The sequence below is a fragment of the Dendrobates tinctorius genome, unplaced genomic scaffold, assembly GCF_039654945.1.
Source record: "Dendrobates tinctorius isolate UK_male_01 unplaced genomic scaffold, ASM3965494v1 ptg000201l, whole genome shotgun sequence".
NCBI lineage: Eukaryota > Metazoa > Chordata > Amphibia > Anura > Dendrobatidae > Dendrobates > Dendrobates tinctorius.
In genome coordinates, this window is record NW_027361868.1 from 8,591,912 (window position 1) to 8,736,090 (window position 144,179).

The following is a 144,179-nucleotide window of genomic DNA, read 5'->3' on the forward strand; positions in this document are numbered from 1 at the left end:
ACTTGGGGCACATCCTAGGGATATACCCTTAAAGTATAGAGTTGGAGTACAACTTTTAGGAGAGCTCCAGCTAGGAAATTATTGGCAACCGCCATAAGGTAAATATACCGGATATGTCAGGAGATGCTAGAGTTGAAAAACAGTGAGCACGGACTATTTCCTAAAATAAAGGTGCAGTTGTCTCCTCAGCCTCTTACTAAAAAAGTCGCCAGCATCATTTCTGCTTAACTAGTCAACGTAAAGTAACACTAAAGAGATTTCCACTCCTGCAGCCTTCTATTTATGGCTGCAGGGGCTTAGACCCTGAATGAATACCAAAAGAATGACCGTCACTTCCACACAGAAAAATTGGTGTCTACAGGTGCTTACTAAGAGTAGCCATCTCCTTATATAACTAACAAATAAAGTTGTGCTATACCATGAAAACATGAACTATATGAAATTGGAATTGCATTACTGCTCTAGAAAATAGAAAAAAAAAAAGATACTTAGCCCATAAATTCGCCAAATCATGTATGCCCAGCAGCCATGACAAGGTGATCCTCTGTGCTTGGAACCCAATCTAATGTGAATCCTCTCATGGGCTATGGCGGTTTTAATCACATCAGGATTGTATCTACCCATATAAATGTAGGATATCAGGCCATGAGAGGAGTCATGTTAGATTAGATTCCCAGCAAAGATCACCTTGCCATGGCTGCTGGGCACACATGGATTGGCCACTTTATGTGCTAAGTATCTTACAGTAGTTTTGTCCTATTTTCTAGTGCAGTAATGCAATTCCAATTTCATGCTTGCATGTGTGGTAGATTGGCTCACTCGCTTGCACACGGAGATAGTCACGGGAACACTGCGGCTTTAAAGGGAATCTGTCACCCCTTTTTTCGACTATGAGCTGCCGGCACCGACATCAGGTGTAACCTGAAAGAGAAGAAAAAGGAGTTATATTATACTCACCAGGGGGCGGTCCGGTCTTGGTCCGATGGGTGTTGCGGTCCGGCGCCTCCCATCATCTAACGGTGATGTCCTCTTCTTTGTTGCCTGTCGTGGCTCCGGCGCACTGCTCTGCCCTGTTGAGAGCAGAATACTGCAGTGCGCAGGCGCCAGATAGGGCAGAGCAGTGCGCCTGCGCCGTAACCACGACAGGCAGCAAAGAAGAGGACGTCACCGTTAGAAGATGGGAGGCACTGGACCGGACGGCGACACCCATTGGACCGGACTGGACCCCCGGGTGAGTATAATCTAACTCTTTTTTCTTATCTTTCAGGTTACATTGGGGGCTTATCTACAGCATTACAGAATGCTGTAGATAAACCCCTGATGTCGGTAAAAGCAGCTCTTGGTAGAAAAAAGGTGTGACAGATTCCCTTTAAGGATGCACTTGGTCTATTGTATACACTATAAACCAAGTTTTAAGCACAAAAAAAAAAACACGGCCCTCTGGGCAAAACAGGAAAACAAAACTGTAGCACTACGTGCAGTCCTTGCATTAGTGGGGCTCAGCCCACTCAGGGTTAGCAATGTGCTTTAACAAACACCATGTGCACAAACACTTTTCTGGAGTCCTTCCTCTCCAGACACTCAGCACTGCTGCCTTTGGAGGCCAGCTACTTAAGCCCAAAACCATGTGAGTCCTCCCTCATATGACCCATTACATGACTGTTACATCACACAGGTCCTGTCAGCACACGGCGGTACTGGCTCTGCAGGTGGAGATAAGGTGGACACCCTCCCACCCACTCTATGGATGTCCACATAAAACCAACCCATTTATGCAACTTTAACTTAAGCCTCACAACACTTCAGTGTGCTGGAGGAAAATACTCTGGCTTTATATCACTGATGCCATTAAGCGCAGTGACACATATCCTCCAGTACTTTACCAGTGACTTTGTCACACATGCTATAGCGTTACTTTATTTGTTACCTAGACCCTGAATGAATCTCAGCCAGAAATCCATTAACAACCCAACATATTATTCTGATAATTTCAGGGTGGACTTCCCCTTTAAATATCACATCAGCAATTAGCAGTGGAAAGTTTGCAAGTTGTAAGTTACAGACAAAAATGGCATCTTTGCAGAAAAGTTGTCTCACTACACATCTATTTCCACCTGTTTTGCTTGGGAAGCCTTCAGGCCGCTCGTTCTTGGATTTTTCCTGCTCCCGCTGTTAACGCCGCGTTCAGAGAGAAACCTTCGGAGTCACATTAAGAATGAAACGCTGCAAATATTCTGGTGAAGGTTATCACAACAAGGATGGCAGATGGGAACATTGAGATGTTTGTTTTCTCAGTAGACGCCAAAGTCACAACAAGAGGAAATCAGGATCAGTACGACAAAAAGGCCCCAGGTTGAGGACAGCGCACAGATCTGTGCTGTACATATCGGTAGTATGGCACCCATGGAAATATAAGGGCCTACATTAAACCTCTGTTGGGGAGATATTCATGGGGGGGTAAAGTCTCTCCTTAAAAAATGACACATCAGCTTAGACCAGGCAATGCTCGCTGGGAAAAGGTTATTTCGATTTCGGCTATTGCGATTTCTTTTTTTTCACCATTTCATCCCACTTGGGAAAAAACTGTTTTAGAACTTTATATGGTAAAGCGAAAGGTGTCTTTGAAAATGGCAATGTATCCTGAAAAAAAAACAAGCAGCCAAAAAGCAACTTTGATAAAAAAGAAGAGGAAAAAATTGAAGTGTAACGAAAATTGACTGAGCGTGAAGAGGTTAAAGACTAATGATGAGTGAGCGTGCTGGGATAAGGTGTTATCTGAGCATGCTCGGGGGCTAACCGAGTGTCTTTGGCGTGCTCGAATAATATGTTCTAGTCCCTGCGGATGCATGTCTACCGGCTGTTCGACAGCCGCAACACCTGCAGGGATTGGCTGTCTGTTAGCTAATGTGAGAACAGCTGTGAGATATGCAGCTGCAGGGACTCGAACATACTTTTCGAGCACTCCGAAGATGCTCGGTTAGCACAAGAGCATGCTTAGATAATACCTTATCCGAGCTATTTCGCTCATCACTATTAAAAACCCTTGATATAGTGAGAATATAATGCCAAACCCAAAATAGTTGATTCAAAATAAAATCGATAATATAAATGTCAAATATCTTTATTAGTAAAACAGCTCATAGAGCCTGACATTACACAGCTCACACAGACATCCCTTCATTTAATAGTATCACATAACCAAATAGACTTTTTAGAGTTGTGGTCCAAAACTACAAAATTAATAGCTAATCAATATCAGATTGGTGGCGGTCCGATAGCAGGTACACCACCGATGAGCTGATTGCTGCTCGGCGTTGCAATGCCAGACACAGCCACTACAAAGTACATGGTGCTGTGTCGAGTAAGCAATGACGCCAACGCGGCCTGCTCGATCAGCTGATCGTCAGATCCCAATAAATCTGATATTGATGGCCTATTATATTCCTGGAAAACCCATTTAGGGTAAAGTCAGATGGTCGTATAAATCAGAAAGAGATTGGAACATTGTGCAAGGACTGGCCGGCGGCTCTTTCCTGACCCGAGTGTTTGAGCTGCATAGAAATGCATGAAGCTGTCACTCTCGGGTCAGGAGCGCCGCCGGACAGTCCGTGCACAATGTTATAATCTCATTCCGATTTTTACGACCGTCTCATTGTGCCCTTACACATATCATTCATTCAGCTTGAATCGAATCTTTGGGAAAAGCCGGAACGCATTGATTGCAGTCGCCTCGCAGACTGTGTCGGATGAAAGGCCCTTCACGCGAGCTATGTATTCACAGGGGATGATGATGTTGGATGGTGTATTCCTTTCCTAAAATGAAGAGCATGATGGTATTAGGAATAAATGTATCACTAAAGGCTCATAATAATCGACAAACGAGCAATCAAAAGAACGCAATCATCACCGGCGTAGACATGTCAGCTGATCCTACTGTTCATGGCGGCCCATAAAGCCTCCCATATACTTCAGATTGCTGTCCGACAAACGATGGATTAGCAAATGGGTATCTCGCCCGACTCCTCCATACACAGGCTCACTCACTCTACTGGTGTATAGCTGATCGGAGCTCGTATATGGGCAGAAATTGGTCACTTTAAGTGAGTCTTATGTGTGAGAGAACCGGTTAAGTAGCAATCCCTGAATATAATGGTATTATTACAATTTCTGTTGATACAGTATAATACTCATACAAGGGGGCGAGGGGGAAAATTCAGGTTTCCTTCTATTGCCCGTCACATATACAGTACATCCTCTATACCTCTACTCACGGTCGACGTATCATCCGCTCTGTAGTGACACTTCCGCATCTACGTACACGGCAGTCACGGTCTTCTTCGTACCTGTCTGTCTGGTCCAAGAGCCGGCGAATCGGTCTCCAGGCAGATGTTCTCCATTGGGATCCGTCTTATCAGTTTCTCTCTCTGGAGTTTGTGCAAATTCAGAATAACATCAATTCATTATAATAAAATAATAGCAGAACATTACACGTCACAAAGGTGTCTGAAAACATAGTCACACAGCCAAAAACAAGAGGAGATCCCAGCCCAAAGTAGGAAAACTTTTAGGATCTACCCCAGTTTTTTGGTAGAAAATACACAACTGGAATACAGATCAGAAACACGACCATCAGTGATTATGGACTCTTATTATAGTATCCTTCCCCACCATCCCTGAACCAATTTCTTCTGATGTTGGAGACCCCCTTTAATCAATCTGGAATAATTTTACTTACCTGATCAGAATTTGCAACTGCAGGGGGAAAGGAGAAGAAGTATCCCGCCTGCACTCCTTCCAACGCAACGGAGGGGCGACCAGCAAAATTGTGCAGTAACACTTTCTCAGCACCTAGAAATCGACAATCAACACCAAACATCGAGTTAAACTTCTAGATAGAGACTAAAATGAATATGCAGGAAATATATAAAGCAGAACTTTAAAGGAGGTAATCCACTACCGGACAGCCCCTTCTTAAAAGGTCCACAACGCAGAACATTACACCTTATGGACCAGCACCATTCCTGCAATGACGGCACGGTGTTTCCTGGTGGTCACTTGATAGTGTCATGTTAGGTGACCGCTGCAGCCAATCAGCCGCCACTGATTTGTTGCAGCCTTCACTATTTTGTCAGAGTGAATATCTGCTCAGACAAGATACTGGAAGGCAGAAAAATCAACTTTCTGATCTTTCTCTCCCCCAACATCATCTGTCCAGGAACAGTTGGGAGGACCCCATACACATCACATACTCCTTAAGATGGTTCATCTAATGTTTATGAGGGCCTTTAGGAAAGAGGAATAGTGATGGGCGAACCCGTGGATGCTCAGGTTCGGCAGAACAGTTAAAAAAAAAAGAAGCTTGGTTAGGGTAACAGAACAGTACCCGAACCCCATTTTAATGAATGGGGGACCCGTGTTATGATTGAGTCACCGTAGGAGGCAAAAACAGAAATGCTAGCTAAGTCCAGAAAACCAGAGAAGTTGGCAACTATCAGATTGCAGACCCCTGAACCTATCAACACAACTAGCAGTAGCTGTGGGGGGTTCCTACGATGACCTAGACCCCTCGATCACAGCCGGAGAGATACATAGGCCTAAAGAAGGAAAGGGGAAATCTAACTGCCCCAGAGCAGACCCCAAAGCAATAGGCAGCCCCCCACATATAATGACGGTGAAGCAAGATGAAAACACTTACACAGACAGAAAGACAGGCTGAGCAAAGACGGGGCCCAAAAACTACCTAGATAGGAACGGATAGGAAGGCTGCTGTCTGCAATCTGCCAAAACCCTATCAGAGACAAAAGCCAACAAGCTGATATAAAAATGGCCCTGAAGCAACTAAGCTTCAAAAACTAAATCAGCACTCAGGTACTTTCAGAAGACAGAGCTAACGGAACACTGCACACTCCAGCAGGGAGTGGCAGAATCCAAAAAGCAAGAAAAACAAAAAACAAATCTTAAATGCAAAAAGGCAAAACAGAAAACTTAGCTTTAGGAGAGCAGGAATCAGACTGGTGTCCAAGAGTCCACAGAGAAATCACCCGCAGGGCAGAAAGGGCGTAGGCTGCCTTAAATCCAGTCAGTGACTCCACTCAGCCAATCATCTTCATTAGTCCCAGGTGCCTGATAATCAGGCTCACTACCTTCCTTCACTAGAATAGGGAGTTCACCAGGCCTCAGTGACGGAGGGGAAAATGAACTCACAACAGTACCCCCTCCTTGAGGAGGGGTCACCGAACCCTCAACAACGCTACCAGGGCGATCAGGGTGAGCCCGATGAAAGGCACGCACCAATCTTTTGGCATGAATATCAGAGGCAGAGACCCAGGAATTATCCTCCTGACCATAACCCTTCCACTTAACCAAACACTGGAGTCTCCGTCTAGCCAGACGGGAATCCAGAATTTTCTCTACCTCATATTCCAAGTTACCTTCAACCAATACAGGGTCCGGAGGTGCCACCTCAGGCACAACTGGCTCAACAAACCTCTTCAACAAGGACTTATGGAACACATTATGGATCTTAAATGTGACAGGAAGAGCCAAACGAAAAGAGACCGGATTAATAATCTCCAAAATCTTGTAAGGTCCAATAAATCTAGGCTTAAACTTAGGAGAAGCCACCTTCATAGCAATATTTTTTGATGATAACCATACCATATCACCAATCTTAAACTGGGGACCAATGGTCCTATGTCGATTGGAAAACCGCTGGGCCTTTTCCTGGGAGAGAGATAACTTATCCACCACTTGGTCCCAGATCTGGTGCATTCTCTCCACCACAGTGTCAACACCTGGGCAGGCAGAGGGCTCCACCTGCCCTGAAGAAAATCGAGGATGAAACCCAAAGTTACAAAAAAAAAGGTGACATCAAAGTGGCAGAACTACTCTATTATTTAAAGCAAATTCGGCCAAGGGCAAAAATGAAACCCAATCATCCTGATCAGCGGAAATAAAACATCTCAAATACGACTCCAAGGTCTGGTTTGTTCTCTCTGTCTGCCCATTGGTCTGAGGGTGAAAAGCAGAGGAGAAGGACAACTGAATTCCCAACTTGGAACAGAACGTCCTCCAAAATTTAGACACAAATTGAACTCCTCTGTCAGATACAATGTTCTCAGGAATCCCGTGCAAGCGAACCACCTGTTGCAAAAACAGGGGCACCAACTCAGAGGAAGATGGCAACTTAGGGAGTGGTACAAGATGAACCATCTTAGAGAACCTATCACAAATCACCCAAATAACAGTCATTCTTTGAGAGACCGGCATATCAGAGATGAAATCCATTGAAATATGGGTCCATGGCCTCCTGGGGACCGGCAAAGGCATCAACAACCCACTAGAGCGAGAACAAGATTTAGACCGGGAGCAAGTCCCACAGGACTGCACAAAATTCCTAGACATCATGAGACAAGGTGGGCCACCAAAAAGAGCGACTCACCAGATCTCTAGTACCAAAAATACCTGGATGACCAGCCAATGCAGAGCAATGAACTTCAGACATCACTCTCTTCTTCCACTGGTCAGGAACATACAACTTTCCACTGGGACAACGCTCAGGTTTGTCCTCCTGGAACTCTTGCAGAGCAAGTCTCAAATCGGGCGAGATGGCAGAAAGAACTACCCCTTTGCCTAAGATGGTAGCAGGCTTGGTCACCACAGGAGAATCAGCAAAGAAACTCCTAGAGAGGGTGTCTGCCTTGACATTCTTAGTTCCAGGAAGGAAAGAGACCACAAAATCAAAACGTGTAAAAAACAAGGCCCACCTAGCCTGTCTAGGGTTCAAGCGTTTAGCCGACTCTAGGTAAATCAAATTTTTGTGGTCAGTGAGGACCACAACTTGATGTTTGGCTCCCTCCAACCAATGTCTCCACTCCTCAAATGCCCATTTCATAGCCAACAGTTCCCGATTCCCCACATCATAGTTACGTTCAGATGAAGAGAACTTTCGGGAAAAGAAAGCACAGGGATTCATTTTAGATGTTACCGGATCCTTTTGGGACAACACTGCTCCTGCACCAATCTCAGAAGCATCCACCTCTACCTGAAACGGGAGTGAGACATCAGGTTGCCGCAGAACCGGGGCGGAGGTAAATCTACGCTTCAGCTCCTGAAAGGAAGCAACCGCCTCCGGAGACCAATTCAACACATCCGCACCCTTCCTGGTCAGGTCAGTCAATGGTTTGGCAATACTAGAAAATTTTGCTATAAATTTCTGATAAAAATTAGCAAAACCCAAAAACTTCTGGAGGGCCTTCAAAGAAGTGGGCTGAACCCAATCATAAATGGCCTGTACCTTGGCCGGGTCCATTTCAATAGTTGACGGAGACAAAATAAATCCCAAAAAAGAAATCCTCTGTACTCCAAAAAGGCATTTTGATCCTTTGACATACAGAGAATTCTCTCTCAAGATCCGGAACACAGTCCGAATATGTTCCACATGAGCATCCCAATCCTTGGAGAAGATCAAAATATCGTCCAGATAGATAATCAAAAATTTATCGACAAAGTCTCGGAAAATATCGTTCATGAAGCACTGGAAGACAGAAGGGGCATTAGTGAGCCCAAAAGGCATCACCAGGTACTCAAAATGTCCCTCCGGAGTATTAAACGCCGTCTTCCATTCATCCCCCTGCTTAATGCGGATAAGATTATACGCCCCCCTGAGGTCAAGCTTGGTAAACCAGCAAGCACCTCTGACTCTAGAGAATAGATCCGAAATCAGGGGTAACGGATACTGATATTTAATAGTAATTTTATTGAGGGCACGATAATCAATACAAGGCCTTAAAGAACCATCCTTCTTGGCCACAAAAAAAAACCCGGCACCTAAGGGTGAAGAGGATGGTCTAATATGACCCTTCTCCAACGCCTCCTTAATATAGGACCGCATAGTCTCGTGCTCGGGTACAGATAAATTGAAGAGCCGACCCTTAGGAAATTTACACCCCGGGCTTAGTTCAATTGCACAGTCATAACTCCTATGAGGAGGCAAGGACGCAGACTCATTCTCACTAAATACATCATAGAAGTCCGCCAAATAGTCAGGAACCTCATGCGACTGAGGAGAGGTGGAAAAAACCGGAGCCTCACTAAAGGTACACCGGCAACCCCAACTCACCACAGACACAGACTTCCAATCCAAAACTGGATTATGAATCTGCAACCAGGGAAACCCCAGAACAACGGCATCATGCAGACCATGCAACACCAAAAATCTGCAATTTTCTTGGTGGTCTGGGGCGACCCGCATGACCAACTGGGTCCAAAACTGAGGTTTATTTTTAGCCAGCGGGGTAGCATCAATCCCCCTCAAAGGGATAGGCGTCTGCAGAGGTGTCAACGGAAATCCACAACGTTTAGCAAAATCCAAGTCCATTAGGTTTAGCGCTGCTCCCGAATCCACAAAAGCCTTGGCGGAAAATGTGGACAGGGAACAGATCAGAGTAATCGCCAAAAGAAACTTAGGCTGAACCCCACCAACAGAAAACGTGTGTGCAAAGCGTTTCTCACGTTTAGGACAAACAGAAATAATATGTGAGGCATCTCCACAGAAAAAACACAGCTTATTACGCCTTCTGAATTCCTGACGTTGCGCCTTAGACAAAACTCTATCACATTGCATAGGTTCAGACGTCTGTTCAACCGGTGGCAACACCTCTCGTGTAATCCTGCGTTCACGTAAACGCCGATCAACCTGAATGGCTAAAGACATAGAATCGTCCAGACCAGAGGGAACAGGAAATCCCACCATAGTATCTTTTACGGCTTCTGACAAACCCTTCCGAAAGAGAGCAGCCAAGTCACTATCATTCCAGGTAGTAAGGACCGCCAACTTTCGGAACTTTTGACAGTACAACTCTGCAGATTCTCGACCCTGGTTCAATGCTAACAGGGTCTTTTCAGCCTAATCAATAGCATTAGGTTCGTCGTACAGCAACCCCAAGGCTTGAAAAAATGCGTTCACATTAGTCAGAATAGGGTCATCTGGTTTCAAAGAAAACGCCCAATCCTGGGGATCGCCGCGCAGCAAAGAGATGACAATTTTAACCTGCTGCGCGGGGCTCCCTGACGAGTTAGGCTTCAAAGCAAAAAATAATTTACAATTATTTTTGAAACTCAAAAATTTAGATCGATCCCCAAAAAATACATCAGGTGTGGGGATCTTTGGTTCAACAGCATGTGAACGAGCAAGATAGGCGGAAATTCCTCGCACTTCAGCAGCGAGCTGCTCCACACGATCAGACACTTGCTTTATCTCCATTGAGAGAAAAAAAAAAAATTCCCCCTACGGCCTCAGAGATATAGAGGAAAGAATATACACGCTCTTTTTTTTTTTTTTTTTTAAACACAATTCTTTCCTGCTATTGAGTACCCCAGGATCTGCGGTTTGGCGGGTGATTCTGTTATGATTGAGTCACCGTAGGAGGCAAAAACAGAAATGCTAGCTAAGTCCAGAAAACCAGAGAAGTTGGCAACTATCAGATTGCAGACCCCTGAACCTATCAACACAACTAGCAGTAGCCGTGGGGGGTTCCTACGATGACCTAGACCCCTCGATCACAGCCGGAGAGATACATAGGCCTAAAGAAGGAAAGGGGAAATCTAACTGCCCCAGAGCAGACCCCAAAGCAATAGGCAGCCCCCCACATATAATGACGGTGAAGCAAGATGAAAACACTTACACAGACAGAAAGACAGGCTGAGCAAAGACGGGGCCCAAAAACTACCTAGATAGGAATGGATAGGAAGGCTGCTGTCTGCAATCTGCCAAAACCCTATCAGAGACAAAAGCCAACAAGCTGATATAAAAATGGCCCTGAAGCAACTAAGCTTCAAAAACTAAATCAGCACTCAGGTACTTTCAGAAGACAGAGCTAACGGAACACTGCACACTCCAGCAGGGAGTGGCAGAATCCAAAAAGCAAGAAAAACAAAAAACAAATCTTAAATGCAAAAAGGCAAAACAGAAAACTTAGCTTTAGGAGAGCAGGAATCAGACTGGTGTCCAAGAGTCCACAGAGAAATCACCCGCAGGGCAGAAAGGGCGTAGGCTGCCTTAAATCCAGTCAGTGACTCCACTCAGCCAATCGTCTTCATTAGTCCCAGGTGCCTGATAATCAGGCTCACTACCTTCCTTCACTAGAATAGGGAGTTCACCAGGCCTCAGTGACGGAGGGGAAAATGAACTCACAACAGACCCGTATATCCAGTGTTTCCCACGTTGTCAAGTGTGCGCCAGTGTGAGAAACACTGGCTCTGATCAGTGGTTTGTTATCGCCACTCAGAGAGCTGCGGTTCCCACGCTGTCACACAGATGACAGCGTGTGAGTCAGCAGCTGTGACCGGCGGTAAAAAGGTTACCGCCTGTCACAGGTGTTGGCTGAAGAAAGTACTACTCTCATGGATTGCATGGCTGAGCGGTGGTATGATGCGACCGCTCAGCCGTGAATCGAGGAGACACTGAGCTGAGCCCGAGAGCGCAGCTTCAGTGACCTGCGGTGATGTCATTGAGGTTACCGTCGGTCAGAGACAGCGGTTCTCAGGCTCAGCTCAGTGTCTCCTGGATTCACGGCTGAGTGGTCGCATCATGCCACCGCTCAGCCGTGCAATCCACATATAGGAGAGGAATATGGTGTTTTATTATTTTTAATTTTACAGTAATAAATAGGTAAAAAGAGGGTGGGGAGTGTTTATTTCAATTAAAGGACTTTTTTCTGGCTGTGTCTTTATTTAATTTTCTCTATGAGGTCAGGAATGGCTGCTTCTTATAGATGCCTCTCCATTACTAACCCCTGAGCTTAATGCCAGCTGACATCAACCTCACAAATATTAACCCACTTTCTACCACACCAGTGCGAGTGGGAAGAGAGAATGCTAAGCGGCAGAATTGGCGCATCTTATGGATGTGCCATTTCTGGGGCTACTGAGAGCTGATGTTCTAAGTCTGGGACAGGGCCAATATCCATGTCCCTTTCCTAGGCCGTTAATATCAGCCTGCAGCTGACTGTTTAGCCTTTGCTGGTTACTGAATGTAGGAGGGACCCCACGTCATTATTTTGGGGGGGTCTCCCCTATTATAACCAGTAAAGGCTGACCAAACAGCTATAAGCTGATATTGTTAGTCTGGGAACCTTTATGGATATTGGCATGTTCCCAGAATATTAACATCAACTCCCAGCCGTCGTCTTTTCCTCAGCTGGTTCTGAAAATTATGGGGGACCCCACAGCACTTTTTACATTTTTTTTATTTATTAACAAGTACAGTAAGGTCACCTGAGTTCACAGCAGTTGTTTCTCTTGCTTTACAAGTGCCAGTGCCAGACTGATGAACACCCGAGAGCCCGGCACACGGCACTCCAGCATTCATCAGACTGGAATTTGAGCTACTGTAAGACCCACTGGCTGTGAGTTCAGGTAACAGAGTTCACAGCCACAGGGTCTCCTGGCAGCTGCGAGACCCGTAAACCTTTTGGGAAACTTTGAGGGACATTTTAAGTATACTGGAGTTTCCAGCTTCTGGAACACCGGGAGACTGTGAACTAAGGTTACCTTGGAAGTGTATTTTACTGTAACAGTAACACGGACTGCAGAGAGAAGCGCATGGACACTAGGTGTTCGGGGTAGACCCTAAACTTTACCATTCTCATTCGCCCATCCCTAAAGATGAAGCTAGAGATCTCCACTAATTCAATATCGTAATTCAATAGTTTTTTGCTATGTTCCCACCTTGTTCTTTAAGAAAAGATATAGTTTGCCTTCCTGCGGATCGAGAGTGGACATTTCTGTAAGAAAAAAAAAATTGTGTATATATATATATATATATATATATATATATATATATTCAAACAATGTGAAAAACATATAGCCAGCTCACCATAAAGGAGTTCCTCTTGATGCAGTAATCGGTGTTCACCCTATACTTTGCACAGTTCCAGGCAGGGAGTATGCCCCAACAAATAGAAATATGAGGAAATTGGGATCCAGCAAAAGGATGAAAGTTCACCAGATTTGTAAAAACTTCTTCTTTATTAATCCATTATGTCATAAAAAGTATAAGGAACTCCAATCAATTAGTAGCATTCCAGCAAGGGACTACATGTTTCAGCACTATGTGCCTTCCTCACGGTCCTATTTGAACTGAGCTCCAACACTAGCAATATATCCTCCTTTGTGGAACATATTCAAATGACCCTTAATTAAAAACAGTGGAACAAACCAATTAAAAACATCTGAGTAGATGGTTGAAACTCAGTTCAAAAATGTTGCCAGAAAAATACCTATATTGAACATGTTTTATACATAGACCAATGATATAAACATTTAGTAATGAATCAACAATGATATGGAATAACTGCCACAAAAAGCAACAATATATAAACATACATGAAAAGATGCATCATATAGTAGGCATGATCTAAACATCAGAAACAATCACAAAAATAACTCTTAAAAGGTATAATATCATAGAGTAGGTTTAAGATAAAGATATAATCTTTTGTAAATTCATACATGAACTCTATCCCTTTTCTTATCCTCTCCCTTTCCTCTTTTCCTCCTTCACAAAAAAATAATAATAAAAAAAAATATACCTAATATTGTGTAATGAGATCCATTCTACTATTCAGTCCGTCTGGATCTCTAGTCTCTAATAAAAAGATCCACCCACTTTCTCTAGATAAGATTTTACTTTTAAAGTCACCACCCCTATGTGGTTTTGTAACCACCTCTATTCCCCTAAAGGAAAAACTTTTTAAATCTCCTTTATGGACATTAGCAAAGTGTTTAGAAACCGCAGAGGCTCCTGCAATAGGCAAATTAACCGAATCCGACAAATGTTTTCGCATACGCTGTTTCAATGAATTAGTGGTGCAACCCACATATTGAAGTCCGCAAATATTGCAATCAATAAGATAAATTACATTTTCTGTATTACAATTAATAAAGGAAAAAATCTCAAAGTTTTTTCCATTTTTTATAGAAGAAAATGTTTTTGTTTTGACAATATATTTGCAACACTTACAGATTTTTGCACCACAACCATAACAGCCTACAATTTTCATCCAATTTTGTTTCAATTTTTTGTCTGGATCAGTAAATAAACTTGCCGTCAACATAGAACCTATAGTAGGAGCTCTCCTCGCAACAAATTTAATTGAGTGTTTTTTTAATATTTCTTTCAATTCACCACTTTGTTCTAAAATGGGCAAATGTTTTTTAATAATGGAGACTATTTCTTGATACTGTGGACTAAATTTGGTGCTAAAAACTATACCCAAGTCATTATTTTTTTCTTTGATATTTTTATATTCCAACAATTCCTGTCTATTTAAATTGTCTACTATGCCTCTCGCTCTTTTTAGAGACCAGTTCGGGTAACCCCTGGATTTTAATCTTTTTACCAAAAGTTCAGATTCTTTCATATAAGTATCTTTTTCTGTACTATTTCTTTTCGTTCGAATCAGTTCACCAGTAGGTATATTCCTAATTACATGATTAGCGTGACATGAATTTGCCATCAATATACTGCTCACAGCTGTAGATTTACGATAGGGTTCCACCAACACTTTTTTTCGATTCGAATCTAATTTCAAGGTCAAATCCAAAAAATTGATTATTAACAACTCATTCATGTGGCATGTGAATTTGAGATTAAAACTATTGTTGTTTAAATATGAAAAGAAGGAGGATACTAAATCCTTCTTCCCCCTCCACACAAAAACCAAATCATCAATGAAACGACCCAACCAAAAAATGTTATAACCAAACGGATTATTAAGATGAAAAATATACCTCTCCTCCCATACTGACATAGTTAAATTTGCTAAAGATGGTGAAAATTTGTCCCCCATGCTCACTCCCTGTATCTGTAAATAATATTTCTCATCAAAAACAAAATAGTTATGAGTGAGCAAAAAGTGTGTTGCAAGCAACAAAAAATGTTGAATTTCAAATGTATACTCACTTTATTTAGATAGGTAATATTTGAGGCTCTCCAATGCAACAGAATGTGGAATGGATGGATATAATCCAATAACATCACATGAGAGCCACAGAAAATCATTCTCCCACTCAATTTTTTCTACCATATTAATAGCTGCTTTGCTATCTCTCATGTGACTAGGAGTCAAAGCCACAAGGGGTTGAAAATAATGGTCCAGCCACTCTCCAAGGCGCTCACTAAAAGATCCTATCTCCAAAAAAAATAGGTCTTAGTGGGGGAGGAAAAATTTCCTTATGCGCCTTGGGGAGTGAGTGGTAAATAGATGTAATAGGATGGTCACAATATAAAGCTTCACTCAATTTCTCTGAAATAGCTCCTGTACATACACCTTCCTGCAAAATTTTTTTCATTTCCTTATTGAAAGGGAGAGTGGGATTTTCATTTAATTCCCTATACACACTAGAGTTACCCAATGCGATTAAATTAAGTTTTTTATATAGACCGACATCCAGAATAGTAAATGATCCACCCTTATGCAACTGAACAATTTTTAGATCTTTGTTCTTACTCAATTCCTGAAGAGCTTTACGCTCATAAAATGTCAGATTATGATGGGTCAATTCAACTCTGTTATTTAATTCCACCAAATCCCTTTCCACCGCTTCTTGAAAAACATCTAGCATCGGAGGTCTAGATTTAAGTGGGTAAAAATTAGTATTTTTTACGTGAAAAGAATTATTTAAATTAATCTGGTATTCTTTGGAGCTTTCAGATTCCAATTGTCTCAAATTATACAAACCCACCTGTTCTTCAACGTAAGTAACCTTTCAACATCCCTATTTACTATAGGACAAGGATTATCAGTACAAATGTTATCCTCAAAATGACATTTTAAGGTTAAACAACGTGCTAGACGATTAACATCCAACACTGTGTCATATACGTTAAATTTACATGCCGGGGAAAAACTAAGTCCTTTTGATAAAAGTGAAAGTTGCGGTGCTGAAAGAATATAACTGGAAAGATTATAGACTGGTACAGTTACTTTTTCCGTTTCCGGAGTTTGTCCTGGTAAGCCTGTTCTCTTATGGCGTTTTCCTCCTCTCCTTCTAATCCGTTTTTTGGTTTGGCTCCCTCTTTGTTGTAATTTCTTTGGTAAGATTTTTTTCTTTTTTCCATACTATTGTTGGATGCACAAGCCACTGATGAATCTGAATAATCATCCGAAGTATCACCAAAAGTAGTGTCCATATTTTCTTGAATTTTTTGAAAAGTCACTTTATGCTTGCTAAACCAGGGTTTCCATTTTTTTAATATTGATGACGGATTCTTACTCCAATTATATACACATTTATTGTTGTAATCCTCCAAATCTCGTGTGTATTTTCTTTTTTTAGTCTCAATAATGGTATCCTCCAGTTTATTTAATTTTGGTTGCATTTTGTCATATAGTAATTTATAAGATTCATTGCCTTGATAAATTTCCAAAGAATCTTTCACACTCTTAATTTCATCACTGAGTTTTGTAAGTTCCATCTCCTCTTCTTCAATAATTAATTTTATAAGGTTGAGAGAGCATTCACTAAGGACATTTTCCCATTTGGTCTGGAATTCATTATTGTAAGCTGTTGTAGCCACTTTTTTAATCTCAGACCACGTGGGATCATTTTCCTCTCCCAATAACAGGTGAGAGAATTGTGGTCCCACCATAATTTCTGTTCCTTTATCATAATATGTTCCAATTTATACATGATGGAATTCAATCCCTCTGATGCTATATCCACTCCATTAGTATTATCATTAAATATCAAGGCAAGTTTATTGCGTCTTGTATTGCAGTAATCCACTTCCATAGCAAAAAAAGGTTTTTTACTAATGGGATTAGTCATATGTAATAGAACTTCAAGTTCAATAATTTGATTATGGGTGCTCGGCTAATACTCCCAAAGCAATATTCAAACAATGTGAAAAACATATAGCCAGCTCACCATAAAGGAGTTCCTCTTGATGCAGTAATCGGTGTTCACCCTATACTTTGCACGGATCCAGGCAGGGAGTATGCCCCAACAAATAGAAATATGAGGAAATTGGGATCCAACAAAAGGATGAAAGTTCACCAGATTTGTAAAAACTTCTTCTTTATTAATCCATTATGTCATAAAAAGTATAAGGAACTCCAATCAATTAGTAGCATTCCAGCAAGGGACTACATGTTTCAGCACTATGTGCCTTCCTCACGGTCCTATTTGAACTGAGTTCCAACACTAGCAATATATCCTCCTTTGTGGAACATATTCAAACGACCCTTAATTAAAAACAGTGGAACAAACCAATTAAAAACATCTGAGTAGATGGTTGAAACTCAGTTCAAAAATGTTGCCAGAAAAATACCTATATTGAACATGTTTTATACATAGACCAATGATATAAACATTTAGTAATGAATCAACAATGATATGGAATAACTGCCACAAAAAACAACAATATCTAGAGAAAGTAGGTGGATCTTTTTATTAGAGACTAGAGTTCCAGACGGACTGAATAGTAGAATGGATCTCATTACACAATATTAGGTATATTTTTTTATTTTTTTTTTGTGAAGGAGGAAAAGATGAAAGGGAGAGGATAAGAAAAGGGATAGAGTTCATGTATGAATTTACAAAAGATTATATCTTTATCTTAAACCTACTCTATGATATTATACCTTCTGAGAGTTATTTTTGTGATTGTTTCTGATGTTTGGATCATGCCTACTATATGATGCATCTTTTCATATATGTTTATATATTGTTGTTTTTTGTGGCAGTTATTTCATATCATTGTTGATTCATTACTAAATGTTTATATCATTGGTCTATGTATAAAACATGTTCAATATAGGTATTTTTCTGGCAACATTTTTGAACTGAGTTTCAACCATCTACTCAGATGTTTTTAATTGGTTTGTTCCACTGTTTTTAATTAAGGGTCATTTGCATATGTTCCACAAAGGAGGATATATTGCTAGTGTTGGAGCTCAGTTCAAATAGGACCGTGAGGAAGGCACATAGTGCTGAAACATGTAGTCCCTTGCTGGAATGCTACTAATTGATTGGAGTTCCTTATACTTTTTATGACATAATGGATTAATAAAGAAGAAGTTTTTACAAATCTGGTGAACTTTCATCCTTTTGCTGGATCCCAATTTCCTCATATTTCTATTTGTTGGGGCATACTCCCTGCCTGGATCCGTGCAAAGTATAGGGTGAACACCGATTACTGCCTCAAGAGGAACTCCTTTATGGTGAGCTGGCTATATGTTTTTCACATTGTTTGAATATTGCTTTGGGAGTATTAGCCGAGCACCCATAATCAAATTATTGAACTTGAAGTTCTATTACATATGACTAATCCCATTAGTAAAAAACCTTTTTTTGCTATGGAAGTGGATTACTGCAATACAAGACGCAATAAACTTGACTTGATATTTAATGATAATACTAATGGAGTGGATACAGCATCAGAGGGATTGAATTCCATCATGTATAAATTGGAACATATTATGATAAAGGAACAGAAATTATGGTGGGACCACAATTCTCTCACCTGTTATTGGGAGAGGAAAATGATCCCACGTGGTCTGAGATTAAAAAAGTGGCTACAACAGCTTACAATAATGAATTCCAGACCAAATGGGAAAATGTCCTTAGTGAATGCTCTCTCAACCTTATAAAATTAATTATTGAAGAAGAGGAGATGGAACTTCCAAAACTCAGTGATGAAATTAAGATTGTGAAAGATTCTTTGGAAATTTATCAAGGCAATGATTCTTATAAATTACTATATGACAAAATGCAACAAAAATTAAATAAACTGGAGGATACCATTATTGAGACTAAAAAAAGAAAATACACACGAGATTTGGAGGATTACAACAATAAATGTGTATATAATTGGAGTAAGAATCCGTCATCAATATTAAAAAAACGGAAACCTTGGTTTAGCAAGCATAAAGTGACTTTTCAAAAATTTCAAGAAAATATGGACACTACTTTTGATGATACTTCGGATGATTATTCAGATTCATCAGTGGCTTGTGCATCCAACAATAGTATGGAAAAAAGAAAAAAATCTTACCAAAGAAATTACAACAAAGAGGGAGCCAAACCAAAAAACGGATTAGAAGGAGAGGAGGAAAACGCCATAAGAAAACAGGCTTACCAGGACAAACTCCGGAAACGGAAAAAGTAACTGTACCAGTCTATAATCTTTCCAGTTATATTCTTTCAGCACCGCAACTTTCACTTTTATCAAAAGGACTTAGTTTTTCCCCGGCATGTAAATTTAACGTATATGACACAGTGTTGGATGTTAATCGTCTAGCACGTTGTTTAACCTTAAAATGTCATTTTGAGGATAACATTTGTACTGATAATCCTTGTCCTATAGTAAATAGGGATGTTGAAAGGTTACTTACGTTGAAGATCAGGTGGGTTTGTATAATTTGAGACAATTGGAATCTGAAAGCTCCAAAGAATACCAGATTAATTTAAATAATTCTTTTCACGTAAAAAATACTAATTTTTACCCACTTAAATCTAGACCTCCGATGCTGGATGTTTTTCAAGAAGCGGTGGAAAGAGATTTGGTGGAATTAAATAACAGAGTTGAATTGACCCATCATAATCTGACATTTTATGAGCGTAAAGCTCTTCAGGAATTGAGTAAGAACAAAGATCTAAAAATTGTTCAGTTGCATAAGGGTGGATCATTTACTATTCTGGATGTCGGTCTATATAAAAAACTTAATTTAATCGCATTGGGTAACTCTAGTGTGTATAGGGAATTAAATGAAAATCCCACTCTCCCTTTCAATAAGGAAATGAAAAAAATTTTGCAGGAAGGTGTATGTACAGGAGCTATTTCAGAGAAATTGAGTGAAGCTTTATATTGTGACCATCCTATTACATCTATTTGGTTAAAACTAAAAGAGAAAGAGCGCAATAGGGTCTTACCCAGGTAAAAGAGATACAGTTCAAGCTATTATACTCACCAATAGCAGGAGAGTTAGAGGCATAAAGGAATAGAGGTCAAAGCTGCTGCACATCCAAATGGCCCCGCCGTGACCATAGATCATCAGATATCAAAGAAACAATTTTCGGATTTAAACGTGCGCTGCTAGACAAAACGACTCCTTTCCAGATTGTGTACTTGTATACTTTTATTTTCCCAACGCGTTTCGAAGTCTCAAACTTCTTCCTCAGGGGATGACATGTACAAACAGACAGAGTAGCTCCCAGTTTTATACATACAAATTTCAAATATTGGCGCCAAAGGTCACATGTTACAGGGAAAGAATGTCAAAGGTCATCAGTACCAAAAAAATGTACAAAAAATGTTTAAAACTGTATTGTTTCCACCTTAATAAATTCTCTTAAAATATTTATTTGCAGGTCATAAAAGAAGAATGAAAAAATTTGAAATGAATATATAAAAGGATAGACCTGTGCTAGAACTATAAAAAAAGGGGGGGAAGGGAGCAGTAAATCACAGCTCAAACCACCATCCCAAATAGGCAGACGAAAGAGAAAAAGAAAAAGAAGAAAATAAGAAAATAATGGATAATGAATTTACATATATATATATTAAAACGATTCTTTTATTCAATATAATAAAAATGTTTTATATAAAAATGTTGTCATAATAAAAATTATTCGAGATAAAGAATTTTTTTGAATAAAAAAATGAAGGATTGATAAAAAACAGTGATATGAGGTGCAAGTAAAAGAAATAGGACATGTTTAAAAGTACTAGATGATAGGGATTTATAAAGAAAGATTTGCCAAGACATCTGTGAAAACTCAATGGCTCACAGAAAAAGAGGACAGTTCACGAGGGAGGGAAGCACCCAGAGAAGACGGATAGCACCCAGGAGGGGGAGAGACCGGAGGAAAACCTGTCCAGACCGCAAGACGGTATAAATTCATCAGAGAAGAAAAGTTTCTTTTAGAACAATAGGGCTGAAAAAAACATTCAAATTATAACCTTCAGCAGGAAATCACACTGACAAAAAGATAGATTAGTCAAATAACATCGGCAGAGGATCGCGCTGACAAAAATAAATCAGTCAGATGGAATTAACAGAAAGTCGCACTCACAAAAACGCAAGCATGATACAAAGTGAATAGAAACAGACATTAATAAAATGTAGATAAACCCCAAATAATCATTCAGAATAAAAAATAACAGTTTGAAAAGTCTTTACAGAAAAACCTCAGTTATTTCGTTTAACCCATTTGGTCTTAAAGTGTTCAGCCTATAGATCCAAAAAATCTCCTTTCTATTCAGTAATCCTATCCTGTCGGGCACATTGTCCGGGATATGTTCGATAGGACTAATTTTTAGCACATTAGGATTTTTATTATGTACAATCGTACAATGTTTAGAAAGACCATGTTTTAGAAAACCCCTCTTAATATTATGTCTGTGAGAGTTTATTCTTAGATGTAATGGTTGGACTGTTCTACCCACATACTGCTTGCCGCACTCACATTCAATTAAATATATTACAAAATCAGTGGCGCAATTAAGGAAATCTTTGATAGGAAAAACCTCATTAGTGCTGGTAGATTTAAAACATTTATCTCTATGTTACCAGCACTAATGAGGTTTTTCCTATCAAAGATTTCCTTAATTGCGCCACTGATTTTGTAATATATTTAATTGAATGTGAGTGCGGCAAGCAGTATGTGGGTAGAACAGTCCAACCATTACATCTAAGAATAAACTCTCACAGACATAATATTAAGAGGGGTTTTCTAAAACATGGTCTTTCTAAACATTGTACGATTGTACATAATAAAAATCCTAATGTGCTAAAAATTAGTCCTATCGAACATATCCCGGACAATGTGCCCGACAGGATAGGATTACTGAATAGAAAGGAGATTTTTTGGATCTATAGGCTGAACACTTTAAGACCAAATGGGTTAAACGAAATAACTGAGGTTTTTCTGTAAAGACTTTTCAAACTGTTATTTTTTATTCTGAATGATTATTTGGGGTTTATCTACATTTTATTAATGTCTGTTTCTATTCACTTTGTATCATGCTTGCGTTTTTGTGAGTGCGACTTTCTGTTAATTCCATCTGACTGATTTATTTTTGTCAGCGCGATCCTCTGCCGATGTTATTTGACTAATCTATCTTTTTGTCAGTGTGATTTCCTGCTGAAGGTTATAATTTGAATGTTTTTTTCAGCCCTATTGTTCTAAAAGAAACTTTTCTTCTCTGATGAATTTATACCGTCTTGCGGTCTGGACAGGTTTTCCTCCGGTCTCTCCCCCTCCTGGGTGCTATCCGTCTTCTCTGGGTGCTTCCCTCCCTCGTGAACTGTCCTCTTTTTCTGTGAGCCATTGAGTTTTCACAGATGTCTTGGCAAATCTTTCTTTATAAATCCCTATCATCTAGTACTTTTAAACATGTCCTATTTCTTTTACTTGCACCTCATATCACTGTTTTTTATCAATCCTTCATTTTTTTATTCAAAAAAATTCTTTATCTCGAATAATTTTTATTATGACAACATTTTTATATAAAACATTTTTATTATATTGAATAAAAGAATCGTTTTAATATATATATATGTAAATTCATTATCCATTATTTTCTTCTTTTCTTCTTTTTCTTTTTCTCTTTCGTCTGCCTATTTGGGATGGTGGTTTGAGCTGTGATTTACTGCTCCCTTCCCCCCCTTTTTTATAGTTCTAGCACAGGTCTATCCTTTTATATATTCATTTCAAATTTTTTCATTCTTCTTTTATGACCTGCAAATAAATATTTTAAGAGAATTTATTAAGGTGGAAACAATACAGTTTTAAACATTTTTTGTACATTTTTTTGGTACTGATGACCTTTGACATTCTTTCCCTGTAACATGTGACCTTTGGCGCCAATATTTGAAATTTGTATGTATAAAACTGGGAGCTACTCTGTCTGTTTGTACATGTCATCCCCTGAGGAAGAAGTTTGAGACTTCGAAACGCGTTGGGAAAATAAAAGTATACAAGTACACAATCTGGAAAGGAGTCGTTTTGTCTAGCAGCGCACGTTTAAATCCGAAAATTGTTTCTTTGATATTACATCTATTTACCACTCACTCCCCAAGGCGCATAAGGAAATTTTTCCTCCCCCACTAAGACCTATTGTTTCGGAGATAGGATCTTTTAGTGAGTGCCTTGGAGAGTGGGTGGACCATTATTTTCAACCCCTTGTGGCTTTGACTCCTAGTCACATGAGAGATAGCAAAGCAGCTATTAATATGGTAGAAAAAATTGAGTGGGAGAATGATTTTCTGTGGCTCTCATGTGATGTTATTGGATTATATCCATCCATTCCACATTCTGTTGCATTGGAGAGCCTCAAATATTACCTATCTAAATAAAGTGAGTATACATTTGAAATTCAACATTTTTTGTTGCTTGCAACACATTTTTTGCTCACTCATAACTATTTTGTTTTTGATGAGAAATATTATTTACAGATACAGGGAGTGAGCATGGGGGACAAATTTTCACCATCTTTAGCAAATTTAACTATGTCAGTATGGGAGGAGAGGTATATTTTTCATCTTAATAATCCGTTTGGTTATAACATTTTTTGGTTGGGACGTTTCATTGATGATTTGTTTTTTTGTGTGGAGGGGGAAGAAGGATTTAGTATCCTCCTTCTTTTCATATTTAAACAGCAATAGTTTTAATCTCAAATTCACATGCCACATGAATGAGTTGTCAATCAATTTTTTGGATTTGACCTTGAAATTAGATTCGAATCGAAAAAAAAGTGTTGGTGGAACCCTATCGTAAATCTACAGCTGTGAGCAGTATATTGATGGCAAATTCATGTCACGCTAATCATGTAATTAGGAATATACCTACTGGTGAACTGATTCGAACGAAAAGAAATAGTACAGAAAAAGATACTTATATGAAAGAATCTGAACTTTTGGTAAAAAGATTAAAATCCAGGGGTTACCCGAACTGGTCTCTAAAAAGAGCGAGAGGCATAGTAGACAATTTAAATAGACAGGAATTGTTGGAATATAAAAATATCAAAGAAAAAAATAATGACTTGGGTACAGTTTTTAGCACCAAATTTAGTCCACAGTATCAAGAAATAGTCTCCATTATTAAAAAACATTTGCCCATTTTAGAACAAAGTGGTGAATTGAAAGAAATATTAAAAAAACACTCAATTAAATTTGTTGCGAGGAGAGCTCCTACTATAGGTTCTATGTTGACGGCAAGTTTATTTACTGATCCAGACAAAAAATTGAAACAAAATTGGATGAAAATTGTAGGCTGTTATGGTTGTGGTGCAAAAATCTGTAAGTGTTGCAAATATATTGTCAAAACAAAAACATTTTCTTCTATAAAAAATGGAAAAAACTTTGAGATTTTTTCCTTTATTAATTGTAATACAGAAAATGTAATTTATCTTATTGATTGCAATATTTGCGGACTTCAATATGTGGGTTGCACCACTAATTCATTGAAACAGCGTATGCGAAAACATTTGTCGGATTCGGTTAATTTGCCTATTGCAGGAGCCTCTGCGGTTTCTAAACACTTTGCTAATGTCCATAAAGGAGATTTAAAAAGTTTTTCCTTTAGGGGAATAGAGGTGGTTACAAAACCACATAGGGGTGGTGACTTTAAAAGTAAAATCTTATCTAGAGAAAGTGGGTGGATCTTTTTATTAGAGACTAGAGTTCCAGACGGACTGAATAGTAGAATGGATCTCATTACACAATATTAGGTATATTATTTTTTTTTTTTGTGAAGGAGGAAAAGAGGAAAGGGAGAGGATAAGAAAAGGGATAGAGTTCATGTATGAATTTACAAAAGATTATATCTTTATCTTAAACCTACTCTATGATATTATACCTTTTAAGAGTTATTTTTGTGATTGTTTCTGATGTTTGGATCATGCCTACTATATGATGCATCTTTTCATATATGTTTATATATTGTTGCTTTTTGTGGCAGTTATTTCATATCATTGTTGATTCATTACTAAATGTTTATATCATTGGTCTATGTATAAAACATGTTCAATATAGGTATTTTTATGGCAACATTTTTGAACTGAGTTTCAACCATCTACTCAGATGTTTTTAATTGGTTTGTTCTACTGTTTTTAATTAAGGGTCATTTGAATATGTTCCACAAAGGAGGATATATTGCTAGTGTTGGAGCTCAGTTCAAATAGGACCGTGAGGAAGGCACATAGTGCTGAAACATGTAGTCCCTTGCTGGAATGCTACTAATTGATTGGAGTTCCTCATACTTTTTATGACATAATGGATTAATAAAGAAGAAGTTTTTACAAATCTGGTGAACTTTCATCCTTTTGCTGGATCCCAATTTCCTCATATTTCTATATATATATATATATATATATATATATATATATATATGCTGTATATATATATATATATATATATATATATATACGCACACAGACACACACACATACACACACACACACTTTCAGACATTGACGGCAATTTTCTTTGTGCTCAACACCTTCCTAAATGACAGACCAGATTCCCGGGCTGCTAAATGATTGAGGAAAAGACTCCTGTTAATGGGATTCCTGTTATTGTTGGCTGAGGATCTTCTGTAGACCACAAAATGCCATCTATAAGTAGTAAGGTGGCTGATCCCCTTTATTTTGGAATAAATGCTACTTAAAGGGGAGTTGTCACCATGTCAAATGTGTCCAGTGTTTGGACTTATTTAATCAACGCAGGTCCCCTAAATATTTATTTCCTTTTAAATCCACTTTATGAATCCAGAGATATGGGCCTTTTCATTTAGTGCTACGTTTACTATTCTTTACCGTGGGGGTGTGGTTCATAGGATCCTCTGGGGCGTGTCTTCAGGTTGCTCTGCATAATTACCCTGTGAGACACGCCCCCCCAGACCATAACATTTAGCACTAAATATAAAAGGCCCAAATCTCTGGAACTGTAGAGGATATAAAAACAACATAACACCCCCCACTCCCCCCAAAAACGCAGAAAGCTCAGGGGAGCAGAGGGAATAGAATAGGAGCAAAAACTGTTCACTTTTGATCTGTTGACGGGTCCCCTTTAAGTGATCTTATGTAGAGATAATGCAGATCTTCATTTACCCCTATGGGGGTCGCAGAAGCAGCAATGCTCACTTGGATGGCTGTTTTTGTAATGCCTATAGAGTTGAATTGAGAGGTTCAACTTTCAGGGTTGGGTCTGCTTGACAGGGCTCAGGACCCCAGTTCTGGGGATAAGCGGTGGTCCCAGAGGTGGGGCCTGCATTTATGCTGTGGATATGCCATAAATGTCTGAAAAGGGGATATAAACCCTTTAAAAAGGCAAATTATTAGTACTGGCCCTGCTGTATACTGACACTGGTAGGTCCAATCGTTTTGCAATGTCCAGTTGTATCTGAAAGACCTTCAGCTGCTCTTCTCGTTCCTTAGAGGTGGGAGTGAGCCAGGGGGTGAAGTCCAACCCAATCTGTACAATGGGAAAAAGTCAGTAAATGCGTTAGTGACACAGATAATAGGAAAATAGGTACATTTATTAACTATCTGATATTTTTGGACACTAAGCCCCCCTATTTATGGCTGGAATGAGGGGGCTGCGGTGCTCTCATAGGCAGTTTACCTATATATATCTTCTCCTGATCCTGATCTGTAGTGATGCCAGCTCTTTAGAAAACAGACGGGGGTTTTAGAACTTGCTTCCTATACCATGCCGGGTGTACATTGATATAATAAAACTCAGAATGGGCCCAACTTCCTGTTGAATATACTATACCTTACTTAAAGGTAATGTCCATCTTTACCGTAATTTTAATTAATATATCAGTATTGGAAACTACTGTCTTTTTGCCTTGATAGATAATGAAAATCTAGCTGCAAGCAGCCACCACTGGGGGGAGCTCACTGTATATAAATGTATACAGCTAGTGAAGGACTCAAATCTGCACCTTTTGAGCTCCCCTTGGTGGTGGCTACAGTCAGCTGCCATGACAGCGTCAAATGCCTTGTATGTAAATCAGCGATGTAGACAATAGTAGGATTTTATAAATGTGAGTGCAAAGGATTATCTCAGAACAACAGAACTATATATATGTATATATATACAGTCATGGCCAAAAGTATTGACACCCCTGCAATTCTGTCAGATAATACTCAGTTTCTTCCTGAAAATGATTGCAAACACAAATTCTTTGGTATTATTATCTTCATTTAATTTGTCTTAAATGAAAAAACACAAAAAGAATTGTCCTAAAGCCAAATTGGATATAATTCCACACCAAACATAACAAAGAGGGTGGACAAAAGTATTGGCACTGTTCGAAAAATCATGTGATGCTTCTCTAATTTGTGTAATTAACAGCACCTGTAACTTACCTGTGGCACCTAACAGGTGTTGGCAATAACTAAATCACACTTGCAGCCAGTTGACATGGATTAAAGTTGACTCAACCTCTGTCCTGTGTCCTTGTGTGTACCACATTGAGCATGGAGAAAAGAAAGGAGACCAAAGAACTGTCTGAGGACTTGAGAAACCAAATTGTGCGGAAGCATGAGCAATCTCAAGGCTACAAGTCCATCTCCAAAGACCTGAATGTTCCTGTGACTACCGTGCGCAGTGTCATCAAGAAGTTTAAAGCCCATGGCACTGTGGCTAACCTCACTAGATGTGGCCGGAAAAGAAAAATTGACAAGAGATTTCAATGCAAGATTGTGCGGATGTTGGATAAAGAACCTCAACTAACATCCAAACAAGTTCAAGCTGCCCTGCAGTCCGAGGGTACAACAGTGTCAACCCGTACTATCCGTCGGCATCTGAATGAAAAGGGACTGTATGGTAGGAGACCCAGGAAGACCCCACTTCTTACCCCAAGACCTAAAAAAGCCAGGCTGGAGTTTGCCAAAACTTACCTGAAAAAGCCTAAAACGTTTTGGAAGAATGTTCTCTGGTCAGATGAGACAAAAGTAGAGCTTTTAGGGCAAAAGCATCAACTAGAGTTGAGCGAAACGGGTCGAAAAAATTCAAAAGTCGCCGACTTTTGGCAAAGTCGGGTTTCATGAAACGAAACCCGACCCTAGGATGAGGTCGGCCACGAGGTCGGCGACTTACGCGCCAAAGTCGCGTTTCAAAAGTTTGTTTTGCGCTCTTTTTCAGCCAATCAGGATCCACGGACACTGTGGGCAACGTGATGACCTAGGCACGGGTCACCACCATCTTTCAGAAGGGCATGCAAGTGATTGGCTTGCTTTGGTGGGCGTCACAGGGGGTATAAAAGGGCGTGCACGCCGACCGCCATCTTACTTCTGCCGATCTTAGTATAGGGAGAGGTTGCTGCTGATTCTGTAGGGAGAGCGTTAGGCAGGGAAGAAGACAAAAAAACTGCTTCTGCTGCTAGCGATTTGGCCTGCACAACACACAAGTCACTGTGTGTGCAGTGCAAGGGGAGGCTATATAGTGGTGTATCAGTGGTGTTGGTTGTTGGGCTGCCTTCTAAGGCTTCCTGACACGCTGGCATTGCTGTTTACCCACTGCTCCGCAAACTGCTTTTTTAAAAGCAATCCAATCTCCCTTATCCTCTAGTCACTTTTGTCACAGCTGTACCATCGAGCGTGTCACATAGCGCTCAGATATCAGTGGGCCTCACACAATCCACAAGTGTCCAGTGTCCAAAGTGTACGCAGAGATTCAAAATCTCCATTATCCTCTCGTCACTTTGGTCACAGGCAGCTGTGCCATCGAGCGTGTCACATAGCGCTCAGATATCAGTGGGCCTCACACAATCCACAAGTGTCCAGTGTCCAAAAGTGTACGCAGAGATTCAAAATCTCCATTATCCTCTCGTCACTTTGGTCACAGGCAGCTGTGCCATCGAGCCTGTCACATAGCGCTCAGATATCAGTGGGCCTCACACAATCCACAAGTGTCCAGTGTCCAAAAGTGTACGCAGAGATTCAAAATTTCCATTATCCTCTCGTCACTTTGGTCACAGGCAGCTGTGCCATCGAGCGTGTCACATAGCGCTCAGATATCAGTGGGCCTCACACAATCCACAAGTGTCCAGTGTCCAAAAGTGTACGCAGAGATTCAAAATCTCCATTATCCTCTCGTCACTTTGGCCACAGGCAGCTGTGCCATCGAGCCTGTCACATAGCGCTCAGATATCAGTGGGCCTCACACAATCCACAAGTGTCCACTGTCCACAAGTGTGTGCAGAAATTCTAAAACTCCCCTGTCCTATAGACACCTTGTACCTTGTTTTACATTACTATATAGTTTGTTGGATTTTGTCTACATTTCTACCAAAAATGAGGAAGGCTGGTGGAAGAGGCCGTGGAATTGGGCGGGGGTTGGTAGCTGGTAATGATGGTGTTGGTGGTGGATCTGATGGTAGTGGCAAGAGCAAAATAGGACCGAATGCAGGAGGTGCTGACCCTGCGTCATCGTCTGGCTACATAAGGCCTCGAACGCTTAGTTTTCTAGAAGTTGGCAAACCGCTTTTAAAGGCAGAGCATCAGGAAAAAGTTTTGTCTTACATTGCTGACTCAGCCTCCAGCTCTATCGCCTCCTCTTCTTCAGTTGTAAAAAGTAAAAGCACTGAGTCGTCATTGGAGGCTCATGTTCATGAACCACACCTTTCCTTGTGTCCTTCACCCCAACCAAGATTGAAGGATGACGCAGGCCATACTACTGATTACTCCATGGAGCTGTTTTCACATACCATGCCTGGATTATCAAGTCAAATGGTGAATTATCCAGGCCAAGATGAATCTGACATGGAGTGCACTGATGCACAGCCGCTGATGGATGATTCTGCTGGTACATTCACTCAGAGCACTACATTGTCCTCGCATTGTACAGAGCCAGATTTTGACCCTGATGAGACTCAGGTGCCCCTTCCCGCACACTATACCACCATACACTGTGACACAGAGAAAGGTGCACATGACATATGTCACGCGGCGGCTGCCGCGCGCTCCTCTCCCTGCCTCCTCCCGGCCGCAGCTTACCCTTCCTCTGGCATCCTGCTTCCCTCTGCGCCGCCGTCCTCGGTCCTCCCCGGCTCCTCTTCTCTGTCCAGCGGTCCCCTTCGTCCGGTCTTCCGGACCGCGCCGGGTGCACGCTCCCGCCCCTCCTGCTCGGCGGGCGCGTGCACATACTGTGCCTGGGCACGCGCGCTCCTCCTCCTCCTCCTGAGGACGCGCACCTGCTCCTCCTCCACTTTAGGTCACGACCCGGAAGTCCTCCTACTAGCCCCTATATCTGGCCGCCTCTTCCTGCCAGCAGTGCCTGAGTATCACTGCTTTTCCCTAGTGATTCTGGCCGCCCTCTATGCACGCTATCGCGTCCTGTCCATCCGTGGCTCGTTCACCTCTCCATTTTTCCTCTCTCCTAGGTCCTGTGTCTCCAAGCCGTGTCCGCCTGTCCTGTGTCTCCCAGCCGTGCCCGCCTGTCCTGTGTCTTCCAGCCGTGCCCGCCTGTCCTGTGTCTCCCAGCCGCGCCCACCTGTCCTGTGTCTCCCAGCCGTGCCCGCCTGTCCTGTGTCTCCCAGCCGTGCCCGCCTGTCCTGTGTCTCCCAGCTGTGCCCGCCTGTCCTGTGTCTCCAAGCCGGTACCGTCAGTCCTGTACCCCCAACTCGGCTCTAGTTGTCTGTCTGTCGTTACTCTCCAGGGTACCAGCTGCCGTGGTAATAGTTACCCGCGGGCTTGCCCCAAACGCTCCCTGTATAGGGGGTGGTCCACCTGGTCAGCTCGCCCCCGGGAGGTTCGTTGCCACGGTCTAGCGGGTCCACCCCAGGTGTACCTTACAGAATACTCAGGCCATGGATTCCGCTGGTACCCCGACCCCGACCCAAAAGGAACTTTTGTTCCTTCGTGAGAATCAGGCGAGGATCATGTCGTTCCTCAAGTCTATGGAGTCCAGACTTTCATCTCTGCAAACCTCCGATCCGGGGATTGCCTCCCAAATCTCCGGCTTACAGCAGGAGCTTGCTCAGCAGCGCGACACCCAGGCCCATATTTTAAACTACATAGCCTCTGTAGATAACCGCCTTCTAGCTCTACAGACGGCGGCCGCTGTCCCTGTGCCTGCAGCAGCTTCCCAGTCCTCGCCCCGCTTGGCTAAACCCCCACGCTATAGTGGGGATCCCAAGCTCTGTCGGGGGTTCATTAACCAGTGTCAGTTGCACTTCGAGCTGGCACCCCTACAGTATCCCTCCGACCGGGCCAAGGTGGCCTTTATGATTTCCCACTTAGAGGGTGAGGCATTGGCTTGGGTGAATCCTTTGTGGGAGCGAGATGACCCGATAGTCTCCCAGCTCGCAACCTTCTTGGAGACATTCCGCAAGGTCTTTGATGAGCCCGGGCGTCTGGTCTCCGCTACCGAGTCCTTATTCTGCCTTCGCCAGGGTGCTCTCTCTGTGGGACAGTACGCCATCCAGTTCCGTACGTTGTCTTCTGAACTAGGGTGGAACAATGAGGCTTTAGTGGGGGCCTTTTGGCGTGGCTTGTCGCCCCGAATCAAAGATGAGTTGGCAGGCAGGGATACACCTACTTCTTTGGAAGATCTCATCTCGCTGGCAACGCGAATTGACCTGCGTTTCCGCGAGCGTTCCCGCGAGGCCGTCAGGGAGAGAAGACCCACTCGGTTCTCTCCTCCGATGCGCAGTCCTCCCCGCGCTCGGCCTTCCACCTCGGCGTCAGCCCCTGAACCCATGCAGGTTGACCGACTCAGGCCCGCAGAGCTACGCCGCCAGGAGAGACTCACTCATGGTCTCTGTCTCTATTGTGGCAGTGCCTCCCACCTTCTACGTTCCTGCCCTGTGAGGCCGGGAAACTCCTCCGCCTAGGACAGGTAAGAGAGGCCTCCCTAGGTGCCTTCGACACCTCTCTACCTTTGACCCTTCCTGTTTTGTTTATCCAGGGAGCCAAACGTTTCTCGGAGCTAGCCTATATTGACTCAGGGGCTGCTGGTAATTTCATCCAACTCGAGGCGGTGAAGAGATTGGGGATACCTGTTAGGTCCTTGGAGGTTCCCCGGCAGTTAGCCTCAGTCGACGGGATTCCCTTGCGCGAGACCGTAACGTTGGTCACTGAAGAGCCGGAATTACAGATCGGGGTCCTGCACCGTGAGAGAATAACCTTCTTCGTGCTGCCGTCTCTATCCCACACCTTGCTCCTGGGCCTTCCGTGGTTGAGGATGCATGAACCTGTCCTCGATTGGCGGACCGGAGACATCCTTCGCTGGGGCTGCGTTTGCCAGACTAGATGTCTTCGTCCAGTACAACCCCTCAAATGCTCGTCTCCTGTCTCGGGTCCTGCGGATTTGCCCTCGGTCTATTGGGCTTTTTCTGATGTCTTTGATAAGAAAGAGGCAGAGGCCCTTCCACCGCACCGGCAATATGATTGCCCCATCGAGCTTGTTCCCGGCTCGACCCCGCCCCGGGGGCGAATCTATCCGTTGAGTCCACTCGAGTCCCAGGCCATGTCTGAATATGTACAAGAGAATTTGGCCAAAGGCTTCATCCGAAAGTCTTCTTCTCCCGCTGGGGCTGGCTTCTTTTTTGTTAAGAAAAAGGACGGGTCTCTCCGCCCCTGTATTGACTATCGAGGTCTTAACCAGATTACCATCAAGAACAGATATCCTCTGCCTCTCATCCCCGAGCTGTTCGACCGGCTGCGAGGTGCGCGAATCTTCTCTAAATTGGATCTCCGTGGAGCCTATAATCTCGTCCGTATTCGCTCCGGAGATGAATGGAAGACCGCCTTCAACACCAGGGATGGACACTACGAGTACCTCGTCATGCCCTTCGGGTTGTGCAACGCTCCCGCAGTTTTTCAAGAATTCGTGAACGACATCTTCCGAGACCTTCTGTACTCCAGTGTGGTTGTATACCTTGACGATATCCTGATCTTCTCTCCCGATCTGTCCACCCACAGAAGAGATGTCCGCCGAGTGCTGTTCCGATTGAGGGAGAATCGCCTGTACGCCAAATTGGAGAAGTGCGTCTTTGAACAGTCCTCCCTTCCATTTTTGGGATTTATCATCTCCGACTTCGGCCTGCGTATGGATCCGGCAAAGGTGTCTGCCGTGCTCAACTGGCCACGTCCCCAAGGGGTGAAAGCCGTTCAGCGATTCCTCGGCTTCGCAAATTATTATCGGCAGTTCATCCCCCATTTTTCCTCATTGGCCGGCTCTATCTCATCTTTGATTCGTAAAGGAGCCAACCCGCACGTCTGGACCCCTGAAGCAGAGGAGGCCTTCCTATCTCTAAAACGAGCTTTTACCACGGCTTCCGTACTCCATCGTCCTGAGGCCAACAAACCGTTCGTCCTCGAAGTGGATGCATCAGCAACTGGAGCCGGAGCGGTTTTGTCTCAAAAATCTTCTTCCGGTAAACTCGTCACGTGCGGCTTCTTTTCCAAGTCCTTTTCCACCCCAGAGTGGAATTATTCCATAGGGGACCGAGAACTGCTGGCCATCAAGTTAGCTCTAGAAGAGTGGAGATACTTATTGGAGGGCGCCGCACATCCCTTCACAATCTTCACAGATCATAAGAATCTAGCTTATCTTCGATCTGCGCAGAGACTCAACCCACGCCAGGCCAGGTGGTCTCTGTTCTTCGCTCGATTCGATTTTGCTCTACATTTTCGCCCAGGCAACAAGAACCTCAAAGCTGACGCCTTGTCCAGATCCTTCCTGCCCACAGATGTCGAAGAGGAACCCACGCATATCTTGGATCCATCCCGGCTCATCACGGTGGCACCACTTTCTCTTCTCTCACCTCCACCTGGCAAGACTTTTGTGCCGGAGAAGGACCGAGGACGAATCCTTCACTGGGGACATGCTTCCAAGCTGGCTGGCCATCTCGGGATTAAGAAGACACTTCACCTGGTATCCCGCTACTACTGGTGGCCGACTCTTCCCCAGGATGTCCGGGATTTCGTCGCCTCCTGTCTCTCCTGTGCCAAGATCAAGGTGCCTAGGCAGCTACCTTCTGGGCTTCTACACCCGCTTCCTATACCCTCGTCCCCCTGGCAACACATTGCCATGGACTTTATTACGGACCTACCCCACTCTGCCAACTGTACAGTCGTCCTAGTGGTGGTTGATAGGTTTTCTAAGATGGCACACTTCGTTCCCCTTTCCGGCTTACCATCAGCTCCAGCCTTGGCGAAGATCTTTGTTCAACACATCTTCCGTCTTCATGGACTGCCCCAACATATTGTTTCTGACAGAGGAGTCCAATTTACCTCTCGCTTCTGGAGAGCCCTATGCAGATCAATGGATGTCACTCTCGACTTCTCCTCATCTTACCATCCCCAGTCCAACGGTCAGGCTGAACGGACAAATCAGTGCTTGGTGAACTACCTCCGGCATTTTTCCAATGTCCACCAGAACGACTGGGCTGAACTTCTCCCGTGGGCCGAGTTCGCCTATAATAACCACGCCAGCGAGTCTTCAGGCAAGTCCCCTTTCTTTATCGTCTATGGGCAACATCCTGGTGTACCTCTACCGGTTCCTCCTGCCTCGGGTGTACCGGCGGCTGACCTTCTGACCGGGGAATTCTCCAGGATCTGGCAGGAGACCAAGGCCGCTCTCGAGCTGGTACGTAACAGAGTTAAGAGACACGCCGACAAAAGACGCCTGGATGCTCCGCCATATCACCCTGGTGATAAAGTTTGGCTGGCCTCCAAGTTTATTCGCCTCAAGGTCCCTTCCCATACACTGGGTCCCCGTTATATTGGACCTTTTGAGATCTTGTCCCGTATTAATGATGTCTCCTATAAACTACGGCTTCCTGCCTCTCTCCGTATCCCTAATGCCTTTCATGTGTCCTTGCTAAAACCAGTCGTCTTCAATCGTTTCCTTTCTAAGGCCCCTCACTCACCTCCGCCTGTCTCCGCAGACGATGTATTCGAGGTTAAAGATATTTTGGCCATGAGGAAGCAAAAGGGGAGAACCTTTTTCTTGGTTGATTGGAAGGGCTTTGGTCCCGAGGAGAGGTCCTGGGAGCCCCAAGAGAACATCCAGGCCCCTCGAATCTTGGCCAAATTCTTTTCCGGACTGCGGAGGGGGGCGCGTAGGGAGGGGGGTACTGTCACGCGGCGGCTGCCGCGCGCTCCTCTCCCTGCCTCCTCCCGGCCGCAGCTTACCCTTCCTCCGGCATCCTGCTTCCCTCTGCGCCGCCGTCCTCGGTCCTCCCCGGCTCCTCTTCTCTGTCCAGCGGTCCCCTTCGTCCGGTCTTCCGGACCGCGCCGGGTGCACGCTCCCGCCCCTCCTGCTCGGCGGGCGCGTGCACATACTGTGCCTGGGCACGCGCGCTCCTCCTCCTCCTCCTGAGGACGCGCACCTGCTCCTCCTCCACTTTAGGTCACGACCCGGAAGTCCTCCTACTAGCCCCTATATCTGGCCGCCTCTTCCTGCCAGCAGTGCCTGAGTATCACTGCTTTTCCCTAGTGATTCTGGCCGCCCTCTATGCACGCTATCGCGTCCTGTCCATCCGTGGCTCGTTCACCTCTCCATTTTTCCTCTCTCCTAGGTCCTGTGTCTCCAAGCCGTGTCCGCCTGTCCTGTGTCTCCCAGCCGTGCCCGCCTGTCCTGTGTCTTCCAGCCGTGCCCGCCTGTCCTGTGTCTCCCAGCCGCGCCCACCTGTCCTGTGTCTCCCAGCCGTGCCCGCCTGTCCTGTGTCTCCCAGCCGTGCCCGCCTGTCCTGTGTCTCCCAGCCGTGCCCGCCTGTCCTGTGTCTCCAAGCCGGTACCGTCAGTCCTGTACCCCCAACTCGGCTCTAGTTGTCTGTCTGTCGTTACTCTCCAGGGTACCAGCTGCCGTGGTAATAGTTACCCGCGGGCTTGCCCCAAACGCTCCCTGTATAGGGGGTGGTCCACCTGGTCAGCTCGCCCCCGGGAGGTTCGTTGCCACGGTCTAGCGGGTCCACCCCAGGTGTACCTTACAACATAGAAGAGGAGGTGATGGATGACCCAGTTGTTGACCCAGATTGGCATCCATTGGGGGAAGAGGGTGCTGCTTCCAATAGCTCAGATGAGGAGCATCCACAGCAGACATCGACATCGCAACAGCTGTTATCTGGCAGGCCCGGAGCACTCCAAAGACAGGTTCCAAACATCAAAAGAGTTGCTGGACAGCTTGTCCAGAGGGTCAAAAGATCACAGCATGCTAGGCCGCAAAATGTCTGCCAAAGTAGGAAGAGTGCAGTGTGGCACTTTTTTGAACAAAATCCTCATGATCAGGCCAAGGTTATCTGTAAGAAGTGCGCAAAGACCTTTAGCCGAGGGAAAAATCTGAAAAATTTGAATACCAGTTGCATGCTTAGACATTTAACCAGCATGCACTTGCAAGCGTGGACACAACACCAAACCTCAAGTGCCACATGTGCAACTGATCACAACGAAGGTAGTCAGCAACGCTACATTGTTACCCCACTGTAAGCCCACCGGTTAGCACAGCAGCAAATGTTGAGGTGTCGTTGCAAGGCCACAGCAGTCAGGGAATCCCACTGTTATATCAACGAAAGACTGATTCTAGGCCATCAGAAAGAACACCAACTCCATCACCATCATCAACCCTCTCTCAGTCCGCCCTGTCCACCGCTACTTCCACCATATGCAGCTCTCAAGTCCAGCTCACCCTCCCAGACACTATGAGTAGGTCAAGAAAGTACTCAGTCTCTCATCCGCGTACACTGGGTTTGAACGCCCACATTGCCAAACTAATCTCGTTTGAGATGATGCCCTTTCGGTTGGTGGAAAGCACAGCTTTCCGCGAACTCATGGCCTATGCAGTACCACGCTATGACCTACCCAGTCGCCACTTCTTCTCTCGCAAAGCCATCCCAGCCCTCCACCATCATGTGAAAGACCGCCTTGTCCATGCACTCAAGCAGTCAGTGAGCGGAAAGGTGCACCTCACAACTGATGCATGGTCCAGTCGGCATGGCCAGGGCCGTTACGTGTCCATCACTGCGCACTGGGTTAATGTGGTGGATGCAGGGTCCACAGGGGACAGCGGTGGTGGGACAGTGCTGCCTAGCCCACGGTATAGGAAACAGTTGGCTGTAGGCGTTCGACCCTCCTCCTCCTCCTCCTCCAGAAGCGAAAGCTCGTCCACAGAGCGCAGTCGTACGAGCACTCCATCTGCAGCTGCCACTGTTGCACACGATGTGTCCCCCTATCGAGCAGCTAGTGGAAAGCGTCAGCAGGCTGTGTTGCAGATGATGTGTTTGGGCGACAGACACACCGCCGAGGTGCTGGCCGAGTACTTGAAGCGACAAACTGAGTCATGGCTGGGCAGTGTACATCTTGAGGCAGGCAAGGTAGTTAGTGATAACGGCCGTAATTTTGTGGCAGCCATAGCCCTTTCAAAACTCAGCCACATACCTTGCTTGGCTCACACCTTGAACCTGGTGGTGCAGTGCTTCCTCAAAAATTATCCGGAGTTAACAGCCCTGCTCCAGAAGGTGCGAAGACTGTGCGCGCACATCCGCCGGTCGCCTGTACACTCCGTTCGTATGCAGAAGCTGCAGCGATTGCTCCACCTTCCCAACCACCGCCTCATTATCGACATTGCAACAAGGTGGAACTCCACCCTGCACATGGTGGAGCGGCTGTGCGAGCAGAGGCAGGCCATAATGCATTTGTGGGAGGATACACGGCCAGGCACTTTGAGAGCAGACATGGAGTTGACAGGCGTGCAGTGGTCGAAGCTGAAAGACCTTTGTAAAGTCCTTCAGTGTTTTGAGGAATGCACACGGCTGGTAAGCGCAGACGACGCCATCCTAAGCATGAGCATCCCACTTATGCGTCTGCTCATGCAAACTTTCACGCACCTTAAGGAGCAGGCGTCTGCAGCCAATGTTGATGAGGAGGAAGAGGAGGAGGGAATCCTTGATGACATTCAGCCATTGTCTGCTCAGGGACCTCTCCTGGATGAGGTGGAGGAAGAAGAGGAGGATGATGGGGATGATTACTTAGGGGAGGAGGATGCATCTCGTGGGGCAAGTGAAAATGTTGGCGTGGCAAGGTCTGGTACAGGGTTTGTGCGTGACTGGAGGGATGTGGATTTGCCAGAAAGTGCTCCTCCACCCAGCACTCGCAGTGCATCATTGACACCGGGAACATTGGCCCACATGTCAGATTATGCCTTGCGGATCCTAAAAAGGGACCCCCGCATTGCCAAAATGATGAACGATGACGACTACTGGTTGGCCAGCATCCTGGATCCACGCTATAAAGGCAAATTACAAAACATCATGCCACAGGAGAACCTTGACCTAATATTGGCTAATAAACAAGCAACTCTGGTAAATCGGTTGCTTGAGGCATTCCCAGCACACAGCAGCGGTGATGGTTCTCACACGAGCCGTACGGGCCGGGGGCAGCTTGGCAGAGGTGTTCGTGGTGCACACAGCAGAAGTGGCGTTGGAGACAGGGGTTTCATGACAATGTTGTGGACTGATTTTTCAAATACCGCTCACACAACTGGTAATACTGCATCGATGGAAAGTGACAGGAGACAGCAGTTGTCAACTATGGTTACAAACTACTTTTCCTCCCATATCGATGTTCTCCCACACAGGTCATTCCCCTTTGACTATTGGGCCGCTAAACTGGACACCTGGCCTGAATTGGCCCAATATGCCTTACAGGAGCTCGCTTGCCCAGCTGCAAGTGTGCTATCGGAAAGAGTCTTCAGTGCAGCTGGATCAATCCTGACAGAAAAAAGGACCCGTCTGTCAACCCAAAATGTGGATGATCTAACCTTCATTAAAATGAACCACGCATGGGTTTCCAAGGATTTTGTCCCACCTTCCCCTGATGACACATAGGGTGACAGAAAAATGGCTTGCTTTGGTCCACCTCTTCCTGGTACTTCACCTATTTCGCCTTTTGCATCAGCTGAATGTCCAACATCAACATATGCCACTTTCTAAAACTCCCTAACTGTGCTGCCTCCCCCCCATGGCCGGGGTAACCACCTAGCGCACGACACCGTGCGAGTGCCGTTGCCCTGGACAGGTGGGCAGGCCGACTCTTGGGCTCGGGCACTGGCACAGGGTCCCTCATAGTGCAATCAAGTGTCTCTGACGGTGGTGGTGCACACCCGCCGTCAGACACAACGCTGTACTATGAGGGGCCCAGTGCCAGTACCGACGCCCACGAGTGGGCCCCCCTTGCTTGGGCAGGGCCCCAGCATTTGCAATCTTTACCTCTCCCTGCTCCTCCGCTGTGTAATCTGGGCCGTCAAATCCATACTGTGCCTGACACCGTCTGAGCCTGCCTCCTGAGACATATATTTTGAATGTGTACGCTATCCATACATGTTATCCAGGGATACGGTACCCTTTCTAACCTTTGTGCAATCACGTGCAATCCATACTGGGCCTAACACCGTCTGAGCCTGCCTCATGCTGTATAGACATATATTTTGAATGTGTACGCTATCCATACATGTTATCCGGGGATACGGTACCCTTTCTAACCTTTGTGCAATCACGTGCAATCCATACTGGGCCTAACACCGTCTGAGCCTGCCTCATGCTGTATAGACATATATTTTGAATGTGTACGCTATCCATACATGTTATCCGGGGATACGGTACCCTTTCTAACCTTTGTGCAATCACGTGCAATCCATACTGGGCCTAACACCGTCTGAGCCTGCCTCATGCTGTATAGACATATATTTTGAATGTGTACGCTATCCATACATGTTATCCGGGGATACGGTACCCTTTCTAACCTTTGTGCAATCACGTGCAATCCATACTGGGCCTAACACCGTCTGAGCCTGCCTCATGCTGTATAGACATATATTTTGAATGTGTACGCTATCCATACATGTTATCCGGGGATACGGTACCCTTTCTAACCTTTGTGCAATCACGTGCAATCCATACTGGGCCTAACACCGTCTGAGCATGCCTCATGCTGTATAGACATATATTTTGAATGTGTACGCTATCCATACATGTTATCCAGGGATACGGTACCCTTTCTAACCTTTGTGCAATGACGTGCAATCCATACTGGGCCTAACACCGTCTGAGCCTGCCTCATGCTGTATAGACATATATTTTGAATGTGTACGCTATCCATACATGTTATCCAGGGATACGGTACCCTTTCTAACCTTTGTGCAATCACGTGCAATCCATACTGGGCCTAACACCGTCTGAGCCTGCCTCATGCTGTATAGACATATATTTTGAATGTGTACGCTATCCATACATGTTATCCGGGGATACGGTACCCTTTCTAACCTTTGTGCAATCACGTGCAATCCATACTGGGCCTAACACCGTCTGAGCCTGCCTCATGCTGTATAGACATATATTTTGAATGTGTACGCTATCCATACATGTTATCCAGGGATACGGTACCCTTTCTAACCTTTGTGCAATGACGTGCAATCCATACTGGGCCTAACACCGTCTGAGCCTGCCTCATGCTGTATAGACATATATTTTGAATGTGTACGCTATCCATACATGTTATCCAGGGATACGGTACCCTTTCTAACCTTTGTGCAATGACGTGCAATCCATACTGGGCCTAACACCGTCTGAGCCTGCCTCATGCTGTATAGACATATATTTTGAATGTGTACGCTATCCATACATGTTATCCAGGGATACGGTACCCTTTCTAACCTTTGTGCAATCACGTGCAATCCATACTGGGCCTAACACCGTCTGAGCCTGCCTCATGCTGTATAGACATATATTTTGAATGTGTACGCTATCCATACATGTTATCCAGGGATACGGTACCCTTTCTAACCTTTGTGCAATGATGTGCAATCCATACTGGGCCTAACACCGTCTGAGCCTGCCTCATGCTGTATAGACATATATTTTGAATGTGTACGCTATCCATACATGTTATCCAGGGATACGGTACCCTTTCTAACCTTTGTGCAATCACGTGCAATCCATACTGGGCGTGAGAACGGCTGGCGAGCTGTTAAGCAAGCTACAGCACCTGTCCAGACAAGTACAGGGATTCCCTAGCGAGGAGACTTATTTGATTGTTTTCAATGTTGGGACAGCAATTTTTGGGGAGCACTATACTCTGGAAAATGATAGATGGGGCCCACCATACACTGGAACATTCCAAAGGTGGACATCAGACACTGGAGCAGCATTTACAGGGCCCATTATACACTAGAGCATTAGAAATGGGGCCCATTATGTTTGGAGCATTATTTGGGCCCATAAGACAGTGGAGCTTCATCCATGGGGACCAACATATACTGTAGCATTATGTGGAGCTCATCATATACTGTTTCAAACATTATATGGGACCAATGATTCTGTATGGAGAAATAGATGGGCCTCGTCATGAGATGTAAAAAGTGAGGTATTTTTCATTGTACTATACCGCTATTTCTCTGCCGTATCGGAGCATGATGAGTTGTGGTATGTGTTAAAGGGGCGCTCTTTCGCCCAGGGCACATGAAAACCTGCAGCCAGCCCTCCCCCCCCCCACAACTTTAGCCAAATAACCCCCATTTTTCAGTGCGTAACTTATATTATGAAGTTAATTAAGGTTGACAAGCTTAAGTAAGAAGAATTGATGCTTTTGGCATTCAAATGGGCACTGTAGGTGTGTTTCCTGTCCTCCTCTCGCTGCCGACTTTTATTCCCCATTGACTTACATTGGGTTTCGTGTTTCGGGACGACCCCGACTTTTCCCTATAATCGGACGATCTTGCTCGACCCGACTTTTGGAAAAGTCGGGTTTCACGAAACGAAACGCGACCCTAAAAAACCAAAAGTCGCTCAACTCTAGCATCAACATAGAGTTTACAGGAGAAAAAAGAGGCATTCAAAGAAAAGTACATGGTCCCTACAGTCAAACATGGCGGAGGTTCCCTGATGTTTTGGGGTTGCTTTGCTGCCTCTGGCACTGGACTGCTTGACCGTGTGCATGGCATTATGAAGTCAGAAGACTACCAACAAATTTTGCAGCATAATGTAGGGCCCAGTGTGAGAAAGCTGGGTCTCCCTCAGAGGTCATGGGTCTTCCAGCAGGACAATGACCCAAAACACACTTCAAAAAGCACTAGAAAATGGTTTGAGAGAAAGCACTGGAGACTTCTAAGGTGGCCAGCAATGAGTCCAGACCTGAATCCCATAGAACACCTGTGGAGAGATCTAAAAATGGCAGTTTGAAGAAGGCACCCTTCAAATATCAGGGACCTGGAGTAGTTTGCCAAAGAAGAATGGTCTAAAATTCCAGCAGAGCATTGTAAGAAACTCATTGATGGTTACCGGAAGCGGTTGGTCGCAGTTATTTTGGCTAAAGGTTGTGCAACCAAGTATTAGGCTGAGGGTGCCAATACTTTTGTCCGGCCCATTTTTGGAGTTTTGTGTGAAATGATCAATGCTTTGCTTTTTGCTTCATTCTCTTTTGCGTTTTTTCATTTAAGACAAATTAAATGAAGATAATACCAAAGAATTTGTGATTGCAATCATTTTCAGGAAGAAATTGAATATTATCTGACAGAATTGCAGGGGTGTCAATACTTTTGGCCATGACTGTATATATTTATATTTATATACATATATATATATATATATATATATATCAACTGAATATGCAAAAGTGAGTGATTTAACCCTTACTTCTCCAATGCCAACAAGCTGATCCCTGTATTTTTCGAACTGTTCGAGGGCAGGCTCCAGATCCTGCGATCAAAAGAAGAAAATGAAATGTATATTATATTCACACTGTGCAATCAAATCTGCAAAAACGCGATAACTGCAAACCTGCTTGCCAGTGCACAGCTTGATACAGAGATACAAAACCAAGGTGTGATTACCTGCAATGTCGCACTGCGATACCCATCTGCTGTACTCTGGATAGGGTGCACGCCAAAACACGGCATCACATAACTGGGGTACCTGGAAGTGGCAAAATGCCTAAATAAATACATTTATGTGCCACTGGATATGTCGTATCTTAAGCAGCGTTTTTCCTGCTAAAAGACATGGTTTTGGTGCAATAATGTGTGCTGCAAAAACTTAACAAGAGCACGGACTCAAAGCGTTTTTTCAAATCTGCAGAATATCAATTTTTTCAGCGTTTTTCATCAAATAAAATAAATGGGGGAAAAAAATGCAAGTAAAAAAACGAATAAAAAAGCAGCAAAAATGAGCCTATTTTATGCACAACAGGTGCAAATACTGAGCCTGGGCACATCGCTGAGCTCTAGTCTATGTTCATCAGCAGCACAAAGGGATCTCCCATTCTAAAAGTTTGCTACAATGTATCACTGCAGGCAAAATGTATCAGTCTCCATCGCAAATGATTCATTATTACTGGAGTTTGTCTCCTCTAGATACAATTGTAGCAGCTGTGACAAGTGTTAGGGCATGTGCCCCGCTCTACCAGTGCTCGAATGACACTGTGATGTCCTGTGAACGCTGCAGCCAATCAGTCGCTAATGGACTGCAATTCTCATACTTCCCTTGGACATGCGAGTTTGACCTGAAGGAAGTAGAACTGCAGCCTGTTAGTGACTGATTGGCTGCAGCGTTGATGCGACATAACAATGTCACACAAGTATTGATAGAGCGGGGCCAATGCAGGAGATAGAAGCTTTTCTTGTTTTACTCAAGGGACTCAGACATTTAAGAAGAGGTTTTCCAAGTAGTGGACAATCCCTTTACATGGTTTTTCCTATCTTCACAAATGGATAATATCGGCTGGTTGCAATTTACGGCTTATTACAATTTTCAGCCCTTCTTGAGATATTAACACGGTTCTTTTGTTTACAGCTCGTTGCCTTGGAGACCGACCACCGCTTCGATGCTACACAGCGGAACATGCGCAGCGCTTACAAGCCATTGTCTCTAGATCCTGTAAGCGCTGTTTTGATACCGGCCAGGATCACTGGAGCGCACTATTACCTCCTAATCCTGACCAGTTTTAGTACAGGGTTTTACAAGCCAGGCAGCAGGCAGTGGTCGGTCTCCTAGGCAACGAGCTGTAAACAAAAGAAATGACTTCATATCTCAAAAAAGGCTGCAAATTTTCAATAAGCGGTAAATTACAAAAGTGATTGTTTCTACAAGCCCTGTCCGACCTCTATGAAGACGGAGAACATTCTGAAATATAAAGTTTTACTTCCTAAATTTGGAAACAAACCTCTCTGATAGATGTAGGAGACTTTCCAACTCTCCGGAGTGTTCTGTCACCGATACGAGCGCCTGAACTCCTCCCTGCAAAATACAGCAATGCCGTGTAATGCAATGGATGTAAGCAATTAGAGGAGTTTTCTATAATTAAAGTAAATAAATGACATTTTTTTATATTTCAGGAGGTATATAATTTTTCAGTTTATTTATATATCAATTCCTCGCCATTTTCTCAGCTTGCTGTGACCCAAAAGAAGATTCTTTGGGGAAATTAATCGAAGCTGTTTTTTTTCCTACGTATTGATTAAAGGTCTGTAGAACTCAGACAGGGAAACTGTCAGCAGGTTTGTGCTACTCTATCTGAGAGCAGCATAATGTAGGGGCTGAGACCCTGATTCCGGTGATGTATCACTTGCTGGTCTACATGTTGTCATTTTGGTACAACCACAGTTTTCTCACCTGTAGACCAAGCAGAGCTCGGAATGCTGAGCCCTGTATAACCACACCCACACCACTGATTGGCAGCTTTCTGCGTGCACTGCATATTGACAGAGAGTGGCCAATCAGTGCTGGGGGGCGAGGTTGGACTAGGAAACACCTAGTCCTGTAGTGATAATCTCCTGCTGATAAAACACTGATTTTATTGAAACAGCAAAACACAGCCCAGTAGGTGACACATCACTAGAATCAGGGTCTCTGCCCCTACGCCATGCTGCTCTCAGATTACATAGCAAAAACCTGCTGTCAGATTCCTTTTAATTAATCTGCCGCATCTTTCAGGATGCCCATGGGCTGAAATCAGAAGTCGACTCCAGCTAGGAGCAGGAGTACATTTTATCTATAACTTACGCCACTGTTTGCCATACATTATAGTGAATCTGTCGGGCAGTGCTTGCCTCCACTTCACAGAATGGTGACGGGACTGATGTAAAAAGTCACAATTTTTTTTTTCTCTAACTGTACATTGAGTCAAAATTTTCCAGAAAACTCGAGAGAAAAATGCAATTAATTCCCACTTAGTTCTTAAAACTGGAATACCCCCAAATAATAATAATAAAAAATAATCAAATAATAATAATACAAAAATGATAATAATGATAGTAATAATAATATGGTAATAATATTAATACGCTCTACCTACTTGTATTGATCTTTCCAGGATTTCCGCTATATCCTGCAAAAGTCAGATATTTGTGTTACCACGACCGGTGTCACCGAGAACCCGCACAGCAGGAACTCTTCAGTTACTCTTAAGTATAAATCTGTTTATTTCAACATTTTCTGACTTCAAAGAAATATACACAGCTCAAAAAAATAAAGGGAACACTTAAACAACAAAATATAACTCCAAGTAAATCAAACTTCTGAGAAATCAAACTGTCCACTTAGGAAGCAACACTGATTGACAATCAATTTCACATGCTGTTGTGCAAATGGATTAGACAACAGATGGAAATTATTGGCAATTATCAAGACACCCTCAATAAAGGAGTGATTCTGCAGGTGGGGACCACAGACCACATCTCAGTACTTTCTGGCTGATGTTTTGGTCGCTTTTGAATGTTGGTTGTGCTTTCACACTCGTGGTAGCATGAGACGGACTCTACAACCCACACAAGTGGCTCAGGTAGTGCAGCTCATCCAGGATGGCACATCAATGGGAGCTGTGGCAAGAAGGTTTGCTGTGTCTGTCAGCGTAGTGTCCAGAGGCTGGAGGCGCTACCAGGAGACAGGCCAGTACACCAGGAGACATGGAGGGGGCCGTAGGAGGGCAACAACCCATCAGCAGAATTGCTACCTCAGTCTCTGTGCAAGGAGGAACATGAGCACTGGCATAGCCCTGCAAAATGCCCTCCAGCAGGGGGACGAGATCTCGTTGCCGAGATTTGAATATCATCCCCCGAGATCTCGGGATGAGATCTGAAGCTGAGCATGCGCCGTCCCTGGACCGGCGGCCATCTTTCCGGCGGCCATGCTCCCGGAGGCCACCGCAACATGGTGGCGGCCAGCAAGGGATGTGCGGGGGCCTCCGGGCTGCGAAGAAATGCTGGCGGAGCCGCCGCCCCTGCACCGGAGCACAGCCCGCTGCCACCACCGCACCGCAAAGCCCACCTGCCCCAGCCCCAGCACAGCTGCCCCTGCCCCAGCACAGCTGCCCCAGCACAGCAGCCCCAGCACAGCTGCCCCAGCACAGCTGCCCCAGCCCCAGCATAGCTGCCCCAGCACAGCTGCCCCTGCCCCAGCACAGCTGCCCCTACCCCAGCACAGCTGCCCCAGCACAGCCCACCTGCCCCAGCCCCAGCGCAGCTGCCCCAGCACAACCAACCTGCCCCAGCACAGAGCCGCCACCGCACGAGCCTGGACCACTGAATGACCCCTGTGACTACTTCTCCACCTGTGCCGGATCCCTTCCCAGGTAAGCTGAATTCGGACTGTAAGACGGACCCCCATTTGACACATTATTTTTTTTTCCCCTATTTTCCTTCTGAAAATTGGGGTGCGTCTTATGGTCCGGTGCGTCTTATAGTCCGAAAAATACGGTAACTCTGTTACCCAGGAGGGTATTTGCACTGTTGTGCCTTAAAGTTATTTTTGTTTATGCATCATGTTTTTCCAGTTTTGTTGCCCAGTTTTATTGGCAGCGTTTTCCTTACTGAACTGTGGAGATCATGGACACTGAATGATCCAGAACTTTAATGTATATAGTTGCACCTCCTTAGGTGCCCTCTCTTGGTTTTTCATAGCTCTTTCATGGATAAGAACTACCTCATCTTGGAGCATGGCTCCTACCAAAAGGACACTGCAAGAGATCCCGGCTGGGAGCGGTGTCCAGCACTTACAAGAATTATTGAAGTTTTGATGTGAAGTATTTTATAATGTGCCTTATGAAAGTATTACTAGAGAATAGCTTTTATATAGAATCTAGTTAATAGCAATGACTAACAGGAATGTTTTAATAAAGAAATATGAATAAAGATGAAGATTTGAAAAATGCAAGTGACGAACCAGGCATCAACGGTTGTCACTTAAGGTTTATAAAAGAAAGTAGAAAATGTGAAAGAAGAAGTGAAGAAATGTGTTAATGATAATACTTGAAATAGCACTTTGAATTAGGAACTGTAGTAAGATATAGATAGGTAGTTAAAATGTTTGCAACGTTCAAGACTCAGTGCCTCCCACATTGGGATGTTTAGATAAGAAATGTTTATTAGCATTATAAAAATGTTGTATGTTCCTGTATTTGTCCACCTTTGTTTTCTTGCAGCTCGCGGACATGCTGTGTTTAACGGGGGGGTATGTGGCGCACCTGAGGGTTCAGTCGCCACAGAGGTACTACACCTCCTCCTGAGGTGTGGTACCCCACCATTCAGGTAAGGTGGAGACACCTGACCACGCTCCAACACCTGCACCCCACACAACATAGTAGTGTAGCAAAGCACCCGTTGGTGGCTCCCTGCTTGGAACACGAAGCGTGCTGGGAGGCGGGTGGAGTTTAGTTTGCACTAAAAGAGCGGGAAGAGGATAGAATTTAGTTAATTAGTCACAGGAGTCTGACGAGGTCAGTCTGTGAAAGGAGATCCCCTGAATGGGATGGATGAAGGAAGTGCTGCAGCCGACCTCAGTGATCAGGGTCCGCTGGCACAAGAAAGGAACATTGATAGAAAGCCTGACTCTCCCATAAGAAAGAAAGGATTGATACGGAACGTGAGGAGAATAAGGGAACAAGGACCAGGGTTAGAGGAGAACCCTTCCCAAGTTCTAAGCACAAGGCCGGGGTCCGGTCCCCGAGGTTGTATGGATGCTAATGGTCCTGCAGCAGAAACCGGAGGAATAGAAGTAGTGACCACTTTATTCCCACACAAGACTTGGGGGCACAACAGCAACGTGTGTGAGCCGGGACTAGGTAGGAGTCCCCGAAGTAGGCTACAGATGTCTGCCGTACAAGTAGAGTTCATAGGAACATCTGACAGGAGGAACTCCAGTGTAACTCAGTACTGTGAGTACTTCACTATAGGCGCTAAGAGGGAGACGTTCAGAAAAGGCACATATGTTGGCAGAGTGTTGGAAAGGAGTACTTCATCTTGCCTGGAAGTTGGCTGAGCTCCTGACCCGGTGGACCTGTACCACAACAGACTGTGAGTAAAGCTTTGGAACTACATGCCCTGGTGTCCTCCACTTATTCCTGCGTCAACCTGCCCGGCACTGCTACATGTCTCCTTCGCCCGACACTACACCATCTACGTGTCACTTCACCTACACTGCCCTGGGACTACAGCCCTGCCTGTGGAGGGCTATAACATCATTGCTGCACTACACCATCTGCCCCAGAGGATCTGTCCGCAGCGTCGGTTTAACATTTGCCGAGCACCACAGGTGGCGTCACGAATCACTTATAAACTTTCACCACCATAAGCACACTGAAACAACCCCTTTTGCAATGGAGCCCCAGGGCCACGGCCGGGTCACTGCTGCCGTGACAACTCCCGTTGAGAAGATCAACCGGCCCGGTACCGAGTACCCCACGGCCCTGGCGAGTGAGGGCGCTCCAATATTGTCGGTGAGACAAGATGAAAACACAAACGCAGGTAGGAAAATAGACTGAGCAAACGATGGGTCCCACACTGACTAGACAGGACAGGAAAGGAAAGATGCTGTCTGCAATCACGCAAAAAACCCTGCAAAAAGGTCCAACACGTCTGATGCAAAAATACTGAAGTCGCACGACTTCGCCCACTATATCAGCACTCTGGTATATTCTGAAAGCAGAGCAAAAAGAGGCCAATCTAATAAGGGACAAAAACAAACTGGCACAAGCAGTAAAATATGGATGGAGATTCAGCACAGCCCCAGCCGGAGCTGGCTGACCAGACAAAACTGAAATAGACAAAACCAGATCAAATGTGAACAGAATAGCAAATGAACACTTAGCTGAGCATGCAGGGACTGAGCTGGAAACTAAGACCTCAGGAGGCAGGAAAAAAATCACCAGCATGGGAATAGGGAGTCGGCTGTCTTAAATCCAGTCTGAAATTCCAGATCTCCAATCGTCGTCCTCATTATCAGGTGGCAAGCCTCTGTTAATCAGATCAGCTCCATTACCTCCAGTAACCACCAGAGGGAGCCCAGAAAGAGAACTCGCGACCCCTCCGTCAACCTGACCAGCTCCACCACCTTCAGCAGTAACCAGAGGTAGGCCAGAAAGCGAATTCACAACAGTCAGTAATGGTGTGGGGTGGCATTTCTTTGGAGGGCCATCAGGAAAGTCAATCCAAAACGCTCGTCGGGGTACGTGTGCGTTCAGGACGTTAACCCCAAAAGGTATTTCATTATACATATAATTATACCCTCTGGTATTCTCTTTGCACTTTTACTACAATTTACTTGGCTAATCACTGATATACTGCACATTTGTGTGCTCATTAATTATAATTTGCACTTTATATTATTATTAACCCCTTCACCCCCAAGGGTGGTTTGCACGTTCATGACCGGGCCAATTTTTACAATTCTGACCACTGTACCTTTATGAGGTCATAACTCTGGAACGCTTCCATGGATCCTGGTGATTCTGACATTGTTTTCTCGTGACATATTGTACTTCATGTTAGTGGTAAAATTTCATTCACATAACTTGCGTTTATTTGTGAAAAAAACGGAAATTTGGCAAAAATTTTGAAGATTTCACAATTTTCCAACTTTGAATTTTTATGCCCTTAAATCACAGAGATATGGCACACAAAAAACTTGATAACTAACATTTCCCACATGTTTACTTTACATCAGCACAATTGTGGAACCAAAATTTTTTTTTGTTAGGAAGTTATAAGGGTTAAAAGTTGACCAGCGATTTCTCATTTTTACAACACCATTTTATTTTTACGGACCACATCACATTTGAAGCCACTTTGAGGGGTCTATATGATAGAAAATACCCAAAAGTGACACCATTCTAAAAACTGCACCCCTTAAGGTGCTCAAAACCACATTCAAGAAGTTTATTAACCCTTTAGGTGCGTCACAGGAATTTTTTTGAATATTTAAAAAAAATGAACATCTAACTTTTTTTCACAAAAAAAGTACTTCAGGTTCAATTTTTTTTATTTTACCAAGGGTAACAGGAGAAATTGGACTGCAATAGTTATTGTGCAATTTGTCCTGAGTACGCTGATACCTGATTTGTGGGGGGGAACGACTGTTTCGGCGCATGGCAGAGCTCAGAATGGAAGGAGCGCCGTTTGACTTTTTCAATGCAAAATTGGCTGGAATTCAGATCGAACGCCATGTCACGTTTGGAGAGTCCCTGATGTACCTAAACAGTGGAAACCCCCTACAAGTGACCCCATTTTGGAAACTAGACCCCCAAGGAACTTATCTAGATATAACTTTGAACCCACAAGGGCTTTACAGAAGTTTATAACGTACAGCGGTACAATTAAAAAATCATATTTTTTCCACAAAAATGATCTTTTCACCCCAATTTTTATTTTCCCAAGGGTAACAGCACCCTAAAAGTTATTGTGCAATTTGTCCTGAGTACGCTGATACCCCACATGTGGGGGTAAACCACTATTTGGGCGCATGGCAGAGCTCGGAAGGGAAGCAGCGCCATTTGACGTTTTTGGCTGGAATTGAGATCGGACACCATGTCGCGATTGGAAAACCCCTAATGTACCAAAACAGTGGAAACCCCCCACAAATGACACCATTTTGGAAACTAGACCCCCTAAGGAACTTATCTAGATGTGTGGTGAGCACTTTGAGCCCCCCAGTGCTTCACAGAAGTTTATAACGCCCGGGCGTGAAAATAAAAAATTCGTATTTTTTCCACAAACATGATCTTTTAGTCACCATTTTTTTTATTTTCCCAAGGGTAACAGGAGAAATTGGACCCCAAAAGTTGTCCAATTTGTCCTGAGTATGCTGATACCCCATATGTGGGAGAAAACTACTGTATGGGCACACGTCGGGGCTCGGAAGGGAAGTAGTGACGTTTTGGAATGCAGACATTGATGGAATGGTCTGCGGGTGTCATGTTGCCTTTGGAGAGCCCCTAATGTACCTAAACAGTGGAAACCCCCCACAAATGACCCCATTTTGAAAACTAGACCCCCTAAGGAACTTATCTAGATGTGTGGTGAGCACTTTGAACCCCCAAGGGCTTCACAGAAGTTTATAATGCCAGGGCATGAAAATAAAAAAATCGAATTTTTTCCACAAACATGATCAATTAGTCCCCAATTTTTTCATTTTCCCAAGGGTAACAGGAGAAATTGGACCCCAAAAGTTGTTGTCCAATTTGTCATGAGTACGCTGACACCCCAAATGTGGGAGAAAACTACTGTATGGACACACGTCGGGGCTCGGAAGGGAAGCAGTGATGTTTTGGAATGCAGACTTTGATGGAATGGTCTGCGGGTGTCATGTGCGTTTGGAGAGCCCCTGATGTACCTAAACTATTGAAACTCCCCACAAGTGACCCCATTTTGGACACTAGACCCCCCCACGGAACTTATCTAGATGTGTGGTGAGCACTTTGAACCCCCAAGTGCTTCACAGAAGTTTACAACGCTCGGACGTGAAAATAAAAAAATCATTTTTTTCCACAAAAATGATATTTTTGCCCCCAATTTTTTATTTTCCTAAGGGTAACAGGAGAAATTGGACCCCAAAAATTGTTTTGCAATTTGTCCTGAGTAGGCTGATACCCTACATGTGGGGGTAAAACACTGTTTGGGCGCATGGCAGAGCTTGGAAGGGAAGGAGCACCATATGACTTTTTCAACTCAGAATTGGCTGGAATTGAGATCAGACGCAATGTTGCATTTGGAGAGCCCCTGATGTGCCCAAACAGTGGAAACCCCCAATTCTAACTCCAACCCGAACCCCAACACACCCCTAACCCTAATCTCAGCCCTAACCCTAGCCCTAACCCTAGCCCTAACCCTAATGGAAAAATGGAAATAAATACATTTTTTTTTATTTTATTATTTTTCCCTAACTAAGGGGGTGATAACGGGGGGTTTGATTTACTATTTATGGCGGTTTTTATGTTTGGCGGCTGTCGCACGCTAAAAGACGCTTTTTATTGTAAAAATAGTTTTTGCATCACCACATATTGAGAGCTATAATTTTTCCGTATTTTGACCCACCGAGTCATGTGAGGTCTTATTTTTTGCGGGACGAGTTGACGTTTTTATCGGTACCATTTTCGGGCATGTGACATTTTTTGATCGCTTTTTATTCCGATTTTTGGGACGCAGAATGAACAAAAACCAGCGTTTCATGAATTTCTTTTGGGGGAGTGCGTTTACACCGTTCCGCGTGCGGTAAAATTGATAAAGCGGTTTTATTCTTCGGGTCAGTATGGTTACAGCGATACCTCATTTAGGTCGTTTTTTTATGTTTTGTCGGTTTTATGCAATGAAAACTATTTTATATAAAAAATAATTATTTTTGCATCGCTTTATTCTGCGAGCTATAACTTTTTTATTTTTTCGCTGATGATGCTGTGTGGCGGCTCGTTTTTTGCGGGACAAGATGACGTTTTCAGCGGTACCATGGATATTTATATGCGTCTTTTTGATCGCGCGTTATTACACTTTTTGTTTGGCGGTATGATAATAAATCATTATTTTTTGCTTCGTTTTTTATTTTTATTTTTTAAGGGGTTCGCTAAAGGGGTTAACTAATGGGACAGTTTTATAGGGCGGGTCGTTACGGACGCGGCGATACCTAATATGTGTACTTTTATTGTTTTGGTTTTTTTTTATTTTCAAAAAATGAATTTATTGGGGAATATTTTTTTTTTTTTACTAATTTATTTGGCGATTTTTTTTAAATTATTTTTACACTTTTTTTTTATTTTTTTTTTACTTTATTACATAGTCCCAGGTGGGACATCACTGTCCTGTGACAGATCGCTGATCTGTCACATCACAGATCACTGTGACAGATCAGCGATCTGTCACAGGCAGTGCAGAAGGCTTCCTCGTGCCTGCGCTTTGCAGGCACTGATGAAGCCAGCTTCCTGCAGGCCCCCGTCGCCATCTTGGATTCGGGGGCCTGGAGGAAAGGAGCCCCCCGCAGGAGCGCTGCACATTGCGCTGCCGTGGGGGGCTCAGGGAAGCACGGAGGGAGCCCCCTCCCTGCCGACGCTTCCCTTTAACTCCCGGTACACCGCGATCATGTTTGATCGCGGTGTGCAAGGGGTTAACGTGTCGACACATTGTGCCGGGTGTCAGCTGTGATAATCAGCTGACACCCGGCCGCGATCAGCGGCGCTCACCACGTGGGCGCCGCTGATCGCTGAGACGTACTATCCCGTCCATGGGCATAGGGGCCCGGGTCCCATGGACGGGATAGTACGTCGGATGGCAGGAAGGGGTTAAGGCTATGTGCCCACGTAGCGATTTTTAAGCGTTTTTGCCGCGATTTTCGGCGTGAAAACGCTGCGAAAACGCTTAAAAATCTTGTACAGAACGCCCCCCATGCATTCCGCACATGCTGTGCTAATGCTGCGCTTTTTTCCGCGGCGGAATCGCATCGCGGAAAAAAATCGCAGCATGCTCATTCTTTTGTGCAGAATTGCAAAGAATTGCCGCGATTCCGCACCCATAGGAATGCATGAGAATCGCTGACTTCCCTCATGTGGCTATGCCCACCGTGCGGGACGTTAAGCGTCTCATGTGCGGTTGGTACCCACGGTGTGGAGGAGAGGAGACTGTCCTCCAGGCCCTGGGTACCATACCCCTGTAAAAAAAGAATAAAAAATCGGGGTATATTTACCTTCCGGCGTCCCGCGCTGCATTCCCGGCCTAAGCGTTCCCAGTAATGCCTTGTGGCACGGTCCTGTGATGACGTGGTCTCGCGAGATCGCTATAGTAACGAGAGACCAACGTCATCACAGGTCTCGCAAGGCATTACTGGGAACGCTGAGGCTGGGAATGCAGCGCGGGACGCCGGAAGGTAAATATACCCCGATTTTTTAATTTTTTTTAGCATTTTTAACATTTTATCTTTTACTATTGATGCCGCATAGGCGGCCTCAATAGTAAAAACCTGGTCACACTTGTCAAACACTATGTATGACGAGTGTGACCAACCTGTCAATCACTTTCCAAGCGATGCTTCAAATCTCTTGGAAAGTGTTTGAATATCGCACGAGTCCGGTTTTTAGTGAGCGTTTTAAAACGCTACATGGGCACACAGCCTAACACTTATTTATATTTTATAAACATTTATTTGCTTACACCCTACCAGAGGTGTTCTATATGAATGTCTATTACCTTTTTGGGCTGCTATATATTTTATATGAATATTTTTTATATATGGCTGTAATTTGGTCCTGTACACACATTGTTTTAATCTATTTGAATTTTTATTACTTTTTGTCACTATGTATTTTTGAATATCTTAATAAATATGAATTACTACCTAATTTCCCTGATTGGATTTCTGTCTCCTCTGTGCTTTGGCTTTTGTTTTACACATAAAGAGGCTTTGGAGCGCGGTGTAGGCGCTTTTTTTTTGTAGATTTTAGGATCTATAACCAGCATTCCTCATGGTGTGAGCAGTGTTCTTATAATAAGAGCACCCCCATAACCAGTGTCTGTCCCCCACTATCAGTAATACTGACTCTGTACCACATTTCTGCCCTACCAGGGGTTCTGGACATCTCCACTTTTTTTGGTGCACATATCAGGGGAGGTTACCAAACAGTGAAGCAGAAAGAAGCATTATACAGCAGCAGTCTCCTCCTAGCATGCAATGTATCACCATAGACAAGCATGAGGGGAAGCCACACCCATCACTAGAGGCCCGGGAAAGGATGTCTGCAGCCTTGGTCTACAACAAAATGGCCGCCGCTGGAGTCCGATACTTATCTGTACTGTCTACAGACCAGTGAGGAGGCACATAACTACACCTCGGTGATTATTACCTGGGAGAACTCCTCAGCAGTCATATGGCAGTGACAGTCCACATAGCGACCGGCCAGACCCGCACCCAACATGGCGACAGCTGCCTCCAGTCACTCATACAGGGGCGGGGACTAGAGGCGCAGCGCTGCAGAGATCACGTGTTCCCTCTATGCCTGGGCAGTGGGTGTAATGTCTCATTGTGCTGGAGAATGGAGATCAGACAATTCCTGGGTCCTGAGGCTACAGATGTCACAAGGGAAAGGAACAAAACATTTTTTTTTCTTTGTAACATAACACACGCCTCCATACCTCCCAACTTTTGAAGAAGGTAAGCCACGGCAAATTTGAGGCCACGCCCCTAGCCACACCCATTTTAAGCCACACCCATTTACTCCTGTGTCCTCTCTGTACTCCTGTTCACCCCAGACTCCTGTGTCCCCACTGTACTCCTCTGTCCACCCCAGACTCCTGTGTCCCCACTGTACTCCTCTGTCCCCTCTGTACTCCTCTGTCCACCCCCAGACTCCTGTGTCCCCTCTGTACTCCTCTGTCCCCTCTGTACTCCTCTGTCCACCCCAGACTCCTGTGTCCCCTCTGTACTCCTCTGTCCCCTCTGTACTCCTCTGTCCACCCCAGACTCCTGTGTCCCCTCTGTACTCCTCTGTCCACCCCAGACTCCTGTGTCCCCTCTGTCCACCCCAGACTCCTGTGTCTACCCTAGACTCCTGTGTCCCCTTTGTACTCCTCTGTCCACCCCAGACTCCTGTGTCCCCTCTGTACTCCTCTGTCCACCCCAGACTCCTCTGTCCCCTCTAGTCCTCTCTGTACTCCTTTCTCTCCCCAGACTCCTCAGTCCCCTCTGGACTCATCTGACCCCTCTAGTCCTCTGTCCCTTCTGTCCCCTCCAGACTTCTCTCTCTCCCTCAGACTCCACTGTCCCCTCCAGACCTCTCTGTCCCCTCCGGACTCCTCTGTCCCCTCCAGACCTCTCTGTCCCCGAGACTCCACTGTCCCCGCCCAGACTCAGCGTGTTCCGTGTGTACCTGAACGCCTGACCGCGTCCTCACAGCACCACACGCTCTCTGGGCACTTGCTGCAGGACGGGGGCGCGTCTCCTTGGTGATATACGGTAGCTGCAGTTCCGGGTTCTTGCTTCCTGGGGCTGGAGGTGAGCTCTGTGCTCCCTGTGGTTGTGACTCGGCGATCCCCGCACTGTGCTGGCTGACCTCTGCTGTATTTTGCGGTCATGCGATCGCGGGATAGAAAGCTTCCCGGCCAGGACGGCGGGATAAGGACCAGAAATCGGGTCTGTCCCGTGGGAATCGGGAGGGTTGGGACCTATGCACGCCTCCATCACCACCACAGTGCCCCCTTAAAGGGATTGTCCAGTACTGGAAACCGCCTGTCAGTGTCTAATAAAATAATCATAAACCCCTCGCGGAATGGTGTCGCTCCTTCACCGAGTGCTGTGTCTCCTGCTATTAGGTGACAGAATGGCCGGTGGTGCAGAGCTCACTGATACCAGCGCAGTTATGACATTTCTTCCTTCATCACCTGTAAGTGATATTGTTGAAAAGTGGAAGGAATCACAGCAAATCAGCCACAAAGTGGAGACCCCGTAACATTACAGATATGGGGGACCGGGTGCTGAGGAGTAGAGGGCAGAAAAGTCACCACCGCTCTGCTGACTCCATAACTGCAGCGTCCAGACCTCCTCTTGTATTAACATCAGCACAAACGCTACGCCTCCGCTAGGAGCTTCATGGCTGAGCAGCTGCATGCAGCCGTACATCACCAAGCACAATGCCGCGTGTCGGATGGAGTGATATAAAGCAGCCACCACTGGACTCTGGAGGAGACGTGTTCTGTGCAGTGACGGATCGCACTTCTCTATCTGCGTCTGATGGAGGAGTCTGGGTTTGGTGATTCCAGGAGGACGTTACCCCCTGACTGCACTGTACCCGCTGTACAAATGCTGGAGGAGGAGAATACTATGGGCCTGGTATCAGTGGTTGGCCTCGGATCCTTAGTTCCAGTGAAAGGAAATCTTAATACTTCAGCACAAGACAATTGCAGCTTCCATATTTGAGGGAACAGTTTGGGGAAGGCTCTTTTCTGTTCCCCATGAATGCACCCAGTGCACAAGGTCCATACAGAGACGAAGGGGGCGAAGAGCATGACCGTCCAACCAAAGCTTCAACCAACAGATTGGAGATTATGAGCCCGACCTATCTCCAACATCAGGGTCTGATCTCATAAATGCTCTTTTGGATGAAGGGGAAAAAAGTCCCACAGACGCCTCCGAAATCTTATAGAAATCCTTCCCATCAGTGTGGGAGCCGCTATAGTTGCATATTAATGTCTATAGATGTAGAATGGAAGGTCAGAACAGCTCCTGTAGGTGTAATGTGGAGGGGGCACATAGTTTCACCATGAAGTGTGTTTATAGGGGTGGTCCAGTTTACATTACAGCAGAAAACATGAGAAAATTCACAGCTGTGTATGATCTGCGACATCAGGAGCCTCAGCACACGGGTGGCAGGGGATTTTTTTTCTTCTGATTTGTGTAAGTCCTCATTCACACATCAGTATTTCATCAGCGTTTGTATGCCAAAGTAAACCGCGTCTCCAAAGCACAGAACAGGTATCAATCTTTCAATTCTATTTTTTTCTGTAAGTTCCCTCTCCTGGCTTTAGCATACAAACACTAATGCAAAATACTGACCTGTGAATCAGGCCACATTCACACATCCGAAAAATTGTACCGAAGTCATCATTGTTTTGCACCAGTGTCATCAGTGTGTCCGTTTTTACCATCAATGTTTTTCTGACAGATGGATAAAGAAAGAAATCAAAGCTTCCCCATACTTTGCAATGTTACATACATACAGCACACGCATTATACGCTGATGCCATCCGTGCGCTGTATGTGTTTTTCACGGATCTGTAGACTTCAATCGGCCCTCTTCACCTGTGATATTGGAAAAAATTAACTTGTGAAAGCAGCATCAATTATTGGTTATCAATGGTTACATGTCACATCCGTGAAAAAAGACAAATACAGCATGTACGCGCAACCGCGACGTCTGAATGAGGCCTAAAGTCATTTTTTTACCACTGCACACTGGCCCTGATTTATCACACACTTAATTTCTGCTTGAAATTTTACGATTTTATTTTGTGCAACTCGAAATTGCACTAATTTGTTGAGACATTTTGTGTTTTTACGCCATTCATCGCTGCTGACCGCACTAAGATTTTCGGTGGCGGCGCGTGGCAGTTGAAAGATGCACCAAATTCATTAATTGGCGCCCTATTAATTCGCCGTTTCTTACTCCTGTGTTCCCTTAATACTGGAGTACAAGTCATGATGAATCGGGCCGTAGACGTTTTTGGAAGCAGTCACACGTCATTTAACAGATTCATGTGTCTGTTCCGTTAAACTCAATGCGTTTCCTAATCTTAACGGTTGCGGATCAGAACCGGTCATTCAAGACATCTGTTTTTAATGAATTCTTTGCTAAGTAACAATGAAAATAAAGTTCACAAAGTTTATTTACATCCTTTTTTTTTGTGAATGAAACAAATGGTTCTATTCTAACTCTGCTTGCTGTCAGTGAATATAAGGCTACGTGCACACGCTGAGGAATGTGGTGCGGATTTGGCCGCACGGATTTTGTAAAATCAAAAGACCTGTGGATTGCGCTGCGGTTTTTCATCTCCACAATGGAGGAGATGGCAAACCGCTGCGGAATCCGCAGAAAGAATTGACATATCAATTCTTTCTGCGGTTTCAAAACCGCGCGGAAAAACCCGCACCGTCTGCACTGCGATTTTTTATTCCCATAGGGAATAATGGTACTGTACACCGCAGCAGAATCCGCAGCGTGTGCACACACCCTTAGAGTTGGTGAAAATCCATTTGCTCGTCCCATTCCATTAGTCACGTCAGTGGTCTGTGGTCGCTGGACAGCCACCATTTACCTGCCAGTATCCCCGACTCTTCTTTTGAGTTTTCCAGGTTGGTGTGACGTCACAACTCTAGGGGCTGAAAACCCGTCCTGATCCTGTTTTTCTGATAAAACCAACACTTTTTTTTGCATCTTAATGCTATGGAGTTCTCTTTTGAACCAAGTCGCTTGAAAAAAGCTTTAAAGATTATTTCTATTGTATTTTCCGCTTAAAGTTTTATTGTGGATTTTGTTTTTTTCTTACGTGTATGTATTTGGGCTAAAAAAAAAAAATAATTTTTTTTGCAATTGAGTTATATTAAAAATGTTGCACGATTTGGCTTTTGCGGGTTCTATGCTTCACTGTACATATAATTTAGATGCGGTCCGCTGTCATAAATCAGCTGAGAGGAGCTCGGAAGAAGACAGATAAGAGTTACAAAAAAATCTCATCATTGAATCGGAGTGAGCTAATTTTTGACAGAATCCTTTATAATGCTTATCCATCTTTTTTTCCTGAGCTACTTTCAGCTGATATATGATCGCAGACCGCATAAAAGCTGAGAACTTTGATACGGTCATGAATAAACCAAAGAGCTCCGTAAAATACAAATAAAACAGACTCTTCCATCAGATCGAGCTCACTGACGGATTCTCAGAAAACTCATTCTAGGAAAATGCAGGGAAACATACGGCCTGTAAAAGCCAAACACTGCCAAATTTTAAATTAAATCCAAAAGCAAAAATTATTTTTTTTTTATCCTAAAATGCATGGATTTTAGTAACCTCTGTCCCACAAGGTGCCCACCATATCCTTTAATATTCAGTGACATCTTTGGTTCCCAGAATGGATTTTGTCACCAGTAACTACCGCCTCATAGTTGATGTTGGAAGAAAACTCCAAACGTTAGTTAAAAAAAAGTCTCTTTATTTCTGTAGGACGTGCAGCAATCTGGGGAACAGTCTTAAGGCGTTCTTAGTAGTGACATTGATAACTTCTTCTAGTGAGATTCCTTTGACCTTGGCGATATATTCCGCAGCATACGTGATGTTCTTCGGTTCATTTCTGATCTAAAAAAAAAAGCAAAAAAATTTAACTTTTTTTTTTGCCCTGATTATGTGTTAACAGGACATGCAAATGTGATGAAGTTTCCAATTGGGGTCCTGTCTTTGGAGCAGAGAAGAAAAATAAACTCGCAACCGAAAGTATCAGCTCCCGGAAATATTGATGGTGCTCGAATAGTCAGGATAGTCTCCTGGCGCTTGTAATAGGAAATTAAGAGGGATCTTCCAGCACTACTCCTGCATAAGACATCATATTTAATAATTCCTGCTTAAAAACAGAGACGTTCCTAAAAAAAAAAAAAATAGAGGAAACACATTTCTAATCCACTACAGGGTCTTAAATCATATGGATTGGAAAAGCATTGTTCAAATGGTCCCCCTTTAAAAAAAAAAAATAAAAAAAAAATAGTGATATTAAATGTGATGTTTTATGCATTGGTATTGCTGGAATATCGCCTCCAATTTTTCTATTAGTCAAACCATGCACAGAAAAAAAAACAAGCTTTTAGTTCAAGTCCATTGGCAAGCACAACTCTGAAAATTGAGAGAAAAGAAGTTCCAGCTCCTACAGTGCTGGCAGGATGCTGTTGAAAATGTATCACTGATTGAAAAGGAGTGAATGGCAAGTTACAGATCATGGACCATTCCTGCACATATTAGACTGGCATATGCACCAAAAGCAGTTTTATCTTTTACTGGGGGATGAGAAAGACGATGCTTTTCTACAGGATTTGCGTGAGCATAGCCCAGCGGACATGATCCAGGAAGGGTTAAAGTTCTCCAGTCACTACACAGCATCTCTGTGGTCACTGCGTCACTGCATTGTTTATATTGTTGATGGAGATAATCCAGACTGCTTTATATTGTTTTGCAAGTCAAAATAACCACATGGAAATAATAGTTATCCTGCAAAACCACAGTAATAAAAAGTCAGAGGCCGAGACATGTAGAAAAGCAGACGAATGTTTATAGAAACAAAACCTTCACAAATGATTGGAAATAATAGCTGCAAAAGTATTTTTGCATGAGGGTTGGCAAAGATCACAGTGAAGGGAAGGGAGGAGGTGAGCTGTGACATCACTTATTGGGAATGGTGGATCCTGTGTTATCTACTGTATATAAAGGTGTTATCTGTCATTGTACAAGAGGAAGAGTAGGTGAGCTGTGACATCACCTATTGTGTATGGTGGATCCTGTGTTATGTACTGTAAGGTGTTATCTGCCATTGTACAAGAGGAAGAGTAGGTGAGCTGTGACATCACCTATTGTGATTGGTGGATCCTGTGTTATGTACTGTATATACAGGTGTTATCAGTCATTGTACAGGAGGGGGAGGAGGTGAGCTGTGACATCACCTATTGGGAATGGTGGATCCTGTGTTATCTACTGTATATAAAGGTGTTATCTGTCATTGCACAACAGGAAGAGTAGGTGAGCTGTGACATCACCTATTGTGTATGGTGGATCCTGTGTTATGTACTGTATATAGAGGTGTGATCAGTCATTGTACAGGAGGGGGAGGAGGTGAGCTGTGACATCACCTATTGTGAATGGTGGATCCTGTGTTAGCTACTGTATATAGAGGTGTGATCAGTCATTGTACAGGAGGAGGAGGTGAGCTGTGACATCACTTATTGTGTATGGTGAATCCTGTGTTATGTACTGTATATAGAGAATATATATGGCACCAATACCCCCTTCCATACCTGTTTTTCTGGTCCTAGGGCGGGGGAGTCTGTTTCCAAGCAGATGTTCTCTAGCGGAAGCTGCTTCACAAGTTTCTGCTTCTTAAACAAATTAGAAATAAATTACGTATAATACTGATGGCGGATGTTCTACAAGTTATGTTCTTTACAAGTAGTATAAACTAGAGGAACACCAGACTGGCACAAACAGTTTCTGATTTTCACTGCATTATTCATTAGTACTGGTCCCGTGTTACAGTCTGTGTTAAAGTCCAAGGCTGTATTTACCATACTCCAGGCTTCAGAGCTGAAATCTAGCAGCTGGACTGCTGTAGCCTAGAAGATGTCGGAGTTGTGTTTTCCCGCTAAAGGACTAAGATGTGCAGTGTCCTTATCTGAAGAACTTGCACAGGAGTGATGATTTCCTATCGCAATGTTGTGGGAAATGCTCTGCTATTAAACCCTGGGTCCTGGCATCATGTAGATAGTTAACGTCGCACAAATCCAAGAACCAATTACCCCACTGGACTACAAAAAAGTGACCGAGAATGGGGTGAGGAACAGACAAAGATTTCAGGCAGCAGGAGGAAGACCTATGCAATATTAGGAGCTTGTCTGTGTATATGGATTGTAGTCTAGTAATGTCCAGATGGCAGCCATCCTCACAGATTAAAGAACCGTTCTCTTCTTACTATACCTGCTCACTCCTGATGATAGAAGGGGGAATGGAAAAGAAGTATCCAGCTTTAACACCTTCCATAGCCACCGACGGCTTGCCATCAAATGCATGGAGAAGGACACATTCTGCGCCTGGAAAATGAAATAGGACCCTTATAAGATGACCGTAGGAGCCATTGTCTACTCTCCCACTCTTCCTTAACAAACTGGATTCCAACATTGTGTGTATTACAAAGTTAGTGTCCTTCCCCCCCTCCCCTAAAGTGGTTGTCCAGCACATTTTTTTTTAGTATGGGCCTAAAAACTAACAGGCAGGTAGTTGCTAACAACTGCCTGCCTGTTCTACCTGGTGCCGGCACAGAGTGGTCACCGACCACTCCTGCTAGAGATTCAGCTATTCCATGTCAACAGAGCAGCTCTTCCTCTTCTGCTTTGCTGACAGGGTGTGACTGCTGGCCTCATGCTGATTGACAGCTGGCTTCCTGCAGCTAGGCAGCAGGTTGTCAATCAGCATGACGTCAGCAGTCATGCCCTGTCAACAGAGCAAAGCGGAAGAGAAGCTGCTACTCTGTCAACATGACGTCTGCAGAAGCCGCAGAACCGTCAGCATAAACGGTTGGTGACCGCTCTGTGCCGGCAGAGGTTGGCGATAGGCTTTTTAGACCTTAGGCTCCTAGTAAAAGAAAACTAAATAGTCTTGGATAATCCCTTTAAGAGCCATGATCAAATTAAGTAAGGCTCATTTCATTCAAATATCGGCAATTATCTTCTCTCTTCATAATTTACACTCATTCTGCCCCCCCGTCTTGTCTTTCTACTCATTTAGGATGGACCGCTGCAGATAAAGACAGTGCCGTGTGCACCTCGTGGCATAGAAGATGCAGGGGACACATGGCTCACACTATCTAAAGCGTCTCCCGTGCCTCTGCAGCTGCAATTTGGGAGAAAAAGATGGAGGTATAGTGACCATACATTAGCCATAGTCACATTTACCATGGAGAGGGAGTGGAGGGTCCAATAAACATTGGACAATTGTTACCTTGCTCCTTCAATAGGTTAATAGTTGGTCTTCCAGCTGAACGGGAGTGAACATTTCTGCAAAGTAATAAAAGAAATAATACTTAAAACATGTTAAAAAAGGTTAGATTACTATCCTAGGTTCATTTGGATTTATTCATACTCAGATCAGACACCATAATGAAGCATTTTCCAGCTACAAAGTTTATAAAGCGAAATCAAAAGCATAAAATAACCCGTAGGAAGTCGAACCTGTGGCCGGGCTTCATGGGGCACGGACATGAGGGCAAAGGGCGAGGGTATAATGTGCGGACTTTGTGCTGGGGAAGATGGGCGCCACCTGGAACGCTCCACTTAACGGCCACTGTCAGAGATTGCCAGCAGCATGTATGTAGGCTGTCAGGCAGCAGTGATGAGAGGCAGCTACTGTCAATGCTGTTAGAGGAATGCGCTGGCTGTAAAACACAGCCGGCACCTGCCCTGTGTGAAGCAGACGCAGCATACACCTATTTCTGTTTGGAAGGAGAAATAAGTATAGAATTTATAGAAAATCTATAAAGCGACTTTAATTTTTCTAAAAAAAAAAACAAAGAAAGCTGTTAATCCCCAGAAATGAATGCCACTACTGGGGTCTTACAGAGGCAGGCCGAGCCGCTTGGCCAGTTGAATCTGTCTAATGAACACCTGACGTTGCTCTTCTTTCTGATCGTCCGTGTTTGCTATTCGTGGAGTGAAATCTAAACCCACCTGTAAAAAAAAATGAAAAAAAAACTGCACAAAGTATTAAAGTATTACTACAAAACCATAAAAATCACTGAGGGAATGTATATCCATGTAGTTAAAGATATAAGAGATATCCAGAAAACCAACGCATCCTGTCACGCTCGCGCCTTGGCTGAATGGCGCGAGCCGGGGGGTTGTGGCCCCACTGTGCCACAACCAGACTACCCTGGAAGGGGCGTAACTACGGCAGCTACCTCAGTCTTCACTGGAGCCTCTGATGGTGAGGTCAGGCTTGTGCGGCAGGTAGCTGCCAGGTGCCACTCCAGGGTGGTGTCTGGCTGTGGCTGCTGATCCCACTCGGGAACACGACACCTGGACAGGTGCGAGTGACAAGCAGGCTGAGACACAGGGCAAGCAGGCACGGCTTGGAGACACAGGGCAAGCAGGCACGGCTTGGAGACACAGGGCAAGCAGGCACGGCTTGGAGACACAGGGCAAGCAGGCACGGCTTGGAGACACAGGGCAAGCAGGCACGGCTTGCAGGCACGGCTTGGAGACACAGGGCAAGCAGGCACGGCTTGGAGACACAGGGCAAGCAGGCACGGCTTGGAGACACAGGGCAAGCAGGCATGGCTTGGAGACACAGGGCAAGCAGGCACGGCTTGGAGACAACAGGGCAAGCAGGCACTGCTTGGAGACACAGGGCAAGCAGGCATGGCTTGGAGACACAGGACAGACTGGCGTATGAGAAGGGACAGGTAGGGACCTGTTCACACAGCAGGTGTAGGCAGGAGGGAGTGGTGTATGTTGGAACAGGATTTGGACCTGTTCACACAGGAGGTGCAGGTATGGATATAGGCAGGAGTGCGGAGTAGGCGGAGCCGCAGGAGTGCGGAGTAGAGCTGAACCACAAGGTCTGTGGAGAAACTGCAGCAAGAAGTTCTGCAGCAGCAGAAAAGACAGCTGCAAGGGTGCAGAGGCACAGACGGAGCTGCAAGGGTGCAGAGGCACAGACGGAGCTGCAAGGGTGCAGAGGCACAGACGGAGCTGCAAGGGTGCAGAGGCACAGACGGAGATGCAAGGGTGCAGATGCACAGACAGGGAGGACACAAGGAAAGACACAGCAGTGAAGGAAGCCACAGACAAGGAGAAAGGGAGACTAAGGTAGGACAGAGTACAGGCAAGGTACTGGAACCAAGACTCAAGGGCCAGGATATTCAGCCTCCTGGCAGGCAGACAAGGTACAAAGCAAGACAAGAAGTATTCCTCCAGAGAAAGAGATACACAGAACAGGGCCTGGCTTCCTCAGCAGCAAGTTACTGAGTGTAGACATTGCACAGGCCATGTTTCAGTGGGTGTTGCGGAACTAAATAGTCAAGGGCTCTAGGTGATTGGTCAGGGACAGATTAGACAGGTGCACCATGACTGCATAAGAACCAGAGAGTTCTAGCGCCGCCCCCCTATACACACATAGCCAGGAGACATACAGGAGAGCAGAGGCACAGAGCATAGGACTGGCAACAGACAGAATTCACAGCATGACCCGGAGCAGTGAGTAAGTTGATGTGCGGGGGATGGGAGGCCATGCAGTGATGCCAGCAGGGTTGTTACAGTACCCCCCCTTTATGGCCCCTCTTCCTCAAGCCTGCCAGAATGACCAGAAGGAGGAGTACTGGACCACACACAGTCCAGGCTGACAGGGCATCATTCAGGTGATGCGAAGTAGGCGTGCCATCCGGAATCACTGAGTGCCCAGTCTCTTGGTACCCAACAGCTTCCAACACAGAGGGTACAAGGACTTCTTCCTCCTGATTGTCAGAAAGTAGGGACCTGGAAGACATGTTCACTAAGTCCAATTTCAGCCCGTTGTCAAAAGAAAATTTGACCTCCTCCAGGAGGGTGAGAAACGGAGATACGTACGCCACTGTTCCAACCTCTTCATCCACCTGACACATGGAAGCTGGAGGCATACATACAGGGAGCCATTTCAGCCTGTTACCCTGAAAAAACTTGACCACAGCTTCCTGGTTAGAGGATGAGTGAAGTTCTGTTTTGGGACCTTCACCCCTAGGCCACAGGGGAGCTGATGGCATATACTCTGGATCCATCTTCAGCCCTTTATCCTGGGGAAGACAATCAAGAGGCAGGGGTGCTCTTGGGAGCAGAACACTGGTATAGTCGCTAGGGATGTGTGAGGAGACTGAGACCACCTCCCCCTCTTCAGAGGCATCCTCACACCTTGACTCAGCGACTAGCAGACCAGGCGAAGAAGACGACCTTGCTGACTGAATGCGATGCAAGGGAACCAGACACCTCATGTCACTTGGTTGTTTCAAGTGTGGTGCCCTGCTGGGTCTCCAGACATAAACGGGTACTAGAATCTCTGGATCAGAATGACCCATGGGCATACCAGTCAGCAAGTGGAAGATGAACTTCCTCATGTATAAGGCTCCGACCTGGAGCTGTAGCTGTCCTTGCAGGACTAGACTGTTCTCAAGTAGGGCTCGGCCACCTTGAGACAACGCCCACGCCGGCTTCGGGAGCTGTACGACAGAGACCACACACTGATTCCGTATGGCTGGCGGTTTATACACACCAAAGCTCCCTGAAGACAGAGAAACAGTCATTGGCTTCACAGGACAGAGACCGTCAGGATGTTCCTTCACCAGACCAGATTGTGACTGCAAGCTTGCCAGCCGCTTTTTCTTAGACCGCTTGGATCTTACACAGGAGGCCGACTTGGCAGGCTGTGGAACAGGAGTGTCAGGGACAGTCACAGATGGTTGAGACGATGCACCCACAGGTTCCTCTTGTCTGGTCTGTCTCTGGAAGCTTGGAGGGGAAGACTTTTCAAGAGCAGCTGGACGAGGCATGTCGAACACTTTACGGAAGGCCACCAGGAATGCCCCCAGGCTCATGACGACAGGGTCCCCTGCTTCCCAAAGGGGACAGATCCACATCAAGGCATCACCAGCTAGGCAGGACATGATGTATCCCACCTTGACCCGGTCAGAGGGGAAACAAGCTGCATTCTGCGGGATGTAGTGCAGGCACTTTTTCAGGAACCCTTGGCACTCTTTAGGGTCCCCATAGAACCTAGGCGGGTCTGCTGGGTCGTGCTCTTCATAGGCCAGGAGCTGATTGTAGAGGGTATTGGAGACGATGATTGGTTCAGAGGTCTCCACAATCGGAACCACGCAGGACGGAACAAATTCCTCTGGTTGCTCATACTGGCAGGACACAAGTTCATGACGGTCTGCTAGCGGAAGGACATGAGACTCAGCGGGGACCATGGCCTGTGCAAACTGTCACGCTCGCGCCTTGGCTGAATGGCGCGAGCTGGGGGGTTGTGGCCCCACTGTGCCACAAACCACACTACCCTGGAAGGAGCGTAACTACGGCAGCTACCTCGGTCTTCACTGGAGCCTCTGATGGTGAGGGCAGGCTTGTGCGGCAGGTAGCTGCCGGGTGCCACTCCAGGGTGGTGTCTGGCTGTGGCTGCTGATCCCACTCGGGAACAGGACACCTGGACAGGTGTGAGTGACAAGCAGGCTGAGACACAGGGCAAGCGGACACGGCTGAGACACAGGGCAAGCAGGCACGGCTTGGAGACACAGGGCAAGCAGGCACGGCTCGGAGACACAGGGCAAGCAGGCACGGCTTGGAGACGCAGGACAGACTGGCGTGGTATGAGAAGGGACAGGTAGGGACCTGTTCACACAGCAGGTGCAGGTGTAGGCAGGAGGGAGTGGTGTATGTTTGAACAGGATTTGGACCTGTTCACACAGGAGGTGCAGGTATGGATATAGGCAGGAGTTCGGAGTAGGCGGAGCCGCAGGAATGCGGAGTAGGCGGAGCCGCAGGAGTGCGGAGTAAAGCTGAACCACAAGGTCTGTGGAGAAACTGCAGTAAGAAGTTCTGCAGCAGCAGAGAAGACAGAGCTGCAAGGGTGCAGAGGCACAGACAGAGCTGCAAGGGTGCAGAGGCACAGACAGAGCTGCAAGGGTGCAGAGGCACAGAGATGCAAGGGTGCAGATGCACAGACGGAGCTGCAAGGGTGCAGATGCACAGACGGAGCTGCAAGGGTGCAGAGGCACAGACGGAGCTGCAAGGGTGCAGAGGCAAAGACAGGGAGGACACAAGGAAAGACACAGCAGTGAAGGAAGCCACAGACAAGGAGAAAGGGAGACTAAGGTAGGACAGAGTACAGGCAAGGTACTGGAACCAAGACTCAAGGGCCAGGATATTCAGCCTCCTGGCAGGCACACAAGGTACAAAGCAAGACAAGAAGTATTCCTCCAGAGAAAGAGATACACAGAACAGGGCCTGGCTTCCTCAGCAGCAAGTTACTAACTGAGTGTAGACATTGCACAGGCAATGTTTCAGTGGGTGTGGCGGAACTAAATAGTCAAGGGCTCTGGGTGATTGGTCAGGGACAGATTAGACAGGTGCACCATGACTGCATAAGAATCAGAGAGTTCTGGCGCCGCCCCCCTATACACACATAGGCAGGAAACATACAGGAGAGCAGAGGCACAGAGAATAGGACTGGCAACAGACAGAATTCACAGCATGACCCGAAGCAGTGAGTAAGTTGATGTGCGGGGGATGGGAGGCCATGCAGTGACGCCAGCAGGGTTGTTACACATCCGAACTGTCAGCATGGGAGACATCAACTGAGAAGGACCTGGAGTAAGAAGACTTTCCTGATTTAGCTAGATTTCGGTTTGACCAAAGAGCAATGAACAAGAATGCAGATAGATGCTAAAGCTTTGTGTTTCTGATAAAGCTCCAAAAGCCCAGCACAGACATAGAATTAAAGTATACCTGTCCGGTCACCCAAAACCAGAGTAAAAGCACAAGTTTGCTGCCTCATAACTCACAAAAAAAGTTATACCTGCTTTAGTCCCGATCATCAAGCTCTGTAAGTTGCCATTCACTTTTTTTTTTTTTTAGAGTAGTTCATCTTTATCAGCATTCAGCCAGCACTAGAGGTGAAAGAACTTACTTTCATCTACCTCCCAGTATGCATTGTCCCAGGAATTGTCCAGTGCTTTGCCTGGACTGGACTGAAAACTCAACTCTCTGGTATAAGACAGACGGGAGAGCAAAGGCAGAGACAAAGACTCACCCCCCACTTACTGTAGCCAGAAAGCCTCCACTACCTGTAGGGAGGCAAAGCCCCGCCCTCACTTCCTGTATGAAGCCAAAGACCCGCCTTCACTTCCTGTACAAAGGCAAAGACCCGCCTCCACTTCCTGTATGAAACTTCCTGTACAAAGGCAAAGACCCGCCTCCACTTCCTGTATGAAGGTAAAGACCTGCCCCCACTTTCTGTATGAAAGCAAAGAACCACCCTCACTTCCTGTATGAAGGCAAAGACCGGCCCTCACTTCCTGTATGAAGGCAAAGACCCACCCTCACTTCCTGTATGAAGGCAAAGACCGGCCCTCACTTCCTATATGAAGGCAAAGACCCACCCTCACTTCCTGTACAAAGGCAAAGACCCGTCCCCACTTCCTGTATGAAGGTAAAGACCTGCCCTTACTTCCTGTATGAAGGCAAAGACCCGCCCTCACTTCCTGTACAAAGGCAAAGACCCGCCCCCACTTCCTGTATGAAGGTAAAGACCTGCCCCCACTTCCTGTATGAAGGCAAAGACCCACCCTCACTTCCTATATGAAGGTAAAGACCCGCCACCACTTCCTGTATGAAGAAAAAAATCCGCCCCCACTTCCTGTATGAAGGCAAAGACCCGCCCTCATTTCCTGTATAAAGGCAAAGACCCGCCCTCACTTCCTGTACAAAGGCAAAGACTCTCCCCCACTTCCTATTTGAAGGCAAAGACGTGCCCCCACTTCCTGTAAGGAAACAAAGACCTGCCCTCATTTCCTGTAAAGAGGGAAAGACCCGCCCCCACTTCCTGTAGAGAGACAAAGACCCACCCTCCACTTCCTGTAGGGAGGCAAAGACCCGCCCTCCACACTTCAAGTATGGAAGTAAGAACCCATCCCCTTCCTGTAGTCCGGCAAGACCGTCCCTCACTTATTGGGGCGCGTTACACAGGCATACCGCTTCCCTCCCTTGTCATGAATTGCAGGTAATTTGGATTACTTTTATATCACCACGGCTGGCAGCCTCATGAGCAGACCTTTTAGCACATATGAGCACATATGTTCCTGTGTGTTTTTTTCACATTTAAATTTATCTTTAGCTGTCATATTTGCCCATCAGCATATGTTGCACAATCACTGTTTCCTTTTTCGACTCACCCTTTATTATTGCTGTATTTTTTGCACCCTTGTGCTTTTTTGCAATTTTTGCACATTATTTATCTTTTTTTGCACTATAAAATATTTTTATTCACTATTACATTGGTTATATAATGTGTTCAGCACTACGTGCACTTTTTTGCGGCTAAACCAGTGGTGTTATATTTTTATTTATATACTCACCTGCTACAGGCCTGGGTGGTACAGGCATTTTCTTAGTAAGCATTATATGGATCTATTATATATATTTTCTTTATGATCCTTTATATCCATTATATTAAAGCGGTTTTCATTGCCTATAATGCATAAAATGCACTAATATGATATTTTTATGTTGTTGAGCCATTTTGTACAATAAAGGCTATTTTATTCTGCCATTTTACTCTCATGTTTTATTATTTTCATTTTTTTATATGGATGGCCTTTTTCAGGTTTTCTCTCACCATCTTCAGTTAGTTGTTTAATTTTATACCGGATGGTCTGCCATCCATTTATTTGGGAGAGGGCACACTGGTCACATATATATCCATCACACTGATCAGCTATTTTATATTATCACAATTGTGCTCCTCTTTCTAATTGCTCACTCATTGTAGGAAGATAAAGACCCGCCCCCACTTCCCGTAGTCAGACAAGACCGTCCCCCACTTAGTGTAGGAAGATAAAGACCCGCCCCCACTTCCTGTAGGAAGACAAAGACCCGCCCCACTTCCCATAGTCAGACAAGACTGTCCCCCACTTAGTGTAGGAAGATAAAAACCCGCCCCCACTTCCTGTAGGAAGAAAAAGACCCGCCCCCACTTCCCGTAGTCAGACAAGACCGTCCCCCACTTAGTGTAGGAAGATAAAGACCCGCCCCCACTTCCTGTAGGAAGACAAAGACCCGCCCCCACTTCCCGTAGTCAGACAAGACCGTCCCCCACTTAGTGTAGGAAGATAAAGCCCCGCCCCCACTTCCTGTAGGAAGATAAAGCCCCACCCCCACTTCCTGTAGGAAGACAAAGACCCACCCCCACTTCCCATAGTCAGACAAGACCGTCCCCCACTTAGTGTAGGAAGATAAAGACCCGCCCCCACTTCCTGTAGGAAGACAAAGACCCGACCCCACTTCCCGTAGTCAGACAAGACCGTCCCCCACTTAGTGTAGGAAGATAAAGACCCGCCTCACTTCCTGTAATCCTGTGTTTCTGCTGATAGAGATGGATTACACTTGAGAATCTAGTGGCCCTCTGGAGTGACTTTTCAGGGATAAGTGAGTTATAAATAAACAGACTATCTGCAAATCACATTATCACATGAGATCAAGTACATCACACACTAATGCTGTAAGTGCCAAGAACAAGCGTACAATAGTGCGACAATATCCATTACCTCGCCAACAGCCACCAAGTCATCTCTGTACTGTTCTATCAAAGGCAGAGCATCATTAACATCCTGCAAGGAGTATAAAGGGCAAATTAAACAACAGATACATATTATAAATATTCCTCTTCTGCTTCCAAGAGCCAGAACTTTAATTTTCTATCAATATATATATATTTTTTTATAGTGGGACAAGTTGTAGTTTTGAATGACACTATTCATTTTGCCATACAATGTACTGTATAACAGGAGAAAAAAAATCCAAATGCATGAAATGGTGAAAAAAAAAGAAATTCCACCATTATTTTGTAAAAATTAGAGATGAGCGAATGTTTCAATATTCGGTTCGGATTACAATTGCCATATTTGCGATATTCGCCAAACATAGCTGAATGCCATTGGAGTCGATGGAAGTACAGATGAGCGAATATGTTCAGAAACAATCGTAGGCATGAATATGGCAAACTTGGATTCAGCGATCGTTTTCTGAACATATTCCCTCATGTCTAGTAAAGATGACTGGGCAATATGATTGTATAGGTCAGTATCAGTACAGTGGTGCCGAGCTTTGATAGTTCTTTTATTATTTCAGTGGCTTAAAAAAGTTCTGAAGTTTAAAATGAAAAAAGCTTTAATTTGTGTCCACATTTTCCATTTGCATAGTGAGCTGAAGTTTTTCTATTGATACTATTTTTGGGGGTAGATGCCAAATGTGTTTATTTTGTCTTATTCTTAAAGGAGAGGAAGGTTTACGGGGGGGGGGAGATTTCAATTACAAATATTTCTAATTTTTTTGTTAATATTTAAAAAAAAAAAAAAAAAATTATTTCACTTTTTTTATAAGTCTCATTTGCCCTCCTTCTCCCCATGAGCTTTACATTGTAACTGGTTCTAGACATTACCACAATGAGTTTTAAACAAAACAATTCAGATGCAGTTGAAGTTCAGACTTTCAGCTTTCATTTGAGGGTATCCACATTAAAATTGGATGAAGGGTTTATGGAGTTTCAGCTCCTTAACATGTGACACCCTGTCCCTTTAAAAACAGGGTGTCACATGTTAAGGAGCTGAAACTCCTAAACCCTTCATCCAATTTCAATGTGGATACCCTCAAATGAAAGCTGAAAGTCTGAACTTCAACTGCATCTGAATTGTTTTGTTTAAAATTCATTGTGGTAATGTCTAGAACCAAAATTAGAAAAATGTTGTCTCTGTCCAAATATATATGGCCTTAACTGTACAATGCATGTCAGTCCATAGTACAGTAGTAGTGTAGCACTGTTGCTGCTACAGAAGAAATCCTCAATGCTTTTTTTTTTTTCTAGCAATTTTTTGGGTGAGGAAATGTCATTTCAGTAACAGCCAATAACAACGGTTACGTCCTTTTATTCCATTTTACCTGAAGTGTGGCACTGCGTTGCTGCTCTGGATTTGCAGCTTGGACCGGGTGCACACCGAGACATGGGAAGACCAGCTGTGGATACCTGAGCGTGCCAGATTCATGGTGTTATTAGCCACCCCGCACAGCCCATAGACCAGGTCAGGTCACATTTGCATCATTATCATTTACTCACCGCCTAGAAAGGTGAATTACTTTTTCAAACTCTGCGGAATGTTCTGCGACGGCGACAAGAGCCCAGACACCAACCTGAAAAGGACAAAAAAAAAAAAAGCGGTGCATAAGGCATAAAACTCAGTAAAAATTCTGAAAAGGGGACCTGTCATCTGATTCATGGTGCCCAAACCAAGGACGGCTTGAATCTGAGACTGGCTGCCAGGTATACTCTTCTCGGACCTGCTCTGGAGAGGTACAGTAAGACTAATCCAGTACTATACTCGGTCGGTTCTTCCTGCTAGAGGCGATTCACAGGTCTCTTCTATAGCGAGAGACCTGAGCATACTTCTTTTTCTACTCGAAGGACTTTTCAACAGTCTCATTATCATCACAGAACTGATTGCAATGACTGATAACATCTCTATTTCTATTTACAGGAAAAAAAAACTATTAAAATCAGATCAATACTCACTGCTTTGGCTTCAGTTAAGACGTGATCGATGTCCTGCAAGTGGTGAAAAATGAAATAATACACAATAATCAATACAGGGGGAAAAGTTGGTAACGACTTCAATTTGTTTTTCAAACTTTATTGATAATTGTGCTAGATGGCTTCTCAGCAATAAGCAGTAAGTGTTCAATTACCCTGTAACACTTTCCATTCCTCTTACCAGCAGTACAGGGCTTGCCTCAGGCCCGGATTGATAATGTGCCCAACCAGGCATTTTCCCGCTGGGCCGCTGGCAGTGCCCGCTCAGCTGGCCTCTTGCCAGCTGATGCAACAACTGGCCTGGCTGTTCTTCCTGCCGCCGGCCCTCTACGGGCATGGCGGTTATAGCGGGAAAATAAGCCCCCCCGCCACTCACAGCGTGGCTTGGCTGCTCTCTTCTCTGCGAACAGGACCTGTGATGAGGTCACAGGAGGGGAGGAGTCAGGGAGGTCACATGATCAGCGGCCTATGTCCAGACCCCTGATCATGTGACCCCTGACCCTGCCCCTCCTGTGACCTCATCACAGGTCCTGTGCGCACATCCCTGCCTCTTGGTGTGTGCGGGAGTCTGCTGTGCTGGTTGTCATGGTGCTGGATGAGTGAAGTTTGTGTGGTGGGTCAGGAGGGGTTTGCAGGGTGGATGTAGCAGAACTGTGTGAGTACGAGGTGTACGGAGCGGAGCCGCGTGTGTGCGAGGTGGACGGAGCGGAGCCGCGTGTGTGCGAAATGGACGGAGCGGAGACGCGTGTGTGCGAGGTGGACGGAGCGGAGCCGCGTGTGTGCGAGGTGGACGGAGCGGAGCCGCGTGTGTGCGAGGTGGACGGAGCGGAGCCGCGTGTGTGCGAGGTGGACGGAGCGGAGCCGCGTGTGTGCGAGGTGGACGGAGCGGAGCCGCGTGTGTGCGAGGTGGACGGAGCGGAGCCGCGTGTGTGCGAGGTGGACGGAGCGGAGCCGCGTGTGTGCGAGGTGGACGGAGCGGAGCCGCGTGTGTGCGAGGTGGACGGAGCGGAGCCGCGTGTGTGCGAGGTGGACGGAGCCCCAGCACCCGAATATAAATCAACCCGTATATACATCAGCCCCAGCACCCATATATACATCAGCCCCCCGCACCCGTATATACATCAGCCCTAGCACCTGTATATACCTCAGCCCCAGCACCCGGTGTATATACATCAGCCCCAGCACCTGTATATACATCAGCCCCCCCCGGACCATATATACACCAGCCCCAGCACCTGTATATACACCAGCCCCAGCACCCGTATATACACCAGCCCCAGCACCCGTATATACACCAGCCCCAACAGACAGTTTACACATCAGCCCCAACACACGTATATACATCAGCCCCAGCACCCATATACACATCAGCCCCAGCACCCGTATACACATCAGCCCCAGCACCTGTATATACATCAGACCCCCGGACGATATATACACCAGCCCCTGTATATACATCAGCCCCCTGGACCATATATACATCAGCCCCAGCACCCATATACACACCAGCCCCAGCACCCGTATATACATATGTATACACAGTAGTCTCAATGTGATATATATTCAGCAGTATGTAACATAATATAGTATAATACTGTCAATTATAATGTAAAGTTGTGTGTATATAGTGTAGAGCTGTTCATATAGTATGTTGCTGTGTATATAGTATATAGTGTGGAATCCACACTATATACACTGGCCCAGCTCTACACTATACAGTATATACACAGCTCCACTCTATGTTCCTTACCACAGTATATATTGTGGAGCTGTGTACATTGTGTATACTCCTCCTGTCCTATATACATGGTGTAAATATAAGTATCTGCTCTAAGTGTGTGTATCTATGAAAATAAAAAGCGCTCCGATGAATTGTGGAAAGTGGCGGACTCTTTATTAGCCCATGTGACAAAGTTTTGGATCTATAACAGATCATTTCTCTGCTATGGAATTGAAATATTACCACATGAGCTAATAAAGAGTCCTCCACTTTTCTCTTATTTAATCATTTAATCGGTGTGCTGATTATTTTCTTTTTATAAATCCCCTTGATTTAAGGGAGTGTGTCCTAAAAGCATGTCACCCACTGGTTAATATTTGGTGGTGCTCAATTATGACACATATCAAGGCTGACATCACCACCCGGCAAAAGCAGGCAAGTGCCGTCGGGGACTTGGCATGCTATGGGGCTCATAAGTAGTGGGGCTCCGGTGCCAGCGCCGACACAGTTGAAAATAATGATGAGTGAGGCAGCCATCTGCTGATGCTCCCTCTTTCATCATTCCCCCTCTGCGTCTGAGCTCTGTGACGTCTTAGTGCAGAGGGTGCAATGACATCACTACAGCGAATCGTCTGTGCCAAGCAGTGCAGAGGATCAGAATACACTGAGGAGACCAGAGCAGTGGGGACAGGGAGAAGTATTATATGCGGCCCATTATACTGTATGAAGTAGTATATGGGGCCCATTATACTGTTTGAAGTAATGTACAGTATGAAGGTCCATTATACTGTATGGACCATTATATGGGGCCCATAAAACTGTATGCAGTAATGTATGGGGCCCATAATAGTGTATGGAGCATTATATGGGCTCATTGTACCGTATGGAGGAATATGTGGGGTCCATTGTACTGTATGGAGCAATATATGGGGCCATTATACTGTATGGATCATTATGCGTTGCCCATAATACTGTATGGAGGACTATGTGGTGCCCATAATACTGTATGAAGGACTATGTGGTGCCCATAATACTGTATGAAGGACAATGTGGTGCCCATAATACTGTATGAAGGACTATGTGGTGCCCATAATACTGTATGAAGGACAATGTGGTGCCCATAATACTGTATGAAGGACTATGTGGTGCCCATAATACTGTATGAAGGACTATATGGTGCCCATAATACTATATAGAGGACTATGTGGTGCCCATAATACAGTATGAAGGACTATGTGGTGCCCATAATACTGTATGAAGGACTATGTGGTGCCCATAATACAGTATGAAGGACTATGTGGTGCCCATAATACTGTATGAAGGACTATGTGGTGCCCATAATACAGTATGAAGGACTATGTGGTGCCCATAATACTGTATGAAGGACTATGTGGTGCCCATAATACTGTATGAAGGACTATGTGGTGCCCATAATACTGTATGAAGGACTATGTGGTGCCCATAATACTGTATGAAGGACTATGTGGTGCCCATAATACTGTATGAAGGACTATATGGTGCCCATAATACTGTATGAAGGACTATGTGGTGCCCATAATACTGTATGAAGGACTATGTGGTGCCCATAATACTGTATGAAGGACTATGTGGTGCCCATAATACTGTATGAAGGACTATGTGTTGCCCATAATACTGTATGAAGGACTATGTGTTGATAATAATATTTTATGAAGGACTATGTGTTGCCCATAATTTTATGAAGGACTATGTGGTGCCCATAATACTGTATGAAGGACTATGTGGTGCCCATAATACAGTATGAAGGACTATGTGGTGCCCATAATACTGTATGAAGGACTATGTGGTGCCCATAATACAGTATGAAGGACTATGTGGTGCCCATAATACAGTATGAAGGACTATGTGGTGCCCATAATACTGTATGAAGGACTATGTGGTGCCCATAATACTGTATGAAGGACTATGTGGTGCCCATAATACTGTATGAAGGACTATGTGGTGCCCATAATACTGTATGAAGGACTATGTGGTGCCCATAATACTGTATGAAGGACTATGTGGTGCCCATAATACTGTATGAAGGACTATGTGGTGCCCATAATACTGTATGAAGGACTATGTGGTGCCCATAATACTGTATGAAGGACTATGTGGTGCCCATAATACTGTATGAAGGACTATGTGGTGCCCATAATACTGTATGAAGGACTATGTGGTGCCCATAATACTGTATGAAGGACTATGTGGTGCCCATAATACTGTATGAAGGACTATATTTTGCCCATAATACTGTATGAAGGACTATGTGGTGCCCATAATACTGTATGAAGGACTATGTGGTGCCCATAATACTGTATGAAGGACTATATTTTGCCCATAATACTGTATGAAGGACTATATGGTGCCTATAATACTGTATGGAGGGTTATCCAAATTCGGATGTTCTCCCCTATCTTTTGGATAGGGCATGACTTTCTGTTTGTTGTGGATCTGACTGCTGGGTCCCCCATGATCCTAGGACACATAGCTTTGAAGAGCACCATGTAAATGGAGCTGTGGTCCAATCATACGCACTATGACGCCATTCACATGTGGCTCTTTAAATAACTTCTTTAATAGAGTTATAGTTTGTGGGCTGGGTGGGGTTTGTGTGGCAGGGCTGCTTTTTTATCACAGTCCGGCCCTGGTTCTTACACTAAGAGCACCCCCATAACCAGTGTCTGTCCCCCACTATCAGTAATACTGACTCTGTACCACATTTCTGCCCTACCAGGGGTTCTGGACATCTCCACTTTTTTTGGTGCACATTTCAGGAGAGGTTACCAAACAGTGAAGCAGAAAGAAGCATTATACAGCAGTCCATGTAATGTCTCCTCCTAACATGTATCACCATAGGAAAGCATGAGGGGAAGCCACACCCATCACTAGAGGCCCGGGAAAGGATGTCTGCAGCGCTGGTCTACAACAAAATGGCCGCCGCTGGAGTCCGGTACTTATCAGTACTGTCTACAGACCAGTGAGGAGGCACATAACTACACCTCGGTGATTATTATTACCTGGGAGAACTCCTCAGCGGTCATATGGCAGTGACAGTCAACATAGCGACCCGCCAGACCCGCACCCAACATGGCGACAGCTGCCTCCAGTCACTCATACAGGGCGGAGACTGGAAGCTAGTGATGTGTCGTTCGTGAACGATCCAATGCAAAGAGCCGGCTCCCTGCTGTGAGCGAAATGAGCCGGCTCTGCCGGGTGAATGAGCCGTTTTTTTTTTCTGGCGCCTGGAAGCAGTGAATCCTGTGACTCATCTGGGGGGAGGAGCGGTCAGGAGAGGTGGATAAATGCAGGGGAGTTAACCCTTCAGTCCCAAATACATCCTGCCAGTTCCTCCATGGCATATATGGTGTGTAGTGATGGGAAGTTCGGCTCTTTTTGGCGATCCGGCTCATTCGGCTCTGCCCCGGAGAACACTTCCGGCGCCCACTTCCGGAATTTTGAAAATGGCGGCAAATGTTGACAGTCCGAACCGGAGAAGTTTACGGCTGCAGGGACAAAGTCAGGAGAATGTGACACCTGATTCCCGGGGCCTTGAGGGGCCCAGCAATGGCCCCCGGACATCAGGCCCCAGAACTCGGCTTTCTGGTGGGAAACTTAATGATTCAGAGTCTTTGAGGAGGTCCAAAGGGCAGAAAGTGGAGGACCCCGCTAATAACAGCAGTGCTGGAGCTAAGGGGAAACCATCAGCAGGGAGCACTGAGGTCCTGACACCGGGGGAGGACTGTGGGCGACGCTCGGATGACAAATCCCATAAGAAAACCGTAACGACAAGAAGGAGCGGAGAGGATCGCCCGGACGACAGCCGGCCGGACCGTAAGGACGGAGCAGTGACCCCTCCTGTGGTGGGTAACACGTCACCTAATAATAAGTCAGGAGAGCTTTCTCTTACATTTCTGCATTGTTCTGTTCCTCTGTTGTTCCTCCTGGAAGTGCATCCCGGGGCCCTGAATGGATCAGGAGTCGGCAACCTCCAGCCGTTGTGGAATTATGAATCCCGGGCTTGCTGGGGGTTGTAGTTGTACTCTAGCTGGAGTGTGGTCGGATGCTGTCAGCCCTGATTAGACATCGACAGACGGTCCAGGAACACGCACCAAAGACGAGCGATGGGATCATCCGGCGGTCAATTTATTTTTAGATTTATATATGTTTCCAGGAGGAATAACTAAGGGATGGCACAATACAGTGATCTAAGACGTAGATTGCACAACAGCGGATGTGAGAGATGACTTGGAACTATGGCATAGCGGAGACAAGTCAGAAAGTTGGATGGATCTGCAGGAGAAGACCCCTAACTAACAAAAGGCTCAAAAATGATATGGATGACTTTCTGATCGCTGTGACGCCCAGTGATCTCAGGAAGCAGTCTTGACTTTTCAGCCTTCGCTCCATTCATCGTCTATGGGACCGTTGGATATAGAGGAGCGCTGTGTTCGGCAGTCCCATAGACAATGAATGAAGTGGAGAACGTACGTTCAATTCAATGCTGCAGAGAGAGGTTTCAAGGGATCACTGGGGGTCTCGGGCGCTATTTTTTTTTTTATCTTGGGACTATCCCTTTAAATGTTTAGTGCTGTGTACGGACCCCCAGACTTTCCATGAGCTCATACAATGTTCGCCTCCCTGAGCAACGTTGGACACAGCTGATCACTACTGCCCCTTTTACCTCAATGATCAGTGGGGGTCTCAGCTCCCGGACCCCACTGATTGAGTTTTATACTTCACTAAGATGATGTTTTTTTCTAAGATGAGTTACACTTGAATAAAGATGCAGAAACAGGAAGTGTTGGCATGGAGACATAGAAGCAAGAGATGTTACAGTCTGGAACTTGAGGCATTAGTAAGGCATAAAATTTGTTTTCATAACTGCTCTAAAGAAACAGATCAGCGTTACTTAACCCGTGGAAGCTCCTGTTTCTCCAGCATTACCTCTCTGCAGCTCTTTGCCCCTCTTTGTTGAATGGCTGCAGCGGTAATGTCCTGTCTACAACATGGGACCACCGTAGCCAATCACAGAGTATTACTTACTCTCCCTGCATCCTGCGCCGACTCTCTTCCTGACGCCCAGTCTTTTATCAACAATGATGACTGCTCTGCAGCCATATTGGTGAGTTCAGCCGCAGAGATCCGGCACTGGAACTGGGGAGGGGAAGTAATATTTGTTTATAGAAGAAAGTTTTCTGAAAGCGGACAACCTTATTAACGCCCTCTCTGAAGATTTTTGTTGCATGAGGGAGCCTAATCTGCGTGTTTCTGCCCACTGTGATTTCTTTGTGAACAACCGGTGTATGCTCACTGACGTATATTAGGGAATGCTAAAGAGAATATTTTAACGTTGGTATTACAGGCTAAGCAAGAAAGAAATGATACAGCAGATGCCGGGTGCTGCAAGGAGAACGAAGAAAAAGGTAAAAAAACTGTTGTAAAGACTGAAGATCTCGCCCATGAAGGAAGAGCATCCTCCAGCACAATCAAAATGGCAAAAGGGGAGAAAGCAGCACCCGCTATAGAGAGGACGAGAACTGATGTTGAAGTGGCGGGGCCCTCGGGTGTGGATTCACTAGGCAGCATTGAGAGTGCCGGGTCTTCACGGGGCAGTGATAACACAAACGCTTTTCTATTATCTCCATCAACGCGTCCCCTATCTGCTACCAAGAGCCTTGATCAGGGAACTTCTGCCGCTTCTCATCTGAGGGACAGTAGGGTGCGCTGCACCTCAAAACATTTGTTACAGGAGGTGCTGGGGATGTGCACTGAATTCAGCAAAGAAATTCTGCAAAGTCAGAGTTACCTAAACCCGGAGCAGAGGCAGCAGGAGCACAGGAACTTTATGTTGGTAAGGAGAAAACTTTGCTTTGTCATTTGCATATAACCTTAAAGATTTTATTAAAAAAAACAAAACACTTCAGCGCTAACGATCTGACTGTCCCCTAGTCGTTTAAGTGACCATCCCATGCTGCCAATCAGCGGTCACGTGTAGTGTTACGGAATGTAATGGCTTCCATCACTTTCTGGTAATGCCCGTAGTATGGTATTGTCATGTCAGACACTGTTCACACCAGGGTGTCCGGCAGACAGCGGTAATACCCTGTTGGGTATTCTGTTCCAGTCGGGATAGGGTTAACCAGGTTGTCATGCTGGCTGAGGGCTGGGCCACGCCCTTGGTCTTTAAATAGTTCGTCCTGACTATGGGCGTCGCCGACTATAGCTTTAGCCTAGTGCTAGCAATACCGGTCAGCAGTGGTGGTGTTGGAGCGTCTGATATCTGGTGCAGTATATCCCTCAGTGGTTCTTTCTCCAATCTGTTATATATATATATATATATATATATATATATATATATATATATTTGGTTGTCCTTGCACATTATTGTATTCCCTTGTGTATTAACGGTGTGGTGTTTCTTTTACCCCTGTCCATACGTATTTGTGGGGTCTGGTGTCTGGTCCCCTCACTGGGTGGAGGGTGGTGGGTTCAGCTTAGGGCTGGACAGGAGACAGGGACAGGGTGGAGGCTCAGGCAGGCACACCTTCAGTGTAAACCCTGGGTAGAGGGACAGACAGGGTCTCCCCTAGTCTGAGGGACATCGCAGGGGTCCCGGGGTTTCTGCCTAAAGTAACCTAGGCATACCATGACAGGTATGTGATTGCTGAAGCCACTGATTGGCTGCAGTGGTCAGTTGCTGGCAGCTTTTGGACAGAAACTATGGGGGCCACAGATACATCAGAAATGAGTAGTTTTTATTTGGTTGCTTTATAACATGCGCGGGGTGTTGTGTATTAAGTTCGGCATCTCTTTATATTGGCACTACCCCTTATAAATGGAGAATGAAAACTATCGTACTGGTGCCAGTTACTAAATGTAGCTACTCTGTATAATAATGTCACCAAGTTAGACAGTCTACTACAACTGTTTCAGGGTTTTTGTCCCCTCATCAGTGCAGGGCAGGATTTGGCTGGCTGAATCTACCCGTACAAGTGAGCATTGGCAATAAAATTAAATATGTACCTGGTCTCCTTAAGAAGAGCTAAGCCCCCCCATGTCACCAAAGCTACATGAAGGGCAGACAAACCCTGCTCTGCACTGATGAGTGGCAAGCACCTGTCTGTAGATGTGTAGAAGTCTTGGCCAATGTACATAGTCATGTTGTAATGCTCATCAATTCATCAGACACTGACTTAGAAGGTAGCATCCTCCGGTAGGTGGCACTAGCAAGAGATCTGTCTCTCTATTGGAAGGAAAAAAAAACATATATTTTCGTCTTCTCATGGAGGCGTCAAACTCAAGAAACCAGAATGTAATGTACTTATCTCATTGATTATATAATCTCTTGTCACGGGTTCTTGTGTACGACGGCATCTGGTGACATTATGTCCGTGTGAGGTCTAATCTGGTGATGGAGAGACATCATGTCCACTTCTGCGGGCTGGGCCTGCGATACATCGTGAAAATGCAGATTTAAGTTGTCCTGTTTGTAAAGGACTTGGCCTTTCTGTTGCTACGGGCAAATAATTATTCACCAGATGTTTATCTCCTTTATAATTTAATTATTTCATGGTTATTGAACAGCTGCATAGATGTCAAAGTAATAACAAGTCTTCATTTGTTCCATTTCAGAATCTTGAAACAACGTTGCAGGATAATGTCAGCATTAATGGACAGTCGTGGGACGAAGCCGTGGACACCGAAACTGGTAAGGAGGATGGTATAGCTCTCAAAATGTTGCACTTTACTGCACTGTGTCAGGAAAGGGAAATGTCACCCGTGAATCTTTTCAGTCCCCTACATATTGGTTATGATATGATTAGAGAAGTAGCGCTACAATATATGCAATAAGTGAAGTTTATTTTTTTTACCCTGCATTAGTCACTAAAATTGTTCTCAAATCTGTATACCGCTAAGAAGTAATAACGATGGGTAGGGGGCTGAAGGAGAGAAACCCCCATTATTGCCAGGTCCATGGGCTTCTTAGTGATGAGCGAAAGTGCTCGGGTGACGTGTTATTCAAGCATGCTCGGGTGTTATCCGAGTATCTTGGGCGTTCTCGGATAATCTATTCGAGTACCCTGCGGCTGGATGTTTTGCGGCGGTAGACAGCCACACACTTGGAATTGCCTGTTTGTCAATCCCCTTATGTATTGCAGCCGTCTACCACCGCATAACATGTAGCCGCGTGGCTCCTGGATACCCGCTGTTTACATTAGAAACCAGCGTCGCTGATCGCTGGTCTCTCGCTGCCACACGCAGCGATGCGTGCTGGTCAGCGGGAGACCAGCGATCAAAAAATGGCCCAGGCCGATCGAGCACGATCAGCGATACCCGGCGGGGGGGCCGGTCGCTGGTCACCGTCACACACGGCGAGATCGCTGTAGCATCACAAAATCAGCAATCTCATTAGCGAGATCGCTGTGTGTGACGGGGCCCTAAGTGTAAAAAGCACTTCACTCCTAGTGGTCGTGCACGGATAGTGTCCCAATCCAAAATATAAAAAAAATCTTGGCATACAATATCATCCCCTATTAAATACTATTGCTTCTACAGGTCATAGAAGTTAAACCCTTTGTATCATATATAAGTGCTTATTGTCATCCTATCTGGATAATCGCCCTCTGACAGTTAAAGCTAAATGGGAGGTGGGCGTAGACCCTATATCGATGGAGCAATGGAGAGAGATTCTAGAAACTCTTCCCACACTATCTCCCTGTGAGGCCCAAAGTCTCTCTTTATTTAATTCACAGAGTATACAAAACTCTAAGCTTTCTACACAAGATAGGATGTTGCTATGATTCCCTAGGGTTGGGTTGATGAAGGCACATCTGATGCATATGATGTGGGATTGTAGACAGGCCCATTTTGGACTTAGGTAATCTCCTTGATAAAATGGTTGTATGGAGTGAAATTGGTAACAGATCCCCACCGTATATGTACCTTATTTTGCGGATTATAAAATGCATCGGATTATAAGACGCACCTCAAATTTTTTTTTTTTTTTTTTTTTTTAATAAAATGGTGGTGCCTCTTATAATCTATGCGTCTTATTGCTTACTGGGGTGGTGGCTGCGGTGAAGCAGGGTCGCTGCTGGAGGAGTGCGAGCATATAAATCCCTTAAAACGAATTATTTATTTTATACATTAAAAAACACCTATCCCAGTGAAAAATGGCCAATGCCAAAATTAACCAGACCTAACTGGGATGCTACATAGCCCTACTTTATGGCTCACTGATACCTTCCTAGCCGTGGAGGTTGGCACCCTAATAACGAGAATTGGCGCCCCCACTCAACGTGGACTATCCCTCACTCCCTACCAGTCCCTATTCAGACAGGAGGGAAAACAATAATCTGATAGTGCAGAAATGAAACTTCAGAATGCCCTAAGCTCAAGCAAAAACCTCCACGGCTAGGAAGGTATCAGTGAGCCATAAAGTAGGGCTATGTAGCATCCCAGTTAGGTCTGGTTAATTTTGGCATTGGCCATTTTTCACTGGGATAGGTGTTTTTTAATGTATAAAATAAATAATTAGTTTTAAGGGATTTATATGTTCGCACTATTTCTGATTCCCATGAGATATATATTTCATACGTTCGACTCGCTGCTGGAGGAGGCAAGATTGGCTCGTTGCTACAGGCCGCAGGCTGGGATGAGGGGATGTTCTGATGTGCGCCTCTGCGGGTGAAAATGGATGCGGTGCTCTGGAGCCGGGGGCTCCGCCGGCATTTTGTGAAAGCCCGGAGCACCCCGGCACATCCATTGCAATGCGGAGGCCTCCGGGAAAATGGCCACCGGGGGTGGCGCATGCTCTGATTGAGATCTCGGCAACGAGATCTCGTCTCCTAAGATCTCAGGACGAGTTCTCAATCGGAGCATGCGCCGCTCCCGGCGGCCATTTTCCCGAAGGCCATCGCATCGCAGTAATAGATGTGCGGGGGGCTCTGGGAAAATGGCTGCCGTGGGGCAGCACTTGCTCAGATTGAGATCTCAGAAACGATATTTCAATCTGACCATTCGCTGCCCCCGGCAGCCGTTTTCCTGGAGGCCACCGCATCGCAGTAATGGATATGCGAGGACTTTGGGCTTTCACAAAATGCCAGCGGAGCCCCCCGCACCACAAAGCACCGCATCCATTTTCACACCCCCTCATCCCAGCCTGCAGCACCGCAACACTCTTGCCTCCTCCTGCAGCGACCCTGGAACCCTGCTCCACCGCGGCCGGTAAGGTATATCTGCATTATAAGATGCACCACCATTTTCCTCACATATTTGGGGGGAAAGTGTGTCTTATAATCCAAAAAATACGGTATATTGGGACTATTTGAAGATGGAGTGGATCCCTACTCTCCCCTATTCATAACTATTTCTCGTATTTTATTTGAAGCAGTAAGTTTCTTGCATTTCATTCCATCTATGGGAGAACTACAAGGAGGGATTAATAATCGGTTTGGAAAGACGAGCATCATAAATGTAACTATTCATAAATTTTAAACGATGAAGAGTCCTTTTTTGGATCCTCAAGGGCGGCCACAGATCTTCTAATTAAGAGAGAATATTTACCATGCTATCCCTTCATTGTTATTCCTCTGTTTTTTCCTTTTTCTCCCCCTTTTACCAATTTTATACTCCGTTATTCTAGCACTGCTCTGAAAATGAAAATGGTCGTCTCTGGGATGTTGGGATTTGGGTTTACAGTGGGTTATGGAATTGAAGTTAAGACACTTTAAGTTTTATACTATGGAATTATGATGTCATTTATTACTATGGAATTATGATGTCATTTATGTTATTTGAAACATGGAAAATCTGTATTTGGAGATTTTAAATTAAAAAAATGATTAGATTCAAAATATAATTCAGGAGGAAAACCGGCACTCTATTATGATGCAGTTATTGCAAATGGATAAATTTGTGTATGGGAAAAAAAAAAAAAAATTCAGTCTCACTGACCTTCATCAGACATACACTGTAAAGAACAACAAAGAACAATTAAAGGGAATCTGTCACCCCTTTTTTCGACTATGAGCTGCCGGCACCACCATCAGGGGCTTATCTACAGCATGCTGTAATGCTGTAGATAAGCCCCCGATGTAACCTGAAAGAGAAGAAAAAGAGTTAGATTATACTCACCCGGGGGTCCAGTTCGATGGGTGTCACCGTCCGGTACGGCGCCTCCCATCTTCTAACGGCGACGTCCTCTTCTTTGCTGCCTGTCGTGGTTCCGGCGCAGGCGCACTGCTCTGCCCTGTTGAGGGCAGAGCAGAGTCCTGCAATACGCAGGCGCCGGGAGAGGTACGGCTCCTGCGCACTGCAGTATTCTGCTCTGCCCTCAACAGGGCAGAGCAGTGCGCCGGAGCCACAACAGGTAGCAAAGAAGAGGACATCACCGTTAGAAGATGGGAGGCACCGGACCACAACACCAATCAGACCAAGACCGGACCGCCCCCCCAGTGAGTATAATCTAACTCCTTTTTCTTCTCTTTCAGGTTACATCGGGGGCTTATCTACAGCATTACAGAATGATGTCAGTGCTGGCAGCTCATAGTCGAAAAAAGGGGTGACAGATTCTCTTTCATGAAGAAAAACAAAAAAATAATCGTAACAATCACTGGTATAAAAATGTATGCGGTTCATATCAAAGAGTTTATTCAGTCTGGTTGTTTTTAGTCAAATTCTCAATGAGTTTCTAAGACACAACCTGTGTAGTTAAAGTGAAAAAAGAAACACATGAGCATATTGCCTACATCCTTTAAATTTCTAAGATGGCAGTCCATTACAACAAGGTCAAGCAGCAGACATTGGGGACAACAAAGCTACAGACGGGAGCAGGGTGAAAACAACTCTCCACTGACCGGGATGACCGTCATCTTATTCGAATGTCACTCAGCAACCGCATGATGACATCAAGTGACCTACAAAAGGAATGGCAGCTGGGGTGAAGTGCACGGCAAGAAGAGTTCATAACAGGCTCCTAGAGGCAGGGCTCAAGTCATGTAAAGCTAGAAAAAAAACTTTCATCAATGAGAAGCAAATGAGAGCCAGGCTGAAGTTTGCCAAAGACCATAAGGATTGAACCATAGAGGACTGGAGTATGGTAACCTCTGATGAGTCTAATTTTCAGCTTTGCCCAACACCTGGTCGTCTAATGGTTAGACGGAGACCTGGAGAGGCGTACAAGCCACAGTGTCTTGCACCCACTGTGAAATTTGGTGGAGGATTGGTGATAATTTGGGGATGCTTTAACGAGGCTGGAATTGGGCAGGTTAATCTTTGCGAAGGACGTATGAATCAAGCCGCATACAAGGTTATCCTGGATAAACAGTTGATTCCTTCTGCTCAGGCAATGTTCCCCAACTCTGAGGACTGGTTTTTCCAGCAGAGCAATGCGCTATGCCACACAGCTAGGTCAATCAATGTGTGCATGAAGGACCACCACATCAAATCCCTGTCATGGCCAGCCCAATCTCTAGACCTGAACCCCATTGAAAACCTCTGGAATGTAATCAGGAGGATGATGGATAGTCACAAGCCATCAAACAAAGAAGAACTGCTTACATTTTTGTACCAGGAGTGGCATAATGTCACCCAAAAGCAGTGTGAAAGACTGGTGGAAAGCAGCCAAAGCGCATGAAAGCTGTGATTAAAAATCATGGTTATTCCACAGAATATTGATTTCTGAACTCTTCCTGAGTTAAAACATTATTATTGTTGTTTCTAAATGATTATGAACTTGTTTTCTTAGCATATGAGGTCTGCAAGCACGGCTTTTTTTGTTATTTCGACCGTTTCTCATTTTCTGAAAATAAATACAAAATTTGTTCTTGGAAATTCGAAGACAAGTTGTCAGTAGTTTATAGAATAAAAGAGCAATTTACATTTTACTCAAAAATATACTTATAAAGAGAAAAATCAGACAAAATGAAAATTTTGCAGTGGTCTCTTAATTTTTGCCAGATATATAAATATATAATAAATATATATTTCTCAAAAATTGTGCAGTGTTATCGTCAATCTGCTATATATTCAGTAGGGACCTAATGTGCTGTGTATTTCTTTCACCCTCAGAATCTGTTATTAAAGTTCTTGAAGACCAACTTGATGATGCCGTTGTAGAGACCGCATATAAGCGAAAACGGTACCCCCAAAAAATAACGCATCAATTTGTAAAAGCGCTGAAAGTGGAAAGGGAAATATTGGTATGTGGATAAGTATATATTCATTGTGCTTAAACACACCAAGTACTGACTGCTCTATGGGGTCTGACCCCTATAATTGAGGGAGCTGTATTTAAATAGGGAGAGGACCTGCCACATCCTAGATATCAGACTCTGCCAGAGTTTGATTCGGTTGTCATCTGAGTATGATCCAATTCTCTCGCATGAAAGAATGGTATCACAGGTGCGGAGAAGATGGAGAATGTAATTTCTCCATCTTCTCCATTGTCTGTGCCCATGTAAATGGGACTGCACTCGGATGACAGTGGTTGTGACGTTGTGGAAGTCATCTTTCTCCACCGCTTTTGCCTAGGATTAACTTAGACAACAAGTATATGTCCTTGGGTATTGTAATCTAAGCAGCCGTACTCAATGTCAGGCAGCAGCTGCAAAAGCAAATATGATTTTAGCAGATTTACAAAAGATAAAATATAGAGATCTCAATGTAATATTACCATGCTGTAAATTCTTTTGAGGAACACTTCCTGAATACACCGCTCAGTTTTAAACTCCACTTTATGAAAAGGATGTAGGAAAGCTAAAGAAGGTTCTAAGGAGGGCAACCCGACTATTACACTGGATGGGAGGTTTCTTAGCATGAGAGACTATAAATTTCAGGCTAGGAAGAAAAAGATGCCTTAAACCAGAGGTCTCAAACACGCGGGCCGCATGCGGCCCCTGAGGCAGACATCTGCGTTCGGCGGTGCACCACATGTCTCACGCTCGGGGCCGTATATTTTTTTTTTTTTTTAAGTCCGGGGTCGGATCTCTCCTCCCTTCCCCTCCCCATCTTAAAGACATCATACTCACCTCCTCCAGCAGTGCCTGCAGCGCCGATGGTCTCCGGTGCTGGTATATTCTTCCTGTGTGAGCGGTCACGTGGTACCGCTCATTACAGTAATGAATATGGATGCCACACCACTCCCATGGGCGTGGCGTCCATATTCATGACCTTAATGAGCGGTACCACGTGACCGCTCAAACAGGAAGAAAATACTGGTCCCTGGAGCCGTAAACAGCATGCAGGGACCACGTGAGGACACAGGTGAGCCTCTGCCCAGCCATGTATACAAGTGTGTTGGGGGGGGAGGATGAGAATGAGCCTAGCTGTGCATACAAGGGGGGGGGATGAACCCAGCCATGCATACAAGGGGGGGGGATGAGCCCAGCCATGCCTACAAGGGGGGGAGGATGAGCCCAGCCATGCCTACAAGGGGGGGAGGATGAGCCCAGCCATGCCTACAAGGGGGGGAGGATGAGCCCAGCCATGCCTACAAGGGGGGGAGGATGAGCCCAGCCATGCCTACAAGGGGGGGAGGATGAGCCCAGCCATGCCTACAAGGGGGGGGAGGATGAGCCCAGCCATGCCTACAAGGGGGGGAGGATGAGCCCAGCCATGCCTACAAGGGGGGGAGGATGAGCCCAGCCATGCCTACAAGGGGGGGAGGATGAGCCCAGCCATGCCTACAAGGGGGGATAATAATTTTATTTCTATAGCGCCAACATATTCCGCAGCACGTTACATTTCAGAGGGGATTTGTACAGACAATAGACATTACAGCTTAACAATCACATAGATCATAACAGATACCAAGAGGAATGAGGGCCCTGCTCGCAGGCGTACAATCTATGAGGAAAAAAGGGAGACATGAAAGGTGGGTGGTAACAGTTGCCCTGATTGTATGGACCAGCTATAAAGTGTGTAACAGTACAGACACAGAGGGATAATGGATGCATAAAGCATGTCGGTAACATGATGCGGGGAACCTGGTTATGGTAAAAACTTTTGGCTGTGCCAGACAGGGATAGTTAGGTTAATGCGTTGAGGCGATAGGCCAGTTGTCAGGAACACCGCACTGAACTTGCTCACTGAGCCAGTGCGCGTGTCCTGAGTAAAGCGAACAGTGCTCAGAGATACCTGTGGAGCGGGCAGCAGCAGAGTAGATGTGTACTTCAGAGCCGCAGGACCTGAAGCACGTGACTGCTAGGGGCGTGGCCTAAACTCCACAGAGCTAGGAGCTGCAAGATAACTCCTAGCAGGGTGACTGCGAGACAAAGTTACCAGGGGGCATAGACAGGGAGAATAGTCAAGACGTTCGCAATGAGTCACACACAGAGATAGCTGCAAGGTACAAGAGGGGCGAGCAGAGAGTAGTCAGGTCACAGGCAATGAGTCATACACAGAGATAATAACGCAGTACAAAATCAACAGGCAAACGCACAACGGGGAACAGAACCGGGTCAGAACCATATAAACAAGCTATAGCAACAAACAGGCACACTAGGCAAAAGTATAACTGACAGGGATTGGAGCTTCCCAGGGGTTTAAGAAGCTCTCCCAGAACCAGAAAGAGGCCACAATCATTAACCCCAGGTGTGCAGGTCAAAACCCGCACCGAGCTCCAGACATTAACCCCAGGTGTGCAGCTCAAAAACCTGCACTGGGATCATGACAGTACTCCGCTCTCAACGGGGGGCCTCTGGACCCCCAGGCTTTCCCAGGTACTTGGCATGGAAAGCCCGAACGAGACGATCTGCATGTACCGAGCGAGCCGGGACCCATGAGCGCTCCCCTGGTCCATATCCCTTCCAGTGGACCAGGTACTGCAAAGAGCGGTGCACCCGCCGAGAGTCCATAATATGTCCGACCTCATACTCCAATTGACCCTCCACCAGCACTGGAGGAACAACAGGCTCGGAGTCCTCTTTGACAGACCCTGCGGGTTTCAACAGAGATTTATGGAACACATTGGATATTTTTAAGGAGGCGGGGAGAAGCAACCTATATGCCACTGGGTTGACTATCTCCATAATCTCGTACGGACCAATGAACTTTGGTCCCAACTTAGCTGATGGTACCTTTTAAGTTGATGTTACGTGTGGAGAGCCAAACCTTCTCTCCCACCTGAAACATGTCTCCCGAGGCTCTCCTTTTGTCAGCAAAATATTTTTATCTCCCCTGGGCCCGAGAGATATTACGCCGGACTTCAGCCCAGAGGTTTTTTAACCGTTGAACAGATCCCTCTGCCCCTGGACAACCGGAATCCACCCGTGAAAACTCCCCAAAATGCGGATTAAACGCATAGTTAATCAGGAATGGGGACATGTTGGTGGACTGACTCACCCGGTTGTTAAAAGCGAATTCAGCCAACGGTAACGCATCACACCAATCCTCCTGTCTGGCGGCGGTCAGACACCTGAGAATTTGTTCCAGGGATTGATTGGTGCGTTCTGCCTGACCATTACTGTCCGGGTGATATGCCGACGAGAAAGAGAGTGAGATGCCCAATTTCATACAGAACACCCTCCAAAATTTGGCCACAAACTGCACACCTCTGTCAGACACAAAATTCAGGCGTACACCATGCAATCGGACCACATGCTGCACAAACAATCTTGACAATGTTTCTGCTGAGGGTAATGCTGCCAAGGGAATGAAATGGGCCTGTTTCGAAAACCTATCCACCACCACCCAGATCACGGTATTGCCCCTGGAAGGTGGAAGTCCGGTAATAAAATCCATGGAAAGGTGAGTCCATGGCCTATCAGGAACCGGTAAAGGTATGAGTTCCCCAGCCGGTCGGTTATGCGAGCTTTTGGAACGGGCACACATGCCACAAGCAGAAACAAATTCCTTGACATCGGACCTTAATGAAGGCCACCAAAAACCCCTGGCTACTGCCTCTCTAGTGGCCGTGATACCTGGATGGGCACTCAGCCTAGACTCATGAAACTCCTGCAGAAGTCTAGGCCGCAATGAATCTGGAACAAACAATTTATCCCCTGGCCTGGTTGCCGGAGCTAGGGCCTGAGCCCTTAGAATTTCTTGTTCCAACTCAGTTGAGACCCCCGCCACTACCACCCCTGGGGGAAGAATGGAGGACGGCGGCTCAGGGGGAGACACTGGATCAAAACTTCTGGACAGGGCATCTGCTTTAACATTTTTGGACCCCGGTCAAAAAGTAATGGAGAACTGAAATCGTGAAGGGGAAAAAAAAAAAGTGACCAACAGGCTTGTCTTGGAGTAAGCCTCTTAGCAGATTCAAGGTATGCCAAATTTTTGTGATCCGTGATAACCGGGATAGGGTGAGCCACCCCTTCCAAAAAGTGCCTTCATTCCTCAAATGCCAGCTTGACCGCAAGAAGTTCCCTATTGCCTACATCATAGTTTTTCTCAGCTGAAGAGAACTTCTTGGAGAAGAAGGCACAGGGTTTGAGATTGGTAAGGGTGGCCGGACCCTGGGACAGATCAGCGCCCTTCTGGGTAAGATCCGTGAGTGGTTTAACCACTTGTGAGAAACCTTTAATGAACCTTCGATAATAGTTCGCAAATCCTAAGAAGCGCTGGAGCCCCTTGAGATCTCGAGGCTGAACCCAGTCAGCGATCGCCAGCACCTTCTTAGGATCCATACGAAACCCCTCACAGGACACAATCAACCCCAAAAAAGACAGTTCCTGTACAAAAAACGAACATTTTTCCAATTTAGGCTACTTTCACACATCCGGTGTGTGGGGTCCGGCGGCGTGCGGCGAAAAGCCGGGCCGCCGGATCCGGCCTGCAGCCGTGACACCGGATGTGTGTGCGGCGAGACGATACGGCTCGGACATTATTAAAGGAGCCGTAGGACGAGGTGGACAGAGGCAGCCAATGAGACAGCTGCTGAAAGGGAGGGGAGGAGAGGATAGGAGAGGGGAGGGGGGTGGAGAGAGACATGGGGGGTTAACACTTAGTGTCCAGGCAAGAGAATCTCTCTCTCTTGCCGGGCACTTGTGGGGTTAACCCCACAGAGAGATCTCTCTCTCTCTCACCCAGACACTGTGAGTGTTAATCCCACAAGTGCCCGGCGAGAGAGATCTCTCACAAGTGTCCGGGTGACAGAGAGAGATCTCTCTCTCGCCGGGCACTTGTGGGGTTAACATTCACAGAGTCCGGGCATGCGCTGTGGAAAAAGCCGGTCCGGCGCTGACAAAAAACGTTGCAGGGAACGTTTTTTGCAGATGCCGGATGGCTAATTTATGCCGTGTCCGGCAACAACCGGACACGACGCATAACCATCCGGCACGATGCGGCGCCCATGAAAGCTTATGGGACAAAACCGGATCCGGTGCTGGATCCGGTTATTAAAAATTTCGCCGCATCGTGCCGGATGACAAAAACCGGATGTGTGAAAGAGGCCTTAGCGAACAACTGGTTCTCCCTGAGTCTCTGGAGAACTGTCTTTAGATGTTGCAAGTGAGATTGGCTGTCTGGGGAATACACCAAAATGTCATCCAAATAAATAATAACAAAACGGCCTATCAGGTCAGAAAACACAACATTGATGAAATTCTGGAAAATAGCGGGTGCATTAGTTAACCCAAACTGCATTACCAAGTTCTCAAAGAGTCCTTCCGATGTGAGGAATGCAGTTTTCCACTCGTCCCCTTCCTGAACCCTTATCAGATTGTAGGCCCCCCGCAGATCTAACTTGGAGAACCATTGGGCCCCAGCTAACTGGTTACATAAGTCTGGGATGAGGGGAAGCGGGTAAGTGTTCCTAACCGTTATCTTGTTCAGTTCCCGAAAGTCGAGGCACGGCCGCAAACCACCATCTTTTTTCTTCACAAAGAAGAACCCTGCTGCCACAGGTGACACAGAAGGCCTGATATGCCCTTTGCGGAGACTCGGCTATGTACTCCTTCATGGCTTGGCGCTCAGGCCCAGACAAATTGAACAATCGAGCCTTAGGTAACTTGGCTCCGGGTACTAAATCAATGGCACAATCGTAGGGTCTATGTGGTGGCAGCGCCTCAGCCTCGCTTTCGGAAAAAACGTCTTCGAAATCCTTCAAGTACTCCGGAATACCTTCCAGACCGACAGACGACACAGACACGGATTTAACAGTATTAACAAGATGTCCCAGGTTACCTCATTTATTATTGCATCCCCATTGAGTGATTTCCCCTGTAACCCAATCAATGGTAGGATTATGGCGTTGAAGCCAAGGCATCCCCAGTACCAGTCCTGCATGCTAGTTATCTAGCACAAGAAAACTTAGTTTTTCCACATGAGTGGAACCCACTTTTAGAGAAAGTTCAGACCTGAAACAGATACCGTCCTGGGTAAGAGGGGACGAGTCAATTGCCACAAGTTTAACAGGATTCTGAAGCCTGACTGTCCCTATCTTATTAAGAGTCATAACCTTGGTATCAATCAGGTTCACAGCAGAACCGCAGTCAACAAAAGCAGTAGTCTGAACAGGACCATAACCAAGTTCCAGTTCCACCTGCAGCACCATTTTAGCACATGAGGAAAATTGTACCTGAAGGTCTGGGTAGCCTCCTCCGACTACTACCCAGACCTAGTCGTTTCCCGCCATCTTGGAGGATGACTGACAGGAGGGGCAGTCCTTCTTCCAGTGTCCAGATTCCCCACAATAGAAGCACAACTGCTTTTCCCGGCGGCGTCTTCTTTCTTTTTCCTCACAGGTGACAGCGCTCACTTCCATAGCCATAGGAAGAGTCTGGGTCTCATCTCCACTGAAGCATAACGGTGTTTCCCGTTGCATAATGCCTCTAGCCCGCAGCCTGCGATCCATGCGAACCGCTTGGATCATGGCATCCTCCAGGGAGTCAGGCGGAGGATGGAGTGCCAAACCATCCTTCAGACGTTCACACAGGCCTCTGTGGGACAGCCCCGAAGGGCGGCATCACTCCAGGAAATCTCGGCTGCCCAACGTCTGAATTCAGTACTGAACCATTCGGCCGAGTGCTCCCCCTGACAGACACTCATCACCTTGTCCTCAGCCAACCGCACTCTATCAGGCTCATCATAAAGAAGTCCTAAGGCTTCAAAAAAACGCATCCACAGACATTCTTTCAGAGGCAGAAGAGGAAAGCGAAAATGCCCAGGCTTGTGGGGACCCCCTAAGCAGGGACATCACCACCCCCACCTTCTGTTTCTCCTCCCCAGAGGAGCGGGGTCTCAAAGAGAAAAAGAGCTTAAAGCCCTCCTTAAATGCCCTGAAATCATCTTTGTTACCAGAAAACGTATCTGGCAATTTAACCGGAGATTCGGGTGGGACTAAAATGACCTCTCTATTCCCCACCTGCTGGAAGCCTGCGGAAAGTACCCCCTGAACAGAGTCCTCAACCCGCCGTTGGGACTGCGCCAGAGCTTGGTGTTCCAAACTAAGCTTCTGCAGTGACTGAGTCAAGCATTTCACCTGCTCAGATAAGGCATGCATTGGGTCCATGCTGCAGAAGTGAGGAGAGAAGAAAAAATCTTAGGCCAGTTATAATGTCAGGAACACCGCACTGAACTTGCTCACTGAGCCAGTGCACGTGTCCTGAGTAAAGCGAACAGTGCTCAGAGATACCTGTGGAGCGAGCAGCAGCCGAGTAGTTACGTACTTCAGAGCCGCAGGACCTGAAGCACGTGACTGCTGGGGGCGTGGCCTAAACTCCACAGAGCTAGGAGCTGCAAGAGAACTCCTAGCAGGGTAACTGCGAGACAAAGTTACCAGGGGGCATAGACAGGGAGAATAGTCAGGACGTAGCCAAGGAGTCATACACAGAGAGAGCTGTAAGGTACAAGAGGGGCGAGCAGAGAGTAGTCAGATCACAGGCAATGAGTCATACACAGGGAGGGTAGCGCAGTACAGAATCAACAGGCAACTCACAACGGGGAACAGAACCGGGTCAGAACCATATAAACAAGCTATAACAACGAACAGGCACACAGAGGTCAGCGCACTCGACCAAAGGCAAAAGTATAACTGGCAGGGATTGAAGCTTCCCAGGGGTTTAAGAAGCTCTCCCAGAACCAGAAAGAGGCCACAATCATTAACCCCAGGTGTGCAGGTCAAAACCCGCACCGAGCTCCAGACATTAACCCCAGGTGTCTAGCCCAAAAACCTGCACTGGGATCATGACACCAGTCTGAATAAATGCGTTTTTAGGGCACGCTTAAAATTGTAGGGATTGGGGACTAGTCGTATTGACGTGGGAAGTGCATTCCAAAGAATTGGTGCAGCACGTGTAAAGTCTTGGAGACGGGAGTGGGAGGTTATGATTATTTAGGATGCTAACCTCAGGTCATCAGAACGGAGGGCACGGGTAGGGTGGTAGACTGAGACGAGGGAGGAGATATAGGGTGGTGCTGAGCCGTGAAGTGCTTTGCGGGTGAGGGTAATAACTTTGTACTGGATTCTAGCATACAAGGGGGGGATGAGCCCAGCCATGCATACAAGGGGGGGATGAGCCCAGCCATGCATACAAGGGGGGGGATGAGCCCAGCCATGCATACAAGGGGGGGGATGAGCCCAGCCATGCATACAAGGGGGGGGATGAGCCCAGCCATGCATACAAGGGGGGGGATGAGCCCAGCCATGCATACAAGGGGGGGGATGAGCCCAGCCATGCATACAAGGGGGGGGATGAGCCCAGCCATGCATACAATAATAAATTTTGTACTGTATTAAGTTTGAAAGGAATGCGGCCCGCCAGCTTAATTTTTTTTTTATGTGCGGCCCATTTACTCTGCCGAGTTTGAGACCCCTGCCTTAAGCTGTCTGTACTCATAAGAGTAATATTGGCATGATGAGACCATCATCTAATATGTATGTGGACCTTTCAACTCTCCCCCAATGACTGGGTGTTGTAGGAAAGAAGGATTGAGCAATTTAATTTCAATATGCCCAGCTTCTCTCCTCATTTAGAACAGATGCGCGCTGTGCCAGAGATGGCGATGGCTGATGTGTATGTCCATTCTATTAATAGATGTTTGGTCAATATAAAGAACTGCGGAGACTTTACTTAGGACTAGGAGAAGTTCATGTGCAAGAGGCATCAATAAGGGTTCTTTTAAAGTTCATGTAGCCAAAGTAGAAAAGGCACAAACACAAGAGTTAGCGATGTCATATACTATGCCAGTAACTTTTGTAGATCTAAGCTGTTGTTCTATATCTATGATTATATAATTCCTTTTTCTCTACAGAATCATTTAAAACCGGTTGTGGAGCCAAAGGAGCTAAAGCTTGATCCAAATTCTGGTGAGTGCACGGCCACAAATTATAGTCGGGGTACACCCCACTCAATGCAGGCAGGGGGTGGAAGCAAATAATTGCAGGATCCAATGGCTCTGACCTTAGCGCTCTCCAATGCTGCACACAGACACTGCTTGGCCTCCATAGAACTTACAGCATCCAGAGATCCAAGCAGCGCTTACAAACTTTATAGCAAAGGGCTTGTAAACGATGCACTCATTGCCTAGGAGACCGGCCACCTCTGATAGACTGGACAGCGAGCAGGAAACTATAAAGTTAAAAAGTTCCTCCATTGTTTGAGAACATGAATTTTAGCAAGGTTATTTGAAAAGTTGTTTTTTTTTTTTCCTACAAGCGCGTTGCAATTTTACCCATTTAAGAAGATGAGCGATTCCTGAGTCTTCTTTAGGCCGGCTTCACATGTCCTGATATTTCCGGTAAAATAAAAATACAAAAATATCCCTCACCTGTCCGTCGTTCTGTCCAACGCCGTAATCCATGTCTGGGGGATAAATACTTTTCAACCTGGACGGTGCCAAGATGCGTCCGTCCAGGATGAGAACCACTGGTAAATGAGCTTCTGCGAGCGCAGCCTCAGTGACTAGCGGTGACATCGAGGTTACCTCCGGTCAGTGAGGCTGCGTTCACAGCAGGGCTGAACTGCAGTGACCTCAGCACGTTGGGGAAAAGTCAGTGATGAGGTCACTACAGCTCAAGCTCAGTGACTTCACCACAGATCACAGTCAGAAATTCTCACTATGATCTGCTGTGAACTGAGCTGATCACCGGCAAAGTAGAGGAGAATGATGAGGGCGGTTTTCAGCACCCGTCGCTGGGGAACATTGCTTACTATACCGCTGCTTCTCAGGGACCGGGACGTGTCACACGGATGACATCAGTGTGTTGTGTATACACGACGTTTTGCGGCTTGTGCTGCCAGTAAAAAACGGACATGTCTTTGTGTGGGTCACACAGACTATGGAAAAACTCGCCACACGTACCGGACACACTGATGTCTGAAAGAGGCCTAAGACTGTGTTCACATGTCTTTTTGGAAGCTCTGCCTTTTTATTTCCTTTTAGGAACAAATATATGGGGCTCATGCCCAAAATGGACCAAACAGAAGCAGAGGGGACCCCGATTGACCATTATTGATTGGTGTCCGTTTTGTTTGTTTTTTTTAAATGGAAGAAAAAAGTTCTGCATGTTGCGATTTTACTTCTGTTGTAAAAACTGATAACAAACAGAACCAAGACAGACCCCATAATAATCGATGGGGTCCCTCTGCTTTCGTTTCCGTCAGTCAGCAAATGGATCCATTTTGGGCAAGAGTACATGTCCGAACAGACAGGTGAACGTGTTTACATGGTGAGAATCTGCAGAAAGCAAATGAAAATAATCCAGATCATAAGACCGTTCCTTTTTTTTTTTTTTTTTTTTTCTTCTTCATAGATTCCCGTATGACTGAACAAACTGCTACGATGGCCTCCATTTCTCAGCAGATCAAAGAAACCATGAAAGTAAGAAAGTCTGGCGTGTATATAGTGCTCGTCCCGCGCCGCCCGCTTCAGTATCCGAGGTGAACGATGCTAATGCAGATGAGCAAATGAATCTTTGTCCAGTGACCACGTCAGACGTCTGTGGCCACCGGACAGGAGTCCCGCAATCCTCCTCTTGTCTACCGCTACTTCTTTTTGGTAGGCTCAGCCCGACATGATGTATTTACCGTAGCAGCAAATAAATGAGTGCAAATACCAAAACACTTCAACCAGATATTCTCTGACTAGTGCAAAATATTTTCAGCACTTTAAAAACCCAGTAAAAGTTTCTTCAATATAAAAAAAATTGGAATTAAAACTATTTTACTGTATTTTTTAAGTGCTATCATTTTTTTTCTCTTTTCTTTACTTAATTTATTATTACTTAAATTATAAAAAAAAATAAATTCTTCCATATGAAAAAAAATTTGGAATAAAATATTTCACTTAAAAATATGATGGCTTTCAAAAAATTCTGTAAAATTGTTTATTCCAATCTTTTTTTTTTTTATGGAAGATTAAACAATTTTAGAATCTAATATAATTAATAATTAAATTAAAACGTAAGCACTGCAAAGATCCAGTAAAATAGTTTTTTCATTTTTTTTTTTTTTATATGGAAGACTAAACAGTTTTAGAATCTAATATAACTTTTTTGTTAAGTTTTGAAAAAAACAAAACAATTTTACTTTTTTTTTTTTTTTCCCTGCTCATGTCTAGTCTTAAACATATAATCACCTGAGTGCCTGCTCAGTGTGGTGCACTACTTCTGTGTTACATGGGTATCCTGACAGGACAGTGGAGCCTTCATTACACCTCTGCCTTACATGGCATTCCATCTGCACCCCGTGATCTTATAGGGGGTGAGTGGAGGGGGCGGCCCAACAAGTAGTGAATGACAGAGGAGATCCCCTTCTGTTCCGATAGATCCTGCTGTTGGTATTGATAAGGGCACATGAGGAGTTAAGCTGCGATTCCAGCAGTCGGGTGTCATCCTGGAACCGGCTCATCGTCTATGGTACGGAGGTAGCTAAGCACAGCGCAAGGTCTTCTCTGACGCCATGTTCCTTAGTATGGTGTTCCAGCCTTGCCCCTATAATTCTGGGTCACTTAACTAAATTATTCATGATCTGGGTTCATGCCGAAAATTGCAGTTTTCTCTCCTGTAAATTTTAAAGAAGCTACTAAACTTGTACAGAGCTGCCGTGTGCTGCACTACCGTATTCCAGCCCCCAGATGGCGCCCGCCATCACGCGGCCTTACGTGTTTGTATGTATTAGTTTTTGGCAGATTGTGTAATTATGTATGTAACATCCGCTCAGTCGTCTTTCTTCGCTCTCGTACTTTTTTTTAATTTTTTTTGGTCTCATTTTCCAGGCACTCCCAGCTCAGCTGGAAAAAGCAGAAGGATTTTCCCAAGTTCTCAACCTTCAGCCCGCACTGCAGAAATCCCGCTTAAGACAAGATATCTTTTCGAGTCGAGTCGTATTACATGATATGAAAAAAACTTTACCAAAAGAGTTAGAGACCACCCCACATGAGAACGAGCGCGCTGCAAACATCGTACCGACGCGGAGCCCGAAAAGACATCAGAGGTCTGTGACCCGAAGTGACTTCTATCCTCTGAGACCAAAGCGGAAGATCCACCTGGAGGGATGAGGGCGATTTGTGCCATATTGCTGACAGTCCGATATATATATAACTTATTACATATGCGATACCGCTCTCCATGGTGGGTGTTTGCCGCGGTCAGCGCTGGTCACGTGTCCACATCAGACGGTGAATGTCCATGGTGGACGGCTCGGCTCTGGTAGACCTAGATGTATTTCTGCCTTTTTTAACATGTGCAATAATTAACAAAAATTGATTAATGATCTCCGGCTGATCAGTATGAGAACAGCCCGTGATCGCTGAAAGGAAGCGAGTGCTGCGTTGTCGTTTACCAGGCACAGCGCTATATCTTGTGTTGTGGCAGCGTCTGGTATTGCAGCTCTTTGTCACACGCTTCCATACAAGAGCATAGGACTGGACCAGACACGGACATTGATGATGGGGGCGTTCCCGGTCACGGAGGGTGGTCTGAGTCTGACCTCCACCAATGACGGCCTATCCATGAGACAAGGGCATATTGCCCAGCATTGCACGCCAACCCTCAGTGTGCAGGTGTTTTATTTGAATGGGACAGTGCTACGGATCTCTCCATATTATTGGCAATACCCGATGTCCTAGCGTCAGATTGATGGAGCACATTATACACATATGATGGTTACTCCAAAATAAATTAAAAATTCCTCATGAACGACCAATCCTTCCCATAACACCGCGTACACATGTACAATGTCTCACTTTCCTTTATAAACCATATAGCAATCTCATAGTCCTTCTAGCACTGTATTTTGTACATGCGCATTTGTGCCATGAATTTTTTTTCCTTATCTTTTCTTGTGTATTAAAGATGGGAATTTAATTTGGTGGGTTTTTTTGTTTTTTTTTCCACATGAAATAAAACTAAATTATAAAACTGATCTCCTGCAGCCACCACTAGGGGGTGCTCAGAGCCCGTGTATTAGCTATGACTGGATTCAATGAGAGCTATAAAACATCTCTATGCAGTGGGCTCCTCCTAGTGGCAGCTGCTGGAAACACTATTGCCCTGATTTACTATTGCTGTTTCTCCACTTTTCTGGAATAATTTTATAACTTTTTTTTAGTGGCTTTTTTTATTTGTGTCTTATTCTCTGTACGTTCAGCTGTTTATATATATCTATATTATATACAGATATATACTGTATATTGCCCTTAGGAGACGTGAACCTGTGATCAGTATTGCTGTATATAATCCTAATAATGGGGTACACAGGAGTACCATCATGGCAGTGGTACCATGTGATTGCATTGCTGGGGGTAGATGGGGTCCCACGATGGACGACCAGGCAGGATTGTAAAGTTTAAATGCCACTGTCAGAGATTGACAGTAGCATTTAAGTGGTTAGGTGCATCTGAGCGCCGATCGCTGCTGTTACATGAGTATGTTTGCTGTGTAAGACAGCCGGCATCTGCCTTGAGTGAATGGGCTCAGCTCCTATATCTGCTCCATACACTTGCAACAATAGTGCATCATGGAGTCTCCAAAGGGTTAAAGAAGAACAGTTTTAGCTAGTCTCTTCCAGAAACAGCGACACACCTACTTAAAGGTTCCGTCTGGTATTACATCTCATCTGCATCGATGTGAATAGGACAGAGTTGCAATACCACACACAACCTGTTGGCAGGTGTGGCGCTGTTTTTGAGAGGAAGCGACAATGTTATTATAATTCTGGACAATCCTTTTAAGAAAAATGTCTTTCTGATATCTAAAAAATGAGTAGTATCAGCTGAGAGCGTTACTGTGTGCTCAGGCATGCTGTGCAGTGAGACAGTGACCACAGATCTGACCAAACTTATTTTCTGTGATCTGAGGAGAAGTGGTGCAGAGAACCTCACGTCTCTACGTGTTAAAAATAACAACTGCTCCCTTCCTCAGGTCACGATAATAACCGAGTATAAAAACTACATGTAGCCATACTCACACAGACCTGGGAATATTCCTGACATAACTGCAGCTGCTGACAGAGTTCAGCTCTGAAGTGTGTAGAATTGTAACTGTAGCTCTGGAGTATAATACATTTCATGATAAGTAATATATGGACACAGTGACTGCACCAGCACAATAGTGAGTGCAGCTCTGGACTATAATACAGGATGTAACTCAGGATCAGTGATGTAATGTATGTACACAGTGACTGCACCAGCAGAATAGTGAGTGCAGCTCTGGGGTATAATACAGGATGTAACTCAGGATCAGTAATGTAATGTATGTACACAGCGACTGCACCAGCAGAATAGTGAGTGCAGCTCGGGTATAATACAGGATGTAACTCAGGATCAGTAATGTATGTACACAGTGACTGCACCAGCAGAATAGTGAGTGCAGCTCTGGAGTATAATACAGGATGTAACTCAGGGTCAGTAATGTATGTACACAGTGACTGTACCAGCAGAATAGTGAGTGCAGCTCTGGAGTATAATACAGGATGTAACTCAGGATCAATAATGAAATGTATGTACACAGTGACTGCACCAGCAGAATAGTGAGTGCAGCTCTGGAGTATAATACAGGATGTAACTCAGGGTCAGTAATGTAAGGTATGTACACAGTGACTGCATCAGCAATTTAAAAGGTTATCTGTAACCGATCATTTAATTGGTATATTATGCCTCAGCTGCTGCAAAACCTCATTGGAAGAGTCAGGGGATGAGTGAATAGATTAATGTTTATTTCTTTTACTCATTTTTATAGCGCCATTAATTCCACAGCACTTTACAGACATTATCATCACTGTCCCCGATGGGGCTCACAATCTAAATTCCCTATCAGTGTGTCTTTGGAATGTGGGAGGAAACCGGAGAACCCCACACAAACATGGGGAGAACAGATGTCCTTGATTGGATTTGAACCCAGGTCCCCAGCACCACAAGACTGTAGTGCTAACCACTGAGCCACCATGCCGCCCATGAAATATGATAATCTTTTAGCAGCTAAAGTATTTATTATGATCTGTACCAGCTGAGTTGTGTATTATGAGGTTCTGCAGCAGCTGAATTGTGTATTATGAGATTCTGCAGCAGCTGAGCTGTGTTTTGATATGTACTGCAGCTGCAGTACAAAGTCATGATCCTCTGATGCCACTCCCCTGGCCATTTTAGACAGGCTGATGCAGTTGTCCACTGCCTGAGTATTCAGGTCGTTTACCATCCATGCTAGTTATCTTGTTCCAGAACCCTTTATGTCACTAGACAAACCCAGCTCTACTTGCTGGGCTCTACTACAATACCACCAACCAAAATATCTCATGACAAACTCATCACTGCATTACCAAATACTGGCTCTGTTATTCCAAGGTTTTTGTTCACATACTTAGCTCTGCTGTTCCAAGATGTCAGTCTGCATGCTCAGCTCTGCAGTTTCAAGGTGCTTGTATGCACATTCGGCTCTGCTGTCTGTTCCAAGGTGCGTGCCTACATACTCACCTCTGGTGTTCCAACATGCCAGTCTGCATATTTAGCTCTGCTGTTTCAAGATGCTTGACTCTGCTGTTTTATAGTGCGATTTTGCATATTTGGCTTTGCTTTTTCAAGGTGCTTATTTGCAGACTTGGCTCTGTTCTATAGTGCCATTTTGCCTCCATAGCTCTACTGTTTCAAGGTGCTTGACCGCACACTTGACAATGCTGTTCTATGGTGCCATTTTGCATTTACGGCTTTGCTGTTTCAAGGTGCTTGTCCACATACTTGGCTCTGTTGTTCTAATGTGTTTGCCTGTGCACTCAGCTCTGCTGTTCCAGGGAGTTGTCCACAGACTTGGCTCCACTGTTCCATTTGCCATCTAGCATACCCAGCTCAACTGATCCACGTATCGTCCTGCATTTCCAGCTCTGCTGATCCATATGTCATCTATGTTGCTCAACTCCACAGTAGCTCACTTCACCAATGCCTGCGGTACGTGCTGTTCATCCAAACCTATGAGTTAGTGAATCCACTTCACCAATATGTATGCTAACATGAATCAATGAAGCTGACCTTATATATGATCCCCTTTTTCCATGCCATCGCTAATGGGAACGTATAGCATTTCTTTTGGAAGATACATCTTTTATTATTTAATTGTTGACTTTTCACTAAAATAATAAAGACGAGCATGAAGGCAACCAGTAGCCTGGTATCGGTAGGAGACGTGCGCTCTGATTCACCACTTTCTGGGACTTTCTGTCTAATTCTCTGTTTTTTTTACAATCCACATAACACAAAGAAAGTGAGTAATTTTCAGGTTAGTAACGAGGGCCAAGCACCGTTCTCTCAGTTCCCTGTCACTCACAACTGTGGTTTCCTCTATGTTTCAAAGGGGTTTCCACGTGACTTACATGAAATGATCTATAGTCTCCATTCCAAGAAGAAGAAGCGGCCGCACTGATAAAGCACGGACCTCTCTTTTGCAGATACACCGTCTGCATTAGCCGATGCGTCGCCTGTAGCCCTAAGGGTTGGGGTGTTAGGGTGCCGTTACTCCTCCCCTTGTGGTGCCAGCTCTTACTATGTATTGGAACCTATAGCAGACATTTTTGCCATTTTTTTCTTACAGATTGAGGTTAGATTGGGCATTTCCATACCTGGCACGGTTCAGGTTGGATTATAGGAATGGCCTTTGTACCATCTGTCTCTGATTGAGGACCCTGGTTTCTTATCGTTGTTGGTCTTCAGTTTTCTTGGAAGTTGCATGCAATCATCAACTGTCTGTGAGTACCACCTCTGTCTCCTCCCATCATTGGTCTACTGGTCCTTAAGTCATCTCGTGGTCTCGTTGACTTCTGAGCGTCTTCATCTAGACAGGATGTCACAGCTGTCACCTTCCACCAGCAGTTCTTACCCGAGGAGTGCGCACAACACGTCTGGATCCGAGGCAGACGCCCTATCTCAGGTATGCCAATATGATATTGCTGGCAGGCTTTATCACAATATGTTCACAATGAGTTTTGTAACGTGAATTTTGATGCAGTTTCTGATTCCATCTCCACCAGGAAAACTATCAAAATCCCATTAATATAAGGTTCCAATTGATTTTAATGTGAAACCTGCCTATAATACATATGGAGCATGGTTTTGCCTGCCCGTCTTTCTTCTGCATGTGTGTTTTTTTTAATATAGTTTATACATTATATTTTTCTCTGCCAGTAAAATTCACATTAAAAATCTCACCCTATTGGTATATTACAGGAATATTAAATAATATTAATGGTATTTCTATATTACATTGTATTATACTGCTGGTATACTATGTTACACAGGGCCGGACATATCATTGGTGCAAACTGTGCAGATTCACAGGGGCTCAATAAGTAAGGGGGCCCATTTCTACTCCTAAACTGGTGCAATTTTGCATTTTTTGGAGCTCTTGGGCTGCAAAGGGCTCATATATTGTCCTTGAAAAAGGCCTTTTCAATCTGTGTCCGCCAGTGATATTACAAGTTTGTTATACCAGTGTATCTTGTCTGTACTGGCATGTGATTGGTGTATTTTATTATTGGTATTTTATGTTGCTATGATGTTTTTTGGTACATTATACTATTGATATATTGTGCTACTTGTCTTGCACATTATTAATATCTTACATTTCTGGTATATTATGTTATTGTTATATTACTGACTAGCTGAAGAGCCCAGCATTGCCCGGGCATAGTAACTAACTATGGTTAGTTATAACAAATTATAATGATTATATATATATAAAGCTGAGTGTATAGCCCCGCCCACCTCGCATAGTCACATTTACTATAATATCTCACATAATCCAGTCAAAGCCACCGGACTACTACCCCTAATATCACACATCATCCCGTCAGCCAGAGCCACCGGACTGCTACCCCTAATTTCCCACATCATCCCGTCAGCCAGAGCCACCGGACTACTACCCCTAATTTCCCACATCATCCCGTCAGCCAGAGCCACCAGACAACTACAACTAATATCCCACATCATCCCGTCAGCCAGAGCCACCGGACTACTACCCCTAATATCCCACATTGTCCCGTCAGCCAGAGCCACCAGACAACTACAACTAATATCCCACATCATCCCGTCAGCCAGAGCCACCGGACTACTACCCCTAATATCCCACATCATCCCGTCAGCCAGAGCTACCGGACTACTACCCCTAATATCCCACATCATCCCGTCAGCCAGAGCTACCGGACTACTACCCATAATATCCCACATCATCCCGTCAGCCAGAGCTACCAGACAACTACAACTAATACCCCACATCATCCCGTCAGCCAGAGCCACCGGACTATTACCCCTAATATACCACATCATCCCGTCAGCCAGAGCCACCGGACTACAACTAATATCCCACATCATCCCGTCAGCCAGAGCCACCGGACTACAACTAATATCCCACATCGTCCCGTCAGGCAGAGCCACCGGACTACTACCCCTAATATCACACATCATCCCATCAGCCAGAGCCACCGGACTACTACCCCTAATATCCCACATCATCCCGTCAGCCAGAGCTACCGGACTACTACCCCTAATATCCCACATCATCCCGTCAGCCAGAGCCACCGGACTACTACCCCTAATATCCCACATTGTCCCATCAGCCAGAGCCACCAGACAACTACAACTAATACCCCACATCATCCCGTCAGCCAGAGCTACCGGACTATTACCCCTAATATCCCACATTATCCCGTCAGCCAGAGCCACCGGACTATTACCCCTAATATACCACATCATCCCGTCAGCCAGAGCCACCAGACTACAACTAATATCCCACATCGTCCCGTCAGGCAGAGCCACCGGACTACTACCCCTAATATCACACATCATCCCATCAGCCAGAGCCACCGGACTACTACCCCTAATATCCAACATCATCCTGTCAGTCAGAGCTACCGGACTACTACCCCTAATATCCCACATCAATCCCGTCAGCCAGAGCCACCGGACTACTACCCCTAATATCCCACATCATCCCGTCAGCCAGAGCCACCGGACTACTACCCCTAATATCCCACATCATCCCATCAGCCTGGGGTCAGAACCAGAGCGCTGAGTGGAACGGTCCTAACTTCCATACCGGGGATCCCTTTAAGAGAGGCCTGGCATCAGAACCAGAGCGCTGAGGGATTTGCCCTGACTTCCATACCAATAATCCCTTTAATAGAACCCTGGGGTGAGAATCAGAGTGCTGAGGAATTTGCCCTAACTTCCATACGAATGATCCCTTTAATAGAAGCTTGGGGGTGAGAATCAGAGTGTTGAGGGATTTACCCTACCTTCCATACTGGAGATCCCTTTAAGAGAGTCCTGGGGTCAGTACGAAAGCGCAGAGTGGATTTGCCCTCACTTCCATACTGGGGATCCCTTTAAGAGGGGCCTTGGGTCAGAACCAGAACGCTGAGTGGATTTGCCCTATCTCCCATACCGGGGATCCCTTTAAGAGAGCCTGGGATGAGAACCAGAGCGCTGAGTGTATTTGCCCTGACTTGCATACCAATGATCACTTTCATAGAACCCTGGGGTCAGAATCAGAGCGCTGAGGGATTTGCCCTAACATCCATACCGGAGATCCCTTTAAGAGAGCCTAGGGTCAGTACCAGAGCATTTGAAGGCAATTGCCCTGACTTTCATACCGGGGATCCCTTTAAGAGGGGCCTGGGTTAAATACCAAAGCGCTGGATGGATTTGCCCTGACTTCCATACAAATGATCTCTTTAAGAGGGAAGATGTGCCTATGGGATGGAGGATGTGTGATGGGGATATAGGCGCGGGAGGGGGGATTCATTTCTGTTGTGCTTTCTGCTCCTTTCTGGGGGCAGACAATAATGGCTGGGAGCTTATGTTCCCAGGGATGCTAGATTTCTCCCACCATGTCAGTGTTATTATTGGTATGTTATTGGTATATTAAAGGATATTACTGGTATGTTATACTATAGGCATATTATAATTCTTGTACATGAATGTTATAGTATATTTCTGGTCAATTATTGGGATATTATATTACTGAAGGATTATTGTAATATTACTGGTTGTTTATATGTTTATTGTACTGTTGATATATTACATTACTGGTAAATTATTTTATATACTGTACGTACATTCTACATGTGATGTGGACCCTGAGTCACTAACTAATTTGGCTTAGAGCTAAACCTAGGAGGAGGGTCTAAAGGTACCGATGCACCAGCGATCCCGACTAGCGATATGACGCGGTCAGGATCGCTGGTGCATCGCTAGGTGGTCGCTAGTGAGCTGCCACACAGGCAGATCTCACCAGCGACATCGCTGGGGACGGGGGTCGCTACTTACCTGTCAGACGCGGCGATCCTGACGTCCTCCCGCCCGGCTCCACGCCTCGCTCGTCGTCACAGCAGGAAATGGCCGACGAGGAATGGTCCAGGAGCTTCTCGCGCGATCAGCGATAACCAGCGGGGGAGCCGGTCGGAGGTAAGTATCACATGCAGCGATATCGCTAGCAATATCGCTGCAATGTCACAAAATCGGTGACTTTACAGCGATATCGCAGTGTGTAACTGGGGCTTAAGGGATAGTGAGTCAATTACCCTGAACTTTGCCAGTAGCAATGCCCAGATCTCTATCCCCAGAATTGTCTCTCTTATCTCTTGGTGCTGTAGGAATTCACTCTCAGGTAGGTATTAGGAAGCGTTCACACAGGCAATGTGGTTTGGTCCTAATACATGTATTTTATTGCTTTCATAAAACTCCACGGGATTCAAAACCAAAAACAGCCTCTTTGGGCACAAAGGTATAAATAAAGTTAATTAAGCAGCACATATATGTCAGTGCAGGCTCACCCAAATAGAATACAATCCTTTATCCTGGAGCTAACTTTATACACAGAATAGGTATGGTCCTATCAGTCTCAGTATCCCCTTCAGCCTAAGCTCCAGTAGCTCCCAGCGCCAAACAGACGTGTTCAACTCCATGCATAGTTCACACTGAACAGGCTACAGCACCCACACATTCCTCTGCAGCTCCATCACACAGACTGCTCAGCTTTCCTAGCTGACCTGTGCAGTCTCCATACAGAGAAAGATCCTGGCTTGTTTTTCTCCCAGCTACATTCTCATTGATCACTCACCTGCAGCACAGTCGATTCTGCCCAACATCCAGCAGACTGACGCCTAGTGAACACCAAGGCCTTGGTTCTTAGTCAAAACCAGGCAGGTGCATTTAATCAAGACCTGCAGTGCTAGGATTTAACCCTGTCCTACCTGACTTTGCTGCAGTGCATAGACAGGAAGTGGACACTGAAAGGAATCCTAGTCAGAGTGGTCATGCAGAGATCAATAAAAATAAATAGTAGTCAGGCTAAAGTCAGGTTAGGCAGCCAAAAAGTAGACAATGGCAAATATTAAAGTTGGGACCGTAACAAGAATATTGGGAATAATCTTACCTGCATGAAATAGGAACCAAATCCCCAGGCCCAGAGTGATCGGGGAGGGTTTCTTATAAGATCCAGGGTAACTGGACATTGGTTGATGAGAGCAGCAGTTAGTGCTACTGGTGCTTTAAGAGGTCAAAAGACCACTCTCAGTGATTCTCCAGGTCATTACGAGTTCACAGACACTCAACATGTCTAGGTTCTTTTTTTATCTAAGTGGTGAAAAAAAATCCAAACTTTGCTATAAAAAAAATTGCGCCATTTTCCATTTCCCGTAGCGTCTCCATTTTTTGTGATCTCGGGTTGGGTGAGGGCTTATTTTTTTTGTGTGCCGAGCTGACGTTTTTATTGATACCATGTTGGTGCAGATACAATCTTTTGATCACCCGTTATTGCATTTTAATGCAATGTCACTGTGACTAAAAGTATGTAACTCTGGCATTTTTACTTTTTTTTCTCGCTACACCGTTCAGTGATCAGGTTAATCCTCTTTTTATTGATCGGGCGATTCTGAACACGGCGATATCTAATATGTGTATGTGTGATTTTATTTTTATTTTATTTTGAATGGGGCAAAAGGTGGTGATTTGAACTTTTATTTTTTTCTTTTAATATATTTTAAAATACATTTTTTTTTTACTTTTGGCATGCTTCAATAGTCTTTATGGGAGACTAGAAGCTGCCATAACCCGATCTACTCTGCTACATAGAGGCGATGGTCAGATCGTCTGCATGTAGCAGAATTGCTGACTTGCTATGAGTGCCGACCACTGGGCGGCGCTCACCGCAATTCGGCATTGACAACCATAGAGATCTCCAGGAGACCTCGGGTTGTCATGCCGACACTCCGGTGACCCATGATCACGTGATGCGGGTCACCGGTGTGCGTATTTCCGATTGCCAGAAGCGCCATTCACATGCTGCTGTACTTAACTGGACAGGTTGATTTCACAGAAGTGTGACTGACTTGGAGTTACATTGTGTTGTGTAAGTGTTCCCTTTATTTTTTGAGCAGTCTATATATACACATATAGCACATGTCCTTAATTTTCAGTATTGATTAAAAGTTAAGTTTTAACTGAGTTTGTTATATATATTTTTTTTGCCTATGAGCTATAGGTAATTAATTATAACTTTACCCTTATAAATACCTTGAACAATTAAATTTTCCTTTTAACAATTAAGGATTATTCCAGATCAGCCTTATAACCTTCAAGCAGATTTTACAAAATGCATTCGATAAAAGTGCAATCGGGGATGGAGATCCTGTGCCGCCCCACAGAAATGAGCCAGACAAGTGGCGCCCCAGCCCAACACTGCATGTGTACTTACCCAGGCCCTTATTGCAGTAGAGCCTGTGACTGTTGTTGGCACCAGTGAAGCTAACAGGAAAACACTGTTATGTAAAGTGATATTCCAGTCTGTGTTTATGGTTACTTAAACCAGTGCAACATATTTACATGAGCGAACAACAGGTTTGATTTCCAGATCTTGTGCCTATTAAAGTTAATAATGATAAATATTGAGTAACTGCAGAGTATTTCTGAATCTGCTGGACCCAACAGTGGGCAGAAGGCTCTTTCACCTGCCAGCAATTCTGACCAGAGATGGAGACTGAGCTTACAGTGTGCTCGGTGTTTTCTGGTGCAGCTTCTGTGAGCTGTTGTGTAGCTGCCAAGCGTCTGTGCCAATGGACTATAACCACCAAGCAGCATCCTTTCCCAGGGCCTATAACCACCAAGAATCTGCACCTATAGACTGGAACTGAGAAGCATCTGTACAAACAGAATGGAACCACCAAGCCTCTTTACCATATACCATAACTGCCAAGCTTCTGTACTGTCTACAATTATGGACAAGCATCTTTACCCAATACATTGTAACCATCAAGCATCTGTACCAATACATTGTAGCCATCAAGCATCTGTCCCAATAGATTGTAACCACCAAGCATCTGCAGAGTACACACAGAGGCTTTTTGCCACAGTACAAATGAAGTTTTTTGGTACAGTACTCACAGTGGCTTTTTGGCACAGTACACACAGGCATTTTTCCACAGTACTACCAGAGGCTTTTTGGTGCAGTACAGCGGCTTTTTGGCACAGTACTCCCAGTGGCTCTTTGACACCGTACAAGTAGAGGCATTTTTCCACAGTACTCCCAGAGGCTTTTTGGTACAGTACTCCCAGAGGCTTTTTGGTAGAGTGAAAACGGAGACATTTTGGCCTAGTACACACAGAGGGTTTTTGGCCTATAAATGGGAAAGAGGTGGCTGAATACTAGAATTTTCTTTGACACACAATTCCCAAAAAGATGGCTGCATAGTAGAAAAATGTTTTAGAAACACTATTTGTATAGACAAAGTGGTAGAATAAAATGTTTTCAGCCCAGAAATGGGAAAAAGACAGCGGCACACTAGAATTATTTTTAGACACACTACTCACAAAAAGACGACTGCAGAGTAGAATGTTTTGGGGCACACTTTTCGTACAGGCACGACTATAGAGTACATAGAGGTTTTTTGGAACAGTACTCCCACTGGCGGGGGTGCAGAGTACACACAGAGACTTTTTGGCACAGTAGTCCTACAGGCAGGATTGCAGAGTACACACAGAGGCTTTTTGGCACAGTACTCCCACAAGCGGAGTTGCAGAGTACACACAGGCTTAAAGGCACAGCACTCCCACAGGTGAGGCTGCAGAGTACACACAAAGGCTTGTACTGATAGACTGTAATCACCAAGCATTTGTGCCATATGCCGTAACTGAAAAGCTCAGAACCCTTGCTTGACTCCATTAAAGGGATGGTCCAAAATACACATTAATTTTCATCCTAAATCCCTGTCTATTTACTTCCATAATATAAACTATTTTCTAATATACTTTAATTAACAATTCTCTTTCTTTCACTAATTATGCTATCTGGTTTTTTTTTTACAACTTCCTTTTTAGTGACGCTTCATTTGAGAGTCTCAGCACATGCTGGAATGCTAAAAGCATCATAAGGGGGCAGAGGCTGCTGTCACTGTAGCAGACTTTGCCCCTCCCTGGAACAAAGCATCATAAAGGACCCCCGTTTCAGGGGCTGGGCTAATCCCTGCTCTACTGAGCATGTGCCGATTGTCACTTCAAACAAATAGTACATTCCTGTCACTGTGTTAGTACCGTCACTTGTGGGACTGGCGCTGGTCTCTGCAAGGTGGGTTTTCATCTTACAATGCAAACTGACAGTGCGCACTTTTGCCAGCTTGTTACTACTGATCTGATTCGGTGAGAGAGTGCACTGTCATTGTGCACATCGAACAGTGACAGAGCAGGGACTAGCCCAGCCCCTGAAAATCAAGGTCACCAATGACACTTCGGTTCAGGGAGAGGGCAGTGACTGCAGTAGTGACCGCAGCCATGGCTGCAGTAGGGACCGCAGCCTCTACCCATTGATGACGTTTTGTTTGAGTATCCCAGCATGCACTGGGATTCTCAAACAAATCATCATCAAAAAGGAAGTTGTAAAAAGAAAAAAGAAAAGCAGCTAGATAGTGTAGCTAGGGAAGGATAGGGAACTTTTAATTAAAGTATGTTAGAAAATAGATTATATTATGGCACTAAGTAGATAAGGATTTAGAACGAAAATGAATTTGTATTTCGAACTACCTCTTTAATCCATTGACGTCATATGACTTGCATTTACATTTTATTCTTAACTGGGCAAAAGGGGGGTTATTTGAACATTTGTTTTTTACTTTTTTTCATATTTTTAAAAACATTTTTGTTTTACATTATACTGTATTTGCTAGTCCACTTAGGAGACTTGAAGCTGCGATCGTCTGATCGTTTGTGCTATGTATAGTGAAAATCACGATCTCCTATGAACGCCAGCTAAACAATGGCTTTCACAGGTGTATTGTAATGATGGGCATGAGGGTCTACAGGAGACCCCGGCTGTCATGGCAACCCATCGGTGCACTGCGATTACATTATGCATGGAATTATGCACCTCCTGCCGCGCATATTAAATCTCACTGTCAGAGATTGACTGCAGTCTCTAACAGATTAACAGCCGCTGGCGGGGGCAGTTAGAGGCAGATGTTAGAAGAAGCGAGGTGAAATGCGCGTCGGGGTGCAGTGACACAATGCCTAGGACTCCCTGTGTTTCGGTAATCATTTCAGTATTAGGTAATTTTACCAATGTATATTTATGCATAAGCGTATACTTCTTACAAAGGTTGTGTTGTGACTCTGGCAGGTGTTACTAAGGTGGAGTGTAGTTACTCTACAGTCTTACAGGGTCTGTAATGAGAGGCATACGTTAGAAAAAGCAAGGCAAAACGCGCGTCGGGGTACAGCGACACAACGCCTAGGACTCCTTGTGTTCCAGTCATCGTTTCAGTATTAGGTAATTGTGCCAATGTATATTTATAGGTAAGCTTATACTTCCTATACAGGTTGTATGGTGACTCAGGGCTCTGGCAGGTGTTACTAAGGTGGAGTGTAGTTACTCTACTGATAGACACAGGGACTGTAATTATTTCACCTCTGATATCTATACTATGCCATGCACCCAATAGATTACTTCATATTAAATGTCAGGCATACTTTGTGTCCCTTTGTATGAGGTATCTCCTTTTATATATATTTTTAACCTATCAAGTTTTTATATTTGATTAATAAAAATTAATAAATATACCTTGGGAAATGGGTTGTTTTATATTTTACTGACATGCCATGTATATATGATTTACTTATAATCAGACTTCGTTGGTAATTAATTTGTTAGATTGAGATACAAGAGCAAAGGTCCTTTATGTGAATAAAATTTAAAAAAATAATTCTGGAAAGTTTAGATAAGAATCATGCACAGAATTCTTCAGAAGCCGTCACTCACCTCCACTTCTCGCAACTAAGGGCCTTATCTCTTCCTTGAATCCACCGTTTTCCATGTACGCACTTACTTCTATGAATGATCGCATTATCAAAGATTACATCTGTCTGACAGGTGCCGGGGACGGCCCCACATCCGCACCACAAACTGCTTTCATTCAGCTCGGCCTCCTCAGGTCGGTGTAATTGCCTCCTGCTCTGTTTGTTTCCTGCGAGAGTAAAGAAAATGTTTCTGTGTAATCAGACACGGAGTTTTCGAGTGTTTTTTTTTTTTTAAAGTTGAAATCATTAAAAATAATCAAAACGTAAATGGAATGTCCAGCCTTCCACATCACTTTTGTTCTTAATAATTTCTTAATGTATCTCCTGGACGCATCAATGAATGTGGTAACCAGGTCCGGCATTAGGGGAAGGCAAACTGGGCCTTTTCCCAGGGCACCCATCCACAAAGGGGGCCCTATACTTCTGCAGACTGTCCATTTTCTCAGAATGTCACTGTGAGCTCCAGCGTTAGGTCAGATGCTGAGAGTGTGGAAGGGGCGAGCTCACAGCATGGCAGTGTGCAAACAGAACACTGCGCTTAGTCCTGTCTGTGCCGCGTCGTCCTTCTCTTCATGATGTCTGTTGTCTGACCCCCTCCATGACTGTCCTGGGATCAGACGTGAGTGAAGCAGGCCCTGGAAAGTGAGGAGTGACAGAGCTAAAAGGGAGGTTAGTCGTATGTGTGTGTGTGTGTGTGTGTGTGTGTGTATATATATATATATATACTGTATATATAATATGCATCCACAGTATATAGTGTAATATATATATATATATATATATATATATATATATATATATATATATATATATATATAGTGTGTGTGTTTAATATATATATATATATATATATATATATATATATATATATATATATATGTGTTTACTATATATATATATATCACAGACCTTCTCCCATGCCTCCTCTGGTGTAGTGTGTCACTAATGGTAACATTTGAGACTGTGGTCCCAGCTCTCTTTAGGTTATTGACCAGGTCCTCCCGTGTAGTTCTTGGCTGATTCCTGACCTTAGAATAATCCTTACCCCACAAGGCGAGATGTTGCATGCAGCCCCAGACCGAGAGAGATTGACAGTCATCTTTTGTTTCTTCCATCTTCTAATAATTGTGCCAACAATTGCCTTGTCGCCAAGCTGCTTGCCCATTGTCCTGTAGCCCATCCTTGTCTTGTGCAGGTTTACAATTGTGTCCCCAGAGTCCTTAGACAGCTCTTTGGTCTTGGCAATGGTGGAGAGGTTGGTGTATGATTGTGTGGACAGGTGTATTTCATACAGGTAACAAGTTCAAATAGGTGCAATTAATACAGGTAATGAGGGCAGAGTAGGAGGGCTTCTTCAAGAAAGACTAACATGTCTGTGAGAGCCAGAATTCTTGCCGGTTGGTAGGGGATCAAATACTTATTTCATGCAATAAAATGTAAACTAATTATGTAAAAATCATACAATGTGATTTTCTGGTTTTTATTTTTAGATTCTGTCTCTCACAGGTGAAGTGTACCTACGATAAATAATACAGACCTCTCCATTCTTTGTAGGGGGGAAAACTTGCAAAATCGGCAGTGTATCAAATACTTAATTCCCCCACTGTGTGTGTAAAATATATATATATATATATATATATATCAGGTTGAATGACAGCAGCGCCACCCCACATCTTCTATCACTACCCTGAAACAAATCATCAGCAGAGGGTGGCGCTGCTGTCACTCACCCAGCTTCTAGCGCCGCTCCCAGATGACGTCTCATTTCAGTGGCAGTGGGTTCAGGAACAGGGACTGAGGATGTGCTGGGAGGGCACAGATGAAGTGTGGCGACGGTCACTAAAGTTGCAGTGACTTTGTACATCACCATCTCTAAAACAGGATGTCATCAGGGCACAGCAGTGTCAGAAGCTGGGCTAAGTGCCACCCCCCGATGTCCTGGATCAGGAGGGGTAGTGACTGCAGAACCATCATCCTCTTCTTGTGACGTCTCATTTGAGACTCCCCTCAAATGGAACATCACAGGACATAAAGAAAAGAAATTCAGTTAAAGGGAATTTTGAAAATAAAACAAATTACAAAAGTGGTTAGAACTTAAAGACAGATATTTACATAGCGCATTATATGTGTTGGACAACCCCTTTAGGAGAAGTAGGAGACAGACATTCTGGTGGACCGCTCTGCTGTGGAAAAGGAGTAGTTCCACATGTGGTAAAGCTCTAAGAAGCTTTTAACAGCATGTTTCAGGTTTGTACCGAATCCTTTCTGAAAACTGAACTGAACCTTTTGAGAAAGGGTTCGGTGCAAACCTGAAACACTTTATTAAAAGCTTCTTGGCGTATTACCACATGTGGAACTACTCTTTTTTTTCACAGCAGCCTACCTACAATCTACATGCAGAAGAACATCCTCTTTTTTTCTGCAGACGTGACTGCAGCTGCTGAATAATCTACAGGCATTTATTGGAGTTGTGACATCCTTCTAACGCCCCGATATCACTGTTGATACATTATTACCCTATGTGCGTGTAAGGGGGTGGAAAGCGAAATACTGTATGTAGTTAGTCAACAGTCCTCAGCGCTCACAACCAAATGTCACCATCTGCTGGTTCAACCGGACAGACAGGAATGAAGAATGGGGGTTAGTGTTCCCAGAGGGAAGAGCTTGAAGAAGATTCCGGGTCAGGTGACAGCTGTGGCGCAGTTGCTAAATATAAAAGGCTGGGATGGGGAAGTGGGAACTCAGTAATTGCCTACATGTAAGAAGAAAAGGACGCGCGAGCAGCGGGATGGAGTTGTGGCCGCAAAGGCATTAGAGATCACCAAGAGTGACCTGAACCCAGAAGAGGCCAAAGTTTATAGTTCAAACCCCAAAGCTTACACTTTGCCAGTCAAACCCAAAAGTACAGACTTTGCCGGGCAAACCCAGAAGTACAGACTTTGCCGGTCAAAGGGTGTGGGACGGGGCTGTGCTCAGGAATGGAGACGGCCTGGATGGCGAGCAAAGTGCATCATGTGACTCAAATCTCACATCTTCAGGCCTTCCGGCCTAGCGGAAAGTATCGGCGATGGGCCCAGGTAGTGAGAGTAATGCCCGTTAAGCTGAAACCTACATATTAAGATCCACAGTTGTTTCAATGCTAGATAATCAGAACGGTGTAAATAAAAGTAGACCGTTGAATAGACATTGTGACTCGGCTCATCGCTGCGTACTGATAGTGTTTAATACTGTATATGGTATAGATCTTGTTACCCTTGGCCTTATTATTGCACTCCTCTGTATGTGCGTCCATTCGCTTATATAGATTTTTCTTCTGGGTTAGGCTGGTTTCTCACCTGAGTTCCTTGGAGCTGCGCTCGGCTGCCGCTAAGGTCCGCCCCCTGCCATGCCTCCTCCGGTCAGCTCCATGGGCGCATAACGCTGCATGCTACCTGCGTACCCTATCTTTAGCATTGGGTACGCAGGCCGTGCGCAGGTATGCGTTTGCCGGCGCATGCATCCTTTTGAACGCAAGTGTGAAACCAGCCTTAGTCAAATACATAGCATTGTTTAAATACCACTGTCCCTGCATTGTCTGCATTGTTGCATCTAAGCACCTGTTCACATGCGCTTGTCTCCCTTTTTCTTTTGGGCAACCCCTTTAATATCTCAAGAATGGCTAGAAATTGTGACAAGCAATACATTGCAAAAGTCCTTGTTTTTACCAGCGCTATCCAACAAGATCCATCTTTGGGAACATCCCTATAAAATGACTGATATGGTGATTAGTCATTTGCTGGCTAATTCTAGGGAAACAAATGTTACCCTCATTTTGGATATTTGCATGGTACACGACTCAGAGACTTCATAATATGTCATCAGAGCAGTCACCGGGATGGTCCATGTCCTATATACAAATGATGAAACTGGGGCACGTAACGCAAACGTTCAGGATATGTGTAAGCGGAAGTTTTTAAAGACTTTTTTTGGAACAGGTCCGTCCAAAATAACTCCCCAAAAAAAAACATAGATTCCCTTTATAAGAAGTGACATTCTATCACAAGGTTTTGGTTAACCATCTGAGAGGAGCATGATTTAGGGGCAGAGACCCTGATTAAGTTGCCTTTAGGTTCTGGGTCAACATAATAATCTTCACACTGTGTGATACATGTGTAAGAAGATGAGTCAAGACGGAGTCAGCGGTTTGTGGTGCCCTTTAAGGCCGGAACCATCGAGGTTGTCACGACTGTTGGCGGGAGAGTTTTCCACGGAAAGGGAGAGACCTTTCTGTCAGACAGTAGGGGGCGCGGGGTACAAAAGGAGACCTGAGCGAGGGAACGGGGCCGACTTGGCGGGAAGGCGACAGGAGATGGTTGACTCCCTCTCCGCTGCTGATACTAACAACTCCATTTTTCCCAGACCTCCGTGTGCTGACCTTAAGACTTCTCATAACGCTATTAGGTTCCCATCTGTAGCCTCACTGTTGGATACCCCTGTTTTACCTGAGATAATGGATCAAGAGACTATTCCGAAAGACTGCGGGCTGTTGCGGCTTGTACACGTGCTCACAACCCGTGCCCGGAGCCATCTCTGAGTAATCCCCATAGAGGACTGTTTCCACGTTCCAGAGCACCCAAGACAAGCAGGACTGAATCCCTTAGCACTGTCGGGTGGCAGTGTTACTCGTTTCTCCGTGACAGAGCCAGAGACTTTGTACATCATTTGAGACGCTGCCGGGAGATTTTCCAGTCTTCCCCTTGCCAGAACTGAAACTGATAAGTGTCCCGTTTATTTTGTATATTCTTTTGCTGAATGCCTTTGCCTCCCTGCTTGGAGTATTACTTGCTATTGATTGTTCAGTAAATCCTTGTTAACCCTTTCTCTGTCTCCGGTTACTCACTGCATCCCACGTTCCTGCTCAAACTCTTACACTTGTTGCCAGGTGGCACCAGCCTTCGGCTACATTCACTCTCGTGTTGATAGAGTATGTGCACACGACATGGGTTAAAAGCCGGGGTACCTGCATTATTATTGCTATAGGGAAACGCTTCAGGAAAAACACCGACAATGTTTTCTTCTTTACCGTCTTCTACACTGTTTTTGTGGCGGCTTTTTTTTCCCCTTTAATTCATATATAAGATACTGGCGGCTTCCGAGCAGAAGTCTCCAGATGAATAGTCAGGTCATTTTGAAGCCTGAGAAAGCTGGTTAAAAGAAGTGAGAAACAAAAACAGAATATGTGCACAGCAAGTCGTTTTGACATTGCTGTGCATTATGTTCATTCTTTTTGGTGTTTCGTTTTTTTTTTAGTTACTTAGCCGTGACTGTAATCCCTCTGTGCACGTCTCCACGACTGAAAGCCGGCAGTTCCCAGCTCCCAACGTGCAGAGTTACCCTATGTCAGTAGGTAAATAGCATTTTACAATGTCTCATGTTCCCTTTAAGTGCAGATTTGCAGCATTTCTGTACTAAAAAATGCACTGCGTCAAATCTGCACCAAAAATGCGTAAAAAAGCTGCAAAACACAAAGAACACAGTCTTTCCGCTCAAGAACATGGCCTGAGTGAGTCCACATTCACCAGAGACTCGATTTATTAAAAATAGAGCGTGAATTAAAGGCATTAACGTAATTTCTTAATGCACATCACGAGACATGTGAAGGTGTTTCTGTTCCTTTAAGAAACATTTCTGCATCTTTGCAATAATTAAGAGGCAAGTTCCCCAAAAGAAAAAAATCTAAAAATGGTTTCCGTGTGTGATCAGAGAAATAGTCTTCTTACTCCACTTATAAGCCATTTCCCCACTTTCCATCCTCCTGATTTCATCATTCATTCTGTAAAGCTGGTAAATCAGATTACAGCCTATTCAAGTCATTAAAAAACCTACAAAAGACAAAATGAGAAAAACCCTGCTGAAATTAAATAAATAAAAAGCAAAAGTGCATTAAAGTAATATAGAGTTCTTAGTAATACTGTATTTGATCAAATATAGCATAAAAGCCATCGACAAGATGACTCTGTGGTCGGGGGGGGGACAGGTGTACACTGGTTGGGACCCGGTCCTTTTGCACTTTTGCTTTTTATTTATTTAATTAAAGCAGGATTTTTCTCATTTTGTCTTTTGTAGGTTTTGTATGCTTTATGGCCTTTGTGAACATGCGTTTAAATGCTGTATGTATACCAACTCAAACCAAGCTCAATTTTTCTGTTTTTTTTTCTATTCAAGTCTATGGAGAGTACAGGGGGAGGAGAAGGGATTTCTGATTTCTAGTTAGTGTTTTATTTCACCTCAGAGCTGGATTCACACATACACTGCTCAGTACTTCTGTGTTATGTCATCCTTGCTGCAGCTACTTCTGAACATGTGCTGTACAGAGACTGGAGAACAGGAATCCCTAGTCTGAAACGCCAATGGTACCTAGTTTCCTCCTAGCAGCTCAGAGACAACTGAAAATCCGAGATAGAGTCTGCAAAAGGGGAAAACTAGTGAAAAATGCAGGATACAAGTGACATAATAGCCAGATATAGTGCTATAACTCATGTGCCCACACATGACAGCTTATTGTGAAAAGTCACCTGAAACGACAGATACGTTTAAACAGATGGACCACTCAAAATATATGAATAAAATATTAGTTTTTCATAACATGAAAAGACAAATCCTCAAAAATGGGAATGTAAACTGTTTGATATTGGTTTGGTCTACTCCCATAGAAATTAATGATAGATCGTAATATAATATATTTTTATTATAAAAACTATAGTTTTCCAAATATATGGTACTTATACTTATCATTTCCACACCCCATCTCACCCATCAGAGGGAATTGCTGTGGTCTAATCCCTAAAAATGCAAAATACAATAGCAAATGTAATAAGATGCTCTCCAGCTCTTTCTCACCAATCCACCTGGACACGATCCTCCTAACGCAACCCAAGTCTTCATTCATCATTACTAAAAAAAAATGGCTATTTCAGGCGGAAAATATCTGAAAAAGGGTAAAACACATGTTGATGCATGTAACAAAATCTGTATTTCTTTCCAGGGCTCAGATGTATGTGATAGAAAAGTACGAAGAAGGGAGAAAAACAGAGTGGCCGCCCAGAGAAGCCGCAAAAAGCAGACACAGAAAGCGGACAAGCTACACGAGGTAAAGGAGATTTTTAGATATTGGACAGGTTGTCAATATCATCAAGACAAGCAGGTCAGGGCTATATGGTGAATTTAGCTGTATACAAGACGTGCAATCAAAAAAGTGTGTGTGATTTTTCTTTGCCTTACAATGTGTGATAAAAAGTTAATAAAAAAGTAAAAGTATAATATATATTTTATATATAATATAAAAGTAAATAAATAAAATAGTTATTAAAAAGTAAATATAAGGGTACGTGCACACGCTGCGGAATCCGCTGCGGATTAATCCGCATGGATTTTGCAAAAACCGCAGATAATCCGCAGGTCCAAAGACCTGCGGATTATCTGCGGTTTTGCCTGCGGTTTGGTCCTGCGGATTCACTATCTCCACAATGGTGGAGATAGGAACCCGCAGCGGTTTCCGCAGAAAGAATTGACATGCAATTCTTTCTGCGGATTCAAAACCGCAGCAAATCCGCGCGTTTTTTTCCGCAGCGTCGGCACAGCGTTTTTTTTTTCCCATTCAAATGAATGGTACTGTACACCGCAGCTAAAACTGCTGCGTGTCCGCAGCGGCCAAAACCGCTGCGGAAACGCAGCGGAATCCGCAGCGTGTGCACACAGCCTAAAAGTAAATAAATGGTAAATAAAAAGTAAATGTGAAAACAAATAGAAAGTAAATATAAAAGTAAATAAATGGTAAATAAAAAGTAAATATAAAAGCAAATAAAATGGTAATTAAAAAGTAAGTATAAAAGTAAATATAAAAACAAAAAGTAAATATAAAATGATATATGAAATAAAATAGTAAATAAATAAATATAAAAGTTAATATCAATGTAAATGAAATGTTAAATTTGAAAATAAATATAAAAGCAAATAACCCCCCCCCCGAAGATATCAACAGTATCACGCTATGTGCTGCCTTCTGCTTTTCCTTGTCTCTTAGTTTCTAACAATATGTCATGTTGCTTTGATTTGTAATTTATGACCTAAAACCTGATTTACAGAAAATTATTTATTTTGCACCCCTATCTTGATGAACAATGCTCTGAAGTAAAATGCACCAAATTAATTAAGAGGTGAACGTCTTTGAATGAATCCAGAGTGTTTTTCAGCTGCCCAGCTCCAGTCAGGGACTGGAGTACACGTCTGTCGCCAATTTACAAAACCTTTGTAAATTATGATCAGTTTCTCTGCTGCGCTCATTGATGCCCACCATGTAACTTTGCAAGTATTAAAAATATTAAATATTTATTGACATTTATCTACAGCTCTTACGCAGAATAATGCATTTCCATGCTAATGTGGCGTCCCCAGGAGTATGGTCGCCACAGTGGCATTGCCTTCCTCCTAGGGAGTGTGATGTCATGCTTGGAAGCAATAAAAGATCTCTCTGGCAGTTAAACACAACACACAACACAGTTTGCATTCCAGGTCAGCAGAGGGAGCTCTGAACCAAAACTGGGGGAGGAGCTACTCTCTGGGGCCAGGAAGGAAGATTGGGGAGTTTGTGTTAGGAGGGCAACGTGTGTGGACGTGGAGGAGAAGAGCTGGGAGATTGAGTAGAGAGTTCAGGCTCATTCCCAGCTATAGTGCATGATCTGGAGCCCGGTCTCCAAGGCTGTACAGACACTGATGGTCCTGCAACAGAAACCGGGGGAATAGGAAGCTGTAAATGCTCTATTCCCACATAAGACTCGGAGGCACAACAGCGACGTGTGAGCCAGAAGAAGAAGGCTACAGCTGTCTGCCATACAAGGGAGTTCTAAAGAGAATAAGCAAGTGGAACTTCAGGGTAACACAGTATTGCAAGTACCTAAAAATAAGCGCTAGGAAGGAGACTACACAACCCATCTGCCTAGAGAGACTCCTAAGTTGCTTCCAGGCTAGCCAGCTCCTGTGCCATCTGTAATCAGGACCCTGGACTGTATTTGCCAAGCAAAGTAAAGGTAAAGAAACTGCACCCTGTTGTGTCCTTGCCTTCTTCCTGCAACCCCGTCAGCACTGCTTCATCCCTGTGCTAAACACTACACCCTCTTCCTCAACACCTATCCTCACTGCCCTGGAATTACTGCCCTACCTGTGGCAGGCCACAACATCATAGATGCACCACACCATCTGTCCCAGAGGATCTGTCTGCAGCGTCGGCTTAACATCTTCATTGCCGAACACCACAGGTGGCGTCACGAATCATTCACTCATTAACTTTATTCCATCACTTAACCCCTTTTACATGGGCGCCCAGGGCCACGGACCGGGTCACCGCTGCTGTGACATTCCCCTTTGAGAGACCGGCCCGGTACCGAGTACCCCACAGCCCTGGGAGGGCGACCCACTAACAGACTACAAACTCGGTGTGGTCTGATTCTGCAATCATAATTTCTTTCATCCTAAAGAATCCATCCGTCGACTAATTTTTTCTTTACACTATTAGCAAGAAGTATTGGACACATTGATGTAAAAAATGACTGCAGGATTAGACTTTTTTTTCCGGTATGTCACCATAGGCATAAATAGGTCTGCACACGAGGCACAAAGTGGTAATTGATTTTTGATATTTGCAAAGTTACATAATTTTGCATTGGAACAATAAAAAATAAGTGATCCACTGCATATGATCAGTCATACTTTTGCTTGGGGTCTGCGCCTTGCACAGTGGCAGTCTTACTGTTTGCAATCGATTTCCCGCCACGGAATATTATTTCTGTTTCTGTACATTGCTCAGTAAGTGACCCCGCTGTACCATCTGCTTGTATCGCTGTGCACCGTGAGAATAGAGTATGTTGGTAAATCTGCCCGTTACACCCACACATTACATCTACTTCTCCAAAAGATTATGTGTACGTATAAGGTAGGAAGTGAATGTGAAAGCAAAAGAAGAATCTATAAAAAGTGATCTCTGGGCCATGTCATAATGATGACACACCGTATATTCCGGGGAGAAACCTTCCTGGTAGAGCTGGTGCTGCCAAGTTTGGGAAGTATTGATGGGGATTGCAATAACAACTGAGAAGGATTTTTTAGTTGTAATAGTAATAGAACCCTTCACTACCCATTTTACTCAATTTTTCCTTGAAGGGAATCTTTCATCCAAAAATGAAGGTTTTTACATGTTATGTATTTTTTTTTAAATTGCATTTTTTCCATATCACAATCTTTATTAAGAAGTAATAATTTTGCAATTTTCACACTTGCCACTAAAGCTTTTTAGGGGCATACTTCCTATCATTCCAGGAAGAGTTTTCAGCAGGCTCTTTATCATCAGAGGCAGAATTACAATAACTGATAACACCTGTATACACAGATGATAACAATAGGTGATGTCACAGATCATCATGCTCCTCCTCCCTTCACAATGACCTTTGCACATGCTCATTAGACACATTAATAAAAAAATAGGGTCAGGGCAGCTAATGTGCACGTATTGTTTCCTGAAACAATAGGAAATTAAAGTATTAAAAAGCCACAGTGGCCAGTGTGAAAATTACAGGATCTCTAGTTTTCATTTTATTACAGATTGTGGTGTGAAAAAAATAAACAATTCCCAAACTAAAAAATCTACTTTTTTTTTCCTTTTAATTTCAACTAACAGAATACTGCCATATAGAGTCTAAATAAGGTGTAGTATTTTAATAAAACTTCTTTTAAGAGACTGTATTATACTGCTGTATAGTTGCCACATAATACTGCAATTCCCAAATATTATAAACAATACTCGGTTGCTTTAGTTTGCTCCCAGTTTATTAAGCTGCCTTGGGCAGTTGCCCAGTTTGTCATCCCCTAAAACAGGCCTTGGCTGAGATGGGAGAAGGGGCTGCCTACAAAATGATCTGAAGATATATTAAAGATGTTATCCGGTACTTCAACATTGATGACCTACCCTTAGGATAGGTCATCAATGTCTGATCAGTGAGGATGCGACATCCGATGATTCAGCCAATCAGCTGCTCCCGATGTCGGAAGCAGCCATCACTGCTCAGTTACAGAGCTGAAGTGCGCTGGTGCGTCAACGGAATAGTGGAAACAGCTAGGTACCAAGCATCCGCCCCCTATTGATTTGAATAGTGGATGTGCAGTATCTGATCGCGGCCACTATAGAGATGGGAGTGGGACATCAATGTTAAAGTATCGGACAACCTCTCTAATTATCACTATGGGATACAGGTTGGCCAAAGACTCATGGCCCAAACATTAGGTGGAGGAACACGTTTAACCTCTTTGATCCAGTTCTCTATTGTCGCCACCTTTTTTTTTAACCAGAAATAGACATGTCTCTCACCAGAGAGTAAGGTCTGGGTTGTGAGGATACAAAAGGAATCTTTACCAACTTTCTGCTGTTTGCAATGGACCAATGAAACAATAACAATTTCAATAGCTCAAAAAACTAATATAACATAAAGTCACTTATACTAACTACTGCAGTCTCAGAATTTTTCATGACCCCATGACAAGTATACTTAGTAGAACACCTCTGCCTGGTATAGCTTGCTATAAATATAAGGCATAACCAGATACCAGCCAGTCAGGAAGAATATTCATTGAATTATAGACTCATAGAATATTTGAGTTGGAAGGGACCTCCAGGGTAATTGTGTCAAACTCCTTGACCAGGGATTCAATAAACCATCTCAGACAGATGTCAGTCCAGCCTCTGTTTGAAGACTTCCATTGAAGGAGAACGTGGCAGCCTGTTCCACTCATTGATTGTCCACACTGTCAAAACATTTTTTTTTTTAATATCTATTCTGTATCTTCTCCTTTTCAGTTTTATTCCTTTGTTTCTTGTGTTTCCTTGTGCAAATGATAATAATGATAATCCCTCTCCACTGTGACAGCCCTTCAGATATTTGTAGATAGCTATTAAGTCTCCTTTTAGCCTTCTTTTTTGCAAGCTGAACATTCCCAGATCCTTTAACCGTTCCTTAGGACATACTTTGCAGTCCGCTAACCATCCTGGTAGCTCTTCTCTGAACTTGCTTCAGTTTTTCAATGTCTTTTTTAAAATGTGGTGCCCAGAACTGGATCCAGTATTCCAGATGAGACCTGACCAAGGAGGAGTAGATGGGGATAATTACTTCACGTGATCTAGTCTCTTTGCTTCTTTAATACATCCTAGAACTTTGTTTGCCTTTTTTGATGCTGCATCACACTGTTGACTTATGTGCAGCCTGTGATCTATTAGTATACCCAAGTCTTTCACAGGTGCTGTTGCTTAGTTCTATTCCTCTCATTCTATAGATGCAATTTTCATTTTTCTTGCCAAGATGTAGAATCTTGCATTTCTCCCTGTTAGATTCCATTCTATTAAAGGCCTGTCACACTAAGCGATATCGCTAGCAATATCGCTATAACTTGTGACGTTATGGCGATATTGCTAGCGATATCGCTTAGTGTGATACTTACCTACAACCCGCTCCCCCGCTGCTTATCGCTGATCGCGCGAGAACAGGCTGGACTGTTTCTCGTCGTCAGCTTCCTGCGGCGCTTCCTGCTGTGACGACGAGCGACGCGTGGAGGCGGGCGGGAGGACGCAGGATCACCTAGTGTGACAGGTAAGTAGCAACCCCCGTCCCCAGCGATGTCGCTAGTGAGATCTGCCTGTGTGGCAGCTCACTAGCGACCACTTAGCGATGCACCAGCGATCCTGACCGCGTCATATCGCTGGTTGGGATCGCTGGTGCATCGCTAAGTGTGACAGTACCTTTAGACTGTGCTCAAGCTTATCTAGATCTTTCTGAATCTTTTATGTCTTCCCTAATGTTCATTATCTCTCCTAGATTTGCATCATCTGCAAATTTGATTAGTCTTCAGTTCTCTTATATAGATCATTTATAAAATTGTTGAACAACACTGGGGCCAGGACAGAGCCTTGTGGTACTCCACTTGAAACACTTTTCAATTGGATGTGCAACCATTTATCACCGTTCTTTGAGTACGATCACCGAGTCAGTTAAGAATCCACCTAACCGTAGCCTTGTCAATCCCATACTTTTATTTTATTTTCTTAATATTGTATGAGATACTTTATCAAATGCTTTGCTGAAGTCAAGTTATTCTATATCTACCGCATTTCCCTGATCCACCCAGTCAGTGATTCCATCATAGAAGGAAATTAGATTAGTCTAGTATGACTTGCTTGCTACAAACCCATGCTGGCTCTGGTTAATTACTGTATTCTTGTCCAAGTACTTACATACATGCTGTATAATATTAGTGACCTGGAGGCCATTGCCCATAAAAAATAGACTAAGATTTCTCAAGGATGCTACCAGAAGCTGGTTTCTGGTTATGTATCATGTTTACAGCAAGTCATAACAGCTAGATGAGCTCTAATAAGTACTGAAGACTCTTGTCATGAAGGAGGTGAATGACTATGAGACTGCAGTAGTCAATAAAATTGGCATTTTGTGTAGAATTTTGAGAAACCACTTGTTATATTAGTTGTCTTTAAATCGTTTTAGTTTCATGGGTTTATTTCAAACAGCAAAGCATTTATAAATGGGAGGAGGTGTTTTTTGCAACTGTGCACTGGCTGATGTAATGTAAAATATATGATTTCTTCCATGTGACAGGAATATGAAGGTCTGGAGCAAGAAAACTCTTCATTGAAAAAGGAGATTGGGAAACTCACCGATGAACTCAAACATTTAAGTCAGATTCTGAAGGACCATGAACAGATATGTCCGTATCTCCACTGCCCGGTGAATTTTGTGACCGTGCCTAGAGTGACAGACGCTGTGACCGGCTGCTTGCCCCGATGACCTCTCATCCATGTACCAAGACTATTTCTTCCTCAGAAATATTCCTTTGATGAGGTTCCCGTTATGGATTTAAGCTCGGGATTAGAAATACGCTGTGAAGGTTTCAGGATGTCGTGTGAATCCCTCCATGTTGTGGTGTAACATGGGAATTGTCCTGTGGATGATTACTACCGCCTAATTTATGTCTTTCTATCTAATAGTATTGTAATAAGTTAATATGCTGAATATATAATTGTTCTACCAGACCTGAAAGTGAATCTTTTACTTTGAACATCATTTTAGGTCCCTGTAATGTGACACAGAGCTGCATAAACAAAGGATCAAATGATAACATTTGCTTTACCTCCATGCACTACTGGGGGGGTGGACTTCAGAGCTTAAGGGATTTGTTCATCTTTGGGGACATTTTTTTCTTACTTAAATGCACGCATTTTCGGCTAAAAATCATTTTTGTATTTGGGATTTATTTTGATTAATAATTTTGCAGTGTTTGCCTTCTACAGCCCGTGTGTTGCATGGTCTGTTACTGGCTGCAGAATGAGCTAACCATTAACAAGCATCCATCTGTAAGATTTTTCTTACTTTCCAATAGGAGCATTTGTAACTGCAATATAAGTCTGAGTTCCTCTCCACATACAAATCAAAGTTGGATTTGCAGAGAAACAAAGAGCCTAAAAAAATTAAAACATATTTAAAGGGAATCTGTCACCCCATCTTTCGAGTATCATAGAATCGTAGAGTTGGAAGGGACCTCCTGGGCCATCTGGTCCAACCCCCTGCTCAAAGCAGGATTCGCTAAATCATCCCAGTCAGATGTCTGTCCAGCCTCTGTTTGAAGACTTCCATTGAAGGAGAACTCACCACCTCTCGTGGCAGCCTGTTCCACTCATTGATCACTCTAACTGTCAAAAAGTTTTTTCTAATATCTAATCTGTGTCTCCTCCCATTCAGTTTCATCCCATTGCTTCTAGTCTTTCCTTGTGCAAATGAGAATAAAGTTGATCCTTCTACAATGTGACAGCCCTTTAGATATTTGTAGACAGCTATTAAGTCTCCTCTCAGTCTTCTCTTTTGCAAACTAAACATTCCCAAATCCTGCAACCTTTCCTCATAAGACAGGGTTTGCAGACCGGTCACCATTCTGGTCGCTCTTTTCTGAACTTGCTCCAGTTTGTTGATGTCTTTTTTAAAATGTGGTGCCCAAAACTGGACACAATATTCCAGATGAGGTCTGACCAAAGAGGAGTAGAGGGAAATAATGACTTCACGTGATCTAGACTGTATGCTTCTGTTAATACATCCTAGAATTGCATTTGCCTTTTTTGCTGCTGCATTACACTGTTGACTCATATTCAGTCTGTGATCTATTAGTATACCCAAGTCTTTTTCACATGTGCTGTCACTTAGCCCTATTCCTCCCATTCTGTATATGCTTTTTTCATTTTTATTGCCCAGATGTAGTACTTTGCATTTCTCCCTGTTAAAAACCATTCTGTTAGTTGCTGCCCACTTCTCCAGTTTATTTATATCTTTTTGAATCCTCTCTCTCTCTTCTCTAGTATTAGCTATCCCTCCTAGCTTTGTGTTATCAGCAAATTTAATCAGTTTACCCTCAATTCCTTCATCTAAATCGTTGATAAAGATGTTGAACAATACAGGGCCCAGGACAGAGCCCTGTGGTACCCCACTTGAGACATTCTTCCAACTGGATGTGCAGCCATTTACGACCACTCTTTGGGTCCGATCACTAAGCCAGTTATGAATCCACCTAACAGTTGCCTTGTCCATTCCATACTTAGTCATTTTTTCAATAAGGATTGTATGAGAGACTTTGTCAAATGCTTTGCTGAAGTCAAGATATACTATATCTACAGCATTTCCTTGATCCACCCAATCAGTGATTCCGTCATAGAAGGAAATTAAGTTAGTCTGACATGACTTATTAGTTACAAACCCATGCTGACTCTGTTTAATCACTTCATTCTTATCCAGGTACTGACATACATGTTGTTTAATAATTTGTTCAAAGATCTTTCCTGGTATAGAAGTCAGACTCACCGGCCTATAGTTGCCTGGGTCCACCTTCTTCCCCTTTTTGAAGATAGGAACAACATTTGCTCTTCTCCAGTCTTCTGGCACTTCTCCTGTTCTCCAAGAATTTTCAAAGATTATGGAGAGGGGTTCAAAAATTTCTTCTGCTATCTCCTTCAGTACTCTGGGGTGTAATTCATCTGGACCTGGAGACTTGAATTCATTTAGGTTAGCTAAGTGTTTCCTCACTATCTTTCTGTTTATAGATATCCTGGATTCTTCTATTCCCTTAATAGGACAGTGAATAACAGTTGATGTTACATTTCCTTTCTGAGAGAAATAGGAATGCAAAATAGGAATTTAAAAGTTCAGCCTTCTCAACATCCTGTCTTACCATTTCATCATTTTCATCCTGTAAAAATCCTATAGCATCTTTGACTTTTCTTTTACTTTTGACATATCCCCAAAATCCTTTATTATTGCTTTTGACATCTCTTGCAAGCCTCAATTCATTTTCAGCTTTAGTTAATCTGATTCGTGCCCTGCAGGTTCTGCAGACAGCATTATATTCTTCTTTAGATATGCCTCCCTCTTTCCATTTTATAAACATTTTTTTCTTCCTTTTTAGCATGTGCTTAAGTTCTGTGTTCACCCATCCTGGTTTCCTTAAATGCTTCCTATTCTTCCCTCTTTTCGGAATTGTTAACAACTGTGCTTTGAGAATTTCATTTTTCAAGATTTCCCATCCTTCCTGGACATTTTTGTCTTTAAGGATATCCAGCCATTGGATCCCTCGAATTCTCTTTCTGAATCCCTTAAAATCTGCCTTTCTGAAATCTAACCTTGACGTCTGAGTCTTCACAGGTCTTCCGCCTCTAGTTATCCAAAATTCTAAAATAGCATGGTCGCTACCTCCTAGGGTCCCAGCCACTTTTACCTCCTCAACCATTCCCTCCCTGTTTATAAGGATTAGATCCAAGGTAGCAGTTCCCCTTGTTTTCTCCCTTACCTTCTGGAAGATAAAGTTGTCAGCAAGAGAGGATAAGAATTTCCTTGACCTGTTAGTTTTGCCTGAGAGAGATTCCCAACAAATGTCTGGATAGTTGAAATCTCCCATGACAACTATGTCATATTTTTTGGAGAACTTGGCCTTTTGATGCATAAAGAGTTCATCCATATCTTCAGCTTGCACAGGCGGCCTGTAGTAAATGCCTACAATGGTGTCCTTTCCATTGTTCTGTCCTTGTATTCTTACCCAAACAGTTTCCACAGAACTCCCAGTCTCTGAAGCTTCAATCTCTGTGCAGATATACACGTTTCTAACATACAATGCGACACCTCCTCCTCGTTTATCAAGTCTGTTTCTTGCAAATAAGTTGCGTCCTTCTAGTCTTGTATTCCAATCATGTGTATCGTCCCACCAAGTTTCAGTGATTCCAATGACATCATATTTCTTGTCCTGTGTTAGTAGTTCCAATTCTCCTTGTTTGTTGCCCATGCTTTGTGCATTAGTATAGAAACATTTTAGTTTGTGATTGGTTTCTCTTTCTCCAATATTTTTATTAATTAGATTCTTTTGTCTTTTTTCTTCCTTTCCACTTCTAATAGCAGAGTTCTCAATAGCATTTGTCAGGTGTATGGCTTTTTCTGGTCTTTTGCTTCCCTTCCCATGTTGTTCTAGTTTAAAGCTCTCCTTACAAGTGTAGCAAGGCGACTTCCAAATACATGTTTTCCAGTCTTCGTAAGGTGCACCCCATCTCTAGCAAGTAGACCATCGTATAAGTAATTCACTCCGTGATCCAGAAATCCAAATCTTTGCTGACGGCACCATCGACGTAGCCAGTTGTTCACCTGCAGAATCTTATTCCACCTCCTTGTTCCATGGCCATCCACTGGGAGGATGGAAGAGAAGACCACCTGCGCTCCCAGTTCTTTCACTTTCTTGCCTAAGTCTTCAAAGTCTCTGCAGATGGTTTCCAGGTCGTTTCTTGCGGTGTCATTTGTCCCCACATGTAGTAGCAGGAATGGGTAGTCATCTGTAGGTCTGAAGAGTCCTGATATCCTGTCAGACACATCTTTAATTTTTGCACCTGGAAGACAGCACATTTCTCTTGAAGTTATATCCGGTCTGCAGCTACTGTCACCGCCATCAGGGGCTTATCTACAGCATTCTGTCATGCTGTAGATAAGCCGCCAATGTAACCTGAAAGATAAGAAACATGAGTTAGATTATACTCACCGGGGGGCGGTCCGGTCTTGGTCCAATGGGTGTTGCGGTCCGGCGCCTTCCATCTTCTAACGGTGACGTCCTCTTCTTTGCTGCCTGTCGTGGCACCTGCACAGGCGCACTGCTCTGCCCTGTTGGCGCCGGACCTCAACAGGGCAGAGCAGTGCGCCTGCGCAGGAGCCGCGACAGGAAGTGAAGAAAAGGACGTCACCGTTAGAAGATGGGAGGCGCCGGACCGGACCGCGATACCCATCGGACCAAAACCGGGCCCGGACCTCCCCTGGGTGAGTATAATCTAACTAATTTTTCTTCTCTTTCAGGTTACATCGGGAGCTTATCTACAGCATTAAGGAATGCTGTAGATAAGCCCCTGATGGCGGTGCCAGCAGCTGATACTCAAAAAATGGAGTGACAGATTCCCTTTAATAAAACTGAATTGCAAAAACAGTTTTTTAGTCCCAAATACATGCATTTAAGAAAAAATAATGAAACTTACTATTTTAGGACTATGTTCAATGCATAAGCAATAGTGATGGGCGAACCCAAACAAGGATTTCTCATGGAAGTCCATGTTACTGCTCTGGAGCGGCAGCCCGAACAAAGCTTGTTGAAAAGCTGTAGCTCAGGTAGTCAACAAACTTTTCTGATGTAGGTACTTCCGGCTCCATCACTGCTGTAAAAAAATGAATAAAAAAACTATTTTTGATAACCAGCCAAGGTAAAGCAGATAGCTGGTGGCTTGCATTGTCAGGCTGAGAAGGTCCATGGATATTTGGCCCTCCCAAGCATAAAAATAACAGTCCGCAAACATCCAAGAAAAGGCGCAACCATTAGATGCACCAATTCTGGTGCTTTGCCTGCTCTTTGCTCTTCCCACTTTCTCTGGTGCACTGTCAAGCTGGGTAATATTTTGGGGTTGACATCAGCTGTGTAATGTCTGCTGGCATCAAGCCCAGTAATTAGGGATTGGGCTGGCATCTATCAGACACCCCAATTACTAATCCCGTAGTAAAAAGCAATAAACACACACAGAATAAAGTCATTTAATTGTTAAAAGCACTTCCTGACAATTACCCTATTTTACCCATTTAGTACCTTTAAAAATAAAATAATCCAAAGGGGTCTGCCGTAAATCCATACCACGTTCCACAATAATCCCTGACTCTGCTACTTCTGGATACAGTGCTGAGCAGTGACATCAGTAATGTGACAGCTGTGACCTGATGTTAATAGCTTGAGGACGCTCCAAATTTATTATTCCCTTCCTAGAATAATAACACCAGCCCCCAGCTGTCTGCTTTCCCTCAGCTGGGTATTAAAAATAAGGGGGACCTCACAAAATTTTTTTCTTTTATTTCTTTATTTATTAGCTAAATACATGTATGATAAACTACACACACTGCACTAATTATATCTTTCACTGAGTTGTCAGCGTAGCCTGTTCTCACGGCTATCAGCTATGCTGAAGAGAGTAGTAGTAATCAGCCGATGCCTGACAAACAGTAACCTCTTCACCACTAGTCACAGTTGCTGGCTCACACGCTGTTCTGTGTGTGACAGCGTGGGAACCCCCAGCGGTTTGCGATATCCAGCACCTGTCACCGGCGGTGACTTCAGTAAGGTAATGGCCGGTCATAGCAGGTTTTTCCCACGCTGTCACACAGAGGACAGTGTAAGAAGTGGCAGATGTTTGGGCCCCCATTCACTTGAATTGAGATTGGATTTGGGATCAAGTTCGGGTTCCGTTCTAGTATCTGGACCAAACTTTTTTTAAAAGTTTGTCCGAACCCGACGAAGCTGAACATCCACTGGTCCACCCATCCCTAATAAGCAGTATGCAGTGTTCTCCTAAGCTCCCTCTAGTGGTCGCTGCAGGAGACAAAATAATATCATTTAATGGGTATCTGTCACCAGCTGATTCCAGCAATGTGTCATTTTCTGGGTAGTTTGTTGCAGTTTTGATAAAATCCTATTTTATCTGCTGAAGATTCATCAGTTCTTTGATTGCTGAGCTCTGTATAACCCCGCCCACACCACTAATTAGCCACTTTCTCTGTGCACTGCGCATAGGCATAAATCTGCCAATCAGTCGTGTGTCAGAGTGATACGTCCACCCTTGAATCATGTATGTGATGATAATGAGAATGCTGAAAAATCAAACTGCTAGCATTTTTCATTAAGTTGAGTTCTACAGTTTAGTGTATAGAGCTCCTGTCCAGACTTATGTGAATCGATGTCAGCATATTCTTGTAACTTCTGCTTCAGTTGCTACATGTAATTCTGTACAGTATAAGACAGTTCCTTCCCTGGGACTACATATATAACACTTATGTAATAGAGCATACTGTATACCCCACCTGCCCTGCTGCCAAAGGGAGCAATAAGATAACATTGAAGTAACTGAGGCTGACCTGCAATGCCACACTTGGACATGCATGACACTGTTTTAACAAGAAAACTGTCATGTTTTTCTTACTCTGTACATTTTTTTTAGTGTTCCCATTTCATTTTTTATATCAAATACGGAAATGGTTGCACTCAATTGCATCAAAGCATATCAAATATGAAATATGTGACATACGAATAGCATAATGGCTTTTGTAATCTAGAAAAAATATGCTATCCGTATTTCACATATTTCATATGCCTTGATGCAATTGAGTGCAACCATTTCCTTATTTGATATGTAAGCTGTTTTTTGGTATGCACCTATTCAGACTAGTTCTAGATGTGCCGTCAGTTTTTTCTCCCAATTCATTTTTGGCCACAATTTAAAAAAAAAAAAGATGAAAAATTGCAGCAAAAAAAGAAAAGATAGCAGCAACAGATTGCAGCAAAAAAAGAAAAATAGCAGCAAAATATTGTAGCAAAAAGACCCCAATAGATTTCAGAAAAAAAGTCATTCTTCCTTTGAAGGACAGAATTCCAAAACTTCTGTGGCTCATTTACATGCTTTAGAGCACACTAGAGATGACTTTTCTTACACTTTTGGGTCAGTAGTGGTGTGTTTTTGGAATTGGGGCATTGAGACTGTCAGGGTTTAGTATGCAACTTAGGCCATATTCACACTTTCAGTATTTGGTCAGTATTTTACATCAGTAATTGTAAGACAAAATCAAGAGTGGAGCAATCAGAGGAAAAGTATAATAGAAAAATGTCACCATTTTTGCATTTTTCACCCTCTCCTGGTTTTGGCTTACATTTACTGATGTAAAATACTGACCAAATATTGAACATGTGAACAGGGCCTTACTGTGCAAAATGAACCCTCAGCGCCAGCTGCACCAGCTCTTGCTGCAGGTCTTTTGCATTCATTCGTGGGTTCTGACCACCTTCCTCCTGAGAGTCTGATGGCAGCCGGTGACAGCTTCCTGTTTCTGCCACTTCCACGTAGTGTAACCAGTGTTTCTAAAAATTCTAACTTGCAAACTTTACACTCAGGGAAAAAAAAGGAAAATAGTTGATAAGAAGTAAATTACCATAGCCAACACTATGTTTCTATAATGGAAATTTAATTGTGGAGTCATAAATGTGACCTGGCAGAAAAGACTTCTAATGTTTTAATAATATACCAAGATAGAAGAATGGTGATGTCACAAAGCAGACACCTTATTAAAACTCCTGTATGATGTCACTGCAGTTTTCTTGTTGTGATGTGACTGCCACATTCATGACCTAGGTAAAATGTATGCGTGATGTTATAATAGTTTACCTAATGGAAATACGTGATGGCTGAATTGCTCACCTCACTGAAGGAATTGTGAGGTCACAGGAGCTTACCTAAAGGAAGCACAATTGTGATGTCACAGGAGCTTACCTAAAGGAAGCACAGTTGTGATGTCACAGAGCCTTACCTAAAGGAAGCACAGTTGTGATGCCACAGAAGCTTACCTAAAGGAAGCACAGTTGTGATGTCACAGGAGCTTACCTAAAGGAAGCACAGTTGTGATGTCACAGTAGATTACCTAAAGGAAGCACAGTTGTGATGTCACAGTAGATTACCTAAAGGAAGCACAGTTGTGATGTCACAGTTGATTACCTAAAGGAAGCACAGTTGTGATGTCACAGAGCCTTACCTAAAGGAAGCACAGTTGTGATGCCACAGAAGCTTACCTAAAGGAAGCACAGTTGTGATGCCACAGTAGCTTACCTAAAGGAAGCACAGTTGTGATGCCACAGTAGATTACCTAAAGGAAGCACAGTTGTGATGCCACAAAAGCTTACCTAAAGGAAGCACAGTTGTGATGCCACAAAAGCTTACCTAAAGGAAGCACAGTTGTGATGTCACAGGAGCTTACCTAAAGGAAGCACAGTTGTGATGTCACAGTAGATTACCTAAAGGAAGCACAGTTGTGATGTCACAGGAGCTTACGTAAAGGAAACAGTTGTGATGTCACAGGAGCTTACCTAAAGGAAGCACAGTTGTGATGTCACAGAATTTTACCTAAAGGAAGCAAAGTTGTGATGTCACAGTAGATTACCTAAAGGAAGCACAGTTGTGATGTTACAGCAGTCACAAAGGAATCACACAGACGATTACATAACTGAACCCCTCTCCTAATGTCCCTATAGCATGCAGAAACACAATTGTGACATCACCGTTGTGCACCAGACTGTGACACTTTTGATATCACCGCCGTTTATCTAGGGCCGGACACTTACAGAGAAACCCTGTGTGAGTTCTAATGGAGCAGTGCAAATTTGGTTGCTAAAGTGTACACACCCTTTAATGATCGCACAGATTACGGACATGAACATTAAGGACATATACAAATATTTGGTGGGGATCTACCGGTGTTTCCCCCCCCTTGTTTTGTACCAGTGTTAACACGAGATAACTGATGACAGAAGATACAGCTGCAGAATTTCCCTCCACAAGTCTCAGCGTTCGCTGCCACTGATGGGAAATGTTGTTTAGTTGCTGTTCCCAGCGTCATATGACATAATTAGTGTTCACTGCTCAGAACTGCAAAACTGGGACAGCTATAGTCCGAACCTAGAGACTGAACGACCTGATCGGTGACGCCTCTGTGAGGTATACAGGAGCTTCTGTGACCTTTATGTGCATACGTACAGGAAGCGCTTACTGATAATGATGAGTCTGATCATTCTAAGTAACCAGAAAAACCACCAAAAATCAAAGCAAAAATGTCACCAACCATTCATATACAGTATGTATTAGTTTTCTATATCTGGCAATACCACCTGATTAAACAGGACTTGTCACTTGCCATGAACATGAATTATTATGACTTTTCCCCTGATATAAATGCCGCTGTTCTACTGAATCCGTTGTTTTTCTTTTCTTCCTGCGCCTCTCCTTTCCTGAGATACGGCCTCCTCTTCCCTGTATGAACATCTTGTCTCGTTTTCCAAGTGGATGTGGTAATTAACTCTTCTCTATGGGAGTATTCTTTAGGACTACACCCCTTTGGCTAAGAAAACTGGATTTCCATACAGGGAAGAGGGTGCCGTATCTCAGGAATGGAGAAGCGCAGGAAGAAAAGAAACACATTGTTGGATTCAGGAGAACAGCGGCATTTACAGCAGATAAAAAAGTATATTTTTGGCAAGAGGCAGGTGACAGGTCCTCTTAAAATTTCACTTGTTTTTAAAAAGATGCACCATAAAGTAATTTAATCTTGGATTATAGGTTTGGTTCTGTTCTCATAGATTACACTTAGAGTATTCTCAAGGAAGTTATTAGCTCAGATTGGGGTCTGGCATCTAAATATACACATTGGCACCAGAGCTACCGCCGGCGAACAGCAATCAGCGGTGATCAGTATTCCCACACATAGTGACTTTTTGTCCAACGTTTTTACAAACCCTTTCTGTTATTAGTAAATATTTGTATTCACCATAATATATGAATTCTACATCAACTTTACCACGATCTCTGTGTTATGACATTCCTCTGTTATTATGACACTGCAAGAAGCGAGCGTAAGAGTGGACTCCCCTTATCCGTGGAACTGACCTACCCCTGGTAGAGCGGACCTAGTGGAAGCCGACCCCTATACAGGGATCGTCAGGAGCAAGCCCAGAGGTCACAGAACCATGGCAGCTGATACCAATATAATAATAATAATGAATTTTATTTCTATAGCGCTCACATATTCCGCAGCACTTTACATTTCAGAGGGGACTTGTACAGACAATAGACATTACAGCATAATAATAATCACATAGATCATAACAGATACCAAGAGGAATGAGGGCCCTGCTCGCAAGCTTACAATCTATGAGGAAAAAAGGGGAGACACGAAAGGTGGGTGGTAACAGTTGCCCTGATTGTATGGACCAGCCATAATTTTAAGTGTGTAACAGTACGGATGCAGAGGGCTAATAGATGCATAAAGCATGTGGAAACATGATGCGGGGAACCTGGTTATGGTAAAAAAATTTTGGCTGTGCCACACAGGGATAGATTAGGTTAATATGTTGAGGCGATAGGCCAGTCTGAATAAATGCATTTTCAGGGCACGCTTAAAATTGTGGGGATTGGGGACTAAACGTATTGACCTGGGAAGTGCATTCCAAAGAATTGGCGCAGCACGTGTAAAGTCTTGAAGACGGGAGTGGGAGGTTCTGATTATTGAGGATGCTAACCTCAGATCATCAGCAGAACGGAGGGTGCGGGTAGGATGGTATACTGAAACAAGGGAGGAGATGTAGGGTGGTGCTGAGCCATGGAGGGCTTTGTGGGTGCGGGTAATAAGTTTGTACTGAATTCTGGAGTGGATGGGTAGCCAGTGTAATGACTGGCACAAGGTAGAGGCATCGGTGTAACGATTTGCGAGGAATATGATCCTGGCAGCTGCATTCAAGACAGATTGGAGGGGGGGAGTTTGGTAAGAGGGAGACCGATTAGAAGGGAGTTACAATAGTCGAGACAAGAATGAATAAGAGAAACAGTAAGAGTTTTTGCAGAGTCAAAAGTAAGAAAAGGTCGAATTCTAGAAGTGTTTTTGAGGTGCAGATAACAAGAGCGAGCCAGTGATCGAATGTGGGTGACAAAGGAAAGCTCAGAGTCAAGTATGACCCCAAGACAGTGGGCATGTTGCTGGGGAGTAATAGTGGAACCACACACGGAAATGGCAATGTCGGGTATAGGTACATTAGTAGAGGGAGGAAACACAAGGAGTTCAGTCTTTGACAGGTTCAGTTTCAGATCTAGTGATGACATGATATTAGACACAGCGTTTAGACAATTGCCGGTGTTTTCTAGAAAGGCTGACGTGATGTCAGGAGAAGAAGCGTATAATTGGGTGTCGTCAGCATAGAGATGGTACTGGAAACCAAATCTACTGATTGTTTGACCAATAGGGGCAGTATACAAAGAGAAGAGGAGGGGGTATAGGACTGATCCTTGAGGAACCCCAACAGTAAGGGAAAGGTGAGAGGAGGAGGAACCGGCAAAAGATACAGTAAAGGAGCGGTCAGAGAGATAGGAGGAGAACCAGGAGAGAACGGTGTCCTTGAGGCCAATGGAACGGAGCATAGTGAGGAGGAACTGATGATCCACAGTGTCGAATGCTGCTGAGAGATCCAAGAGAATTAGCATGGAGTAATGGCCATTTGATTTAGCTGTTAGTAGATCATTAGAGACTTTAGTGAGGGCAGTTTCAGTAGAATGTAAAGAGCGGAAACCGGATTGGAGAGGGTCGAGAAGAGAGTTTTCTGAGAGATAGTGGATCAGACGGGAGTGGACCAGGCGTTCCAGGAGTTTAGAGATGAAGGGAAGATTAGAAACAGGTCTATAGTTAGCGGCACAGTTTTGGTCGAGGGATGCTTTTTTAAGTAGTGGATGTATGATGGCATGCTTAAATGAGGAGGGAAAGATGCCAGAAGAGAGAGAGAGGTTAAATATTTTAGTTAGGTGAGGGGTGACAGCAGGGGAGAGGGTCTGGAGTAAGATGTGACAGAAATGGGTCACTGGTGCAAGTGGTTGGGCGAGAAGATGCAAGGAGCCTGCTTACTTCTTCTTCTGTGACTGGTTCAAAGTCAGAGAGTGAGCTAGATGCAGTGGGGGAGGGAGGACAGTGCATGGTACGAGGTTATTGGGAGATAATTTCCTGTCGGATCTGGTCAATTTTTTCTTTGAAGTAATTGGCCAAATCGTCAGCTCGGAGCTCCGTGGTTGGGGCCTGGCACTCTTGGGTTGAGTAGAGAGTGAAAAGTCTCAAAGAGACGTTTAGGGTTATTGGACAGTGAGGTCATGAGGGTGTTGAAATAGGTTTGTTTTGAGAGGTGAAGGGCAGTGTTGTATGTTCGAAGCATAAACTTATAATGGATGAAATCTTCGGGTAGGTTGGATTTTCTCCACAGACGTTCGGCGCACCTGGAGCACCGCTGCAGGAAACGTGTTTGCAGGGTGTGCCAGGGTTGTCACCGTCTGTGTTGTGGTGTTCTATGTATAGAAGGAGCAAATTCATCCAGGGCACTTTGAAGTGTTTCATTGTAATGCTTCAATGCAGAATCAGGACATGAAAGGGAGGAGATAGGGGCCAATGAAGTGTGCAAGTTCTTCATAAGTTTCTGGGTGTTAATGGCCTGTATGTTTCTATAAATATGGGCAGTGGGGGTGACCTGAGCAGCCTGGCAGTTCTTGATGGAGAATGAAAGAAGGTTGTGGTCAGAGAGCGGGAGAGGGGAGTTTGCAAAATCATCCACTGCACAAAGCCGAGAGAAGACCAAGTCGAGGGAGTTCCCGTCTTAATGCGTTGGAGAATTAGTAAGCTGCGAAAGGCCAAACGAGGAGGGTAGAGATAAAAGGTGAGTAGCAGATGGGGAGAGTGGAAGAGCAATGGGGATGTTGAAATCGCCCATGATGAGGGTAGAGATGTCACAGGAGAGAAAATGTGGAAGCCAAGTGGCAAAATGATCCAGGAACTGATGGGAGGGGCCGGGAGGACGATATACCACCGCCACTCACATGGAGAAGGGGGTGTAGAGTCTGACGGCATGGACCTCAAAAGAAGGAAAGACAAGTGAGGGTACTTGATGGATAACCTGAAAGGTACATTTTGATGATAGGAGCAGACCAACGCCTCCACCTGCTCTATTGTCTGATCTTGGGGTATGAGAGAAGTGTAGTCCCCCGTATGAAAGAGCAGCAGCAGCAGCGGTAGTGTCTGACTGCTGAATCCAGGTTTCAGAAAGAGCCAGGAGGTTAAGAGAATTCGAATGGAAAAAGTCATGAGTGAAGGAGAGTTTGTTACACACTGAGCGAGAATTCCAAAGTGCACAATTAAGAGAGACAGATGGCATGCAGGGAATATTAATAAGATAAGAGGGGTTTCTGAGTGTAGCAGTTGGGGGGTTTGACTTTCTATAACATGAGGGACCAGGGTTGGGAGCAATGTCTCCTGCGACTAGGAGAAGGAGGATAGAAAGAGTGAGCAGAGGGTTAAGTGATTTGTGAGAGCGTCTCTGATGTTGAATGGTGGGACTGACTGGATCTGTGCAATTTAGCAAAGTGAAAAGAGCGTGAGTGCTATACATAGGAGAGGAAAGGAGCGAGGGGCCAATATGGATGGAGTGTAGAGAGTTAATGCCAGGGCGGTGGATGTGTGTGAATGCAGAGGCCAGGATATAAATTATACAAATGCATATGGTAAATATTTGGGGTTGCCCAAGTGTACAGGGAAGAGATTTATTTATTTGTCTTACCTGTCTCCTGCCCTGTCTAACTGCATGTTATAACTGCCAGCGTACTTAGATACATGTACTTTGATTACATGTACATAAATGCCCCCTGCATAAATGCCTTCCCCAGGCTAGCTCTGAATTTATAGAAGGCCACTTCTAAGATCTTCGAGGGTCGGCTCGAGCAGAGAATGGGGAGTGAGACTTAGTGGAGCAATGGGAGGACGGAGACTTCGAGAGAACACTGATTGCAGGGCACAGGCGGGTACAGGAGGGACTCTGGAAGTGGACATCAGGAGTGGACCACAGGACGGCTGCAACAGGGATGTAGCTGTGGAGAGAGTAAGGGAATAAAGCGGGCTCGAGGGACACTAATGACCAGGAGTGCGGTAGCAAGCAGAGCAATGCAAGGGTGCACAGGGAAACTGTAGAGACGCGAGGCAGCAAACGCAGGCCAGAGTTATAGAGCGGTTATGGACTGAATAACCAGGCACCTCCCCAAAAGGAGGTGGTCCAGAAATAGCTCCTGACTATCCCGGATTGGCTACCGAGTTACACAGGGCGGAGGCATCTGAGAAAATAATAATGCAGAGGTGCTGGTGCCCTTTAAGGGACCCGGCGCATGCGCAGATGCGGGGAGTAACGAGAGGCCGGAAGCAGAGAGGAGATGCGGCGGGACCGACACCTGGAGAAGAAGCAAGAGGAGCCACTACCCGCGGCAGCGGTGGTGGCAGGCACAGCAGCGGTGGAGGCAGGCACGGCAGCGGGCACAGCAGCAGTGACAGTTATGTCTTGTTCATATTTATGAATAACTTGACAACTGGGTGTTACCACATCTTAGGTGTGTCCTCACATAGTTTGACACCATTCAATTGATGATTACTGGTTGGGACTAATCCTTTGTCAACAAGGACAGTAAAACACAGTTTTCAATTTATTTATACCCCTCTAGGAGGAAACACAGCAACACGGGGAATGCAAATCAGAACCCCCTAACCTCCCTGAGAAGTGTACAGGTCAGGACACAGAGTGGAGTATGGATATAATGTAAAGTAGAAGCTT

At 44.6% G+C, this 144,179-nt stretch overlaps 4 protein-coding genes across 13 annotated transcripts; 2 read left to right on the plus strand and 2 right to left on the minus strand.

Annotated features, from left to right (window-relative positions):
- Positions 1–3,105: 3,105 nt before the first annotated feature.
- Positions 3,106–55,314, minus strand: LOC141056917 (putative deoxyribonuclease tatdn3-A). Of its 2 annotated transcripts, XM_073553379.1 has the most exons (10): positions 55,106–55,314; positions 45,308–45,340; positions 44,177–44,250; positions 42,849–42,930; positions 42,652–42,714; positions 26,374–26,483; positions 12,730–12,785; positions 4,736–4,848; positions 4,344–4,424; positions 3,106–3,813 (listed from the first exon to the last, which is right to left on the minus strand). In XM_073553379.1, exons 1-10 carry the CDS (start codon positions 55,175–55,177, stop codon positions 3,670–3,672), a joined length of 828 nt encoding a protein of 275 aa, XP_073409480.1. In that variant the 5' UTR covers positions 55,178–55,314; the 3' UTR covers positions 3,106–3,669. The 2 variants fall into 2 exon arrangements, with proteins under 2 accessions (XP_073409480.1, XP_073409481.1); XM_073553380.1 differs by lacking the exon at positions 45,308–45,340.
- Positions 55,315–59,946: 4,632 nt separating this feature from the next.
- On the minus strand, positions 59,947–78,778 carry LOC141056915 (putative deoxyribonuclease tatdn3-B). 9 transcript variants are annotated; one of them, XM_073553378.1, is made up of 10 exons: positions 78,641–78,778; positions 73,865–73,897; positions 73,412–73,485; positions 73,237–73,321; positions 71,847–71,909; positions 64,118–64,227; positions 63,503–63,558; positions 62,483–62,595; positions 61,807–61,884; positions 59,947–60,106 (listed from the first exon to the last, which is right to left on the minus strand). In XM_073553378.1, exons 1-10 carry the CDS (start codon positions 78,710–78,712, stop codon positions 59,963–59,965), a joined length of 828 nt encoding a protein of 275 aa, XP_073409479.1. In that variant the 5' UTR covers positions 78,713–78,778; the 3' UTR covers positions 59,947–59,962. The 9 variants fall into 9 exon arrangements, 7 of the variants coding, with proteins under 7 accessions (XP_073409479.1, XP_073409478.1, XP_073409477.1 ...); XM_073553377.1 differs by having other exon boundaries at positions 61,807–61,887; XM_073553376.1 differs by having other exon boundaries at positions 61,807–61,887; positions 64,118–64,251.
- Positions 78,779–78,985: 207 nt separating this feature from the next.
- On the plus strand, positions 78,986–101,874 carry NSL1 (NSL1 component of MIS12 kinetochore complex). The gene is made up of 7 exons (XM_073553371.1): positions 78,986–79,483; positions 80,986–81,474; positions 83,256–83,331; positions 88,695–88,825; positions 97,821–97,875; positions 99,322–99,389; positions 100,785–101,874. The coding sequence occupies exons 1-7, from the start codon at positions 78,998–79,000 to the stop codon at positions 101,064–101,066; spliced, it is 1,587 nt and encodes a 528-aa protein (XP_073409472.1). The 5' UTR covers positions 78,986–78,997; the 3' UTR covers positions 101,067–101,874.
- Positions 101,875–105,500: 3,626 nt separating this feature from the next.
- On the plus strand, positions 105,501–129,453 carry BATF3 (basic leucine zipper ATF-like transcription factor 3). Its single transcript, XM_073553326.1, has 3 exons — positions 105,501–105,921; positions 122,356–122,460; positions 129,020–129,453. Exons 1-3 carry the CDS (start codon positions 105,721–105,723, stop codon positions 129,206–129,208), a joined length of 495 nt encoding a protein of 164 aa, XP_073409427.1. The 5' UTR covers positions 105,501–105,720; the 3' UTR covers positions 129,209–129,453.
- The last annotated feature ends 14,726 nt before the right edge of the window (positions 129,454–144,179 follow it).

Excerpts from the sequence above, each read along its gene's own strand:
- BATF3 (XM_073553326.1), top strand. The coding sequence starts at position 105,721 with ATGCAATCATCAACTGTCTGTGAGTACCACCTCTGTCTCCTCCCATCA. Across the intron at positions 105,922-122,355 it reads AGGCAGACGCCCTATCTCAG|GGCTCAGATGTATGTGATAG; the intron begins GTATGCCAATAT and ends ATTTCTTTCCAG. Across the intron at positions 122,461-129,019 it reads AAGCGGACAAGCTACACGAG|GAATATGAAGGTCTGGAGCA; the intron begins GTAAAGGAGATT and ends TCCATGTGACAG.
- NSL1 (XM_073553371.1), top strand. The coding sequence starts at position 78,998 with ATGGGAAGTTCGGCTCTTTTTGGCGATCCGGCTCATTCGGCTCTGCCC. Across the intron at positions 79,484-80,985 it reads GAGCAGTGACCCCTCCTGTG|GCTAAGCAAGAAAGAAATGA; the intron begins GTGGGTAACACG and ends TTGGTATTACAG. Across the intron at positions 83,332-88,694 it reads AGCCGTGGACACCGAAACTG|AATCTGTTATTAAAGTTCTT; the intron begins GTAAGGAGGATG and ends TTTCACCCTCAG.
- LOC141056917 (XM_073553379.1), bottom strand. The coding sequence starts at position 55,177 with ATGTTGGGTGCGGGTCTGGCCGGTCGCTATGTGGACTGTCACTGCCAT. Across the intron at positions 45,341-55,105 it reads CTGCTGAGGAGTTCTCCCAG|GATATAGCGGAAATCCTGGA; the intron begins GTAATAATCACC and ends TGACTTTTGCAG. Across the intron at positions 26,484-42,651 it reads AGCTTGTTGGCATTGGAGAA|ATTGGGTTGGACTTCACCCC; the intron begins GTAAGGGTTAAA and ends CCCATTGTACAG.
- LOC141056915 (XM_073553372.1), bottom strand. The coding sequence starts at position 74,219 with ATGCCCGTAGAGGGCCGGCGGCAGGAAGAACAGCCAGGCCAGTTGTTG. Across the intron at positions 73,898-74,063 it reads AGGCAAGCCCTGTACTGCTG|GACATCGATCACGTCTTAAC; the intron begins GTAAGAGGAATG and ends CACCACTTGCAG. Across the intron at positions 73,322-73,411 it reads GTAATTCACCTTTCTAGGCG|GTATCCACAGCTGGTCTTCC; the intron begins GTGAGTAAATGA and ends TGGCACGCTCAG.